Below are 144,179 nucleotides of genomic sequence, written 5' to 3' on the forward strand. Positions count from 1 at the left end.
CTTCCAATGATATGCCTACAAATACGCCACAATGCTGCAGACATCTTGGATGAACGGCAGAGCGCATTAGCTCGTTCACAGCATATTCACAGCCATATCAGGAGACGTTAGTAAAACACAGCGTCAAAAATCCTGTTCATTTCCTGTTTGAAGTTTCATCTTGGTTTCGCCTGTAAGATCAGTTCTGGGGTACTCACAGATAATATCTTTGCAGTTTTGAAAACGAGTGTTTTCTTTCCAATACTGGCAATTATATGCATAGTCGAGCATCTTTTCGTGACAAAATATTGCGCTTAAAACGGGCACGTTTTTTTTATCCAATAATGACATAGCACCCCCATAGGTTGAAGAAGTTAATACTTTGTAGCGCCACCTTTTGCTGCGATTACAGCTGTAAGTCGCTTGGGGTATGTCTCTATCAGTTTTGCACATCGAGAGACTGAACATTTTTTCCCATTCCTCCTTGCAAAACAGCTCGAGCTCAGTGAGGTTGGATGGAGAGCATTTGTGAACAGCAGTTTTCAGTTCTTTCCACAGATTCTCGATTGGATTCAGGTCTGGACTTTGACTTGGCCATTCTAACACCTGGATATGTTTATTTTTGAACCATTCCATTGTAGATTTTGCTTTATGTTTTGGATCATTGTCTTGTTGGAAGACAAATCTCCGTCCCAGTCTCAGGTCTTTTGCAGACTCCATCAGGTTTTCTTCCAGAATGGTCCTGTATTTGGCTCCATCCATCTTCCCATCAATTTTAACCATCTTCCCTGTCCCTGCTGAAGAAAAGCAGGCCCAAACCATGATGCTGCCACCACCATGTTTGACAGTGGGGATGGTGTGTTCAGGGTGATGAGCTGTGTTGCTTTTACGCCAAACATAACACAAGTTCAATTTTGGTTTCATCTGACCAGAGCACCTTGTTCCACATGTTTGGTGTGTCTCCCAGGTGGCTTGTGGCAAACTTTAAACAACACTTTTTATGGATATCTTTAAGAAATGGCTTTCTTCTTGCCACTCTTCCATAAAGGCCAGATTTGTGCAATATACGACTGATTGTTGTCCTATGGACAGAGTGTCCCACCTCAGCTGTAGATCTCTGCAGTTCATCCAGAGTGATCATGGGCCTCTTGGCTGCATCTCTGATCAGTCTTCTCCTTGTATGAGCTGAAAGTTTAGAGGGACGGCCAGGTCTTGGTAGATTTGCAGTGGTCTGATACTCCTTCCATTTCAATATTATCGCTTGCACAGTGCTCCTTGGGATGTTTAAAGCTTGGGAAATCTTTTTGTATCCAAATCCGGCTTTAAACTTCTTCACAACAGTATCTCGGACCTGCCTGGTGTGTTCCTTGTTCTTCATGATGCTCTCTGCGCTTTTAACGGACCTCTGAGACTATCACAGTGCAGGTGCATTTATACGGAGACTTTATTACACACAGGTGGATTGTAATTATCATCATTAGTCATTTAGGTCAACATTGGATCATTCAGAGATCCTCACTGAACTTCTGGAGAGAGTTTGCTGCACTGAAAGTAAAGGGGCTGAATAATTTTGCACGCCCAATTTTTCAGTTTTTGATTTGTTAAAAAAGTTTGAAATATCCAATAAATGTTGTTCCACTTCATGATTGTGTCCCACTTGTTGTTGATTCTTCACAAAGAAATACAGTTTTATATCTTTATGTTTGAAGTCTGAAATGTGGCAAAAGGTCGCAAAGTTCAAGGGGGCCGAATACTTTCGCAAGGCACTGTATTTTACAATCCTTACATTATTCTTACTACCATACCATTTATTTATTGCTTGCAGGGGACTGGGGGTGATGGTTGGGAGGGGGCAGACACCTGGTTAGCAGGTTGATGTTTTGTGCCGTTCTGCCTTTGTCTGGCCGTGGGCCTCCCTCCCGACTAGAGTCCCACCAGCCCTCTGTAGTGCTTATGTCTGTGTAGGTGTGCGTACATATAATTACTATTTGTACTTTATTACTATTTTCTCTTAACATTTTAGTATTATGTATGTGTATATTTTAAATCAGTGTAGATTGTTATTCTGGGGTATGAATGTTTGTATGTGTATATGTGCATATGGATGTATATACATATTCTTTAAATATATATATGATTTTTTTTGTGTGGGTATGTATACATACATATGTATGTATGTATGTGTATGTGTGTGTGTATGCATGTGTGTATATATGTATATATAGGTATGTGTATGTATGTGTATGTGTGTGCGTATATGTGTGTATGTATGTATATATCTATATATGTGTATGTATGTGTGTATGCATATATATATATGTATATATATGTGTATGGATGTGTGTATGTATGTATATGTGTATGTATGTATGTATGTGTATATATATGTATATATATATATATATATATGTATGTGTGTATATATGTGTGTGTGTGTGTGTATGTATATATATATATATGTATATATTTTTATTTATTTTTGATTAAACTTTTTTTTTAAATGGGGGGAATGTTTAATTTAACAAATCCTTGTTCCGATCTCCTGACCCACAGTATGTAAAGGTACGGCTGACTATGTCAGTTGCGGATGGTTTATTTTTTGACCGGCAGTGCTTAGCAATATAATCTTGAGGCTATATCTTGCTTATCTCTGGGATTGACCCAGGATGACGCTTAAATGCGCAATATGTTTATGTTGCAACTTATTCTGTTTAGGTTTATTAGATGCTAACTGAACACTTAATTCGCGGGAGCCTCCTCAGTTCATATGTTAGTAGAAGTTCTAGGATAGTGAGAGGTGAACGTATAGTTGGGATTTTATTTTTGTTTTACCTCTTGTTCGAGGTAAATGTTGGTTGATGGGGGGTTAAGTGTTGGGTAAATTAGGGGAACAGGGTGGGAAGTAAAGGTGCTTGCAGGGTGGGAGGGGTGGGTTGGATACTGCTCGGGTGTAGGTGCTACATATGCTGATCGTGATGGTTTGGTGCGCTTTCTTAACTTTTTATCAAGTTACATGGTATGCAGGCCACCATAGGAACTACAAACGAGAGGAGGGCGGGGCTTACATTCACTTCCTGGAATGTCAAGGGTTTAAACGAACCAATTAAGAGGGGCAAGGTCCTAGCCCACCTGAAAGCACTCTCGTCTGATATTATATTTTTGCAAGAAACCCATCTGAAGAATAACTCTCATAGCAGACTTAAGTGTAGGTGGGTGGGGCAAGTGTATCACTCGAACTTCTCTGCCAAAACGAGAGGCACAGCGATTCTGGTACGGAAAGGAATTCCCTTTCTACATAAAACCACCCTTGCGGATAAAGAGGGTCGGTATGTGATCGTAACAGGAGAAATCCACTCTACCTCAGTAACTCTACTAAATATCTATGGGCCAAACATTGATAACCCCTCTTTTTTCAAAAGAGTCCTTGCCCTGATTCCAGATATCTCCCATACTAACCTGGTCATTGGAGGGAACCTTAACTGTGTGCTAGACCAATATTTGGATAGATCCTCTACCCGGCGAACCCCTACCTCCTATTCAAGCGAATTCTTGAATACCTACATAAAAAATTCAAACTTATTTGATATATGGAGGATCGCTAACCCTACGGGTAGGGAATACTCCTTTTACTCTCATGTTCACAAGGTTTACACTCGAATTGACTACTTTTTGTTGGATGCTAGACTACTCCCCTATACCTGTAATGTGAGGTATCATGATATTATAATCTCGGACCACAGTCCACTCACCTTCTCCCTGAGATTGGGTGACATTGTACCAAACAAGAGGGTCTGGAGGTTGAATCCTCAGCTCCTCACAGAACCAACATTCTGTGAATATCTTAAAGACCAAATTACATTTTTCTTTGACACCAACGACAACACAGAGACATCCCCAGCATTATTGTGGGAAACACTGAAGGCTTATCTGAGAGGCTGTATCATCTCCTTTCAGGCTGCCAGGAGTAGGCGAAACAGAGGAAAACTGGAAGAACTAGTGGGACAAATTCACTTACTGGATAGGGAGAATGCTAGCCACCAATCTATGGAGAAACATAAAAAAATTACCTCTTTAAAATTTGAATATAATCAGATTCTCTCAGCTAAAATTGCTAAATCTTTTCTCTATGCCAAGCAAAAATATTTTGAGTTTGGTGACAAACCACACAAATTACTCGCCAGACAACTTCGAAAAAATGTGAGTGACCGAATGATTCACAAAGTTAAATCTGCATCTGGGGAATTACTCTCTTCCCCCAAAGACATCAATGACAGATTCCGGCAGTTTTATGAGACTATATACATCTAAAGCGGATCCTAACCCCTTAATTATGCAAACATTTTTGGAGGACTGTAATCTTCCTGCCCTGAACCAGGAAGATTCTAACTTCCTGAATAAGAAAATATCTCTTGATGAAATTCGAGAAACAATTAAATCTCTAAAGAGTGGCAAGACCCCGGGCCCAGATGGATACCCTGGTGAATTCTATAAAACATTCAGCAACATGCTCTCCCCCTACCTGCACAAAATGTTGGTTCAGGCCAATGAGGATGGAGCTCTCCCTTCTACTTTGGATGAAGCGTTCATTACAGTTATACATAAGAAGGGTAAAGATCCAGAAGAGGTAGGGTCATACAGACCAATATCTCTCCTTAATACAGACCAAAAGATTTTAGCAAAAACTCTGGCTAACAGGCTTAGCACTTTAATAGGCAAATTGGTCCATTCGGATCAGACCGGCTTTATCCCGAACAGAAACTCATTCTTCAATCTCAGGCACCTCTTCAATATTATGTATTCTCAGAGGTTACCCAACGTGGACCTTGCCGTCATATCTCTTGACGCCGAAAAGGCCTTTGACCAAGTTGAGTGGCCCTATCTATTCAAGGTCCTACAGAAATTTAATATTGGAGATGAGTTCATAAATTGGATCCAGCTTTTATATAGGAACCCCTGTGCCAGAATACTCACTAACCAATCATTGTCGCCCCGATTTAACCTTAACAGGGGGACAAGGCAGGGTTGTGCGCTGTTGCCTATGCTCTTCGCCCTAATTATCGAACCCCTCGCTCAGACAATTAGATCTCATGCAGCAATACACGGCTATAATACTAAAGATACTCTAAATAAGATTTCCCTATATGCAGATGACATCCTCCTCTATGTAACAGAACCCCAGGCTAGTATCCCAGCTATTCTTGATGTGATCAATTTGTTTGGTACCTTCTCGGGATACAGAATAAATTGGAACAAGAGTGAATTAATGCCCATACGGTCGCAAAACACCTCCTGGCTAAAACATCTCCCATTTAAGTTATCTTCAGAAAAATGTACCTACCTAGGAATTGTAGTTACCAAACAATACTCCTTACAATATTTAAAGAGAATTTCCCCTCTCTGATACAAAAACTCAAAGTAAACATACTATTTTGGAGAACTCTCCCAATTTCTCTGCTTGGAAGAATTAATGCCATTAAAATGGTCTTCCTCCCACAACTGCTCTACCTATATCAGAACATCCCAGTATTCATACCTAAATCCTTTCATAAACAACTGGCCTCAATTATCAATCCTTTCATCTGGGATTATAAAACACACAGGATAGGTAAAAAACACCTCTGTAAATCCAAGATGGAAGGAGGATTGTCTCTCCCAAATTTTATATTTTATTACTGGGCCGCTAACCTTCGCGTTGTTACGTTTCGCACTTCCGGCATCCAGCTGGCTTAGTATGGAGCGTGAGGAGTGTCACCCTTCTCTATTGGCGCTGTGATTTTGTCGCCTGTCAATCTGGAGATGTCACTTTATTGTAAAAATCCTATTATACATAGCACAGTCCGGATCTGGAAGCAAATTAAAGTCCACTTTGAGCTTAGACCAATCATCAAACCATCTTCCCTCTTTCTTTCTTTCTACGTGTCCTTGTTTTGTATGTCGTGTTTTGTATTATTTGTTCTGCACCCAGAACTCTGGGTCTTGTTGTTCCTGTATGCTCTTTTATGTTTAGATAAGAATTGTATACCTGTCATGTATACCTATACACCATTCTTGTGTGTGTTTAATAAAAAATATTTGAAACAAAAATCCAAAGTGCTGTATTAGAGCCAAAACAACAAAAAATGTGTCACTGTCCCAATACTTTTGGAGCTCACTGTATCCTGTATAAAGAGCATGATCAAAGTTTACACTGTGAGTCCTTCATTTGCTGTGGTGCAATAGTCAGTGCGTCACAGTTTGTCACACTTTGTGTGTAAAGGTGACCTTGTGTATGTTTAGGTGTGTTACGCTCTTTCAGGTGGGTTGTGAGTTCTAGTCCCAGATACAATTAATCATATCTATTGTGTCTGACACCTGTGTTGTATTAATGTACATTTAAATCAAAACCCCAAGCCAGTATGGAAGCCTAGAGATTAGTATTGAAATTACTCTCTATCAAGGGATAGGTGGCATTTTTTGAAAATACATTTTACCATTTGGTAAATTTCCAACTTCCTTGTATCGCAACCCTGTTCATCTCTCCAGACCAGGATGGTTATGGTATTTATGTCTGACAAAGTTATTTACAGCTGGACCGTGTTTATACAGTAAACAGTGACTAGAGTGATGTGTGTGGAGGCAGGACCTGAGGTTAGTGGGTTTGTATAATAAAGGGTAAACAGAGAGACAGACAGATACATGTCATTAAATCCCAGTCAATATTACTGAGTGAGAAGCAGTCCATGAGCAAGTGTAATAAAGGATAAAGGGACAGCAAAAGGCTTTGATGTAGATGGCTACACTCTTAGACAAAAGGATTCCAAAAGGTGTCTTTGCTAAGGGATAGTGTCACGCCCTGACCTTAGAGAGCCTTTTTATTTCTCTATTTGGTTAGGTCGGGGTGTGATTTGGGTGGGCATTCTAGTTGTTCTATTTCTTTGCTGGCCGGGTATAGCTCCCAATCAGAGGCAGCTGTCTATCATTGTCTCTGATTGTGGATAATACTTAGGCAGCCTTTTTTTTTCCACCTGTAGTTTGTGGGATCTTGTTTGCGTGTAGTTGCTTTCTGCACTGCATGTAGCTTTACATTCGTTTTTTGTATTTTGTTGTTTTTTTTCAGTATCATTTTAATAAAAGTAATATGTACACCTACCACTCGGTCCAATCCATCGTGACAGATAGGGTTCTGCCAATAAACATTTTCATCTGAAGAGCCCTTTTTGGAAGACGAGGGGTTTTTTTTTTTACCTTTATATTACTAGGCAAGTCAGTTAAGAACAAATTCTTATTTTCAATGACAGCCTAGGAACAGTGGGTTAACTTCCTATTCAGGGGCAGATTTGTACCTTGTCAGCTGGGGGATTTGAACTTGCAACCTTTCGGTTACTAGTCCAACGCTCTAACCACTAGGCTACCCAGGTTCTATCTAAAACCTTTTGCCATCATTCTAAGAAAGGGTCTATCTAAAATATTTTTACCATCCTTCTAAAGAAAGGGTTCTACCTAAAACCTTTTTACCATCCTTCTAAGAAAGGGCTCTACCTAAAACCTTTTTACCATCCTTCTAAAGAAAGGGTTCTACCTAAAACCTTTTTACCATCCTTCTAAGAAAGGGCTCTACCTAAAACCTTTTTACCATCCTTCTAAGAAAGGGCTCTATCTAAAACCTAGTTCTTTGGAAGTCAAGAAGGGTTCTAGATGAATAAGCTTTTTTATAGTATCTTTTTATTTCTATTAAATAGTGATATAAGACTTGAAATGTCTATATTTTTAACTTTTGTGAGTGCAATATTTAAAGTTAATTTCAAATTGTTTTTTGTTGATGTTGTTTTGTGTCTTCTCACTTTTGTTTATTGTTAATTTAACTTAATGTGGCTGTATAAATAAAGTCCCATTGAATTAAATAGTGCCTGAGCATTACTGTTTACCTAAATATCTATATCTATATGGAAATTGTACCTATATGGGAATATTTGTACATGTACAGCAAATTACAGGTTTTAAAAACTTTTGCAAATGTTTTAAAACTGAAATATCACATTTACATAAGTATTCAGACACTGTACTCAAAACTTTGTTGAAGCACCTTTGGCAGCGATTTCAGCCTCAATTTGTCTGGGGTATGATGCTACAAGCTTGGCACACCTGTACTTGGGGATTTTCTCCCGCTCTTCTCTGCAGATCCTATCAAGCTCTGTCAGGTTGGATGGGGAATGTCGCTGCACAGCTATTTTCAGGTCTCTCCAGAGATGTTTGATCGGGTTCAAGTCTGGACTCTGGCTGGGCCACTCAAAAACATTCAGAGACTTGTCCTTAAGCCACTCCGGTATTGTCTTCACTGTGTGCTTAGGGTCGTTGTCCTGTTGGAAGGTAAACTGTCACCCAGTCTGAGGTCCTGAGCACTCTGGAGCAGGTTTTCATCAAGGATCACTCTGTACTTTGCTCCGTTCATCCTGACTAGTCTCCCGGTCCCTGCCGCTGAAAAACATCCCTACAGCATGATGCTACCACCACCATGTTTCACCATAAGGATGTTGCCAGGTTTCCTCCAGATGTGACGCTGGGCATGCATGCCAAAGAGTTCAATCTTGGTTTTATCAGACCAGAGAATCTTGTATCTCATGGTCTGAGACTCTAGGTGCCTTTTGCAAACTCCAAGCGGGCTGAGGAGTGGCTTCCAAATGGCCACCCTACCATAAAGGCCTGATTGCGGGAGTGCTGCAGAGATGGTTTTCCTTCTGGAAGGTTCTACCAATCTCCACAGAGGAACTCTGGAGCTCTGTCAGAGGGACCGTTGTGTACTTGGTAACCTCCCTGACCAAGGACCTTCTTTCCCGAATGCTCAGTTTGGCCAGGGGCCCAGCTCCAGGAAGAGTCTTGATGGATTGCCAGGCATAATGGGACCAATGTCATCCAAAATGTTGATTCAAGTTTGAAAAAAATCATCTGGGTGAACCTGGATGATCATCAAGACTTTTGGAAGAAGGTTCTATGGACAGATGATTCAAAAGTATACCTTTTTGGATGAGATGTGTCCCATTATGCCTGGCGAAAAACAAACACTGCATTCCACAGTAAGAACCTCATACCAACGGTCAAGCATGGTAGTGGTAGTATGATGGTTTGAGGATGCTTTGGTACCTCAGGATCTGGACAACTTACCTTAACAGAAGGAACCATGAATTCTGCTCTGTATCAGAGAATTCTACAGGAGAATATCAGGGCAACTGGCTGTGAGCTGAAGCTGAAGCGCAGATGAGTCATGCAGCAAGACAATGATGCTGAACACAATCTGATGTTTTGGAATGGCCTAGTCAAAGTCCAGACCTAATCCCAATTGAAATGCTGTGGCAGGACTTGAAACGAGCAGTTCATGCTTGAAACCCCAAAAAGTATCTGAGTTTAAAGCAGTTCTGCATGGAAGAGTGGGCCAAAATTCCTCCACAATGAGGTGAGAGACTGATTGCATTTGGTTGCAGTCATTGCAGCTAAAAGTGGCACAATCAGGTATTGGGTGTAAAGGAGCAATTACTTTTGCACACAGAGGAATTGGGTGTTGCATAACTTTTTTAATTAAATAAATAAAATAAGTATACATTTATTTAGTTTTTTGTAAACGCAGGCTCCCTTTTTCTAAAATTGGGTTTTGGTTGAAGATCTGATAACATTCAGTATCAAAACTATGCAAAAATATAGAAAGTCAGAAAAGTGGCAAATACTTTTCCAAGGCGCTGTAAGTGTTTTTCTGACAGGTTCAATGTGAACAGTGTCTTATGAGCCCACGTTGCCTCAGCCACTGTAGATAGATCATGAGTTTCGACAGGGTCAGAAAACCTATATCCGGCCTCATTAGCCATGTACCATCCAGCCTCCTCCCAGGACCCGTACGTACAGACAGAGTTGATCAGATTTACAGTAAACCATAATCAACTTGTGTCAACAAAAAACACAGTGGGAAAAATGTGCGTGGGCAAAACAGGGCGTGGGTAGTTGGGTAGGTGTGTGTGAGTGTGTTCTGGCGACAGGTAGGGTGGATAGGTACATTTGCATCACCTGACTCCAGGTGATCCTGAATAAATATTTGCTGATTGAGGGGAGACTGTGACTGAGCAGTATCGACATTTTCGGATTTACCAAGAAGTCTGGACAGTCATTTGGTTAATAGGAAATTGTCCTGTTCATTTCTGATCCGGTGTTTGATAAGAGGCAGAACTATGGAGTATCCTCTGGTGTGGGTTCTCATCCTGGTGCTGCTTAACTTCACTACAGGTAAATAGGACAAAACGCTCATTCTGGAAGTAAATTGATGCCTATTTGCGCTATAACGGCTTTGTTAAATAAGTAACAGGTTGTTCAAATGTCTCTGTTTGGTTGATGCACTTCGGTCAAACAGTATCAATTCAAAAAAGTTGAGATTTCTATTTCTATCTGACATTGACAACAATGTCTAGAGTAGACATTAGAAATAGATAGTAGGTCATGTTGTAAATTGACTAATTTGTAAACAAAAGCTTGTATTTCTGTTAAAGTGCCATAGTCTAAAGATTTGATTAATCTCAATTAAAATATTTGAAAGAACTTTAAAGACTTTTGTACTGATTAATAATAAGAACTTTAAAGACTTTTGTACTGATTAATAATAATAACTTTAAAGAGTTTTGTACTGATTAATAATATCTGAAAACATGAACTAAACTCATCAATCCATCCTCTTCTAGATGTCTCTGGCCAGGTGGTGGTTCCCTCGATGAACCCCTTAGCTGTGGGCAGTAATGTCACCCTGAACCTAGTTCCTCAAAGCCCCATCAACATAGGGACCTGGTCATATGAAACTACAACCATCGTACTTTTCTATCCTGGTGGCAGTAGTGTGAGTAAAAGTTATCAAGGCAGAATCTCATTCAACCGTTCCTCCGCAGAGCTGTCCATAAGCTCTCTCCAACTCAACGACTCAGGACGATATACCGTGCAGGGAATGGAGCCAGTCCTGAAAGCTGTGGTGACTTTGTCTGTCCAGGGTAAGGAACTGACCTCTGCCTGTCTGTTGATCTTTCTATGATGGTAGACTCTCACTCACTGGCACACACAATCACTTCCTCGCAAACATGCTCACCTGCACACTTACTTGCCCATTCACATACCTTCTTCCATGCAGGTTCACATGCAAACATGCTTGCACATCAGTGGAGGCTGCTGAGGGAAGGACAGCTAATAATAATGGTTGGAATTGAGTGTAATAAAGTGAATTGAATGGTATCAAACACATGACAGCTATGTTTTTGATACCATTCCAATAACTCCATTCCAGACATTATTATGAGCTGTTCCCCCTCAGCAGCCTCCACTGATGGGCATACATTATCTATCAATGATTGATCTCTATCACAATAATAAAAGTCATTTTCCTGACATGGAAAGCTAACACTTAAACGTGTCAATGTTTTCTGAACCTATAGTGAAGTTGGCCTACATAATACCTTTGAAAAGAATTAACCTGATCACAGAGCAAACTGTTCTTTTCAAGACATAAACAATACTTTTTATGTGTGTGCAAAGAGACTAAGGGCTCTACAAGGCTCAATCCTGAGACCTGGTCTCTATGATAAGTAAACAAAATAGCATATTTAGATTGATTTCCAAAGCAAGTTTTACCATATGAAACGAATATCAACTACATGGTTGTAATTCAGTAAGACACAAAAAAAACTTTCTTGAAGCACATCCACCTTATCTTGACTGCCATCGACTCTCTCACCCACAGAGCCCATTTCAAACGTGACTCTAAGGGCCAACGCCACTAATCTAGTGGAATTGAACGACACTGCCATGTTCACCTGCTCTGTCTCCTCTGGCACCTCCCTCTCCTACCGCTGGCTGAATGGCAGCTCAGAGGTCGCAGCTAGTGACAGAGTTCGGCTTGGTGGTGGGACCAGCACTCTCATCATAATCAGTGTGACACGATACGATGAAGGGCCGTTCAGATGTGAGGTCATCAATGGAATCAGCAATGGCACCAGCCAGCCCATTGGCCTCAATGTTAGATGTGAGTATCAGAGTATGCAGTATACTGTACATGAATCATACACAACATACATGGATTGTACCTTGTCATGGAGAGCCAGCATTCCATGCAATGATGTAATATGCCTATTTTCATCCCAAACCATTCCTCTGTGATCACATGATCCAGGTCATTATTTGCATGGATCATTCGTACACTGTGTTTAGTTCCTCAGCATGCACAATAGAGCAGGATGGAAACATATTCTAGGTAATGTTTACCCAACACTTCATTGTTATTTGTTCCTCCCATAGATGGCCCAAGTAACCTCACCATGATGGTAGTTCCTGAGATGACCATAGGACATACAGCCTACAAGACGGGCTCTGACATCACTCTGTCCTGCTCCGCTCAGTCCAAACCCGCTGAGTCCTACAAGTGGAGGTTTAATGGGATGTTCCTCAACGAGCAAAGCCCACAGCTCAGCCTGCAGAACACCAGAGAGAACCAGACAGGAAGTTACGCCTGCTTTGCCTACAACAATGTCACACTCCGATACGCCACCATGAGCACAATGATAAAGGTTGTGGGTAAGGCAACATTCATCGTTACGAAATGTCATATAGTTGGTAGTGAATATTTGATTATTGATGGTTATGAATACAATGTTATATCATGGTATTTGTTTTACCACCGATCGAGTGAAGTACTCGTCTTCTTTTACCATAGAGCCGATATCAGCGGTGTCGTTGAACCGTGATGGGAAGCCACCGATACTGGATCAGTCGTTCACTCTGCGGTGTGAGGTGACTGAACCTGTAGACTACATTCACTGGTTGATGAACGGCCAGCTCATCTCCCTAAACAACAGAACATTCTTCTCTACGGGCAACAAGACAATGGTTATCATCCCAATCCAATTTTCTGACAATGGAGAATATCTCTGTGAGGCCTTTAATGCTGTTAGCAACCTGACCAGCATGACATACAAGCTTGTGGTGAACTGTAAGTATTACAAGAGCTGGTCATCTGTGTCTGATAAAACCAATTCAGTGACCTTCTGGTTAAGAGTGTCCGCCCTGAGATTAGAAGGTTGGGAGCTTGAAGTGGTGTAAAGTCCTTAAGTAAAATACTTTAAAGTACTACTTAAGTAGTTTTTTGGGGTATCTGTACTTTACTTAACTATTTATATTTTGGACAACCTTTACTCCACCACATTCCTAAATAAAATGATGTACTTTTTACTCCTTACATTTTCCATGACCCCAAGAGTACTTGTTACATTCTGAATGCTTAGCAGGATAGAAAAATAGTCCAATTATCAAGAGAACATGCCTGGTCATCCCTACTGCCTCTGATTAGGCGGACTCACTAAACACAGATGCATGGCCATCCCTACTGCCTCTGATTAGGCGGACTCACTAAACACAGATGCCTGGTCAGCCCTACTGTCTCTGATTAGACTCACTAAACACAGATGTCTGGTCATCCCTACTGTCTCTGATTAGACTCACTAAACACAGATGCCTGGTCAGCCCTACTGTCTCTGATTAGACTCACTAAACACAGATGTCTGGTCATCCCTACTGTCTCTGATTAGACTCACTAAACACAGATGCCTGGTCAGCCCTACTGTCTCTGATTAGACTCACTAAACACAGATGTCTGGTCATCCCTACTGTCTCTGATTAGACTCACTAAACACAGATGTCTGGTCATCCCTACTGTCTCTGATTAGACTCACTAAACACAGATGTCTGGTCATCCCTACTGTCTCTGATTGACTCACTAAACACAGATGCCTGGTCATCCCTACTGTCTCTGATTGACTCACTAAACATAGATGCCTGGTCATCCCTACTGTCTCTGATTGACTCACTAAACATAGATGCCTGGTCATCCCTACTGTCTCTGATTGACTCACTAAACATAGATGCCTGGTCATCCCTACTGTCTCTGATTGACTCACTAAACATAGATGCTTGGTTTTTATATGATGTTTGAGTGTTTCCCTGGCTATCCGTAAATTTTAAAAACAAGCATATGATGCAGTCAAATTTGTTTAATATAAGGAAAATGAAATGATTTATACTTTAACTTTACTTTTGTTACTTAAGTATATTTTAGGAATGACATTTACTTTGATACTTAAGTAGATTTAAAACCAAATACTTTTAGACTTTTACTCGTAGTATTTTACTGCATGACTTTTACTCGTAGTATTTTACTGCATGACTTTTACTCGTAGTATTTTACTGCATGACTTTTACTCGTAGTATTTTACTGCATGACTTTTACTCGTAGTATTTTACTGCATGACTTTTACTCGTAGTATTTTACTGCATGACTTTTACTCGTAGTATTTTACTGCATGACTTTTACTCGTAGTATTTTACTGCATGACTTTTACTCGTAGTATTTTACTGCATGACTTTTACTCGTAGTATTTTACTGCATGACTTTTACTCGTAGTATTTTACTGCATGACTTTTACTCGTAGTATTTTACTGCATGACTTTTACTCGTAGTATTTTACTGCATGACTTTTACTTGTAGTATTTTACTGCATGACTTTTACTCGTAGTATTTTACTGCATGACTTTTACTCGTAGTATTTTACTGCATGACTTTTACTCGTAGTATTTTACTGCATGACTTTTACTCGTAGTATTTTACTGCATGACTTTTACTCGTATTATTTTACTGCATGACTTTTACTCGTAGTATTTTACTGCATGACTTTTACTCGTAGTATTTTACTGCATGACTTTTACTCGTAGTATTTTACTGCATGACTTTTACTCGTAGTATTTTACTGCATGACTTTTACTCGTAGTATTTTACTGCATGACTTTTACTCGTAGTATTTTACTGCATGACTTTTACTCGTAGTATTTTACTGCATGACTTTTACTCGTAGTATTTTACTGCATGACTTTTACTCGTAGTATTTTACTGCATGACTTTTACTCGTAGTATTTTACTGCATGACTTTTACTCGTAGTATTTTTTTACTGCATGACTTTTACTCGTAGTATTTTACTGCATGACTTTTACTGCGTAGTATTTTACTGCATGACTTTTACTCGTATTATTTTACTGCATGACTTTTACTCGTAGTATTTTACTGCATGACTTTTACTCGTAGTATTTTACTGCATGACTTTTACTCGTAGTATTTTACTGCATGACTTTTACTCGTAGTATTTTACTGCATGACTTTTACTCGTAGTATTTTACTGCATGACTTTTACTTGAGTCTTTTTTTATGAAGGTATCTTTACTTTAACTCAAGTATGACATGTGGGTCCTTTTTCCACGCCTGGGAGCTTGATCCCTGGATGAGTCATACCAGCGACTGTAAAAATGTGACCCAATGTGTCTTTACTTGGCACTCAGCATTAAGGAGATAGATTGGGGCATAAGGGCCTGTGATAGACTAGTGTTCTGTCCAGGGGATGTACTTACACACCAAGCTGCAACACGCTACAGAAACAGGATATAGGCTCTGCTCCTATGAGCTCCTGCTCCTATGAGCTCCTGCCCCTATGAGCTCCTGCTCCTATGAGCTCCTGCTCCTATGAGCTCCTGCTCCTATGAGCTCCTGCTCCTATGAGCTGTTCCGACTTGCACAAGCCAAGGATTGTGGAAGACTACTTATTTACTAAACTTTGTCAAAATAGTAAAACCATAAAATTAACCATACTGTCTTGTGTTTATTAATAGTTGGACCAGAGAGACCTGCTATAACTAGTCCGGATATAGCAATGACAGGACACAACGTGACCTTCAACTGCTCAGCCTCCTCTCTGCCTCCCAGTCAGTTCAGTTGGATCTTCAATGGCTCCCAGGTGGCGGTTGGCTCAGTGTATGAGACTGGCCCACTGACCTTAGCCAATAATGGAGAGTACACCTGTGTGGCCTTCAACAACGTCACTGGCAGAAACAGAACTGTCTCCAAGATGCTCATTGTTGTTGGTAAGACGGAAGAGACATCTAAACTGTTTAACTTGTAGATATAAGCCATTCAACATGCAGTGATTAAAGTCAATATCTTGTGATACTCTGACGTTTTCTTTCCAGAACCAGTCACCATGGCCATGGTGAAAGCAATGGGATCCCAGCCAATTCTGAACCAGACATTCTCTCTGGCCTGTGAGACATCTGGAACAATTTACTCCATTCATTGGATGAGGAATGGCTGGCCTCTGTATGCTGACAACAGAACAGACTTCTCTATGAACATCAATACACTGACAATCAACTCTGTCCAGCATTCTGACAACGGAGACTATAAGTGTTTTGCCTCCAACCCACTCAGCAACATGACCAGCCGAAACTACAGACTGATCGTCAACTGTGAGTGGTTATCATGGCCCCAAACCAAACTTGATATCTGCCAATTTAATTATAATTTTAACCTATAATGAGGGCAAGATGGAATTTATCAAAATGGAGTTGGGGTAAGTTTTGATCCCACTTCTGACACCAATGTAATAAAGCCAAGTGGATGGTTGGGTATTGCTGGGGTCAGACCAAGGCAATTGCACTATTGGCAGTTCCAATAGCTAATCTCATTCAATATCTTTATTACCTTGTGTTTCCCAGATGGTCCAGAGAGACCTGCTGTAACTAGTCCGGATATAGCGATGACAGGACACATCGTGACCTTCAACTGCTCAGCCTCCTCTCAGCCTCCCAGTCAGTTCAGTTGGATCTTCAATGACTCCCAGGTGGCGGTTGGCTCAGTGTATGAGACTGGCCCACTGACCTTAGCCAATAATGGAGAGTACACCTGTGTGGCCTTCAACAACATCACTGGCAGAAACAGCACTGTCTCCAAGATGCTCACCATCATTGGTAAGACAGAAGAGCCATCCAAACTGTTTAACTTGTACATGTAGATATCGGCCATTCAACAAACAGTGATTGTGATTGTAGTCATTATTCTTGTGACATTGACATTTTCTTCACAGAACCAGTAACCATGGCCATGGTGAAAGTCATGGGTGCCCAGCCAGTAGCAGACTACTTGTTTACACTGACCTGTGACACTGCTGGAACCATTTACTCCATTCACTGGATGAAGTACGGCTGGCCTCTGTATGCTGATAACAGAACATACTTCTCTATGAACAACAATACACTGACCTTCAACTCTGTCCAGGATTCTGACAACGGAGACTATCAGTGTTCTGCCTCCAACCCCCTCAGCAACATGACCAGCCCAGAATACAGACTGATCGTCAACTGTGAGTAGTTATTATTGCCCAAAACCAAACTTGTCTGCAAATTAAATTCTAAATTTGAACTATAATGAGGGAAAGATGGAATTTATAGTAATGTAGTTGGGGTAAGTTTGGATCTGACTTCTGACACTAATGTAATAAAGTCAAGGGGATGGTTGGGTATTGCTGGGGTCAAACCAAGCCAATGCACTAATGGCAGTTCCAATTGCGAATATAATACTTCTATCTTCATTATCTTGTGTTTCCCAGATGGTCCAGAGAGACCTGTTATCATGAGTCCGGATATAGCAATGACAGGACACATCGTGACCTTCAACTGCTCAGCCTCCTCTCAGCCTCTCAGCCAGTTCAGCTGGTTCTTCAACGGCTCCCAGGTGGCGACAGGCTCAGTGTATGAGACGGGTCCACTGACCTTAGCCTGTTATGGGGAATACACCTGTGTGGCCTTCAACAACATCACTTGCAGAAACAGCACTGTCTCCAAGATGCTCACTATTGTTGGTGAGTCAGTAACTGCTACTTAAAATCAAGTGACTAAAAGTTTTTTTACTTTGTGTACATTTGATTTCAGATACAGTATACGTGCTGTTGAACCTACAGTATAATAAAATGGAAGTTTAGATAAAAGTGCTGAAAAAACCCTTTGATATGCTTCCACAGCACCTGTGACCATGACTATTGTGAAAGTCGTTGGAGCCCAGCCAATACTGAATGAGAGATTCTCTCTGACCTGTGGCACCGCTGGAACGGTTTACTCCACTCAGTGGATGAGGAACGGCTGGCCTCTGTATGCTGACAACAGAACAGACTTCTCTATGAACAACAATACACTGACATTCAACTCTATCCAGCATTCTGACAATGGAGACTATCAGTGTTCTGCCTCCAACCCCCTCAGCAACATGACCAGCCCAGAATACAGACTGATCGTCAACTGTGAGTACTTATTAATAAGTTCAACTTTGACCCCATGGCCTGAGGTGGAATCTTTTTGAACTTCCTTTATGCATATTCTAGTAAAGTCAATGTGATGGTTTGTATCCCACCTCTCATCTGACATATGTTGATGACGTTTGACCTTTTGGCAAATTACAAATGTTGGTTTTTAATTCAAATGTGTCAAACTCATTCCACAGAAGGCTGAGTGTCAGCTGGTTTTTCAATCCTCCCTTGATCTTGATTGATGTAATAACGTACTTTATTAGTAAGGAAATCCCCAAACATGGCTGTCTAGGTCTTATTTGAATGGAAAAAACAAAAACCAGCAGACACTAGTTCCTCCATGGAGTGACCTTGACACCCCTGGTCTAACTGATTGTCTATTGTATCATAGATGGACCGGAGATGCCAATAATAACAGGACCAACATTAGGAGAAACAGGACACAGTGTGACCTTCAACTGCTCAGCTTCCTCTCAGCCTCTCAGCCAGTTCAGCTGGTTCTTCAATGGATCCCAGGTGGCGACAGGCTCAGTGTATGAGACGGACCCACTGACCTTAGCCTGTCATGGGGAATACACCTGTGTGGCCTTTAACAATGTCACTGTCAGAAACAGCACTGTCTCCAAGATGCTCACCGTCATTGGTGAGTCAGTAACTGCTACTTAAAATCAAGGGACTAAAACTTCCTTTACTTCGTTTGTGTTCATTTGGTTTTAGACAGTATATGTGCTGTTGAACCTACAGTATAATTAGATGGAAGTTGAGATATAAAGTGCTGAAAAACCATTTGATGTAATTTCCACAGCACCTGTGACCATGACCATTGTGAAAGTCGTTGGAGCCCAGCCAATACTGAATGAGAGATTCTCTCTGACCTGTGGCACCGCTGGAACGGTTTACTCCATTCAGTGGATGAGGAACGGCTGGCCTCTGTATGCTGACAACAGAACAGACTTCTCTATGAACAACAATACACTGACATTCAACTCTGTCCAGCATTCTGACAATGGAGACTATCAGTGTTCTGCCTCCAACCCCTTCAGCAACATGACCAGCCCATACTACAAACTGATCGTCAACTGTGAGGACACTCTTAGAAAAATGGGTTCCAAAAGGGTTTTGCTGCTGTCCCCATAGGATAACCCTTTTTGGTTCCAGGTAGAACTATTTTTGGTTCCATGTATAACCCTCTGTGGAAAAGATTCAACATGGAAGCCAAACCGGTTCTACCTGGAACCAAAAGGGGTTTTTCAAAGGGTTATTCTGTGGGGACAGCCAAAGAACACTTTTTTGGTTGTAGATAGCACCTTTTTTTCCAAGAACGCAGTTAACAAGTGCTATAAAGTTCAACTTTAACTCCACGGCTTAAGGTGGAATCTTTGAGAATAAATATTGAATAAATATTGTAGTAAAGTCAATGTAAATGTTTAGATCACACCTCTAACATCATTAAAACATTTTGATGATCCTTGACCTTCTGGCCAATAATCTCTATTGAGTGGAATTCAGATGTTTGGTCTAGCTGATTGTCTTTTGTATTATAGATGGACCAGAGATGCCTGTTATAACGGGACCAGCATTAGGAGAAACAGGACACAACTTGACCTTAAACTGCTTGGCCTCCTCTCAGCCTCTCAGCCAGTTCAGCTGGTTCTTCAATGGCTCCCATGTGGCAACTGGCTCAGTGTATGAGACGGGCCCACTGACTTTAGCCAGTCAAGGGGAATACACTTGTGTGGCCTTCAACAACATTACTGGCAGAAACAGCACTGCTTCCAAGATGCTCACCGTCATTGGTAAGTCAGACTTCAGATACTTCGCTTTGTTGTGTTCATTTCCAACATTCTTTACTCAGTGAAGATGTACAGCAAAATACATACATTCAATACAGTGCAGTGTCCACTTATACCTTGAGCTCTCACCCCCCCTTCCACAAATATGTACTTATCCATCAGCCAGGATTTATCTGTGCTCCTCTGTGCATATCACAGGACTTTTCATCAGTGAGAGAGAGGCCTTGGGAGTACACATTCCTACTGTCCATTGCAGTCCACTAAATAATTCAACTATTCAAATCAAAAGTAACAGTCAGTATCTGGTGTGGCCACCAGCTGCATTAAGTACTGCAGTGCATCTCCTCCTCATGGACTGCACCAGATTTGCCAGTTCTTGCTGTGAGATGTTACCCCACTCTTCCACCAAGGCACGTGCAAGTTCCAGGACATTTCTGGGGGGAATCACCCTAGCCTTCACCCTCCGATCCAACAGGTCTCAGACATGCTCAATGGGATTGAGATCCGGGCACTTCGCTGGCCATGGCAGAACAATGACATTCCTGTCTTGCAGGAAATCACGCAGAGAACGAGCAGTATGGCTGGTGGCATTGTCATGCTGGAGGGTCATGTCAGGATGAGCCTGCGGGAAGGGTACCACATGAGGGAGGAGGATGTCTTTCCTGTAACGCACAGCATTGATATTGGCTGCAATGACAACAAGCTCAGTCCGATGATGCTGTGACACACCGCCCCAGACCATGACGGACCCTCCACCTCCAAAAATCGATCCAGAGTACAGGCCATGTTGTAACGCTCATTCCTTCGACGATAAACGGGAAATCCGAACATCACCCTTAGTGAGACAAAATCGCTACTCGTCAGTGAAGAGCACTTTTTGCCAGTCCTGTCTGATCCAGCGACGGTGGGTTTGTGGCCATAGGCGACGTTGTTGCCGGTGTTGTCTGGTGAGGATCTGCCTTACAACAGGCCTACAAGCCCTCAGTCCAGCCTCTCTCAGCCTATTGTGGACAGTCTGAGCACTGATGGAGGGATTGTTCCTTCCTAGTGTAACTCGGGCAGTTGTTGTTGCCATCCTGTACCTGTCCCGCAGAAGTGATGTTCGGATGTACCGATCCTGTGCTGGTGTTGTTACACGTGCTCTGTCACTGCGAGGTCGATCAGCTGTCCGTCCTGTCTTCCTGTAGCGCTGTCTTAGGCGTCTCACAGTACAGACATTGCAATGTATTGCCCTGGCCACATCTGCAGTCCTCATGCCTCCTTGCAGCATGCCAAAGGCACGTTCACGCAGATGAGCATCTTTCTTTGGTGTTTTTCAGAGTCAGTAGAAAGGCCTCTTTAGTGTCCTAAGTTTTCACAACTGTGACCTTAATTGCCTACTGTCTGTAAGGTGTTAGTGTCTTAATAACCATTCCACGGGTGCATGTTCTTTAATTGTTCATGGTTCATTGAACAAGCATGGGAAACAGTGTTTAAACCCTTTCAATGAAGATCTGTGAAGTTATTTGGATTTTACAAATTGTCTTTGAAAGACAGGGTCCTGAAAAAGGGATGTTTATTTTTTTGCTGAGTTTACACACACACACACGAATATATATATATATATGTTTTATGTATCCAACTATTGCATCGCTGTAACTAACCATTTGATCAAATCTTGATACTGTACATATAGCAATACACTTCCTCTGTCCTCACAGAGGCTATAAAGTCAGTGATGGTGAAACGAAACAAAATTCCAATATCATCTGACAACCTAACCCTGACCTGTGATGTCACCGGGCGCTATGACACCATCTACTGGATGAAGGACAACCTGTCTCTGGTCCTGAACAACACCTTGAACTCTGACATAACCATCTCTAACAACTCTCTGCACTTCAGTCCAGTCAAGGTGTCTAACGATGGAAACTATCAGTGCGTTGCCACCAATCTCTTTGGTCCACACACCAGCCCTAAATACCAGCTACGGGTGAACTGTAAGTTCTGGTGTTTTAGTAATATTTAAAATATACACGTTTATATAATCTGGAAACAGTCAGAAACCCACCACTGGTATGATGGTTAGTGCTATCTGGGATACCTGGAATGTCCCTAGCCTAAACCCTAACCTTAACTGTTTTAAATTTCAACCTCAATGGGTTGATGTAAGAGTTGGATGTCCCTGTTTAGACTTTTCCCTATTATGACCCTCCCCCTCTCTCTCTCTCTGTAGATGGCCCCCTGAGTGTGAACATCTCTGGCCCAGTCTCAGTGGTGGTTGGCTCAGTAATCACAGTCACGCTGAAGTGCTCTGCTGACTCCCGGCCAACCAGCGATTACGGGTGGATATTCAACAACCAATCAGTGCTAGGAACTGGTCCTTTGATGGCTGTTATCGCCTCCTTGGAGAATGCAGGGGACTACACTTGTGTGGCCAAGAACCCTGTGACCAACATCTCTATGTCCAAGACCATTAGTCTGGATGTCACTGGTAAGTGGGTGGGTTCTTATACTAAGACCTAGGTGGGATATAATGAGTAATTAAATGTCACAAAGTTGTTTTATTACGTTAATTTGGTTCTAGTTTGCGTACGTGTTTGTGCAAGGATCATGTTCATACATCAGGTAAATGCAATACAGACATTTTCTGAACAGGGGGGGTACAGACAGTAATAAAAACAAATACGGTTAAAAAAAACTTCCTCACTCATTCTCTTTGTCCCCCTCCTCTCCCATTTTCTTTGTCCACCTCCTCTCCCATTCTCTTTGTCCCCCTCCTCTCCCATTCTCTTTGTCCCCCTCCTCTCCCATTCTCTTTGTCCCCCTCCTCTCCCATTCTCTTTGTCCCCCTCCTCTCCCATTCTCTTTGTCCTCCTCCTCTCCCATTATCTTTGTCCACCTCCTCTCCCATTATCTTTGTCCCCCTCCTCTCCCATTTTCTTTGTCCCGCTCCTCTCCCATTCTCTTTGTCCCCCTCCTCTCCCATTCTCTTTGTCCTCCTCCTCTCCCATTCTCTTTGTCCCCTCCTCTCCCATTCTCTTTGTCCTCCTCCTCTCCCATTATCTTTGTCCCCTCCTCTCCCATTATCTTTGTCCACCTCCTCTCCCATTCTCTTTGTCCTCCTCCTCTCCCATTATCTTTGTGACCTCCTCTCCCATTCTCTTTGTCCTCCTCCTCTCCCATTCTCTTTGTCCTCCTCCTCTCCCATTATCTTTGTCCCCTCCTCTCCCATTATCTTTGTCCCCTCCTCTCCCATTTTCTTTGTCCACCTCCTCTCCCATTATCTTTGTCCTCTCCTCTCCCATTATCTTTGTCCCCTCCTCTCCCATTTTCTTTGTCCTCCTCCTCTCCCATTATCTTTGTCCCCTCCTCTCCCATTCTCTTTGTCCCCTCCTCTCCCATTCTCTTTGTCCCCCTCCTCTCCCATTCTCTTTGTCCTCCTCCTCTCCCATTATCTTTGTCCCCTCCTCTCCCATTCTCTTTGTTCCCCTTCTCCCCCTTTCTTCTTTCTCTCCCAGGCCACTCGCCTGCCCCTCCATTCCTGTCCAGAGTTGGTCTGATGCTGACGGCCCTGCTAGCCCTCTCTCTCTGCCTCTGATCAACCACTGAGACCACCACAGTAAGCACACTGCATTTCTGTCTGCTGGCTGGGAGCCAATCACTCCCTTCCCTCTACCTTCACTGACTCCCCTCACTGATCTGAAAAAGGACTGGATAGAAATAAGTGGTTTTGTTTATATTGTACTTGCCCCATCTTGCCGCTATAGGGCTGGGTTTAGTATGTCCAGCTCCTTTCCAATGCTTTTACATTGTGAGGAGAGAGAACAAGAGGTCAGATGGGAGGGGTCTATCCCCTTAGAATAGAACCCACCTCGACAGTGTGTTTTGGTCAATCATCTCTATAAATAAAAACAAAAATCTTGAAAACTGGGGTCTTCAACATGATAAATGAAAGGGCAAACATCCACTGCTCAGCAGCACTGCCTACAAACTGTTTCTAAAAGTTCTTAGATATTTACTGCCCTTGTGACTGTGACTGTTGCCCTGGAGTCCATTCACTGAGTCCCTTTCTGTGTTGTTCTGTGTTTGATCATGTATGTAAACGCTGTTATTTAAGTACAAATTCAGGTTGAATTAACTTGTAAATACCTTAAAGGTAAAACATTTCAATTGATAGTACAGTTAACTGGTGTTTATGTAAAATATGACTTGTTTTTGCATAAGCTTGTAAATTCTCGGAGGAGACGCAGGTTTGTGCTGTTGTCTTATGTTTATATTTCCTCTTCATTAATTATTGTCTTAAATAAAGTGTTGTCTTCTCACACCTGTCCTACTGAATTGTGCAATCTTGGGTGATTTCTTTATCGGCAGAATGGCTGGGAAGAAATGTGGGCACTACTTCACAGGCGCTAGAGGCGCCACCACAGACAGGCTTTCAATCCCGGGCAGTATCACAACCAGCCTGGATCGGGAGTCCAGTAGGGCGGTGTCCCAGCGTCGACCGGGTTAGGGGAGGGTTTTGCCGGAGGGGGGCTTTACTTGGCTCATCACGCTCTAGCAACTCCTTGTGGCGGGATTTAGAGTTGCACGATACAAGTAAAAGGAAATATGAAATCTAATGATAAAATGATAAAATAATACATTGGAAATCACTCCACACACATAGTGAAACTTGAAATAAAAAAATTGTTTTACAAAGGAGTATAATTATATAATACATTTTATTACAAAAAACTAGTCATAGTTCTTGAGAGAGCAACATGAGATTACGAAACATGGTGACAAGGTTTATAAAGTAGTTATTAAAGGACAACTCTTTAAATTGGGATATTCATGAAGTTTTTGCCTTGATCACCCTTTGACCTCTCTACCATTTCCTTGATCTTCTGGCATTTCCAATGATTCTGGAATCCTTTCCTTAGGCACATTGCCACAACTGGATTGCGTATAGGTCGGAGAGGATGGGAGAGAGATTGTTACAGGAATTAAATTGCTCTATGTTTTAATACCCAATTAAAATTAAACACTCTGTCAATTCATAAGGATTTGTAAGGCCCTTATTTTATAATAATGGACAGAGCCCAGTCTTAAATTCAAACAGCAGAGTTTATTCACGAGAGTACTGAACACGATACAGTTTACCACAGGTTATAAACTGAAAATGACGTCGTTCGTTTTCAAACTGTCCCGTCTCTTCTCCCACCCTGGTACAAAGGCAGTATCTCAAGCCTTCCCATATCGTCTCCCTACCAATTTAATATAATTTATGGCCGAGCCAAGGTCTTCTTGTGTAGATAAGCATTCTAGCCAGTCTGAAGATATAGTTAATTCATTTCTACCAAGGAACAGACAGTCATTGTTCTAATTCTTGACTATATTTACACACATTATATTCAGTACTAGGATTAAGAAAGAAACTTCATACATATACAGTAACATAATAGTATTCAGATTAGTCAGTCCTGATTGAAATGTATACATAATTAGTCATCATTGATTAAAATTCCCTTAACAGAGATACACAGATTGGTGACTTTGGGAGAGTCCATGGTAACAAGTATTGTAGAAATTCTTCAATGTACTGCTGTTAGTGTTACAAAAACACAGGACTACTCACAGTCCTTCCTGGGCTTGCGGTAGGATTTGGCAGACTTCTGACAGAGGCAGCCTCCACTCAAACCCTCTCTCCTCCTCCCTGAGTGACACAAAGTAAACTGCTGTATTAGCCTGAATACCATTCAGTTTCTGCCGCTAGCGGAACCCCACCTCAACATTCCGCTGAAAAGGCAGCGGGCGAAATTCAAAAATATTTTTTATAAACATGTAACTTTCACACATTAACAAGTCCAATACAGCAAATGAAAGATAAACATCTTGTTAATCTACCCATGGTGTCCGATTTCAAAAATAATTTACAGCGAAAGCACCACATAGGATTATTTTAGGTCATAGTCAAGTCACAAAAACACACACAGCCATTTTCCAGCGAAAGAGAGGAGTCACAAAAAGCAGAAATATAGATAAAATGAATCACTAACCTTTGATGATCTTCATCAGATGACACTCATATGACATCATGTTACACAATACATGTATGTTTTGTTCGATAATGTGCATATTTATATCCAAAAATCCCAGTTTACATTGGCACGTTACGTGCAGTAATATTTTGATTCCAAAACATCCGGTGATTTTCCGAGAAATACTAATAAACATTGATAAAAGATGCAAGTGTTATTCACAGAATTAAAGATAGACTGATCCTCTATGCAACCGCTGTGCCAGATTTCAAAATAACTTTACGGAAAAAGCATAATCTGAGAACGGTGCTCAGTACCTGCCTATAAACAACTAGACAATTCCATCATCTTGGAGTCAACATTAGTAGTCAACATTTATAGTATAATCTTAAAACTAGGATGTAAAGACGGTGACACCTAGTGGAAGCCCTGGGAAGAGCAAGCACATCCAAATCTATCAGGGATTTAAATTGGTTTTGAAATTCGACTTCTCACTTCCTGCTTGGATTTCTTCTCAGGTTCTTGCTTGTTTAGCTACTAAACAATTGGATACCACGAAATTGGGGAGAAAAGGGGTTAAAAAAAGGGGGGGAGAAAGAAGATCATCAAAGGTAAGTGAATATTTATAATGCTATTTATGACTAATGTTGACTGCGTAACATGGCAATATTTCTTTTGGCTGGTTTGGGCTCTGAGTGCCGTACTCAGATTATGCTTTTTCCGTTAAAATAAATTTAAATCTGGCACAGCAGTTGCATTAATCTCTCTCTTAAACAAGGCGCCTTTCCCAGGGACATGAAACAAGCTAAAGTTATACCTCTGTATAAGAAGGGGATAAAGTCTGACCCTGGGAATTATAGGCCTGTATCTATCCTCTGTGTAACATCAAAGATCCTGGAGAGAATTGTACATGAGCAAATGTATGACAGGCCGGGTCTAATGTATGATTTTCAGTCGGGTTTTAGAAAAACATACTCCACTGATTCATGTCTACTTTACTTGACTGACTTCATCAGGAAAGAGATTGATGAGGTAAATCTGTGTGGAATGGTACTGCTTGACCTACAGAAGGCCTTTGATACAGTTAACCACTGTCTCCTAATCTCCAAACTGGAGGCACTGGGGTTAAGCAGTAGAGTAGTAGAGGTTAATGGTTCACTGTCTTAGGCAAAACCAATGAGATGTGGCGTTCCGCAGGGGAGCGTGCTTGGGACTCTGCTGTTTTTATTGTATGTTAATGATATGAAAGATGCTTGTTCTTGCCGTCTTTTTCTTTATGTGGATGACTACACTTCTGGTGTCTCACAAAAGTTAAACTATGTTGGAGAGCATACTTAGCACAGAGCTTACTAACATTAGCAAATGGCTTGGAGATAATAAGCTATCTCTGCACTTAGGGAAAACTGAAGCAATTATTTTGGAATCCAGACCTAAATTGTGTAGGTTGTCTGAAATCAGAGTAGAGTTAGGGGGTGAGGTGCTGACTACTAAAACCTCTGTTAACTACTTGGGATGTATCCTTGATGGAAGCTTGGGAGGTGTGAGCATGGCCAATAAGGTGCTAGGGAAGGTTAATGCCAGGACTAAGTTTTTGGCTAGAAAGTCCAAGCTGCTTGATAAGGACTCCATGAAAGTGCTAGCTACTGCCCTCATTCGGCGGCAGGGTAGCCTAGTGGTTAGAGCGTTGGACTAGTAACCAAAAGGTTGCAAGTTCAAATCCCCGAGCTGACAAGGTACAAATCTGTCGTTCTGTCCCTGAACAGGCAGTTAACCCACTGTTCCTAGGCCGTCATTGAAAATAAGAATTTGTTCTTAACTGACTTGCCTAGTTAAATAAAGGTAAAATTAAAAAATACAAAAATTCAATGTCATTTTGACTGATGTGTGCTTATACAGGTTCAGAAGTAATGCTGGGAAAGGTACTTTCTTGTATAACAGAGGAATGAGTTGCCTCTGCCTATAAAAACAACGTCCTCTCTGGGCAGCTTTAAACATAAAGTAAAAATATGTTTGATGTTCTCTGTGCCCATATGAATAATCCCTATGATGTAACTGGAATGATGAGATAGATGTTCTTTTGTTTTATTATTTCACTGCCATACTGTGTTCGATCTTGTCTAGCCATCTTGTCTCAAGAGGACCACAATGGAAATAAGTCCCAGACTTTATTGTGTTTATCAATGTTTTTATTCATGTGCATGTATGGCTTTTATGTTTCATGCGTGCTTGTTTTTTTTAAATGGTCGAATTAATAAACTAAACTAAACTAAAACTAAAATATAACATATACTCACTCTTCATCCTTGGATGAAATTGCATGGAAAAAGGAATGGGCTGGTGAAATAATTTTCTGTCATGGACAAAGGAACTCAAAAGGTGTGAATTTCGATCTGAACGTGCAAATAGTCAAGAATGACTTGCAAGGAAGGTGTATATTTTTGAATATGAAAGTGGATGAAAAAGAGATTTGGCTCATTAATTCTATATGGTCCAAATCAGGATGATCCATGCTTCTTCAAAAATATTTATACCAATTTATTGAATTTACAGGCAACAAATAATCAAATCATTATGGTGGGAGACTATAACCTCACAGGAATTCTAAGTAATACATTATTTTCTTAATTAATTTTTTTTTGTCCTCCAGTAAACTTTGATTACATTTCCAATATCCCCATCCACGTGGAAATTCTATGAGCGTTATATGAAGGCCAATTAGATGATGATTCGATCGCATTCTGTGTCCTATTCATTTAAAAAAAAACTTTGGTGCAAGAGAGAAAGAGACAAGAAAGTAGTCAAGACGACTAGCTTGATTAAGTCTCCTCCATGTATATCTCACTAGGTCGGTGGTTTTTAGTCTCCAAATATATTCACTATTTCTAATTTGTCCATAATGTTTGTGATTTCTGATGATAGCTGGTAGAGTGATTTCCTTTACGGTCCATTGAGGTACTTTTAGAACTACCCATCCCGGATCCGGTATATTTGTCATCAGCAACGCTGAATAGCATAGCACAACAGTCAAAACATATTACTAGAAAATATTCATATTCATAAAATCACAAGTGAAATATAGCGAAACACAGCTTAGCCTTTTGTTAATCACCCTGTCCTCTCAGATTTTGAAATTATGCTTTACAGCAAAAGCAATACAAGCGTTTGTGTAAGTTTATCGATAGCCTAGCATAGCATTATGTACACTTAGCATCAGGAAGCTTGGTCATGAAAATCAGAAAAGCAATCAAATTAACCGTTTAGCGTTGATGATCTTCGGATGTTTTCACTCACAAGACTCCCAGTTAGACAGCAAATGTTCCTTTTGTTCCATAAAGATATTTTTTATATCCAAATACCTCCGTTAGTTTGGTGCGTTATGCCCAGGAATCCACCGGAAATAGCGGTCATGACAACGCAGACAAAAATTCCAAATTATATCCATAATGTCGACAGAAACATGTCAAACGTTTTTTATAATCAACCCTCAAGGTGTTTTTCAAATATCTATTCGATAATATATCAACCGGGACAGTTGGCTTTTCACTAGGACCGGGAGGAACAATGGCCGCCTCTCTCTTTTGTGCAAAAATCACTCTGAGAGCCCCCACCTGACCACTTATGTAATGTGGTCGTTCACGCTCATTCTTCATAATAAAGGCCTGAAACTATGTCTAAAGGCTGTAGACACCTTAGGGAAGCCATAGAAAAAGGAATCTGGTTGATATCCCTTTCAATGGTCAATAGGGATGCATAGGAACACAGAGCTTTCAAAATATGAGTTTTTCTAAGGCTTTCGCCTGCAATATCAGTTCTGTTATACTCACAGACAATATTTTTACAGTTTTGGAAACTTTAGATCCTAATCTGTCAATTATATGCATATTCTAGCATCTGGTCCTGAGAAATAGGATGTTTACTTTGGGAACATAGTGCCTCCTAGCTTCAAGAGGTCAACAATATGAGTAATACAAGGGCCAATTTGCTCAGCCGAATCTATAAGAAACCTTGCAGGAATGTTATCGAGGCCTGTGGCTTTGGAGCGTTTAAGCTCTGCCAGCGTACTGACTACTTTGGCTGTTGCTACCTTTGCAAAAGAAAAAGAGTTTGGCTGAAGCCCTAACTCTACATAATACTTCTCGACTTGGTTGCTTCCATACAAACCAGAACTGGTGGGACGCTTGCTAACCAGCTTGCTGGCAACAGAAGTAAAAACAGAGTAGAATTCATTGGCAACCTCTGCTTTTTCATATACCATCTCCCCTTTGATGTTCAGTCCAATACTGTTTAGTTTGTTGTTGGTAGTACTACTACAGCCTAGTTCCTTAAATGATTTCCAAAGCTTTTTAGGGTCATTTTTGTTTTCAATTATTTTCTCAGTAAAGTAACCCCTCTTAGCTTCATCCATCCTGCTCTGTGCTTCATCCATCCTGCTCTGTGCTTCATTTCTGTGACGTTTATATAGGACAGAATCATGCTGCTCTTGAGAGTTTTTAAATGTCTTATAGGCCTTATTCCTTGCTTGGATAGATTCTAGAATCTCATGACTAAACCAAGGGCTAGATCTCTGCTTTACCCTGACCCATCTAATGGGAGCCATTATATTCACCACATCAAGGAATCTACATTTAAAGGCTTTTTAAAAAATATTTAAAGCTATTTTTTGATTCCTCTGATTTGATCGGTTTTGTGACATTTAAATATATTTTTAAAAATCCTACTTGTGCAAAATGTAATAAAATGATCACTGATTCCATAGACTATTACACCACTCCGCGATATTTTAGATTTATCAGACACCAATATTAAGTCAATTGTACTTTGCACTGTTTCACATATCCTGGTGGGATCTTTTATCATTTGGGTCAGAGCAAGTGATCTACAGAAGTGCATGAATACATTGTGGGTTGGGCTATTCTTTTTGCCGACATCAGTATTGAAATCCCCTAACAAAATTATTTCCTTCAACAGCGAATCATTACAGTTTGACAACACAATTTCAAGACCTTCATAGAATGCATTCTGCTTGGGCGGCCTATAACACACCCCCAACAAAATCGGCTTGGTTTTGGGAAGGCAGCCAGACAATCTCCAGATCAGCGTTTAAATCTGATCTGACGTTAAAAGCCATGTCTGATCTTACAAATGCACATATTCCCCCACCGTTCCGATTCCGATCCTTCCTGACAACAGAGTAATTACCTATCTCAATTTCTGAGTCACAAACAGATGAATCCAACCATGTCTCAGTAAAACATAAGACACCCACCTCTGATTTGCAAACCAGCAGGCGTATGTCATTGATCTTCGGTAGTAGGCTTCGGACGTTTAAGTGCACAAAATGTAAGCCCTTCTTCCCAAAGGCCTCATTGAATTCCCGATCCTCTTGTAACTCGCATCCCAATGCACTGCCATCTTCCCACTGCCTTGCCTCCGGTGGCCTCTCTGTCGCCATGGAGCACCCCTCCCCAGGTGCCACTCCATCGTCCTCACCACCATGTACCCCGTCACTCACCTCTGGTTGCCTCCGCTCCGCTGTGGACCCCCCCTCCTCCGGTGCACTCTCCACCCTCGGTAAGTCCTCTGGTCCCACTCCACCTTCAGTGCTCACACACCCCGTGGGTACAGCACACCGACAGCAACGGTAAGCTTCATTGACCCCATGTCCAAAGCTAGAGTCGCTGCATTTTAGATGAATCCACTGCGCCCCCTCCAAACAGTCCAAAGCTTTGCTGTTACTCTTTATCCACCGTTCGCAAGAGGAGGATGGGTACATAGGCCGTTTGATGGGGTTCGTGATAAAGTGAGGTCCAGGGTATTGATGAATATCACCAGATAAGAGAAGGCATAGAGTTATTATAAGATCTCCACCATTAATTTGCGATTTCAGACTGGATTTCGATGATCGTTTTGGTTTGTGCCAAGGTGATATGAAAGTTTGGTATATAACATTCCTTCCAAATCCGAAGTGCTGGATGCCATCAAAAGTGTTTGCATGCCTGAGAAGTTGCTGAGAATGTACTATTCTTTCATCTAAATAGCAGATGCAATTATTTCCAGTAACATTTAAAACAAATACATAAAGTAAAAGTGCTGCCACCATGCTGAACTTGCCGGTCGCCATCTTGCCGGCTGGCTTATCGGTTATCCTTTTCTTTTAGCCATGTAAAGAATGATCTTCTTTTTTTATAATCTGCTAAACCATTACAATTATAACTGACTATACTTATTTCATCCCTTACCATAACTAGATACTATTCTCAGTCAAAATTGACCATAATTAGTGCTTGTAAAGTTACTGCATTAGGAGGTATTATGATGGTCAAAATTAGAGATTTCAAGTGTCTGATATTTAGAATTCAAGAAACAGGTTCTAGCAATATTTGTTTCATTGACTTGCCTATCTGCCTGTGAGCCAATGCCACAGATGTTAGAAAATTGGGTCAAGATAATATGTGTGTAGTAAATCTGAATAGGTTGATGTGTATGAAATTGGATGTGATTTAGTGAGATTGTGTATTATGTCTGGATTACAGTAAGAATATAATGCAGACACATCGATGGCCCTGAACAAACTTCATTTGACTCTATGTAAACTGGAAACCACATATCCTGAGGCTGGATTAATTTTAGCTGAAAATAAGACTCCCTAAATTCTATCAGTATATCGATAATGCAACCAGGGCTGGTAAAACCCTGGATCATTGTTATTCTAACTTCCGCGACGCATATAAGGCCCTCCCCCGCCCTCCTTTCGGAAAAACTGACCACGACGCTTTTGTTGCTCCCAGCCTATAGACAGAAACTAAAACAGGAAGCTCCCGCACTCAGGTCTGTTCAATGCTGGTCCAACCAATATGATTCCACGCTTCAAGATTGCTTTGATCACGTGGACTGGGATATGTTCCGCATTGCGTCAAACAACGACATTGACGAATACGCTGATTCGGTGAGCGAGTTTATTAGCAAGTGCATCGGCGATGTCGTACCCACAGCAACTATTAAAAAAATCCCAAACCAGAAACCGTGGATTGATGGAAGCATTCGCGCAGAACTGAAAGTGTGAACCACTGCTTTTAGTCAGGGCAAGGTGACTGGAAACATGACCGAATACAAACAGTGTAGCTATTCCCTCTGCAAGGCAATCAAACAAGCTAAGCGTCAGTATAGAGACAAAGTAGAGTCGCAATTCAACGGCTCAGACACAAGAGCTATGTGGCAGGGTCTACAGTCAATCACGGATTACAAAAAGAAAACCAGCCCCGTCGCGGGCCAAGATATATTGCTCCCAGACAGACTAAACAACTTCTTTGCACGCTTTGAGGACAATACAGTACCACTGACACGACCCTCTACCAAAACCTGCGGACTCTCCTTCACTGCAGCCGGGAGTAAAACATTTAAACGTGTTAACCCTCGCAAGGCTGCAGGCCCAGACAGCATCCCCAGCCTTAGAGCATGTGCATACCAGCTGGCTGGTGTGTTTACGGACATATTCAATCAATCCTTATCCCAGTCTGCTGTTCCCACATGCTTCAAGAGGGCCACCGTTGTTCCTGTTCCCAAGAAAGCCAAGGTAACTGAGCTAAATGACTACCGCCCCGTTACACTCACTTCCGTCATCATGAAGTGCTTTGAGAGACACCCTAGACCCACTCCAATTTGCTTACCACCCCAATAGGTCCACAGACAACGTAATCTCAACCACACTGCACACTGCCCTAACCCATCTGGACAAGAAGAATACCTATGTGAGAATGCTGCTCATCGACTACAGCTCAGCTCAGCATTTAACACCATTAGTACCCTCCATTAGTACCCTCCATTAGTACCCTCCAAACTCATCATCAAGCCCTGGGTCTAGACCGCCCTGTGCAACTGGGTACTGGACTTCCTGACGGGCTGCCCCCAGGTGGTGAGAGTAGGTAACAACATCTCCACTCCGCTGATCCTCAACACTGGGGCCCCACAAGGGTGCGTTCTGAGCCCTCTCCTGTACTCCCTGTTCACCCATGACTGCGTGGCCATGCACGCCTCCAACTCAATCATCAAGTTTGTAGACGAAACATCAGTGGTAGGCTTGATAACCAACAACGACAAGACGGCCTACAGGGAGGAGGTGAAGGCCCTCGAAGTGTGGTGTCAGGAAAATAACTTCACACTCAACATCAAGAAAACAAAGGAGATGATCGTGGACTTCAGGAAACAGCAGAGGGACGGGACAGTAGTGTAGAGGGTAGTAAGTTTGAAGTTTCTCGGTGTACACATCACGGACAAACTGAATTGGTCCACCCACACAGACAGCGTGGTGAAGAAGGTGCAGCAGCGCCTCTTTAACCTCAGGAGGCTGAAGAAATTTGGCTTGTCACCAAAAGCACTCACATACTTTTACAGATGCACAATTGAGAGCTTCCTGTCGGGCTGTATCACCGCCTGGTACTTCAACTGCTCCGCCCACAACCGCAAGGCTCTCCAGAGGGTAGTGAGGTCTGCACACCGCATCACCGGGTGCAAACTACCTGCCCTCCAGGACAACAACCACCCGAGCCACTGCCTGTTCACCCCGCTATCATCCAGAAGGTGAGGTCAGTACAGGTGCATCAAAGCAGGGACCGAGAGACTGAAAAACAGCTTCAATCTCAAGGCCATCAGACTGTTAAACAGCCACCACTAACATTGAATGGCTGCTGCCAACATACTGACTCAACTCCAGCCACTTTAATAATGTATCACTAGCCACTTTAAACAATGCCACTTCATATAATGTTTACATATCCCACATTACTTATCTCATATGTACAGTATATACTGTACTCTATACTATCTACTGCATCTTGCCATCTTGATGTAATACATGTATCACTAGCCAATTTAAACAATGCAACTTTATTATGTTTACACACCCTACATTTCTCATCTCATATGTATATACTGTACTCGATGCCATCTACTGCATCTTGACTTTGCCGTTCTGTACCATCAATCATTCATATATTTTTATGTACATATTCTTCATTCCTTTACACTTGTGTGTATAAGGTAGTTGTTGTGAAAATGGTTAGATTACTCATTGGTTATTACTGCATTGTCTGAACTAGAAGCACAAGCATTTCGCTACACTCGCATTAACATCTGCTAACCATGTGTATGTGACAAATACAATTTGATTTTATTTTTATTTTAATGTGTGATGTCCAAATAAATAATAACCCAGCCAATTTGCATGGTTGAGTGTCTATGTGTGTAACATGAAGTGAGTGTAGCCTTAATATTCAGGATGATATTTTTCCATATCGTATCACCATCATAGTTGCATCATAATTGCCTTTAACATAATTTCCATAGAAAAACACATCCCAGCATTTCAATAACAATTGACTTTTCACATGATCATGAAAGAGAGATGCATTACAATAGAGATGACTTCACTACAGTACAAAGGTATGCCGTATAATATGTCATTATTCCAAATGTCCCTGTTCTGATATCTTCCCCTTGCTTCCCCTAGATGGCAGTTTTTTTAAAACATTTTACCCTTTGGCTAATTTCCAACTTCCTTGTATCGTAACCCTGTTCATCTCTCCTGACCAGGATGGTTACTGTATGTATATATGATCTTAGAAGAGTTATTTACATCTGAACCGTGTTTATACAGTAAACAGTGACTAGAGTGATGTGTGTGGAGGCAGGACCTGAGGTTAGTGGGTTTGTATAATAAAGGGTAAACAGAGAGACAGACAGATACATGTCATTAAATCACAGTCAATATTACTGAGTGCGAAGCAGTCCATGAGCAAGTGTAATAAAGGATAAAGGGACAGCAAAAGGCTTTGATGTAGATGGCATATACACTCTTAGAAAACAGGATTCCAAAAGGTGTATTTGCAAAGGGATGGGGTTCTACATTGTAGAATAATAGTGAAGACATCAAAACTATGAAATAACACATATGGAATAATGTCGTAACCAAAAAAGTGTTAAACAAATCTAAATATATTTTAGATCATAGATTCTTCAAAGTAGTCACTTTGACTTGATGATAGCTATAAACACTATTGCCATTCTCTCAACCAGCTTTAGCTGGAATGCTTTTGCAACAGTCTTAAAGGAGTTCCCACATATGCTAAGCACTTGTTGGTTGCTTTTCCTTCACTCTGTGGTCCAACTCATCCCATAGCATCTCAATTGGGTTGAGGTCGGGTGATTGTGGAGGCCAGGTCATCTGATGCAGCTCTCCATCACTTTCTTTCTTGGTCAAATAGCCCTTACACAGCCTGGAGGTGTGTTGGGTCATTGTCCTGTTGAAAAACAAATGACAGTCCCACTAAGCGCAAACCAGATTAGATGACATATCGCTGAAGAATGCTTTGGTAGCTATGCTGGTTAAGTGTGACTTGAATTCTAAATAAATCAGAGGCAGTGTCACCAGCAAAGCACCCCCACACCATCACACCTCCTCCTCCATGCTTCACGGTGTGTCTCACAAAAACACAGCTGTTGGAACCAAAAATCTCAAATTTGGACTCATCAGACCAAAGGATATATTTCCAATGGTCTATTGTCCATTGCTCGTGTTTCTTGGCCCAAGCAAGTCTCTTCTTCTTATTGGTGTCCCCTTAGTTGTGGTTTCTTTGCAGCAATTCAACCATGAAGGCCTGATTTCATCTGAACAGCTGTTGTTCAGATGTGTCTGTTACTTGAACTCTGTGAAGCATTTATTTGGGCTGCAATTACTGAGGCTGGTAACTCTAATGAACTTATCCTTTGCAGCAGAGGCAACTCTGGGTCTTCCTTTCCTGTGGCGTCCTCATGAGAGCCAGTTTCATCATAGCGCTGATGGTTTTGCGACTGCACTTGAAGAAACTTTCAAAGTTATCTTTCCCCCTTTCACTTGCCTCTTCCATTTTTGCAATAGTGGTTTTTCCACAAATAGACAGGTATTTTCCTTTCCATAGTAGCAAGATCTATTTTTGCTAACTTTCTTTTAAAATGTATTGGAGTGAGTTAATTTCTTTCTTTTGGGGTATGTATACCGAGTATGTCCACATCACCGTCAGCCATGTTATTGGTCAACTACACAGTAATGTAAAAGTTGTATTATTTATTGATCCAGTATGTAATATAGTGCACTTATCATAACTTGGTTGTAATCCAGAGAGGTGAGAAAAGGTATCTAGATCCTCTATGAGGCTGTGGAGGGATTCTAATTCTAAAAGTATCTAAATCCTCTATGAGGCTGTGGAGGGATTCTAATTCTAAAAGTATCTAAATCCTCTATGAGGCTGTGGAGGGATTCTAATTCTAAAAGTATCTAAATCCTCTATGAGGCTGTGGAGGGATTCTAATTCTAAAAGTATCTAAATCCTCTATGAGGCTGTGGAGGGATTCTAATTCTAAAAGTATCTAGATCCTCTATGAGGCTGTGGAGGGATTCTAATTCTAAAAGTATCTAGATCCTCTATGAGGCTGTGGAGGGATTCTAATTCTAAAAGTATCTAGATCCTCTATGAGGCTGTGGAGGGATTCTAATTCTAAAAGTATCTAGATCCTCTATGAGGCTGTGGAGGGATTCTAATTCTAAAAGTATCTAGATCCTCTATGAGGCTGTGGAGGGATTCTAATTCTAAAAGTATCTAGATCCTCTATGAGGCTGTGGAGGGATTCTAATTCTAAAAGTATCTAGATCCTCTATGAGGCTGTGGAGGGATTCTAATTCTAAAAGTATCTAGATCCTCTATGAGGCTGTGGAGGGATTCTAATTCTAAAAGTATCTAGATCCTCTATGAGGCTGTGGAGGGATTCTAATTCTAAAAGTATCTAGATCCTCTATGAGGCTGTGGAGGGATTCTAATTCTAAAAGTATCTAGATCCTCTATGAGGCTGTGGAGGGATTCTAATTCTAAAAGTATCTAGATCCTCTATGAGGCTGTGGAGGGATTCTAATTCTAAAAGTATCTAAATCCTCTATGAGGCTGTGGAGGGATTCTAATTCTAAAAGTATCTAGATCCTCTATGAGGCTGTGGAGGGATTCTAATTCTAAAAGTATCTAAATCCTCTATGAGGCTGTGGAGGGATTCTAATTCTAAAAGTATCTAGATCCTCTATGAGGCTGTGGAGGGATTCTAATTCTAAAAGTATCTAGATCCTCTATGAGGCTGTGGAGGGATTCTAATTCTAAAAGTATCTAGATCCTCTATGAGGCTGTGGAGGGATTCTAATTCTAAAAGTATCTAAATCCTCTATGAGGCTGTGGAGGGATTCTAATTCTAAAAGTATCTAGATCCTCTATGAGGCTGTGGAGGGATTCTAATTCTAAAAGTATCTAGATCCTCTATGAGGCTGTGGAGGGATTCTAATTCTAAAAGTATCTAAATCCTCTATGAGGCTGTGGAGGGATTCTAATTCTAAAAGTATCTAGATCCTCTATGAGGCTGTGGAGGGATTCTAATTCTAAAAGAATCTAGATCCTCTATGAGGCTGTGGAGGGATTCTAATTCTAAAAGTATCTAGATCCTCTATGAGGCTGTGGAGGGATTCTAATTCTAAAAGTATCTAGATCCTCTATGAGGCTGTGGAGGGATTCTAATTCTAAAAGTATCTAGATCCTCTATGAGGCTGTGGAGGGATCCAAATTGTGGATTTAAAACAAAACATGAATCATCAGCGTACAATGACAGCTTTGTTATTAAGCCATGGATTTCTCACCCCTGATATTATTGTTGGATCTGATTTTAACAGTTAACATTTCAATGGCAATAATAAATACATTATTTACTATTTTACACTTAGGGTTACTACACATAACTTTAACCCATTTTATAAGAGATTCTCCAAAATTGAAATATTCCAGGCATTTACGTACATATAAACTCCAGTAGTACTTTATCAAAAGCCTGAATACCAGGCCTGGTTTCCCAGATGTTTCAGTGTCCTATTGTTTCAGTACTTGTCTTATATTATCTCCAATGTATCGTCCATGTAAAAACCTGTCTGATTAGGATGAATAACATTCAATACCGACAATACCTTTATTTTGCTATGCGCTATGCATTTTGCCAGATTTTTTCCTTCACAACACTGACGTGTAAGAGGCCTCCAATTGTGTAAATGGACTGGATCTTTATATTTACCACTTGGATCCTGTTTCTGTAATAATGAAATCAGACCTTTTTGTTGAGAGTCTGATAATCTAGCATTAATATAGGAGTGGTTAAAACATGGTAATAATGGTCTTCTGAGTATATAAGAAAAGGTTTAGTATACCTCCACTGGTATACCATCCAGCCCTGGAGTTTTCCCGGACTTAAAGGCTTTAATTGCATCTCGAAGTTCCCCCTCTGTAGTTTGGCCTTCACATGAGTCTTTCTGTACAGCTGTTAATTTAGATTATTAAAGAAAAACAATCCATACAATTAGCTTCAGTGAGTGGAGATGGAGGAGACTGAAACGAAAACCTTCCTTCCGCTTTCAAAATATTGTTTGGGGAATCATGGGTGACTCGTTCATTTGTAACAAGTTTCGGTAAATAATTGTTGGTAGCATTTCTATGTTGAAGATAAAATATATTTGGTGCATTTTTCCACATATTCCATCAGGTTTGCTATATTTTTTAGAATATATTACATTTCATCTTTCTTGATTAAGTTCCTCCATCTCTTTTTGTTTTTCCTCTAACTTATTCTGAGCCTTTATGTTACAGTTTTTATTGCTATCTATTTGTACTGTTAGTCCTTCCATTTCCTTTGTTAATATGGAATCTTTTGACCTAAAAGTGTCCCATACAATAAGGGGATTTGCTGTACCTATGTTATGTCAGAAAAAGTCAGCTATAAATTATTCTGTCCTAGTTAAAAACAAGTTATCATCCAATAGGCTTCGATAAAATGTCCAATATCCTCACCCACATGGAAAATCTGTAAGAGTATGCCAATTATTTGATGGTCCGACCGCATTCTGTTCCCCATCAACAATTTTTAATCTGTTGGGATAGTGACATAAGAAAGTAGTCAAGACTAGCTTGATTGAGCCTCCACCATGTAGATGTATATCTCACTAGGTCAGGATATTTAAGCCTCCATACCGTGCATTCAGAAAGTACTCAGACCCCTTGACTTTTGTCACATTTTGTTAGGTTACAGCCTTATTCTCAAATTGATTAAATCGTCGTCGTCCCCCTCATCAATCGACACATAATGAAAAAGCAAAAACAGGTTTTTACACATTCTTGCTAATTTCTTAAAAATGAAATGAGATATCACATTTACGTAAGTATTCAGACCCTTTACTCTTTACTTTGTTGAAGCATCTTTGGCAGCGATGCCAGCCTTGAGTCTTCTTGGGTATGACGCTACAAGCTTGGCACATCTGTAACTAGGGAGTTTCTTCCATACTTCTCAACAGATCCTCTCAAGCTCTGTCAGGTTGGATGGGGAGCATTGCTGCACAGCTATTTTCAGATCTCTCCAAAGATGTTCGAACAGGTTCAAGTCCGGGCTCTGGTTCAAGTCCGGGCTCTGAAGTACATTCAGAGGCTATTCCCGAAGCCACTCCTGCGTTGTCTTGGCTGTCTGTTAAGGGTCGTTATCCTGTAGGAAGCTGAACCTTTGTCCCAGACAGAGGTCCTGAGAGCTCTGGAGCAGGTTTTCATCAAGGATCTCTCTGTACTTTGCTCCGTTCATCTTTGCCTCAAATCTGACTAGTCTCCCAGTCCCTGCCACTGAAAAAAATTCCCACAGCATGATGCTGCACCACCGTAGGGATTGTGCCAGGTTTCCTCCAGATGTGATGCTTGGCATTCAGGTCAAAGAGTTCAATCTTGGTTTCATCAGACCAGAGAATCTTGTCATGTGCTTTTGTTGAGCATTGGCTTCCGTCTGGCCACTCCACCATAAAGGCCTGATCAGCGGAGTTCTGCAAAGATGGTTGTCCCTCTGGAAGGTTCTCCCATCTCCACAGAGAAACCCTAGAGCTCTGTCAGAGTGACCATCTGGTTCTTGGTCAACTCACTGACCAAGGCCCTACTCCCTCGATTGCTCAGTTTGGCTGGGACCCCAGGTCTAGCAAGAGTCTTGGTGGTTCCAAACTTCTTCCATTTAAGAATGATGGAGGCCACTGTGATCTTGGGACCTTCAATTCTGCAGAAATGATTTGGTACCCTTCCCCCAGATTGGACTCTCAAGGATGATCAATGGAAACATAATGCACCAGTGCTCGATTTCGAGTCTCACAGCAAATGGTCTGAATACTTATGTAAATAAGTTATTTCAGTTTTTTATTTTTAATGCACTTGCGAAAATGTAAAAAGAAAACTTGTTTTCGCTTCATCATTATGATAGGGTATTTGTGTAGATTGATGAGGGAAAATATTTATTTAATCCATTTTAGAATAAGGTTGTAGCGTAACAAAATGTGGAAAAAGAAAAGGGGTCTGATTGCTTTCCAAAAGCACTGCATATATAATGTAACAAAAAAGCTGCTTGGCCGTTGGTATGAGGTTCTTACAGTGTAAGTTTTCGCCAGGTTTAATGGGACCCATGTCATCCAAAACTTTGACTCAAGTTTAGCAAAAAGCATCTGGATGCATACCAATGGTCAAGCATAGTAGTGGTAGTGTGATGGATTGAGGATGCTTTGGTGTCTCAGGATCTGGATGACTTGCCTTAACAGAAGAATCCAGGAATTCTGCTCCATTTCAGAGAATTCTAAAGGAGAATGTCAAGACAACTGGCTGTGAGCTGAAGCTGAAGCGCAGATGAGTCATGCAGCAAGACAATGGTGCAGAACATAATCTGATGTTTTGGAATGGCCTAGTTAAAGTCCAGACCTAATCCCAATTGAAATGCTGTGGCAGGACTTGAAAAGAGCAGTTCATGCCAATGATTAAGTCTAAAGGGGCAATTACTTTTTCACACAGGTGAATACAAAAAATAGAGTGGGAAAAATGTGCGTGGGCAAAACAGGGCGTGGGTAGTTGGGTAGGTGTGTGTGAGTGTGTTCTGGCGACAGGTAGGGTGGGTAGGTACATTTGCATCACCTGACTCCAGCAACATTACATGATCCTGAATAAATATTTGTTGATTGAGAGGAGACTGTGACGGTGGAGTATTGACATGTTTGGATTTACCAAGAAGTCTGGACAGTAATTTGGTTAATAGGAAAGTTTACCGTTCATTTCTGATCCGTGGTGTTTGATAAGAGGCAGAACTATGGAGTATCCTCTGGTGTGGGTTCTCATCCTGGTGCTGCTTAACTTCACTACAGGTAAAGAGGACAAAACGCTCATTCTGGAAAGATATTTGCGCTATAACGCTTTGTTAAATAAGTAGCAGGTTGTTCATGTCTCTGTTTGGTTGATGCACTTCAGTCAAACAGTATCAATTCAGAAAAGTTGAGATTTCTATTTCTATCTGACATTGACAACAATGTCTAGAGTAGACATTAGAAATAGATAGTAGGTCATGTTGTAAATTGTGGGTTCAAATTGAAGGCACAATTTTGAAACAAAAGCTTGTATTTCTGTTAAAGTGCCATAGTCCGAAGATTTGATTCATCTCAATTAGAATATTTTAAGGAATTTTAAAGAGTTCTGTACTGATTAATAATATCTGAAAACATGAACTAAACTCATCAATCCATCCTCTTCTAGATGTCTCTGACCAGGTGGTGGTTCCCTCGATGAACCCCTTAGCTGTGGGCAGTAATGTCACCCTGAACCTAGTTCCTCAAAGCCCCATCAACATAGGGACCTGGTCATATGAAACTACAACCATCGTACTTTTCTATCCTGGTGGCAGTAGTGTGAGTACAAGTTATCGAGGCAGAGTCTCATTCAACCGTTCCTCCTCAGAGCTGTCCATAAGCTCTCTCCAACTCAACGACTCAGGTCTATATACCGTGCAGGGAATGGAGCCAGTCCTGTATGCTGTGGTGAACTTGTCTGTCCAGGGTAAGGAACTGACCTCTGCCTGTCTGTTTATCTTTCTACGGTGATAAACTCTCACTCACTGGCGCACACAGTCAGTTGCTCGCACACATGCTAACCTGCACACTTACTTACCCATTCACAGACCTTCTTCAAACATGCTCACCTGCACACTTACTTACCCAATCACAGACCTTCTTCAAACATGCTAACCTGCACACTTACTTACCCAATCACAGACCTTCTTCAAACATGCTCACCTGCACACTTACTTACCCAATCACAGTCCTTCTTCAAACATGCTCACCTGCACACTTACTTACCCAATCACAGACCTTCTTCAAACATGCTCACCTGCACACTTACTTACCCAATCACAGACCTTCTTCAAACATGCTCACCTGCACACTTACTTACCCAATCACAGACCTTCTTCAAACATGCTCACCTGCACACTTACTTACCCAATCACAGACCTTCTTCAAACATGCTCACCTGCACACTTACTTACCCAATCACAGACCTTCTTCAAACATGCTCACCTGCACACTTACTTACCCAATCACAGACCTTCTTCAAACATGCATGCACATACATTCTCTATCAGGGATTCATCTCTGTCACAATAATAAAAGGCAAAGTCATTTTCCTGACCTCCAAATCTAACACTTAAATATGTCAATGTTTTCTGAACCTATAGTGAATTTGGCCTTTGTAATACCTTATTAAACAGATCACAGAGTTTGAGCAAACTGTTCTTTTCAATTTCAGATAAGACAACCATAATATTTTGAATGTGTTCAAAGAAACTAAGGGCTCTACAGGGCTCAATCCTGAGACCTGGTCTCTATGATAAGTAAACAAAATAGCATATTTAGATTGATTTCCAAAGCAAGTTTTACCATATGAAACGAATATCAACTACATGGTTGTAATTCAGTAAGACACAAAAAAAACTTTCTTGAAACACATCCACCTTATCTTGACTGCCATCGACTCTCTCACCCACAGAGCCCATTTCAAACGTGACTCTAAGGGCCAACGCCACTGATCTAGTGGAATTGAACGACACTGCCATGTTCACCTGCTCTGTCTCCTCTGGCACCTCCCTCTCCTACCGCTGGCTGAATGGCAGCTCAAAGGTCACAGCTAGTGACAGAGTTCGGCTTGGTGGTGGGACCAGCACTCTCATCATAATCAGTGTGACACGATACGATGAAGGGCCGTTCAGATGTGAGGTCATTAACGGAATCAGCAACGGCACCAGCCAGCCCATTGGCCTCAATGTTAGATGTGAGTATCAGAGTATGCAGTATACTGTACATGAATCATACACAACATACATGGATTGTACCTTATCATTGAGAGCCAGCCTTCCATGCAATGATGTAATATGCCTATTTTCATCCCAAACCATTCCTCTGTGTACACATGATCCAGATCATTATTTGGAGAGATCATTAGTGGACTGTGTTCAGTAGAGCAGGACAGAAACATATTCTAGGTAATGTTTACCCAACACTTCATTGTTATTTGTTCCTCCCATAGATGGCCCAAGTAACCTCACCATGATGGTAGTTCCTGAGATGACCATAGGACATACAGACTACAAGACGGGCTCTGACATCACTCTGTCCTGCTCCACTCAGTCCAAACCCGCTGAGTCCTACAAGTGGAGGTTTAATGGGATGTTCCTCAATGAGCAAAGCCCACAGCTCAGTCTGCAGAACATCAGGGAGAACCAAACAGGAAGTTACGCCTGCTTAGCCCACAACAATGTCACACTCCAAGTCGCCTCCATGACCACAATGATAAAGATCGTGGGTGAGGCAACATTCATCGTTACGAAATGTCATATAGTTGGTAGTGAATATTTGATTATTGATGGGTACAATTGGTGGCTGACTAAATACTTTTTTGCCCCACTGTGTAATGTTTTTTTTTTTACCACCAATCAAGTGGAGTACAGTATGACAAATGACTCCTCCTCTTCTTTTACCATAGAGCCGATATCAGCGGTTTCGTTGAACCGTGATGGGAAGCCACCGATACTGGATCAGTCGTTCACTCTGCGGTGTGAGGTGACTGGACCTGTAAACTACATTATATGGCTGATGAACGGCCAGCTCATCTCCCTAAATAACAGAACATTCTTCTCTACGGACAACAACACAATGGTTATCAACCCAATCCAATTTTCTGACAATGGAGAATATCTCTGTGAGGCCTTTAATGCTGTTAGCAACCTGACCAGCATAGCATACAATCATGTGGTGAACTGTGAGTATTACAGGAGCTTGTAATCTTTATCTGATAAAACCAATTCAGTGGCCTTGTAGTTAGAGTTTCCATACTGAGATTATTGTATAAGGTTGGGAGTTTGATCCCTAGATGAGTCATACCAACGACTGTAAAAATGTGACCCAATGTGTCTTTACTTGGCAAGCAGCATTATGGAGATAGATTGGGGAGTAAGGGCCTATGATAGACTAGTGTCCAGTCCAGGGAATGTGCTTATACATCAAAGCCGCAACACGCAACAGAACAGGAGATAGGTTGCTGCTCCCATGAGCTGTTCTAACTTGCAAAAGACAAAGATTGTGGAAGGCTACTTACTCACTAATCATTGTCAAAAAAGTCAAACCATAAGATTAATCATACTGTCTTGTGTTTATTAATAGTTGGACCAGAGAGACCTGCTATAACTAGTCCGGATATAGCAATGACAGGACACATCGTGACCTTCAAGTGCTCAGCTTCCTCTCAGCCTCCCAGCCAGTTCAGCTGGTTCTTCAATGGCTCCCAGGTGGCGACCGGCTCAGAGTATGAGATGGGCCCACTGACCTTAGCCTGTCATGGAGAGTACAACTGTGTGGCCTTCAACAACATCACTGTCAGAAACAGCACTGTCTCCAAGATGCTCACTGTCGTTGGTGAGTCAGTAATTGCTACTTAAAATCAAGGGGGAAACATGTCTTTACTTTGTGTTTGTTTGGTTTTAGAGTCAACATACGTGCTGTTGAACCTACAGTATAATAAGATGGAAGTTGAGATAAAAGTGCTGAAAAACCCTTTGATATGCTTCCACAGCACCTGTGACCATGACCATTGTGAAAGTCGTTGGAGCCCAGCCAATACTGAACGAGAGATTCTCTCTGACCTGTGGCACCGCTGGAACGGTTTACTCCATTCAGTGGATGAGGAACGGCTGGCCTCTGTATGCTGACAACAGAACAGACTTCTCTATGAACAACAATACACTGACATTCAACTCTGTCCAGCATTCTGACAATGGAGACTATCAGTGTTCTGCCTCCAACCCCTTCAGCAACATGACCAGCCCATACTACAAACTGATTGTCAACTGTGAGTAGGCATTAACAAGTTCAACTTTGACCCCATGGCCTGAGGTGGAATCTTTGAGAACTTCATTTATTAATATTGTAGTAAAGCCAACGTGATGGTTTGTATCCCACCTCTCATCTGACATATGTTGATGACGTTTGACCTTTTGGCAAATTACAAATGTTGGTTTTTAATTCAAATGTGTCAAACTCATTCCACAGAAGGCTGAGTGTCAGCTGGTTTTTCAATCCTCCCTTGATCTTGATTCTTGATGTAATAACATACTTTATTAGTAAGGAAATCCCCAAACATGGCTACCTAGGTCTTATTTGAATGGAAAAAACAAAAACCAGCAGACACTAGGAACTCCATGGAAGGAGTTTGACACCCCTGGTCTAACTGATTGTCTTTTGAATCATAGATGGACCGGAGATGCCAATAATAACAGGACCAGCATTAGGAGAAACAGGACACAGCGTGACCTTCAACTGCTCAGCTTCCTCTCAGCCTCTCAGCCAGTTCAGCTGGTTCTTCAATGGCTCCCAGGTGGCAACTGGCTCAAAGTATGATACTGGCCCACTGACTTTAGCCAGTCATGGGGAATACACCTGTGTGGCCTTCAACAACATCACTTGCAGAAACAGCACTGTCTCCAAGATGCTCACTGTCGTTGGTGAGTCAGTAATTGCTACTTAAAATCAAGGGGAAACATGTGTTGGTTTTTAATTCAAATGTGTCAAACTCATTCCACAGAAGGTTGAGTGTCTTCATGTTTTTTGATCCTCCCTTCGAACTTGCTTGATGTATAAATGCCTTTTATTATTTAGGAATTCCCCTAATCTGGCTGTCTAGGTCTTATTAGAATGGAAAAATCAAAAACCAGCAGACACTTGGAACTCCATGGAAGGAGTTTGACACCCCTGGTCTAACTGATTGTCTTTTGAATCATAGATGGACCGGAGATGCCAATAATAACAGGACCAGCATTAGGAGGAACAGGACACGGTGTGACCTTCAACTGCTCAGCCTCCTCTCAGCCTCTTAGCCAGTTCAGCTGGTTCTTCAATGGCTTCCAGGTGGCAACTGCCTCAGAGTATGATACTGGCCCACTCACCTTAGCCAGTCAGGGGGAGTACACCTGTGTGGCCTTCAACAACGTTACTGGCATAAACAGCACTGCTTCAAAGATGCTCACTGTCGTTGGTAAATCAAACTACAGATTCTTTGCTTTGTTGTATTAATTTACTTTCTGATAATAATACAAATATCTCAATATACACTGAGTGCACCAAATATTAGGAACACCTTCCTAACATTGACCTTCCCTCATAACATCCTCAATTCGTCGGTGCTTGGTGTCTACAAGGTGTCGAAAGCATTCCACAGGAATGCTGGCCCATGTTGCACACCAGAGAAAAGTATTGTGTGTAGAGGTGCTGACTAACTGCGAATAAACTGTAAGCTATAAAAAGAAATAGTCGCACACTCTATTTATATATATATATGTAACAGTATAACTTTAGACCGTCCCCTCGCCCATACCCTGGCGCGAACCAGGGACCCTCTGCACACATCAACAACAGTCACCCATGAAGCATCGTTACCCATCCCTCCATAAAAGCCACGGCCCTTGCAGAGCAAGGGGAACTACTACTTCAAGGTCTCAGAGCAAGTGACGTCACCGATTGAAACGCTATTTAGCGCGCACCACCGCTAACTAAGCTAGCTGTTTCACATCCGTTACACTCACCCCCCTTTTGACCTCCTCCTTTTCCGCAGCAACCAGTGATCCGGGTCAACAGCATCAATGTAACAGTATAACTTTAGACCGTCCCCTCGCCCATACCCGGGCTCGAACCAGGGACCCTCAGCACACATTAACAACAGTCACCCACGAAGCATCATTACCCATCGCTCCACAAAAGCCGCGGCCCTTGCAGAGCAAGGGGAACCATAAATTGCGATGTCCGTACTGTGAGACACCTATGACAGAGCTACAGGGAGACAGGACGGACAGCTGATCGTCCTTGCAGTGGTAGACCACGTGTAACAACACCTGCACAGGATCGGTACATCTGAGCATCACACCTGGAGGACAGGTACAGGATGGCAACAACAACTGCCCGAGTTACACCAGGAACGCACAATCCCTCCATCAGTGCTCAGACTGTCCGCAATAAGCTGAGAGAGTCTGGACTGAGGGCTTGTAGGCCTGTTGTAAGGCAGGTGCTCACCAGACATTTGACCAACCAAGATGGCATAGCAGTTCAGACGTCTTTTGTCCTCGTCTTGTCGTGTCCTGTATATATATATATTTACAACTTTTTTTCACGTACATTTTATTTTTATTTTCCATCAACTCATCTTCAAAACACTCTCCTGCAACCCGCCTCACCAATTTATATTTATAAAAAAGTATTATTTACCTCAAATCTGTAATCCTCCAAGAAGCTAGCCAGAAACTCCAAGAAGCTAGCCAGAAACTCCAAGAAGCTTGCCAGAAACTAGCCAGAAGCTAGCCAGGAGCTAGCCAGAAGCTAGCCCAGAAGCTAATCCAGAAGCTAATCAGAAGCTAGTTCAGAAGCTAGCTTCTTTACTGGCAAATCGTTAGTATTCAGCTAACTACGGTTTGTGGTCATCAGCTATCCTTTAGCTCGAAAATCTATCGCCAGTTTTGTACGGCGCAGCGCGGCTCGGAACGGAACATACCGGACCAAGTTTTCTCTCCATGTCCCTGGATTTCAACTGCTCTCTGGACATTCATACCCGGATCTCACAGCTAGCTAGCTGCTATCCGTGTGACTATCGGCTTTCGTCGATTCCGGAGCAAACATCAATTATTCCGGAGCTAGCCAGCTCCGTCAATCACTCCTGAGTTCCATCAATCACTCCTGGGCTGCAGTCACCTATCCGGACCCGTTTTACTGCCTACGCGGAGCCCCACCGGGCCTTCACAACTGGACTGCCGACGTTATCTACCCGAAGGAGATCCGGCTGGCTCCTCCGTCGCGGCGTTACCTGAACGCCCATCTGCGGCCTGCTAACCGTTAGCTGTCTTACCGGCTGCTATCGGAATAGACAATCGGACAATTTATTTATTTTTATTATTATTATTATGTTTTCTTCTTGGGCCTCTATAACTATATCTATTGTTTTTATTTTTGTTGTTGTTGTGTGATTTGGATTAATCCCCTCTACCACACGGAACCCCACCAATCTACTGACGGAACGCAAGAGGTGGCTAACAAACAGACCTCCATCCTATGCTAGCTTGCTACCGATGGCCTGGCTAGCTGTCTAAATCGCCGTGACCCCCAACCAACCTCTCCACTCACTGGACCCTTTTGATCACTCGACTAAGCATGCCTCTCCTTAATGTCAATATGTCTTGTCCATTGCTGTTCTGGTAATGTTTATTGGCTTATTTCACTGTAGAGCCTCTAGTCCTGCTCACTATACCTTATCCAACCTATTAGTTACACCACCCACACATGCAATGACATCTCCTGGTTTCAATGATGTTTCTAGAGACAATATCTCTCTCTTCATCACTCAATACCTAGGTTTACCTCCACTGTATTCACATCCTACCATACCTTTGTCTGTACATTATACCTTGATGGTATTTTATCGCCCCCAGAAACCTCCTTTTACTCTCTGTTCCAGACGTTCTAGACGACCAATTCTTATTGCTTTTAGCCGCACCCTTATTCTACTCCTCCTATGTTCCTCTGGCGATGTAGAGGTGAATCCAGGCCCTGTAGTGCCTAGCTCCACTCCTATTCCCCAGGCGCTCTCTTTTGACGACTTCTGTAACCGTAATAGCCTTGGTTTCATGCATGTTAACATTAGAAGCCTCCTCCCTAAGTTTGTTCTATTCACTGCTTTAGCACACTCTGCCAACCCGGATGTTCTAGCTGTGTCTGAATCCTGGCTTAGGAAGACCACCAAAAATTCAGAAATGTTAATTCCAAACTACAACATTTTCAGACAAGATAGAACTGCCAAAGGGGGCGGTGTTGCAATCTACTGCAAAGATAGCCTGCAGAGTTCTGTCCTAGTATCCAGGTCTGTACCCAAACAATTTGAACTTCTACTTTTAAAAATCCACCTCTCTAAAAACAAGTCTCTCACCGTTGCCCCCTGCTATAGACCACCCTCTGCCCCCAGCTGTGCTCTGGACACCATATGTGAACTGATTGCCCCCCATCTATTTTCAGAGCTCGTGCTGCTAGGCGACCTAAACTGGAACATGCTTAACACCCCAGCCATCCTACAATCTAAACTTGATGCCCTCAATCTCACACAAATTATCAATGAACCTACCAGGTACCTCCACAAAGCCTTAAACACGGGCACCCTCATAGATATCATCCTAACCAACTTCCCCTCTAAATACACCTCTGCTGTCTTCAACCAAGATCTCAGTGATCACTGCCTCATTGCCTGCATCCGTAATGGGTCAGCGGTCAAACGACCCCCACTCATCACTGTAAAACGCTCCCTGAAACACTTCAGCGAGCAGGCCTTTCTATTCGACCTGGCCGGGGTGTCCTGGAAGGATATTGATCTCATCCCGTCAGTAGAGGATGCCTGGATATTTTTTTTAAATGCCTTCCTAACCATCTTAAATAAACATGCCCCATTCAAGAAATGTAGAACCAGGAACAGATATAGCCCTTGATTCTCCCCAGACCTGACTAACCAACACAAAAACATCCTATGGCGTTCTGCATTAGCATCGAACAGCCCCCGTGATATGCAGCTGTTCAGGGAAGCTAGAAACCGTTATACACAGGCAGTTAGAAAAGCCAAGGCTAGCTTTTTCAAGCAGAAATTTGCTTCCTGCAACACTAACTCAAAAAAGTTCTGGGACACTGTAAAGTCCATGGAGAATAATGGAGCTGCCCACTGCACTGAAGATAGGAAACACTGTCACCACTGATAAATCCACCATAATTGAGAATTTCAATAAGCATTTTTCTACGGCTGGCCATGCTTTCCACCCGGCTACTCCTACCCCGGTCAACAGCACTGCACCCCCAACAGCAACTCGCCCAAGCCTTCCCCATTTCTCCTTCTCCCAAATCCATTCAGCTGATGTTCTGAAAGAGCTGCAAAATCTGGACCCCTACAAATCAGCCGGGCTAGACAATCTGGACCCTTTCTATCTAAAATGATCTGCCGAAATTGTTGCCACCCCTATTACTAGCCTGTTCAACCTCTCTTTCGTGTCGTCTGAGATTCCCAAAGATTGGAAAGCAGCTGCGGTCATCCCCCTCTTCAAAGGGGGGGACACTCTTGACCCAAACTGCTACAGACCTATATCTATCCTACTATGCCTTTCTAAGGTCTTCGAAAGCCAAGTCAACAAACAGATTACCGACCATTTCGAATCTCACCATACCTTCTCTGCTATGCAATCTGGTTTCAGAGCTGGTCATGGGTGCACCTCAGCCACGCTCAAGGTCCTAAACGATATCTTAACCGCCATCGATAAGAAACATTACTGTGCAGACGTATTCATTGATCTGGCCAAGGCTTTCGACTCTGTCAATCACCACATCCTCATCGGCAGACTCGACAGCCTTGGTTTCTCAAATGATTGCCTCGCCTGGTTCACCAACTACTTCTCTGATAGAGTTCAGTGTGTCAAATCGGAGGGTCTGCTGTCCGGACCTCTGGCAGTCTCTATGGGGGTGCCACAGGGTTCAATTCTTGGACTGACTCTCTTCTCTGTATACATCAATGAGGTCGCTCTTGCTGCTGGTGAGTCTCTGATCCACCTCTACGCAGACGACACCATTTTGTATACTTCCGGCCCTTCTTTGGACACTGTGTTAACAACCCTCCAGGCAAGCTTCAATGCCATACAACTCTCCTTCCGTGGCCTCCAATTGCTCTTAAATACAAGTAAAACTAAATGCATGCTCTTCAACCGATCGCTACCTGCACCTACCCGCCTGTCCAACATCACTACTGGATGGCTCTGACTTAGAATACGTGGACAACTACAAATACTTAGGTGTCTGGTTAGACTGTAAACGCTCCTTCTAGACCCATATCAAACATCTCCAATCCAAAGTTACAGTGCCTTGCGAAAGTATTTGGCCCCCTTGAACTTTGCGACCTTTTGCCACATTTCAGGCTTCAAACATAAAGATATAAAACTGTATTTTTCTGTGAAGAATCAACAACAAGTGGGACACAATCATGAAGTGGAACGACATTTATTGGATATTTCAAAGTTTTTTAACAAATCAAAAACTGAAAAATTGGGCGTGCAATATTATTCAGCCCCCTTACGTTAATACTTTGTAGTGCCACCTTTTGCTGCGATTACAGCTGTAAGTCGCTTGGGGTATGTCTCTATCAGTTTTGCACATCGAGAGACTGAAATGTTTTCCCATTCCTCCTTGCAAAACAGCTCGAGCTCAGTGAGGTTGGATGGAGAGCATTTGTGAACAGCAGTTTTCAGTTCTTTCCACAGATTCTCGATTGGATTCAGGTCTGGACTTTGACTTGGCCATTCTAACACCTGGATATGTTTATTTTTGAACCATTCCATTGTAGATTTTGCTTTATGTTTTGGATCATTGTCTTGTTGGAAGACAAATCTCTGTCCCAGTCTCAGGTCTTTTGCAGACTCCATCAGGTTTTCTTCCAGAATGGTCCTGTATATGGCTCCATCCATCTTCCCATCAATTTTAACCATATTCCCTGTCCCTGCTGAAGAAAAGCAGGCCCAAACCATGATGCTGCCACCACCATGTTTGACAGTGGGGATGGTGTGTTCAGGGTGATGAGCTGTGTTGCTTTTACGCCAAACATAACGTTTTGCATTGTTGCCAAAAAGTTCAATTTTGGTTTCATCTGACCAGAGCACCTTCTTCCACATGTTTGGTGTGTCTCCCAGGTGGCTTGTGGCAAACTTTAAACAACACTTTTTATGGATATCTTTAAGAAATGGCTTTCTTCTTGCCACTCTTCCATAAAGGCCAGATTTGTGCAATATACGACTGATTGTTGTCCTATGGACAGAGTCTCCCACCTCAGCTGTAGATCTCTGCAGTTCATCCAGAGTGATCATGGGCCTCTTGGCTGCATCTCTGATCAGTCTTCTCCTTGTATGAGCTGAAAGTTTAGAGGGACGGCCAGGTCTTGGTAGATTTGCAGTGGTCTGATACTCCTTCCATTTCAATATTATCGCTTGCACAGTGCTCCTTGAGATGTTTAAAGCTTGGGAAATCTTTTTGTATCCAAATCCGGCTTTAAACTTCTTCACAACAGTATCCCGGACCTGCCTGGTGTGTTCCTTGTTCTTCATGATGCTCTCTGCGCTTTTAACGGACCTCTGAGACTATCACAGTGCAGGTGCATTTATACGGAGACTTGATTACACACAGGTGGATTGTATTTATCATCATTAGTCATTTAGGTCAACATTGGATCATTCAGAGATCCTCACTGAGAGATTTGCTGCACTGAAAGTAAAGGGGCTGAATAATTTTGCACGCCCAATTTTTCAGTTTTTGATTTGTTAAAAAAGTTTGAAATATCCAATAAATGTCGTTCCACTTCATGATTGTGTCCCACTTGTTGTTGATTCTTCACAAAAAAATACAGTTTTATATCTTTATGTTTGAAGCCTGAAATGTGGCAAAAGGTCGCAAAGTTCAAGGGGGCCGAATACTTTCGCAAGGCACTGTAAATCTAGAATTTGCTTCCTATTTCGCAACAAAGCATCCTTCACTCATGCTGCCAAACATACCCTTGTAAAATTGACCATCCTACCAATCCTCGACTTTGGCGATGTCATTTACAAAATAGCCTCCAATACCCTACTCAACAAATTGGATGCAGTCTATCACAGTGCAATCCGTTTTGTCACCAAAGCCCCATATACTACCCACCATTGCGACCTGTACGCTCTCGTTGGCTGGCCCTCGCTTCATACTCGTCGCCAAACCCACTGGCTCCATGTCATCTACAAGACCCTGCTAGGTAAAGTCCCCCCTTATCTCAGCTCGCTGGTCACCATAGCATCTCCCACTTGTAGCACACGCTCCAGCAGGTATATCTCTCTAGTCACCCCCAAAACCAATTCTTTCTTTGGCCGCCTCTCCTTCCAGTTCTCTACTGCCAATGACTGGAACAAACTACAAAAATCTCTGATACTGGAAACACTTATCTCCCTCACTAGCTTTAAGCACCAACTGTCAGAGCAGCTCACAGATTACTGCACCTGTACATAGCCCACCTATAATTTAGCCCAAACAACTACCTATTTCCCAACTGTATTTAATTAATTTATTTATTTTGCTCCTTTGCACCCCATTATTTTTATTTCTACTTTGCACATTCTTCCATTGCAAAACTACCATTCCAGTGTTTTACTTGCTATATTGTATTTACTTTGCCACCATGGCCTTTTTTGCCTTTACCTCCCTTCTCACCTCATTTGCTCACATTGTATATAGACTTGTTTATACTGTATTATTGACTGTATGTTTGTTTTACTCCATGTGTAACTCTGTGTCGTTGTATCTGTCGAACTGCTTTGCTTTATCTTGGCCAGGTCGCAATTGTAAATGAGAACTCGTTCTCAACTTGCCTACCTGGTTAAATAAAGGTAAAATAAAATAAATAAAAATCACTGGCAACAACGTTGCCTATGGCAAACTCTTTTTTTTGCCCATGTAACGGATGTGAAACGGCTAGCTAGTCAGCGGTGGTGCGCGCTAAATAGCGTTTCAATCGGTGATGTCACTTGCTCTGAGACCTTGAAGTAGTGGTTCCCCTTGCTCTGCAAGGGCCACGGCTTTTGTAAAGCGATGGGTAACGATACTTCGAGGGTGACTGTTGTTGATGTGTGCAGAGGGTCCCTGGTTCGCGCCCGGGTATGGGCGAGGGGACGGTCTAAAGTTACACTGTTACACCCATAGGGCACACAAAATTACAACAACCAATCACTGCCCGCGACTGGTCCTTTGATGGCCGTAGGCGTCTCCTTGAAAAATGCAGGGATTTACACCTGTGTGGCCAATAACTCTCTAACTAACATCTCAATGTCCAAGACCATTAGTCTGGATGTCACTGGTAAGTGGGTGCGTTGTTGTAGTACGACCTAGGTGGGATATAATGAGTAATTAAATGTCACAAAGTTGTTTTTATTATGTTGAATTTAATTTGGTTCTAGTTTGCGTAGGTGTTTATGCAAGGATCATTTTCATGCATTATGGAAATGCAATACAGACATTGTCTGAACTGGGAGGTACAGGCAGGAATCAAGAAGATATTTTTGAATGTCCTCACTCACTTATTCTATTTGTTCTCCCCTGCCTCCCCTCCTCTCCTATTCTTCTTTCTCTCTCAGGCCACTCACCTGCCCCTCCATTCCAGTCCAGAGTTGGTCTGATGCTGACGGCCCTGCTAGCCCTCTCTCTCTGCCTCTGATCAACCACTGAGACCACCACAGTAAGCACACTGCATGTCTGTCTGCTGGCTGGGAGCCAATCACTCCCTTCCCTCTACCCTCACTGACTATCCCTTGCTGATCTGGAAAAGGGCTGGATAGAAATAAGTAGTATTGTCAATATTGTAATTGCCTCATCTCACCACCATAGGGCTGGGTTTAGCGTGCTTAGCTCCTTAGCTCTTTTCCAATGCTTTTAGAATGTGAGGAGAGTCAACAAGAGGTCAGATGAGAGGGGCCTATCCCCTTAGAATAGAACCCACCTCTACAATGTGTTTTATGTCAATCATCTCTATAAACTGATATTTTCTTTTTTAAAACTAAAGTCTTGAAAACTGGTCTTCAACAAGTTAATTGAAGGCGCAAAGATTCGCTGCTCAGTTGTGCTGCCTATTTCTGATTGTAATTAAATGTTCTTAGATATTCACTGCCCTTGTGACTGTGACTGTTGCCCTGGAGTCCATTCACTGAGTCCCTTTCTGTGTTCTGTATTTGATCATGTATGTAAACTTTGTTATTTAAGTACAAATTCAGGTTTAATTAACTTGTAAATACCTTAAAGGTAAAACATTTCAATTGATAGTACAGTTAACTGGTGTTTATGTAAAATATGCCTTGTTTTTGCATAAGCTTGTAAATTCTCGGAGGAGAAGCAGGCTTGTGCTGTTGTCTTATGTTTATATTTCCTCTTCATTAATTATTGGCTTAAATAAAGTGTTGTCTTCTCACACCTGTCCTACTGAATGGTGCAATCTTGGGTGATTTCTTTATCGGCAAAATCGCTGTAAAGAAATGTGGATTTAATGAAGTAGCAACAGAGGGACTTGGAGTGACACAATACACGCAAAATAAAATATGAAATCTAATGATAAAATGCTAAAATAATACATTTGAAATCACTCCACATACACATAAAAAAAATGTATTACAAAAGAGTATAAATATATAATACATTTTTATTTTCAAAAAAAGTAATGGATCTTGAGCAAGCAATATGAGATTACAAAACATTGTTACAATGTTTATAAAGTAGTTATTAAAGGTCACAAAGTAAACTGCTGTATTAGTTTGAGTGCCATTCAGTTTCTGCCAACTATTTGACATCCAAAAACATTACTATCATGGGCTGTCAGAAACAGACTGACAAGCAGGCTAGGATTGTATCCACTTACTGGACAAATAGCACTGAGTTCCTAATCACTCACCTTTACAGTCACACAGTCTGTCATGGTGTCTGGGGGGGTTGATCTGGTCTCCAACTCTCCCTGGGTCCTACACTGTAGTGGCACTGACACCTGAACGTTGTACATCAGTTTCAGGAATCCCTTGGTAGAGAGGATGAGAGAGAGAGGTTGATCAGAATGGATATGTATAGTGCACTAGGACAGTATTCAGACCCCTTGACCTTTTCCACATTTTATTACATTACAGCCTTATTCTAAAATATATATATTTATTAAATTCCCTCATCAATCTACACAAAATACCCCACAATGACAAATCCATTAAAAAAACATTTTTTTTGCAAATGTATTAGAAATAAAAACTGACATATCATTCAGACCCTTTACTCAGTAATTTGTTGAAGCACCTTTGGCAGCGATTACAGCCTCGAGTCTTCATGGGTATGACACTACAAGCTTGGCAAACCTGTATTTGGGGAGATTCTCCCATTCTTCTTTGCAGATCCTCTCAAGCGCTGTCAGGTTGGATGGGGAGCGTCCCTGCACAGCTATTTTCAGGTCTCCAGAGATGTTCGATCGGGTTCAAGTCCAGGCTCTGGCTGGGCCACTCGAGGACATTCAGAAACTTGTCCCGAAGCCACTTCAGCATTATCTTAGCTGTGTGGAGGGTCATTGTCCTGTTGAAAGGTAAACCTTCACCCCAATCTAAGGTCCTGAGCACTCTGGGACAGGTATTCATCAAGGATCTCTCTGTACCTTTCTCCGTTCATCTTTCCCTTGATCCTGACTATTCTTCCAGTCCCTGCTGCTGAAAAACATCCGCAAAGCATGATGCTACCACCACCATACTTCACTGTAGGGATTGTGTCAGATTTCCTCCAGATGTGACACTTGGCAATCAGGCCAAATAATTAAATCTTGGTTTCATCACAGCAGATAACCTTGTTTCTCATGGTCTGAGAGTTCTTTAGGTGCCTTTTGGCTAACTCCTAGCAGGCTGTCATGTTCCTTTTACGGGGGAGTGGCATCCGTCCAGCCACTCTACCATAAAGGCCTGATTGGTGGAGTGCTGCAGAGATGGTTGTCCTTCTGGAAGGTTCTCCTATCTCCTCAGAGGAACTCTGGAGCTCTGTCAGAGTGACCATCGTGTTCTTGGTCACTTCCCTGACCATGGCCCTTCTCCACCCGATTGCTTAGTTTGGCTGGGCGGCCAGCTCTTGGAACAGTCTTGGTGGTTTCAAACTTCTTCAATTTAAGAATGATGGAGGCCTCTGTGTTCTTGGGGACCTTCAATGCTGCAGAGATATTTTTTGGTACCCTTATTCAGATCTGTTTTATATTTTACCTTTATTTAACCAGGTAGGCTAGTTGAGAACAAGTTCTCATTTGCAACTGCGACCTGGACTAGATAAAGCAAAGCAGTGTGAACAATAAACAAGCCAATAACACAAACATGTCAATGACACAGTAGATAAAAGAAAGTATATATGCAGTCTGTGCAAAAGGCATGAGGTGGTAGGCAATAAATAGGCCATAGGAGCGAATAGTTACAATTTAGCAGATTAACACTGGAGTGATAAATGAGCAGATGATGATGTGCAAGTAGAGATACTGGTATGCAAAAGAGCAGAAAAGTAAATAAAATAAAAACAGTATGGGATGAGGTAGGTAGATTGGGTGGGCTATGTACAGATGGACTATGTACAGCTGCAGTGATTGGTTAGCTGCTCCGATAGTTGATGTTTAAAGTTGGTGAGGGAAATAAAGGGAAATAAAGGGAAATAAAAGTCTCCAACTTCAGCAATTTTTGCAATTCGTTCCAGTCACTGGCAGCAGAGAACTGGAAGGAAAGGTGAGATATTGATAATTTTTGAGTGATTTTGTTGTCAGTACATTCAACTATGTAAAGAAAAAAGTATTTAATAAGAATATTTCATTCATTCAGATGTAGGATGTGTTATTTTAGTGCTCCCTTCATTAAATGAAACAGAATGTTCAATACTTTACCTTGCCCAGTGAATGCCAATACACAGAACAGCATTAGCATCTTTAATCTCATTGGCCACACCATCCTTGTGAATGTGCAATATAACCTCTGCAGCTTCTGCTGAATGAACAACTAAACTCTGCAGTTACTTCACCCCTTCATATGGATGTGTGTCTCAGTCTGAGATTAAATGGGCCATGTTGTATGAGACTTGTCCCCCTTTCTAAACCAACACCTGCCTTGTGGCTTTTTGTGTTATATACACCAAGAGTTTTGGAAAGAGTGGACATTTGCCAAAACAACACCTCATAGTGTTACTGATGAGTGAAGTCAGCCTGACAGGTAGATGAGGGCCCTTTATGATACTGATCTGTGATAGACACTATGGCAAAACACTCTTCTGCATTATGTTCAATAAATATACCTTCTTTGAGAGCAAACTAACAAATAACGTTCATTAAATAGAATGTTTACCTGAAGACTTGAAGGCCGCTTGAAACATTCAGCTAGACACTGTGATTGTGTCTCCTTGGCAAACATTAAGACAATGATCAAATGTTCCTCTAGCAAAATAATGAGGAAAATAAAGCGTCATTGATCTGATAGATCAATATTGTCACACCCTCACCATAGAGAGCCTTTTTATTCTCTATTTTGGTTAGGTCGGGGTGTGACTAGGGTGGGTGATCTAGTGTTTATTTCTATCTTGGCCTGGTATGGTTCCCAATATTTAGGCAGCCATTTCCCCACTGTGTTTTGTGGGATCTTGTTTTTGTGTAGTTCCCTGTGAGCACTGCATGAGTGTCACGTGTCGTGTGTTCTTTTTTTTTCTTTTTTTCGGTTCTCCTATAATAAAAAAAGATGTTGAACCGATATCACGTTGCGCTTTGGTCTGTCTCTCCACATGGTCGTGACAAATATGCTGCCCAGATCATCATTCAAGCGATTCGAGCAAACTAAAATGACTTTGTGTGAAAGGGTTAGAGAAGTTCTATTTGCAGTCAAATCTTACATTGACAATTACAGGAAATACACTTTCTTACACAGCATAACGGTTTGGTACTTGCTGGATTCCATTAATCAGTCATGAAATTGGGCTCCACACCACTACGCTGGATTGGCTGGATCATTCACACCCACATCGACAAAACCTCAAGACCGACTTAAAAACAGATATTTACACTTCAGGCATGTTTGAAGCTGTTAGGTGGAACTGATAAACAAATACTTCATGACAACTGACAAATCCAAATAACCAAACGAATTAGTGAGTCCAACATCTCATCACGGTACTGTTTGTCACTAGACAGCTCTCTTGTGGTTCTCTGCTCAGACATAACTCAATTCATACAGGTACACGGTATCTTGGATGTGCTCACAACATCACATGCACGTATAAAACTGTTTGGTCATCGCAATCCAACACATCGCTCCATTGTTGTGTTCCATGTGTACTCTTGCTGCACCCATTAGTTAGAGTACATTAATCAATCACACACACACACACACACACACTGGAACACACACTAGATGTTTTGACAAGCTACAGCTAAAGGTCAATTATTTTATTATCTTGGTTAAAAAAAAGTATTTGCAGAGCCATCATGCAGACACACTTCAGTGGTTGGAAGTTGCAAACAAAGAAGCAATGTCCATAAGCTTAAGGTTTCATTGGTTTTTAATGCATAGCATTTTGACATCACACATTCCTATTTTCCACAATCCAAGATTGTGTTGTTAACCATCGTCATAAGCAGTATATACAAACAGTCAAAGCTGCCTTTTAAAAGGAGTCTTGGGTCTCGTGGGGTGACTGCCTTTGAATAAAGAGTGCAAGAAAATAATAAGCTAGCTACAACACATGCATACACACTGACTACAGCGTCATACAGTATCATCCAAGTCAAACACCGACCAGTCTCTGCCCTACTATGCATATTTTGGTACAGCCAAAATACGACATATTCAGGGAATCTTCACATGTAACAACAAGCAACGGTGGTAAACAGATACTGGAAACAAGTAAATGCTTTAACAGTGGAGCCAAACAACGCCTTGTTTTATCGTCAACATAAATGGTCTGTGTCTAAACACATATGACACCATTAAAGGGACTTTAAATTATATTATTAGTAACCAATCAGATCACTAGGACTGTATATGTTTTCAAAGTGCAGAGAAAAAGACAGGAAATGTGGTAATTTGACAGAGGAAACAAAACAAACCTTTAGTATGGTAGCTTTTCAGATTCTCCTAACCTTTCTGTGGGGAAGCTCTTATAATGTATCTATCAGCCAGAGGAGAGAGATCCTGGCATATTATTCATCACATCCACCATACAGCATGAAACTAAAGAGAATGATAATCTCTCAAAGCAGCTCAATCAAATCAGTTGCTGATAAGCAGTCAAATCTGACTAGCAACACAGATGTTTGATCATATTAGTGCTTAGCGGTCCTCTACTCTTAGCGGTCCTCTACTCTTAGCGGTCTTCTACATTTTTTAACTAGGCAAGTCAGTAAAGAAATGCTTATTTACAATGACGGCCTAGGAACAGTGGATTAACTGCCTTGTTCAGGGTTAGAACGATAGATTTTTACCTTATCAGCTCGGCGATTTGATTCAGCAACCTTTCAGTTACTAGTGCAACGCTCTAACCACTAGGGTACCTGCCGCCCCATACATTATGGTCCAATAGAATGGAGTAGTGCAGTGGTTACCAACCCTGGTTCTAGAAAGCCTTTAGTGCAGGCTTTTCTTCCAGCCCACTCGTTGCTGTGGTTAGCAATGATAATTGAGTCCATAAAGTATGCAGTTCATAATTTAAGTTTGTGTTATCAAAAAGGTTAATGGTTGTAAAGGGGATTTTCGAGGTGAACAACAGGGAGAGCAGTCAATCATATTAATCTAAATAATTTCAGTTTATTACAAGAATTCACAGAGAATATCTCCAGAACAGAAGCCAAGAGGAATGTCTAACAAGCTTCTCTGAGAAAAGCACTTATATATTAATCCCACAGCAACGAGTGTTGAGTAAACACCAGCCCGAGAGGCTTGTAGGAATTCACAACATCAGCGGCTACAGAATCACAGTGTCAGAGATATTTATCAGTGTGTCCTCTGCAAGTCGGAATAGTAAAGTAAGTAGGATAGGATAAAGTAATCCTTCTCACCCCCCTTAAAAGATTTAGATGCACTATTGTAAAGTGGCTGTTCCACTGGATGTCTTAAGGTGAACGCACCAATTTGTAAGTCGCTCTGGATAAGAGCGTCTGCTAAATGACTTAAATGTAAATGTAAGTCAGCTTGTCTTTGATGAGTTGGACTATGGCCATGATGCCTCCACAGATCTGCTCTGCAGTGTGACCATGATTATTGGTGCCCACCCACAGCACCACAACCTGATGAGGCAGAGACACAAACATCAACTTGGTGGGCAGTTTCATTCATACCACTTAATTTAAAAGCATGTTCAATGATAGATACTGAAAGTGCTTTTTGGCCCAGGAAAATGCTTGGGACCATGGGTCTGTGCAGCCATTAGAGTTTAAATCTGAACAAGGAGTAGTGTATGATCAACTCTAATGTAATGTACTAACGTGTTGTCTGTGTGTATACATACATCTCCATTGCTCAATCTCAATCTCCAAAAGGCATTCTATGTTGCGTCACCTACTCAGCAAACTGGATGCAGTCTATCAGAGTAGCTTTGTAACCAAATCCCCTTATACCACCCACCACTGCAACATGTATGCTCTCGTCGGTTGGCCCTCGCTACATATTCATCGCCAGACCCACTGGCTCCAGGTCATCTATAAGTCTTTGCTAGGTAAAGCTCCGCCTTATCTGAGCTCACTGGTCAACATAACAACACCCACCCGTAGCACGTGCTCCAGCAGATATATCGCACTGGTCATCCCCAAAGCTAACACCCACTTTGGTCGCCTTTTCGTCCAGTTCTCTGCTGCCAATTACTGGAACGAATTGCAAAAATTGCTGAAGTTGGAGACAGATCTCCCTCACTAACTTTTTTTTTTTAAACATTAAGAATTTTAAATTTTACCCCCTTTTCGTGGTATCCAATTGTTAGTAATTACTATCTTGTCTCATCGCTACAACTCGAAAGCACCGCTTCCTCCGAAACACAACCCAACCAAGCCACACTGCTTCTTAACACATGCGCGCCTCCAACCCAACCCAGCCGCACCAATGTGTCAGAGGAAACACCGTGCACCTGGCCATCTTGGTTAGCGCGCACTGCGCCCGGCCCGCCAGAAAAAAAGTATGAGAATGTAAGCACTCTATTGCTCTGGATAAGAGCTTCTGCTAAATGACAAAAACGTCAAATCTGCGCGACGGCGGCGCGCATTTTACCTCGTGAACACCACCGGGCGAGTCCAAATCTAGACATGAGGAGGTAGGCTAGATTTTATCCGCAACTATAATTCCCTTTGGCAGTCACGTTGATAGCCGTAATTTACTGTGAAAATCGTGTTTTAGGGAGGTATTCATACACACACTACTTATATGCGTATACATATTACTAGACTGAAAACAAAACGGTATTTTACTGAAGTAGCTCACCTATGAGTGGTCAATGGTACATTACTTGAAATGTTACTTTCAGCAACGTCAGGCGGACCGAACCACCATTACGGTATTGTAAAACAATAATAAATGTTAGCTATTCAGCGATCTCATCTATTAATATGAAAAAGTCTGAACGCCGGTATGTTGATGCACCACATTGCCAATGCATCATTGGTTCGTAGCACTTTATGCTAACTGAATGATTAGCTAGCTACAGTACTGTATAGCTAGCTGACTATTCATGTAGCCTGGCTTGAAATATGCCAGGCTACAGAAACGGTCAGCTAGCTAGCTCGTGTTTTGGTTATTTGTGCTAAAGTATTCGTTTCTGCCATCGTTATTCGTTATATATTATTATTAGGTCCCATAATGCCAGTGTACGCCCATTTGTTAATAGGGTTACATATTTCACTTGGAATTGTTTTGCGGTATTCTACTGTAGTTACCTAGCTAGCTACCCATAGTTAGTTGCTTTATTGATTCACACATCAGCTCTAATCTACCGAGACATAATTTTCACTTTGATTCTTTCTGACACTAGACAGACAAAGTGATGAACTCAGAAGACTCCAACCCCGCCGCCACACCCACTCCTGGCGTGGACACCCAGGGAGATGGGCGATGGATGTCTTTGGTGTGTATCCTGCTGTTTGCCTCACCATTACATTACATCTGCCATTTTAGAATAACAGCAGCAGTTATAGTCTTGGAAGGTCAATTTCCTCTCGTGTCCTGATTCAGAGTGGTTAGGTTAAATGTGGAAGACACATTTCGGGTTGAATGCATTGACTAGGTATCTCCATTCCTCTCTCCCTCTGCATACAGCATAACCACTTTGTGTCTAACAGCAAGGACAAGGAACCAGATGTCCTGTTTGTAGGAGACTCTCTTGTCCAGCTCTTGTACCAGTTTGAGGTAATCTCTCTATCCTGGCAGCTGTAATGGGACTGCAAACATTGGTGACGTTTGTTGTTTGGAACTTAAGCTAACATCATTTGCCACATTGAAATATATTCTGATTACAAGTCTTGTCATTGCTGAAGAAAGCACATGTTAGCTGCTATGTTATGCTAGTTGACATAATGGTGTTGATGTGTCTTTGTCAGGTGTGGCGAGACCTGTTTTCTCCTCTCCACGCTCTCAACTTTGGGGTGGGAGGTGATGCAACACAGCATGTCTTGTGGAGATTGAGCAATGGAGAGTTGGGCCACATCAGCCCAAAGGCATGTATACACACAGACAACATGTTAGTATGTTACATTTGGGTTGATCATACACTCCTCATTGTTTCGATTTAAACCCTAATGGCTGCACAGACCCATGGTCCCAAGCCTGTTCCTGGGTCAACAAGCACTTTCAGTATCAACCATTGAACATGCTTTTAAATCAAGTGGTATGAATGAAACTGCTCACCAAGTTCATGTTTGTGTCTCTGCCTCATCAGGTTGTGGTGCTGTGGGTGGGCACCAATAATCATGGTCACACTGCAGAACAGATCTGTGGAGGCATCATGGCCATAGTCCAACTCATCAAGGACAAGCTGCCGAAGGCTTACACTCTTGTGCTGGTAGGTTGTACTCTACCTCTTTTCTACCACAAATGTGACTTAAACCATTAATGGGAAATGTTTGATTAATAATTTTCCTGTATTTGATTTACTGTTACTAAGTACTGATTGTTCTATCTTTGACCTGTTTAACTGCCAGTATCAAATGTCTGCCGGTGTTGAATGTTATGGTTAAAGTTTGCTGCCAGACTTTGCTGAGGACACAATTATTATGTACAGTTGAAGTTGGAAGTTTTACATACACAGCCAAATCCATTTAAACTCAGTTCTTCACAATTCCTGACATTTTAATCCTAGTAAAAATTCCCTGTCTTAGGTCAGTTAGGATCACCACTTTATTTTAAGAATGTGAAATATCAGAATAATAGTAGAAAGATTTATTTAAGCTTTTATTTCTTTCATCACATTCCCAGTTGGTTAGAAGTTTACATACACTCAATTTGTATTCGGTAGCATTGACTTTAAATTGTTTAACTTGGGTCAAACGTGTCGGGTAGCCTTCCACAAGCTTCCCACAATAAGTTGAGTGAATTTTGGCCCTTTCCTCTTGACAGAGCAGGTGTAACTGAGTCAGGTTTGTAGGCCTTCTTGCTCGCACACGCTTTTTCAGTTCTGCCCACAAATTTTCTATGTGATTGAGGTCAGGACTTTGTGATGGCCACTCCAATACCTTGACTTTGTTGTCCTTAAGCCATTTTGCCACAACTTTGGAAGTATGCTTTTTTGGAAGACCCATTTGCGACCAAGCTTTAACTTCCTAACTTATGTCTTGAGAAGAAGTTTCAATATATCCACATCATTTCCCGCCTCATGATGCCATCTATTTTGTGAAGTGCACCAGTCCCTCCTGCAGCAAAGCACCCCCACAACATGATGCTGCCGTTCCCGTGCTTCACGATTGGGAAGGTGTTCTTCGACTTACAAGCCCCCCCTTTCCTCCAAACATAGCGATGGTCATTATGGCCAAACAGTTCTATTTTTGTTTCATCAGGCCAGAGGTCTTTGTCCTCATCTGCAGTTGCAAACCGTAGGCTGGCTTTTTTATGGCGGTTTTGGAGCAGTGGCTTCTTCCTTGCTGAGCGGGCTTTCAGGATATGTCGATATAGGACTTGTTTTACTGTGGATATAGATACTTTTGTACCTGTTTCCTCCAGCATCTTCACAAGGTCCTTTGCTGTTGTTCTGGGTGGGATTGATTTGCACTTTTTGCACCAAAGTACGTTCATCTCTAGGAGACAGAAAGCGTCTCCTTCCTGAGCGGTAATGACGTTTGCGTGGTCCCATGGTGTTTACTTGCGTACTATTGTTTGTACAGATGAACGTGGTACCTTCAGGCGTTTGGAAATTGCTCCCAAGGATGAACCAGACTTGTAAAGGTCTACAATTTTTTTCTGAGGTCTTGGCTGATTTCTTTTGATTTTCCCATGATGTCAAGCAAGAAGGCACTGAGTTTGAAGGTAGGCCTTGAAATACATCCACAGGTACACCTCCAATTTATTCAAATGATTTCAATTAGCCTATCAGCAGCTTGTAAAGCCATGACATAATTTTCTGGATTTTTCCAAACTATTTAAAGACACAGTCAACTTAGTGTATGTAAACTTCTGACACACTGGCATTGTGATACAGTGAAATAATCTGTCTGTAAATAATTGTTGGAAAAATTACTTGTCATGCAAAAAGTAGATGTCCTAACCAACTTGCCAAAGCTGTAGTTTGTTAACAAGAAATTTGTGGAGTGGTTGAAAAACGGGTTTTAATGACTCCAACCTAAGTGCATGTTAACTTCCGACTTCAACTGTGTCTGTGATACTGCGATTCTGTAGCCGCTGATGTTGTGACTTCCTTCAGGCTGGTGTTTAGTCAACACTCAGTGCTGTGGGATTAATATATTCCAAGATGGCTTGGCACTCAGATGTCTTTGTTCTCGTCTTGTCCCGTGTATATATCTTTTTTTTCTCGCATATCTTTTTTTATATTTTTCCTAAACATCAACTTCAATATACTCTCCTGCAACCATCCTCACCCAATGTGGTATGATCTGCTATTTTCTGAAGTATTTTACTTTACTTTCGAACCATAATCGCCCAAAAGAGGCTAGCCAGCTAACTAGCTACTAGGTAGTAGTTAGCTAACCACTGCTAGCGGACATCAGCTAACCTCTAGCTTGGAAATCTCTCGCCAGTTTGCTCCAGTTTGAACATGATTCAAACCAGAGCACACCGGACTTATTTTCTCTCCATATCCCCGGATTCCTACCGCAAGCTCTGAACCTTTTTCACCTGGATCATCGCAGCTAGCTAGCTGCAATCAGAGTTGCTACTCCTGGCTAACGTCTCTATCCCAAAGCAAGCACCAATTAGCCTGTCGCTTTCCCTCGTGAGGCCCATCTCCCGGCTAGCTGAAGAGTCCATCAGCCACTCATTGGGCTGCAATACCTATTTTGCCAATTAGCCTGGACCTCTTTCACTACACGAAGCCCTGCTAATCCATCATGACTGGACTTCTGACGTAATCTGCCCAAGGGTTATTTTTGCAACAGGCCCCTCTGTCGCGACGTCCCCTGAATGCCCATCTGCTAGCCGCGGCCCGCTAGCTGTCTAGAGCATATCGGACTGTTAGCTGAATAGGTCGATCGGCCAATTTTCTTGGGCCACTGTACCTATTTTGCCAATTGGACTGGGAACCTTTACTACACGGAATCCTACTAAGCCATCACGGCGAGGCTCCGCATGAGGAGGCTACAACAGAGGTACGTCGCAACGGAAGAAGTCTAAGGCCCTTCTGCTAGCTTGCTAGCCCCGGCCCGCTGGCTGTCTGAATCGCTGTGTCTCCAGCCAGCTTAACTAATCACTGGACCTCTATGGTCACTCTGCTACGCATGCCTCTCCCTAATGTCAATATGCCTTGTCCATTGCTCTTCTGGTTAGTGATTATTGTCTTATTTCACTGTAGAGCCTCTAGTCCTGCTCAATATGACTTGGCTAAACCTTCAGTTCTATCGCACCCAGAAACATGCTCCTTTTACTCTGTTCCGAACGTACTAGACGACCAGTTCTTATAGCCTTTAACCGTACCCTTATCCTACTCCTCTGTTCCTCTGGTGATGTAGAGGTTAATCCAGGCCCAGCAGTGATTAGCTCCACTCCCATTCCCCAGGCGCTCTCATTTGTTGACTTCTGTAACTGTAAAAGCCTTGGTTTCATGCATGTTAACTTCTTGCGTCCAAATACACGTCTGCTGTCTTCAACCAAGGACTCAGCGATCACTGCCTCATTGCCTGCACCCATAATGGGTCTGCGGTCAAATGACCACCCCTCATCACTGTCAAACGCTCTCTAAAATACTTCAGTGAGCAGGCCTGGCCCGGGTATCCTGGAAGGATATTGACCTCATCCTGTCAGTAGAGGATAACTGGTTATTCTTTAAAGGGCCTTCTTCACCATCTTAAATAAGCATATGCCCCATTCAAAAGAATTGAACCTGGAACAGATATAGCACTTGGTTCACTCCAGACCTGACTGCCCTTGACCAGCACAAAAAACATCCTGTGGGGTACTGCATTCGCATCAAATAGCCCCCACGATGTGCAACTTTTCAGGGAAGTTAGGAACCAATATACACAAGCAGCTAGGAAAGCTAAGGCTAGATTTTTCAAACAGAAATTTGCATCCTGTAGCACATTTACATTTAAGTCATTTAGCAGACTCTCTTATCCAGAGCGACTTACAAATTGGTGGTGGTGATTGACTCCGCTGTCCTGGCGTCGTGAGGGAGTTTGTTCCACCATTGGGGGGCCAGAGCAGCGAACAGTTTTGACTGGGCTGAGCGGGAACTGTACTTCCTCAGTGGTAGGGAGGCGAGCAGGCCAGAGGTGGATGAACGCAGTGCCCTTGTTTGGGTGTAGGGCCTGATCAGAGCCTGGAGGTACTGAGGTGCCGTTCCCCTCACAGCTCCGTAGGCAAGCACCATGGTCTTGTAGCGGATGCGAGCTTCAACTGGAAGCCAGTGGAGAGAGCGGAGGAACGGGGTAACGTGAGAGAACTTGGGAAGGTTGAACACCAGACGGGCTGCGGCGTTCTGGATGAGTTGTAGGGGTTTAATGGCACAGGCAGCTTCTTGATATGCCACACCTGTCAGGTGGATGGACAATCCTGGCAATGGAGAAATGCTCACCAACAGAGATGCAAACAGACCTATGAACAACATTTGAGAGAAATAAGCCTTTTGTGCGTAGGGATATTTTATGTCAGCTCATGAAACATTGGACCAACACTTTACATGTTGCGTTTATATATTTTTGTTCATTATAATACATTTTTTCACATGCAAATAGCATTTTTCGGTTGGCCTTGTGCTCAAAGCATGCCATTCCATAGAGAAGCATTTATTTTTCAACTCAAAGCAATGAGTCCAATCAGTCCTCCATGACAACAAGATAAACAGAGAAAGCTAATAAGTCCTACGTTTTTGGGTTATGCTCAGGTAAAACAAGTTGGCTACTCTATATTTCCGAGTCCTATTCTTGAAGATCAAGGGATATTCATTAATTGGCATGACTGGAAATCTGACAGACTTGGTTTTTAATGTAAATATTATAGCCTTGTATTATTATTTGTACTAGAAAGTGATGGGTTAGAAGAAACCTACACAACCAACCCATAAAGTAAAATGCAACATCCATTTATGGTCAGCTATGTAAACTAACATTGATTTAACCTGCAATAAATGAATTGATTCAATTGGTAATATACATTGTCATCTAATGCCTCTTAAGGGGAAAGTAATCCAAAAGTAACGGAAAGTAATTAAATTATGTTACTTAGTTTGGGTAGCACAAACTCCCAAAAGTTCTGGGACACTGTAAAGTCCATGGAGAATAAGAGCACCTCCTCCCAGCTGCCCACTGCACTGAGGCTAGGAAACACTGTCACCACTGATAATTGAGAATTTCAGTAAGCATTTTTCTACGGCTGGCCATGCTTTCCACCTGGCTACTCCTATCCCTGTCAACTGCCCTGCACCCCCCACAGCAACTCTCCCAAGCCTCCTCATTTTTCCTTCACCCAAATCCAGATAGCTGATGTTCTGAAAGAGCTGCAAAATCTGGACCCTTACAAATCAGCCGGGTTAGACAATCTGGACCCTCTCTTTCTAGAATTATCTGCCGCAATTATTGCAACCCCTATTACTAGCCTGTTCAATCTCTCTTTCGTATCGTCTGAGATCCCCAAAGATTGGAAAGCTGCCGCGGTCATCCCCCTCTTCAATGGGGGAGACACTCTAGACCCAACCTGCTACAGACCTATATCTATCCTACCCTGCCTTTCTAAGGCCTTTGAAAGCCAAGAAAAACAAACAGATCACCGACCATTTTGAATCCCACCGTACCTTCTCCGCTATGCAATCTGACTTCCGAGCTGGTCATGGATGCACCTCAGCCACGCTCAAGGTCCTAAACGATATCAAAACTGTCATTGATAAAGAGAATACTGTGCAGCTGTATTCATCAACCTGGCCAAGGCTTTCGACTCTGTCAATAACCACATTCTTATCGGCAGACTCAACAGCCTTGGTTTCTCAAATGACTGCCTCGCCTGATTCATCAACTACTTCTCAGACAGAGTTCAGTGTGTCAAATCGGAGGGCCTGTTGTCCGGACCTCTGGCAGTCTCTATGGGGATGCCACAGGGTTCAATTCTCGGGCCAACTCTCTTCTCTGTATACGTCAATGATGTCGCTCTTGCTGCTGGTGAGTCTCTGAACCACTTCTACGCAGACAACACCATTCTGTATACTTCTGGCCCTTGTTTGGACACTGTGCTAACTAACATCCAGACGAGCTTCAATGCCATTCAACTCTCCTTCCGTGGCCTCCAACTATTCTTAACTGTATGTTTGTAAAACTAAATTCATGCTCTTCGACCGATCGCTGCCCGCACCTGCCCACCCCTCCAGCATCACTACTCTGGACGCTTCTGACCTAGAATATGTGGACAACTACAAATACCTAGGTGTCTGGTTAGACTGTAAACTCTCCTTCCAGACGCACATTAAGCATCTCGAATCCAAAATTAAATCTAGAATCGGCTTCCTATTTGGCAACAAAGCATCCTTCACTCATGTTGCCAAACATACTCTTGTAAAACTGACTATCCTACCGATCCTCCAACACTCAACAAAGCACTGTAGACTACATCTAATATCTGTTTTGTCACCAAAGCCCCGTATATTACCCACCACTGCGACCTGTATGCTCTCGTTGGCTGGCCCTCGCTTTATACTTGTCGCCAAACCATCTGGCTCCAGGTCATCTCCAATTCTTTGCTAGGTAAAGCCCCACCTTATCTCAGTTCACTGGTCACCATAGCAGCACCCACCCACAGCACGCGCTCCAGCAGGTATATTTCATTGGTCATCCCCGAAGCCAATTCTCCTTTTGCCGCCTTTCCTTCCAGTTCTCTGCTGCCAAAGACTGGATTGAACTGCAAAAGTTGCAGAAGCTGGAGTCTCATATCTCCCTCTCTAACTTCAAGCACCAGCTGTGAGAGCAGCTCACAGTTCATTGCACCTGTACATACCCCATCTTTAAATAGCCAATCCAACTACCTCATCCCCATAATGTATTTATTTATTTTTATCCTTTGCACCCCAGTATCTCAACTTGCACATTCATCTTCTGCACATCTACCACTCGTGTTTAATTGCTATATCGTAATTACCTCACCACTATGGCCTATTTTATTGCCTTTACCTCCCTTATCTTACCTCCATTTGCACACGCTGTATATACTTTCTTTTCTACTGAATTATTGACTGTATGTTTGTTTATTCCATGTGTAACTCTGTGTTCGTGTCAAACTGCTTTGCTTTATCTTGGCCAGGTCACAGTTGTAAATGAGAACTTGTTCTCAACTAGCCTACCTGGTTAAATAAAGGTGAAATAAGAAATATAAGCGCCTTCTAAGAGATTCGTTAGACATTTCTCTTTGCTTCTTTTCTGGAGATGTTCTCCTTGAATTCTTGTAATAAACTGAACAGATTTAGATTAATATGATTGACTGCTCTCCCTTTTGTTCACCTTTGAAAATCCCTTTTACAACCATTAAACGTTTTGATAACACAAACTTAAATTATGAACTGCATACTTTTTGGACTCAATTATCATTGCTAACCATATTGTCACGTTTGTCCTTCCTAGCATGGGAATCTAGTGATTACAATGCACAGGAGGTTGGTGGGACCTTAATTTGGAAGAATGAGCTTGTGGTAATGGCTGGAGCTGAATGAGTGGAATACTATCACACACATGGTTTCCAGGTGTTTGATGCCATTCCATTTGCTCCATTCCAGACATTATTATGAGCTCTTCTCCCCTCAGCAGCCTCCTGTGCTTTCATGTATGTCTCCAACCACAGGGAGTGCTGCCCAGGGGTAAGATGCCCAACCCCCTGCGGGAGAGGAATGCCCAGGTCAACAAGCTGGTCCAGGAGGCTGTGTCCTCTCTCCCCCACGCCTCCCTCCTCAACGTGGACCCCGGCTTTGTGCACTCGGACGGCAGCATCTCCCACCAGGACCTGTATGACTACCTCCACCTCACCCCCCAGGGCTACCAGGCTGTGTGCCAGCCGCTACATGCCCACCTCAAGGGCCTGCTGGAGAAACAGGCTGAAAACTGAAGGCCAAAAACCAACTGATGGCCAATGACCCACTCACTACATCAGAGGTACAAACCCTGGTCCTGGAGAGCCACAAGAGTACAGGTTTTTAGCACATTCACTACACTTTTTATTTAGTATTTTAGTACAGCCTTTTGTTCCTTCCCATGATTCAAATAATGATCTAGTCCTTGATTAGTTGAATCATGTTGAATGCTGGGCTGGAAGAAAAGCCTTCTCTTGAAAGGCTTTCCAGAACCAGGGTTGGTAACCACTGAACTACTCTATTCTATGGGACTATATTGTAACTTACCACCAAAATGGTAGAGGACCATTAAGCACTAATAGGATCAAACATCTGTGTTGCTAGTCAGATTTGACTGCTTATCACCAACTGATTTGATTGAGCTGCTTTGAGAGATTATCCTTCTCTTTAGTTTCATGCTGTATGGTGGATGTGATGAATAATATACCAGAATCTCTCTCCTCTGGCTGATAGATACATTATAAGAGCTTCCCCACAGAAAGGTTAAGAGAATCTGAAAAGCTACCATACTAAAGGTTTTTGTTTCCTCTGTCAAAATACCCACATTTCCTGTCTTTTTCTCTGCACTTTGAAAACATAAACAGTCCTATTGATCTGATTGGTTACTAATAGTATCATTTAAAATCCCTTTAATGGTGTCATGTGTTTAGACACAGACCATTTATGTTGACGATAAAACAAGGTGTCACTTGGCCAGTTGGCTCCACTGTTAAAGCATTACTTGTTTCCGGTATCTGTTTACCACCATAACTTTTTGTTTCTTGTGAAGATTTCCCCGGAATATGTCTTATTTTGGCTGTACAAATATGGAGAATGAAGGGGAAGGGTATGGTATATTTGGAGTGAATGATGAGGGCATTTCAATGTAGAGCTGAGACTGGTGGGTATTTGGCTTGGCTATGATATGATACTACAGTCGGTGTGTATGGATGTGTTGTAGCTAGCTTATACTCTTTATTCAAAGGCAGTCACCACACGAGACCCAAGACTCCCTATAAAAGACTGCTTTGACTGTTTGTATATACTGCCTGTGTAGTCCTACTTGCCTCTGTATCTTGAATGTTGATTGTGGAAAATCTGAATATGTGATGTCAAAATGCAATGCATTAAAACCAATGAAAGCTTACACTATGGACATTGCTTCTTTGTTTGCAGATTCCAACCAATTGAGTGTGCGTGCACGATGGCACTGCAAATAAAAGTTTTTAAACCAAAATAATAACATAATTGACCTTCAGCCGTAGCTTGTCAAAACGTCCTCTGTGTGTGTGTTTGATTGCTTAATGTTCTCAAACTAATGGGTGCGGTGAAAGTTGTTAGGTTCTTATTTTTCAGAGTAAATAACCCACGGACGCTAGAGACGCTTTAACCAAGTTTAATTCTTACCAAAGGTTCTGGTCAGCTGTAATCAGATGGGAAAAAATGTTTTGCCATCACAGTTACATACATCCTACTTAAGACACTCTCTCACTCCATTCCTTATAGTTTTAGCCCAACAGGAAGAAGGTAACCAGATACTAAACACTGATTACTCCCTTAAGGGGAACTGACCTCACTCCTCACATCCTGACCTCAACCCCTCCTTCACCTAATCCACAGATGTCCATCTGTCTTCCCTGTATCAACACATCACTCTCCTCCTGACCTCAACCCCTCCTTCACCTAATCCACAGATGTCCATCTGTCTTCCCTGTATCAACACATCACTCTCCTCTCCTCCTGACCTCAACCCCTCCTTCACCTAATCCACAGATATCCATCTGTCTTTCCTGTATCAACACATCACTCTCCTCTCCTCCTGACCTCAACCCCTCCTTCACCTAATCCACAGATGTCCATCTGTCTTCCCTGTATCAACACATCACTCTCCTCTCCTCCTGACCTCAACCCCTCCTTCACCTAATCCACAGATATCCATCTGTCTTTCCTGTATCAACACATCGCTCTCCTCTCCTCCTGACCTCAACCCCTCCTTCACCTAATCCACAGATATCCATCTGTCTTTCCTGTATCAACACATCACTCTCCTCTCCTGACCTCAACCCCTCCTTCACCTAATCCACAGATGTCCATCTGTCTTCCCTGTATCAACACATCACTCTCCTCTCCTCCTGACCTCAACCCCTCCTTCACCTAATCCACAGATATCCATCTGTCTTTCCTGTATCAACACATCGCTCTCCTCTCCTCCTGACCTCAACCCCTCCTTCACCTAATCCACAGATATCCATCTGTCTTCCCTGTATCAACACATCACTCTCCTCTCCTCCTGACCTCAACCCCTCCTTCACCTAATCCACAGATATCCATCTGTCTTTCCTGTATCAACACATCACTCTCCTCTCCTCCTGACCTCAACCCCTCCTTCACCTAATCCACAGATATCCATCTGTCTTTCCTGTATCAACACATCGCTCTCCTCTCCATCAAACACATTCCAAAGCCTTCTGTCTTTCTACAGACTTTCTATTCAATGCTTCTTCTCTATCAGTTATTTAATATCTCAATGTTCAATTGTTAGCCGATTCCAACAGATTACACAGAACACAATAATGGTGAGATTTATTGAATTGGGATGACCAGTTTTATACCTGCGTGTGATGTTCTGCGCACATCCAAGATACTGTACCTTGAGTTATGTCTGAGCAGAGAGCCGTCTAGTGACACAGTGCTGTGATGAGACGTTGGACCCACTTCTTCGTATGGTTAGTTGATCGTGTCAGTTGTCAAGAAGTATTTATTTACCTATTCCACCATATAGCTTCTAACATGCCTGAAAATGGAAGCTCAAGAGACCAAGTGTAAATATCTGTTTTTAAGTTGGTCTTCTGAGAATCAGATTACATCTGATCAGATTTCAAATTGGTCTTCTGAGAATCTAATTACATCGACATGGGGGTGAATGATCCAGCCGATCCAGCCAATCCAGCTTAGCGGTGTGGAGCCCAATTCTGTGACTGATTAGTTGAATCCAGCGAGCACCAAACCGTTATACTGTGAAAGAATGTTCATGTCCTGTGATAGTCAATGTGAGATTTGACTAGGTGCAAACAGAACTTCTCTAACCCTTTCACACAAACTGTCATTTACTTTCCTCTAATCGCTTGAATGATGATCTGGGCAGCATATTGACCTATCAGATCAATGATGCTTTAATTTCCTCATTATTTTGCTAGAGGAACATTTGATCATTGTCTTTAATGTTTGCCAAGGAAACACAATCACAGTGTCTGGCTTAATGTTTCAAGCGGCCTTCAAGTCTTCAGGTGAACATTCTATTTAATTAACGTTATTTGTTAGTTTGCTCTCAAAGAAGGTATATTTATTGAACATAAGGCAGAAGAGTGTTTTGTCATTGTGTCTATCACAGGACAGTATCATAAAGGGCCCTCATCTACCCTTCAGGCTGGCTTCACTCATCAGTAACACTGTGAAGTGTTGTTTTGGCCAACGTCCACTCTTTCCAAAACGCTTGGCGTAAAAACACAAGCCACAAGGCAGGTGTTGGTTTAGGTAGGGGCACGCGCTTCATACATCATGGCCGATTTCATCTCAGACTGAGACACACGTCTATATGAAGGGCTGAAGTAACTGCAGAGGGTAGTTGTTCATTCAGTTGCAGCGGCAGATGTTTTATTGCACATTCACAAGGATATAGTGGCCATAGGAATGGGAATAAAGATGCTTTTGCTGTTCTGTGTATTGGCATTCACCGGTCAAGGACAATGTAAAGTATGGAACATTCTGTGTGATTTACTGTTGCATGTATTTGGCTTTATCATGTACAGTGAGTTATAGCAGGTTACACTTATTACAGATGCTACTGGTGTGCATCATGTGAGGTGTCTGTGAAAGAACTACATTTAGCATTTGATTGTTTCTTTCTGATGTTTTGAGTTTCATGAAGCGCTGCAGACAGAGATGGCCATCTCATAGTAGTTGCATACAGACATACATAAATATCAAACATACAGACACATCCATCGTAGTTTCCGAGAACAATATCGACGAATACATCGAGACGGTAACTGAGTTTATCAGGAAGTGTATAGGAGATGTTGTATCCACTGTGTATCCACTATTAAAACCTACCCTAACCAGAAACTTTGGATAGATGGCAGCATTCTTTGCAAAACTGAAAGTGCCAACCGTCGAATTAAACCATGGCAAGGTGACTGGGAATATGGCAGAATACAAACAGAGTAGTCATTGACTCTTCAAGGCAATCAAACAGGCGAAAACAACAGTATAGAGACTAAATGGAGTCGCAATTCTACGGCTCAGACACGAGACGTATGTGGCAGAGTCTACAGACAATCACAGACTACAAAAGGAAAAACATCCACGTCGCGGACACCGACATCTTGCTTCCAGACAAGGTAAACATCTTCTTTGTCCTCTTTGATGATAATACAGTGCCACTGACGTGACCCGCTACCAAGGACTGTGGGCTCCCCTCTGGCCAACGTAAGACATTTGAACGTGTTAACCCTCGCAAGGCTGCTGGCCCAGACGGCATCCCTAGCCGCGTCCTCAGAGCATGCGCAGACCAGCTGGCATAATAAATCAGCTGGCACATATTCAATCTCTCCCTATCCCAGTCTGCTGTCCCCACATGCTTCAAGATGGCCACCATTGTTCCTGTACCCAAGAAGACAAAGGTAACTGAACTAAATGACTATTGCCCCGTAGCATTCACTTCAGTCATCATGAAGTGCTTTGCGAGACTAGTCAAGGACCATATCACCTCCACCTTACCTGTCACCCTAGACCCACTTCAATTTGCTTACCGCCCCAATAGGACAACAGACGATGCAATCGCCATCACACTGCCCTATCCCATCTGGACAAGAGGAATACCTATGTAAGAATGCTGTTCACTGACTATAGCTCAGCATTCAACACCATAATACCCTCCAAGCTCGAGGCCCTGGGTATGAACCCCTCCCTGTGCAAATGGGTACTGACCTTTCTGACGAGCCACCCCCAGGTGGTGAACGTAGGAGAAAACCCCTCCACTGATCCTCAACACTGGGGCCCCACAAGGGTAGGTGCTCAGACCTCTCCTGTAGTCCCTATTCACCCATGACTGCATGGCCAATCACGCTTCCAACTCAATCATCAAGTTTACAGACGACACAACAGTAGTAGGCTTGATTACCAACAACCACGAGACAGTCTACAGTCTACAGTGAGGAGGTGAGGGCGCTGGGAGTGTGGTGCCAGGAAAATAACCTCTCACTCAACAAACAAAGGAGATGATCGTGGACTTCAGGAAACAGCAGAGGGAGCACCCCACTATCCACATTGACGGTACTGCAGTGGAGAAGGTGGAAAGTTCCTCTGCGTACTTATCACTGACAAACTGAAATGGTCAACCCACATAGACAGTGTGGTTAAGAAGGCACAACGGTGCCTCTTCAACTTCAGGAGGCTGAAGAAATTTGGCTTGTCAACTAAAACCCTCACAAACTTTTACAGATGTACAATTGAGAGCATCCTGTCAGGCTGCATCCCCACCTGTTACGGCAACTGCACCGCCCACAACCGCAGGGCTCTCCAGATGGTGGTGTGCTCTGCACAACGCATCACCAGGGGAAATCTACCTGCCCTCCAGGACACATACAGCACCTGTCAGGAAGGCCAAAAAGATAACCATCCTTGGTTCATCAGACTGTTAAACAGCCATCACTAGTGCAGAGAGGCTGCTGACTAAATATACAGACTTGAAATCAATAGCTACTTTAATAAAAGGAACACTAGTCACTTTAATAGTTTACATATCTTGCATTACTCATCTCATATGTATATACTGTATTCCATACCATTCTACTGTATCTTGGTCTATGCCGTGCTGACATTGCTCGTCCATATATTTATATATTCTTAATTCCATCCCATCTATCTGTAAACAATTGTTTACAGACAGATTATTTCACTTATAATTCACTGTATCATAATTCCAGTGTGTCAGAAGTTTACATACACTAAATTGACTGTGCCTTTAAACAGCTTGGATAATTCCAGAAATTGATATCATGGCTTTAGAAGCTTCTGCTAATTGACATCAATTGAGTCAATTGGAGGTGTACCTGTGGATGTATTTCAAGGCCTACCTTCAAACTCAGTGCCTCTTTGCTAGACATCATGGGAAAATCAAAAGAAATCAGCCAAGACCTCAGAAAAAAATGGTTGACCTCCGCAAGTCTGCTCTTCTCTGTATCACGGAGGCGCTCCGCACTGCTAAAGCTAACTCTCTCTCCTCTGCTCTCATCCTTCTAGACCTATCGGCTGCCTTCGATACTGTGAACCATCAGATCCTCCTCTCCACCCTCTCCGAGTTGGGCATCTCCGGCGCGGCCCACGCTTGGATTGCGTCCTACCTGACAGGTCGCTCCTACCAGGTGGCGTGGCGAGAATCTGTCTCCTCACCACGTGCTCTCACCACTGGTGTCCCCCAGGGCTCTGTTCTAGGCCCTCTCCTATTCTCGCTATACACCAAGTCACTTGGCTCTGTCATAACCTCACATGGTCTCTCCTATCATTGCTATGCAGACGACACACAATTAATCTTCTCCTTTCCCCCTTCTGATGACCAGGTGGCGAATCGCATCTCTGCATGTCTGGCAGACATATCAGTGTGGATGACGGATCACCACCTCAAGCTGAACCTCAGCAAGACGGAGCTGCTATTCCTCCCGGGGAAGGACTGCCCGTTCCATGATCTCGCCATCACGGTTGACAACTCCATTGTGTCCTCCCAGAGCGCTAAGAACCTTGGCGTGATCCTGGACAACACCCTGTCGTTCTCAACTAACATCAAGGCGGTGGCCCGTTCCTGTAGGTTCATGCTCTACAACATCCGCAGAGTACGACCCTGCCTCACACAGGAAGCGGCGCAGGTCCTAATCCAGGCACTTGTCATCTCCCGTCTGGATTACTGCAACTCGCTGTTGGCTGGGCTCCCTGCCTGTGCCATTAAACCCCTACAACTCATCCAGAACGCCGCAGCCCGTCTGGTGTTCAACCTTCCCAAGTTCTCTCACGTCACCCCGCTCCTCCGCTCTCCCACTGGCTTCCAGTTGAAGCTCGCATCCGCTACAAGACCATGGTGCTTGCCTACGGAGCTGTGAGGGGAACGGCACCTCAGTACCTCCAGGCTCTGATCAGGCCCTACACCCAAACAAGGGCACTGCGTTCATCCACCTCTGGCCTGCTCGCCTCCCTACCACTGAGGAAGTACAGTTCCCGCTCAGCCCAGTCAAAACTGTTCGCTGCTCTGGCCCCCCAATGGTGGAACAAACTCCCTCACGACGCCAGGACAGCGGAGTCAATCACCACCTTCCGGAGACACCTGAAACCCCACCTCTTTAAGGAATACCTAGGATAGGATAAAGTAATCCTTCTCACCCCCCCTTAAAAGATTTAGATGCACTATTGTAAAGTGGCTGTTCCACTGGATGTCATAAGGTGAATGCACCAATTTGTAAGTCGCTCTGGATAAGAGCGTCTGCTAAATGACTTAAATGTAATGTAAATGTCTGGTTCATCCTTGGGAGCGATTTCCAAACGCCTGAAGGTACCACGTTCATCTGTACAAACAATAGTATGCAAGTATAAACACCATGGGACCACGCAGCAGTCATTACCACTCAGGAAGGAGACGCGTTCTGTCTCCTAGAGATGAACGCACTTTGGTGCGAAAAGTGCAAATCAATCCCAGAACAACAGCAAAGGACCTTGTGAGATGCTGGAGGAAACAGGTTCAAATGTATCTACAGTATATCCACAGTAAAACGAGTCCAATATTGACATATCCTGAAAGGCCGCTCAGTGAGGTAGAAGCCACTGCTCCAAAACCGCCATAAAAAAGCCAGCCTACGGTTTGCAACTGCACATGAGGACAAAGATTGTACTTTTTGGAGAAATGTCCTGTGCTCTGATGAAACAAAAACAGAACTGTTTGGCCATAATGACCATCATTATGTTTGGAGAAAAAAGGGGGAGGCTTGCAAGCCGAAGAACCCCATCCCAACCGTGAAGGATGGGGGTGGCAGCATCATGTTGTGGGGGTGCTTTGCTGCAGGAGGGACTGGTGCACTTCACAAAATAGATGGCATCATGATGAGGGAAATTATGTGGATATATTGAAGCAACATCTCAAGACATCAGTCAGGAAGTTAAAGCTTGGTCGCAAATGGGTCTTCCAAGTGGACAATGACCCCAAGAAAACTTCAAAGTTGTGGCAAAATGGCTTAAGTACAACAAAGTCAAGGTATTGGAGTGGCTGTCACAAAGCCCTGACGTCAATGAAAATTTGTGGCTAGAACTGAAAAAGCATGTACGAGCGAGAATGCCTACAAACCTTACTCAGTTACACCAGCTCTGTCAGGAGGAATGTGCCAAAATTCACCCAACTTACTGTGGGAAGCTTGTGGAAGGCTACCTGAAACGTTTGACCCAAGTTAAACAATTTAAAGACAATCCTACCCAAATGCTAATTGAGTGTATGTAAACTTCTAACCCACTGGGAATGTGATCAAAGAAATAAATGCTGAAAGAAATCATTCTCTCTACTATTATTCTGACATTTCACATTCTTAAAATAACGTGGTGATCCTGACTGACCTAAGACAGGTCATTTTTTACTAGGATTAGATGTCAGGAATTGTGAAAAACTGAGTATAAATGTATTTGGCTAATGTGTATGTAAACTTCCAACTTCAACTGTCTCTTATAATTTGCACTCACTGTATATAGACTTTCTTTTCTTTTTTTTCTACTGTATTATTGACAGTATGTTTTGTTCATTCCATGTGTAACTCTGTGTTGTTGTATGTGTCGAACTGCTATGCTTTATCTTGGCCAGGTCGCAGTTGCAAATGAGAACTTGTTCTCAACTAGCTTACCTGGTTAAATAAAGGTTAAATCTTTAAAAAAAAATATTAAAAAATATCCATCATACAGACTCATCAATCATTGAAAAATATCCATCATACTTACTGTACATATCCATTTTGATCAACCTCTCTCTCATCCTCTCTTCCAAGGGATTCTCGAAACTGATATACAACGTTCAGGTGTCAGTGAAACTACAGGTAATGTGTAGGACCCAGGGAGAGTTGGAGACCAGAACAACCCCCCCAGACACCATGACAGACTGTGTGACTGTAAGGGTAAGTGATTAGGAAGTAATTGCTATTTGTCCATTATGTATATTTTAAGTGTATACAGTAGTTTGTGTTTAAAAAAATAAATACATTACAATCCTAGCTTGTTTGTCAGTCTGTTTCTTACAACCCATGATAGTAATGTTTTTGAATGGCAATTAGTTGGCAGAAACTGCATGGTATTCAGGCTAATACAGCAGTTTACTTTGTGTCACTCAGGGAGGAGGAGAGAGGGTTTGAGTGGAGGCTGCCTCTGCCAGGAGTCTGCCAAATCCTACCGCAAGCCCAGGAAGGCCTGTGAGCAGCCTTATGTTTCTGTAACACTAGCAGCAGTACATTGAAGAGTTACTAGAATACTTGTTACAGTGGACTCTCTCAAAGTCACCAATCGGTGTATCTCTCTCCCATCCCATCATCTCTGATCTATGCACAATCCAGTTGTGGCAATGTACCTAAAGAAAGGATTTACAAATCAGTGGAAATGCCAGAAGATCATGGAAAGAGTAGAGAGGTCAAAGGGTGACCAAGGCAAAAACTTAATGAGTATCCCAATTTAAAGAGTTGACCTTTAATAACTACTTTATAAACCTTGTAACAATGTTTTGTAATCTCATATTGCTCGCTCAGGAACCCTGACTAGTTTTTTAAATAAAAATGTATTATATAATTATACTCCTTGAAATACATGTTTTTATAACAAGTTTCACTATGTGTGTGGATTGATTTCCAATGTATTATTTTATCATTGTATCATTAGATTTCATGTATCCTTTAGCATATTTTTGTACATTAAATTCACATTTCTTCTTGCCGATAAAGAAATCCCCCAAGATTGCACCATTCATGGGGGAAAAGACAAAACTTAATTTAAGACAATAATGAATGAAGAGGAAGTATAAACATAAGACACGTGCACAAGCTTTCATCTCCGTCGAGGATTTACAATCCTATACATTAAATATGTGCAAAAACAAGCCATGCTTTACATAAACACCAGTTAAATGTATTATCGTTTTGAAACGTTTTACCTTTAAGGTATTTATAAGTTAAATAAACCTGAATTTGTACTTGAACTATAGAGGTTAGATACATGATCAAACACAGAAAGGGACTCAGTGAATGGACTCCAGGGCAACAGTCACAGTCACAAGGGCAGTGAATATCTAAGAACTTTTATTTAGAATCAGAAATAGGCAGCACAACTGAGCAGCGATTCTTTGCGCCTTCAATTACCATGTGGAAGACCAGTTTTTAAAAAGAATATCAGTTTATAGAGATGATTGACATAAAAACAAACTGTTGAGGTGGGTTCTATTCTAAGGGGATAGGCCCCTCCCTTCTGACCTCATGTTGACTCTCTCCTCACAATCTAAAAGCATTGGAAAAGAGCTAAGCACACTAAACCCAGCCCTATGATGGTACAATTGGGCAATTACAATATTGACAATACCACTTATTTCTATCCAGTCCTTTTTCAGATCAGCGAGGGGAGTCAGTGAGGGTAGAGGGAAGGGAGTGATTGGCTCCCAGCCAGCAGACATGCTGTGTGGTAGTCTCAGTGGCTGATCAGAGGCAGAGAGAGAGCTGCAAGGCCCATCAACATCAGACCAACTCTGGACTGGAATGGAGGGGCAGGCGAGTGGCCTGAGAGAGAAAGAAGAATGGGAGAGAACGGAGACAAAGAGGTTGGGAGAGGAGGGGGACAAAGAGATTGGGAGAGGAGGGGACAAAGATAATCGGAGAGGAGGGGGATATGTAAACTTACGACTTCAATTGTATATATCTTCTCGATTCCTGTCTGTACCCACCAGTTCATAAAATGTCTGTATTGCATTTCCATGATGCATGAAAATGATCCTTGCACAAACACGTACACAAGCTAGAACCAAATTAAATTCAACATAATAAAAACTTGGTGACATTTAATTAGTCATTATATCCCACCTAGGTCTTACTACAACAACACACCCACTTACCAGTGACATCCAGACGAATGGTCTTGGACATTGAGATGTTAGTTAGAGAGTTCTTGGCCACACAGGTGTAAATCCCTGCATTTTTCAAGGAGACACCTACAGCCATCAAAGGACCAGTCGCGGGCAATGCTTGGTTGTTGTATTTCCACCGGTACTCGCTGGTTGGCCGGGAGTCGGCTGAGCACTTCAGACTGACAGGGATTACTGAGCCAATCACCACTAAGCCTGGGCCAGAGACGTTCACACTCAAAGGGCCATCTACAGAGAGAGGTTCAGAGAAGTGGGGTCATAAAAGGGAAAAGTCTAAACGGAATCCTTGGGATATCCAACTCTGACATCACCCCATTGAAGGTGAAATGTAAAATGGTTAAGGTAAGGGTTAAGGTCAGAGTTAGGTAAGAGTTATGGTTAAGGTTGGGGTTTAGGGTAGGGACATCCCAAAGATCCCAGATAGCACTAACCATCATAATAGTGGTGGGTTTCTGATTTTCTACATTATATAACATCAAATGCTTATCTTTTAAAATATTTTACCAACAGATTAAAACACCAGTACTTACAGTTCACCAATAGCTGGTATTTAGGGCTGGTGTGTGGGCGAAGGAGGTTGGTGGCGACGCACTGATAGTTTCCATCGTTAGACACCTTGACTGGACTGAAGTGCAGAGAGTTGTTAGAGATGGTTATGTCAGAGTTCAAGGTGTTGTTCAGGACCAGAGACAGGTTGTCCTTCATCCAGTAGATGGTGTCATAGCGCCCGGTGACGTCACAGGTCAGGGTTAGGTTGTCAGATGATATCGGCGTTTTGTTTCGTTTCACCATCACTGACTTTATAGCCTCTGTGAGGACAGAGGAAGTGTATTGCTTTATGTACAGTATCAAGATTTGTCATTTGATCAAATGTTTAGTTCCAGCAACGCAATAGTTGGATATATAAAACATGTATATATATATATATATTAAATGTCACCATTTGTATGATATATATATATATATCATACAAATGGTTGTGCGATCTGATGGATTGTAAATTACTGTTTTATAATACTGTTTTATATATTTCCTGTTTTATATCATTATATCCTCTTAGTATGAGTTTTTATATCTCTAGAGATTGAAAGTAGTGTTAGGTTCAAACTCTGATTGAGAATAATTGTATTATTTAGTGGACTGCAGTGGACAGTAGGAATGTGTACTCTCAAGGCCTCTCCTGACTGATGAGAAGTCCTGTGATATGCATGGAGGAGAATAGATAAATCCTGGTTGATGGAAAAGTACATCTTTGTGGAAGGAGGGGGTGAGAGCTTAAGGTATAAGTGGACACTGCACACTACTGAGCAAATAAATAAACTCAACGTTCAACAAATTCAACAATTTTACTGAGTTACAGTTCATAAAAGGAAATCAGTCAATTGAAAAACATCCATTTGGCCCTAATCTATGGATTTCACATGACTGTCCAGGGGTGCAGCCATGGGTGACCTTGAGGGGACATAGGCCCACCCACTGGGGAGCCAGGCCCAGCCAATCAGAATGAGTTTTTCAACACAACAGGGCTTTATTACAGACAGAAATACTCCTCAGTTTCAATAGTTTTCCAGGTGGCTAGTCTCAGATAATCCCGCAGGTGAACAAGCTGGATGTGAAGGTCCTGGGCTGGCATGGTTGGACGGCCAGTTGGACGTACTGAAAAATTCTCTAAAATGATGTTGGAGGCATGCCAATTGCACGCTCTCTCAAAACATGAGACATCTGTGGCATTGTGTTTTGTGACAAAACTGCACATTTTAGAGTGGCCTTTTATTGACCCGAGCACAAGGTGCAACTGTGTAATGATCATTCTGTTTAATCAGATTCTTGATATACCACACCTGTCAGGTGGATGGATTATCTTGGCAATGAAGAACTGCTCACTAACATGGATGTAAACAAATGTGTGCACAACATTTGAGAGAAATAAACTTTTTGTGCATTTATGGGAATCTGTAGTTTGATTTACCAATGACGGTGAGCATCTTGGAGACAGTGCTGTTTCTGCCAGTGGCGTTGTTGAAGGCCACACAGGTATACTCCCCATGACTGGCTAAGGTCAGTGGGCCAGCTTCATACTCTGAGCCTGTTGCCACCTGGGAGCCATTGAAGAACCAGCTGAACTGGCAGAGAGGCTGAGAGGAGGCAGAGCAGTTGAAGGTCACTCTTTGTTCTGTTTCGGCAATGGGTGCACCAGCTATCACAGGTTGCTTGGGTCCATCTGTGAAAATCAGACGACATCGAAACATTCAACTATAACTACCTTATTGTCGATTATTGACTTCATAATATGTCATCACAGTTATTATCTCTATCTTTGACAAGAATACATCCCCATTATTACTTACAATTCACTAGGAGTGTGTAGCGGTTGCTAGTTCTGTTGCTCACACTATTTCTGGCCATACACTGATATTCTCCATAGGAAGAATACTGGACAGGGTTGAAGGTCAGTGTTCTGTTGTCGAAAGAGACGTGGGTTCTGTTATCCAGATGCACTAACGTGAGGTTCTTCCACCAGTGAATGGAGCTAGGATCACCAACGATATTGCAAGTCATTGTAAAGGAGTCACCCTCTATCGCCTGGGTTCCACCGGTGCTTATGGACACTGAGGTGATTGGCGCTGAGAACAAAGTGAAACTGTTTCAATGGTTGCAGTAGGTTTAATGGCTGCAGAGGCATTTTTGTTCTCAAGAAAGTAGACCAAACGAATCAATTAAAGGATTACGGTTAGACCAAGTCTCACCAACAATAGTGAGCATCTTGGAGACAGTGCTGTTTCTGCAAGTGATGTTGTTGAAGGCCACACAGGTGTATTTCCCATGACTGGCTAAGGTCAGTGGGCCAGTCTCATACTTTGAGCCAGTTGCCACCTGGGAGCCGTTGAAGAACCAGCTGAACTGGCTGAGAGGCTGAGAGGAAGCTGAGCAGTTGAAGGTCACGCTGTGTCCTGTTTCTCCTAATGCTGGTCCTGTTATTATTGGCATCTCCGGTCCATCTATGATTCAAAACACAATCAGTTAGACCAGTTGTGTCAAATTAATTCCATGGAGGCCCTAGTGTCTGCTGGTTTTTGTTTTTTCCTTTCATTTGAGACACAGAAAACCAGGTTTGGGGAGGTCCTTACTAGTAAGGGACCTTAATACATCAATCAAGTTCAAGGGAGGATCGAAACCCGCTGATACCCAGCCTTCTGTGGAATGAGTTTGACACATGTGAGTTAAACCTAACATCTGTCATTGGCCAGAAGGTCAAACGTCATCAACAAATGTCAGATGGTATAAGAGGTGGGATCCAAACCATCACGTTGACTTTACTACAATATGCATAAAGGAAGTTGAAAAAGATTCCACCTCAGGCCATGGGGTCAAAGTTGAACTTGTTAATAACTACTCACAGTTGACGATCAGTCTGTATTCTGGGCTGGTCATGTTGCTGAGGGGGTTGGAGGCAGAACACTGATAGTCTCCGTTGTCAGAATGCTGGACAGAGTTGAATGTCAGTGTATTGTTGTTCATAGAGAAGTCTGTTCTGTTGTCAGCATACAGAGGCCAGCCGTTCCTCATCCACTGAATGGAGTAAACCGTTCCAGCGGTGCCACAGGTCAGAGAGAATCTCTCCTTCAGTATTGGCTGGGCTCCAATGACTTTCACCATGGTCATGGTCACAGGTGCTGTGGAGGCATATCAAAGGGTTTTTCAGCACTTTTATCTAAACTTCCATTTTATTATACTGTAGGTTCAACAGCACGTATACAGTATCTAAAACCAAATAAAAACGAAGTAAGTAAACTTTTAGTCTCTTGATTTTTAAGTGTCAATTACTGACTCACCAACAATAGTGAGCATCTTTGAGACAGTGCTGTTTCTGCAAGTGATGTTGTTGAAGGCCACACAGGTGTATTCCCCATGACAGGCTAAGGTCAGTGGGTCCGTCTCATACACTGAGCCAGTCGCCACCTGGGATCCATTGAAGAACCAGCTGAACTGGCTGAGAGGCTGAGAGGAAGCTGAGCAGTTGAAGGTCACGCTGTGTCCTGTTTCTCCAAATGCTGGTCCTGTTATTATAGGCATCTCCGGTCCATCTATGATTCAATAGACAATCAGTTAGACCAGGGGTGTCAAGTTCACTCCAAGGAGGAACTAGTGTCTGCTGGTTTTTGTTTTTTCCTTTCAATTGAGACCGAGACAGCCAGATTTGGGGAGTTATGTAAATCAAGTTCAAGTTAGGTTTGAAAAACCAGCTGACACTCAGCCTTCTGTGGAATAGGTTTGACACATGTGCGTTAAACCCAACATCTGTCATTGGCCAGAAGGTCAAACATCATCAACATATGTCAGATGGTATAAGAGATGGGATACAAACCATCACATTGACTTTACTACAATATTAATAAAGGAAGTTCAAAAAGTTTCCACCTCAGGCCATGGGGTCAAAGTTGAACTTGTTAATAACTACTCACAGTTGACGATCAGTCTGTATTCTGGGCTGGTCATGTTGCTGAGGGGGTTGGAGGCAGAACACTGATAGTCTCCATTGTCAGAATGCTGTAATGAGTTGAATGTCAGTGTATTGTTGTTCATAGAGAAGTCTGTTCTGTTGTCAGCATACAGAGGCCAGCCGTTCCTCATCCACTGAATGGAGTAAACCGTTCCAGCGGTGCCACAGGTCAGAGAGAATCTCTCCTTCAGTATTGGCTGGGCTCCAATTACTTTCACCATGGTCATGGTCACAGGTGCTGTGGAGGCATATCAAAGGGTTTTTCAGCACTTTTATCTAAACTTCCATTTTATTATACTGTAGGTTCAACAGCACGTATACAGTATCTAAAACCAAATAAAAACGAAGTAAGTAAACTTTTAGTCTCTTGATTTTTAAGTGTCAATTAATGACTCACCAACAATAGTGAGTATCTTTGAGACAGTGCTGTTTCTGCAAGTGATGTTGTTGAAGGCCACACAGGTGTATTCCCCATGACAGGCTAAGGTCAGTGGGTCCGTCTCATACACTGAGCCAGTCGCCACCTGGGATCCATTGAAGAACCAGCTGAACTGGCTGAGAGGCTGAGAGGAAGCTGAGCAGTTGAAGGTCACGCTGTGTCCTGTTTCTCCAAATGCTGGTCCTGTTATTATAGGCATCTCCGGTCCATCTATGATTCAATAGACAATCAGTTAGACCAGGGGTGTCAAGTTCACTCCAAGGAGGAACTAGTGTCTGCTGGTTTTTGTTTTTTCCTTTCAATTGAGACCGAGACAGCCAGATTTGGGGAGTTATGTAAATCAAGTTCAAGTTAGGTTTGAAAAACCAGCTGACACTCAGCCTTCTGTGGAATAGGTTTGACACATGTGCGTTAAACCCAACATCTGTCATTGGCCAGAAGGTCAAACATCATCAACATATGTCAGATGGTATAAGAGATGGGATACAAACCATCACATTGACTTTACTACAATATTAATAAAGGAAGTTCAAAAAGTTTCCACCTCAGGCCATGGGGTCAAAGTTGAACTTGTTAATAACTACTCACAGTTGACGATCAGTCTGTATTCTGGGCTGGTCATGTTGCTGAGGGGGTTGGAGGCAGAACACTGATAGTCTCCATTGTCAGAATGCTGTAATGAGTTGAATGTCAGTGTATTGTTGTTCATAGAGAAGTCTGTTCTGTTGTCAGCATACAGAGGCCAGCCGTTCCTCATCCACTGAATGGAGTAAACCGTTCCAGCGGTGCCACAGGTCAGAGAGAATCTCTCCTTCAGTATTGGCTGGGCTCCAATTACTTTCACCATGGTCATGGTCACTGTTGCTGTGGAAGCAGATCAAAGGGTACTTTCATTTTATTATACTGTAGGTTCAACAGCACGTATACTGTATCTGAAATCAAATGTACACAAAGTAAAACAACTTTAAGTCACTTGATTTTAAGTAGCAGTTACTGACTCACCAACAATAGTGAGCATCTTGGAGACAGTGCTGTTTCTGCAAGTGATGTTGTTAAAGGCCACACAGGTGTATTCCCCATGACTGGCTAAGGTCAGTGGGCCCGTCTCATACACTGAGCCAGTCGCCACTTGGGAGCCATTGAAGAACCAGCTGAACTGGCTGAGAGGCTGAGAGGAAGCTGAGCAGTTGAAGGTCACGCTGTGTCCTGTTTCTCCTAATGCTGGTCCTGTTATTATTGGCATCTCCGGTCCATCTATGATACAATAGACAATCAGTTAGACCAGGGGTGTCAAGTTCACTCCAAGGAGGAACTAGTGTCTGCTGGTTTTTGTTTTTTCCTTTCAATTGAGACCGAGACAGCCAGATTTAAGACCGAGACAGCCAGATTTGGGGAGTTCCTTACTAATAAGGGACGTTAATATGTAAATCAAGTTCAAGTTAGGTTTGAAAAACCAGCTGACACCCAGCCTTCTGTGGAATAGGTTTGACACGTGTGCGTGAAATCCAACATCTGTCATTGGCCAGAAGGTCAAACGCCATCACCATATGTCAGATGGTATAAGAGGTGGGATACAAACCATCACATTGACTTTACTACAATATGCATAAAGGAAGTTGAAAAAGATTCCACCTCAGGCCATGGGGTCAAAGTTGAACTTGTTAATAACTACTCACAGTTGACGATCAGTTTGTATTCTGGGCTGGTCATGTTGCTGAGGGGGTTGGAGGCAGAACACTTATAGTCTCCATTGTCAGAATGCTGGACAGAGTTGAATGTCAGTGTATTGTTGTTCATAGAGAAGTCTGTTCTGTTGTCAGCATACAGAGGCCAGCCGTTCCTCATCCACTGAATGGAGTAAACCGTTCCAGCGGTGCCACAGGTCAGAGAGAATCTCTCATTCAGTATTGGCTGGGCTGCAACGACTTTCACAATGGTCATGGTCACAGGTGCTGTGGAAGCAGATCAAAGGGTTTTTCAGCACTTTTATCTAAACTTCCATTTTATTATACTGTAGGTTCAACAGCACGTATACTGTATCTGAAATCAAATGTACACAAAGTTTAAAAAAACTTTTAGTCACTTGATTTTAAGCAGGAGTTACTGACTCACCAACAATAGTGAGCATCTTTGAGACAGTGCTGTTTCTGCAAGTGATGTTGTTGAAGGCCACACAGGTGTATTCCCCATGACTGGCTAAGGTCAGTGGGCCCGTCTCATACACTGAGCCTGTCGCCACCTGGGAGCCGTTGAAGAACCAGCTGAACTGGCTGAGAGGCTGAGAGGAAGCTGAGCAGTTGAAGGTCACGCTGTGTCCTGTTTCTCCAAATGCTGGTCCTGTTATTATTGGCATCTCCGGTCCATCTATGATACAATAGACAATCAGTTAGACCAGGGGTGTCAAGTTCACTCCAAGGAGGAACTAGTGTCTGCTGGTTTTTGTTTTTTCCTTTCAATTGAGACCGAGACAGCCAGATTTGGGGAGTTCCTTACTAATAAGGGACGTTAATATGTAAATCAAGTTCAAGTTAGGTTTGAAAAACCAGCTGACACCCAGCCTTCTGTGGAATAGGTTTGACACGTGTGCGTGAAACCCAACATCTGTCATTGGCCAGAAGGTCAAACGTCATCACCATATGTCAGATGGTATAAGAGGTGGGATACAAACCATCACATTGACTTTACTACAATATGCATAAAGGAAGTTGAAAAAGATTCCACCTCAGGCCATGGGGTCAAAGTTGAACTTGTTAATAACTACTCACAGTTGACGATCAGTCTGTATTCTGTGCTGGTCATGTTGCTGAGGGGGTTGGAGGCAGAACAATGATAGTCTCCATTGTCAGAATGCTGTACAGAGTTGAATGTCAGTGTATTGTTGTTCATAGAGAAGTCTGTTCTGTTGTCAGCATACAGAGGCCAGCCGTTCCTCATCCACTGAATGGAGTAAACCGTTCCAGCGGTGCCACAGGTCAGAGAGAATCTCTCATTCAGTATTGGCTGGGCTCCAACGACTTTCACAATGGTCATGGTCACAGGTGCTGTGGAAGCAGAACAAAGGGTTTTTCCAGCACTTTTATCTAAACTTCCATTTTATTATACTGTAGGTTCAACAGCACGTATACTGTATCTGAAATCAAATGTACACAAAGTTTAAAAAAACTTTTAGTCACTTGATTTTAAGCAGGAGTTACTGACTCACCAACAATAGTGAGCATCTTGGAGACAGTGCTGTTTCTGCAAGTGATGTTGTTGAAGGCCACACAGGTGTATTCCCCATGACAGGCTAAGGTCAGTGGGCCCGTCTCATACACTGAGCCTGTCGCCACCTGGGAGCCGTTGAAGAACCAGCTGAACTGGCTGAGAGGCTGAGAGGAAGCTGAGCAGTTGAAGGTCACGCTGTGTCCTGTTTCTCCAAATGCTGGTCCTGTTATTATTGGCATCTCCGGTCCATCTATGATACAATGGACAATCAGTTAGACCAGGGGTGTCAAGTTCACTCCAAGGAGGAACTAGTGTCCGCTGGTTTTTCCTTTTTTCCTTTCAATTGAGACCTAGACAACCAGGTTTGGGGATTTTCTTACTAGTAAGGGACCTTAATACATCAATCAAGTTCAAGGGAGGATCGAAAAACCAGCTGACACCCAGCCTTCTGTGGAATGAGTTTGACACGTGCATTAAACCCAAAATCTGTCATTGGCCAGAAGGTCAAACGTCATCAACAAATGTCAGATGGTATAAGAGGTGGGATCCAAACCATCACGTTGACTTTACTACAATATTAATAAAGGAAGTTCAAAAAGATTCCACCGATGGCCATGGGGTCAAAGTTGAACTTGTTAATAACTACTCACAGTTGACGATCAGTCTGTATTCTGGGCTGGTCATGTTGCTGAGGGGGTTGGAGGCAGAACACTGATAGTCTCCATTGTCAGAATGCTGGACAGAGTTGAATGTCAGTGTATTGTTGTTCATAGAGAAGTCTGTTTTGTTGTCAGCATACAGAGGCCAGCCGTTCCTCATCCACTGAATGGAGTAAACCGTTCCAGCGGTGCCACAGGTCAGAGAGAATCTCTCATTCAGTATTGGCTGGGCTCCAACGACTTTCACAATAGTCATGGTCACAGGTGCTGTGGAAGCATATCAAAGGGTTTTTTCAGCACTTTTATCTAAACTTCCATTTTATTATACTGTAGGTTCAACAGCACGTATACTGTATCTGAAATCAAATGTACACAAAGTAAATACACTTTTAGTCACTTTATTTTAAGTAGCAGTTACTGACTCACCAACAATAGTGAGCATCTTGGAGACAGTGCTGTTTCTGCAAGTGATGTTGTTGAAGGCCACACAGGTGTATTCCCCATGACAGGCTAAGGTCAGTGGGTCCGTCTCATACACTGAGCCTGTCGCCACCTGGGATCCATTGAAGAACCAGCTGAACTGGCTGCGAGGCTGAGAGGAAGCTGAGCAGTTGAAGGTCACGCTGTGTCCTGTTTCTCCTAATGCTGGTCCTGTTATTATTGGCATCTCCGGTCCATCTATGATACAATAGACAATCAGTTAGACCAGGGGTGTCAAGTTCCCTCCATGGAGGAACTAGTGTCTGCTGGTTTTTGTTTTTTCCTTTCAATTTTTATTTTTATTTTACCTTTATTTAACTAGGCAAGTCAGTTAAGAACAAATTCTTATTTTCAATGACGGCCTAGGAACAGTGGGTTAACTGCCTGTTCAGGGGCAGAACGACAGATTTGTACCTTGTCAGCTCAGGGATTTGAACTTGCAACCTTCCGGTTACTAGCCCAACGCTCTAACCACTTGGCTACCCAGCCGCCCCAGACAGCCAGATTTAAGACCGAGACAGACAGATTTGGGGAGTTCATTACTAATAAGGGACGTTAATATGTAAATCAAGTTCAAGTTAGGTTTGAAAAACCAGCTGACACCCAGCCTTCTGTGGAATGAGTTTGACACATGTGCGTGAAACCCAACATCTGTCATTGGCCAGAAGGTCAAACGTCATCAACATATGTCAGATGGTATAAGAGGTGGGATACAAACCATCACATTGACTTTACTACAATATGCATAAAGGAAGTTGAAAAAGATTCCACCTCAGGCCATGGGGTCAAAGTTGAACTTGTTAATAACTACTCACAGTTGACGATCAGTCTGTATTCTGGGCTGGTCATGTTGCTGAGGGGGTTGGAGGCAGAACACTGATAGTCTCCATTGTCAGAATGCTGGACAGAGTTGAATGTCAGTGTATTGTTGTTCATAGAGAAGTCTGTTCTGTTGTCAGCATACAGAGGCCAGCCGTTCCTCATCCACTGAGTGGAGTAAACCGTTCCAGCGGTGCCACAGGTCAGAGAGAATCTCTCGTTCAGTATTGGCTGGGCTCCAACGACTTTCACAATAGTCATGGTCACTGTTGCTGTGGAAGCATATCAAAGGGTTTTTTCAGCACTTTTATCTAAACTTCCATTTTATTATACTGTAGGTTCAACAGCACGTATACTGTATCTGAAATTAAATGTACACAAAGTTTAAAAAAACTTTTAGTCACTTGATTTTAAGTAGCAGTTACTGACTCACCAACAATAGTGAGCATCTTTGAGACAGTGCTGTTTCTGCAAGTGATGTTGTTGAAGGCCACACAGGTGTATTCCCCATGACAGGCTAAGGTCAGTGGGCCCGTCTCATACACTGAGCCAGTCGCCACCTGGGAGCCATTGAAGAACCAGCTGAACTGGCTGAGAGGCTGAGAGGAAGCTGAGCAGTTGAAGGTCACGCTGTGTCCTGTTTCTCCAAATGCTGGTCCTGTTATTATAGGCATCTCCGGTCCATCTATGATACAATAGACAATCAGTTAGACCAGGGGTGTCAAGTTCACTCCAAGGAGGAACTAGTGTCTGCTGGTTTTTGTTTTTTCCTTTCAATTGAGACCGAGACAGCCAGATTTGGGGAGTTCCTTACTAATAAGGGACGTTAATATGTAAATCAAGTTCAAGTTAGGTTTGAAAAACCAGCTGACACCCAGCCTTCTGTGGAATAGGTTTGACACGTGTGCGTGAAACCCAACATCTGTCATTGGCCAGAAGGTCAAACGTCATCACCATATGTCAGATGGTATAAGAGGTGGGATACAAACCATCACATTGACTTTACTACAATATGCATAAAGGAAGTTGAAAAAGATTCCACCTCAGGCCATGGGGTCAAAGTTGAACTTATTAATAACTACTCACAGTTGACGATCAGTCTGTATTCTGGGCTGGTCATGTTGCTGAGGGGGTTGGAGGCAGAACACTGATAGTCTCCATTGTCAGAATGCTGGACAGAGTTGAATGTCAGTGTATTGTTGTTCATAGAGAAGTCTGTTCTGTTGTCAGCATACAGAGGCCAGCCGTTCCTCATCCACTGAATGGAGTAAACCGTTCCAGCGGTGCCACAGGTCAGAGAGAATCTCTCGTTCGTGATTGGCTGGTCTCCAATGACTTTCACCATGGTCATGGTCACTGTTGCTGTGGAAGCAGATCAAAGAGTTTTTTCAGCACTTTTATCTAAACTTCCATTTTATTATCCTGTAAGTTCAACAGCACATATGTTGTTCATTAAACCAACAGAACACAAGTAAATAAACTTTTAGTCCCTTGATTTTAAGCAGCAGTTACTGACTCACCAACAATAGTGAGCATCTTTGAGACAGTGCTGTTTCTGCAAGTGATGTTGTTGAAGGCCACACAGGTGTATTCCCCATGACTGGCTAAGGTTAGTGGACCCGTCTCATACACTGAGCCTGTCGCCACCTGGGATCCATTGAAGAACCAGCTGAACTGGCTGAGAGGCTGAGAGGAAGCTGAGCAGTTGAAGGTCACGCTGTGTCCTGTTTCTCCTAATGTTGGTCCTGTTATTATTGGCATCTCCGGTCCATCTATGATTCAATAGACATTCAGTTAGACCAGGTGCGTCAAATTAATTCCACGGAGTACCTCGTGTCTGCTGGGTTTTGTTTTTTCCTTTCAATTGAGAACTCAACAACCAGGTTTGGGAAGATCCTTACTAATAAGGGACCTTAACACATCAAGCAAGTTCAAGGGAGCCTTGAAAAAATCCCTGAAAATGTAGCCTTCTGTGGAATGAGTATGACACATTCGAGTTAAACCCAACATCTGTCATTGGCCAGAAGGTCAAAGGTTACCAACATATGTCAGATGATTTAAGAGTTGGGATCCAAACCATCACATTGCCGTTACAACAATATTTATAAAGGATGTTCAATAAGATTCCACCTCAGGACATGGGGTCAAAGTTGAACTTGTTAATGACTACTTACAGTTGATGATTAGTTTGTAGAATGGGCTGGTCATGTTGCTGAAGGGGTTGGAGGCAGAACACTGATAGTCTCCATTGTCAGAATGCTGGACAGAGTTGAATGTCAGTGTATTGTTGTTCATAGAGAAGTCTGTTCTGTTGTCAGCATACAGAGGCCAGCCGTTCCTCATCCACTGAATGGAGTAAACCGTTCCAGCGGTGCCACAGGTCAGAGAGAATCTCTCCTTCAGTATTGGCTGGGCTCCAATTACTTTCACCATGGTCATGGTCACAGGTGCTGTGGAAGCAGATCAAAGGTTTTTTCAGCACTTTTATCTCAACTTCAATTTTTTTATACTGTAGGTTCAACAGCACATATACTGTCTAAAACCAACAGAACACAATGTAAAGAAACGTATAGTCTCTTGATTTTAAGTAGCAGTTACTGACTCACCAACGACAGTGAGCATCTTGGAGACAGTGCTGTTTCTGCCAGTGATGTTGTTGAAGGCCACACAGGTGTATTCCCCATGACTGGCTAAGGTCAGTGGGCCCGTCTCATACACTGAGCCTGTCGCCACATGGGAGCCATTGAAGAACCAGCTGAACTGGCTGAGAGGCTGAGAGGAAGCTGAGCAGTTGAAGGTCACGATGTGTCCTGTCATTGCTATATCCGGAGTAGTTATAGCAGGTCTCTCTGGTCCAACTGTTAAACAGAGGACAGTATGGTTAATCTTATGGTTTGACTATTTTGACAAAGATTAGTAAGTAAGCAGCCTTCCACAATCATTGTCTTGGTATGACTCATCCAGGGATCAAGCTCCCAACCTTCATATCTCAGGGCAGAAACTTTAACTACAAGGCCACTGAATTGGTTTTATCAGACAAAGATGACCAGCTCTTGTAATACTCACAGTTTACCACAAGCTTGTATGTCATGCTGGTCAGGTTGCTAACAGCATTAAAGGCCTCACAGAGATATTCTCCATTGTCAGACAACTGGATTGGGTTGATAACCATTGTGTTGTTGCCCGTAGAGAAGAATGTTCTGTTATTTAGGGAGATGAGCAGGCCGTTCATCAACCAGTGAATGTAGTCTACAGGTCCAGTCACCTCACACCGCAGAGTGAACGACTGATCCAGTATCGGTGGCTTCCCATCACGGTTCAACGAAACCGCTGATATCGGCTCTATGGTCAAAAGAAAAGAAGAGGAAGAGTACTTCACTCGATCGGTGGTAAAACAAATACCATGATATAACATTGTATTCATAACCATCAATAATCAAATATTCACTACCAACTATATAACATTTCGTAAAGATGAATGTTGCCTTACCCACAACCTTTATCATTGTGCTCATGGTGGCGTATCGGAGTGTGACATTGTTGTAGGCTAAGCAGGCGTAACTTCCTGTCTGGTTCTCTCTGGTGTAATGCAGGCTGAGCTGTGGGCTTTGCTCGTTGAGGAACACCCCATTAAACCTCCACTTGTAGGACTCAGTGGGTTTGGACTGAGCGGAGCAGGACAGAGTGATGTCAGAGCCCGTCTTGTAGGCTGTATGTCCTATGATCATCTCAGGAACTACCATCATGGTGAGGTTACTTGGGCCATCTATGGGAGGAACAAATAACAATGAAGTGTTGGGTAAACATTACCTAGAATATGTTTCCATCCTGCTCTATTGTGCATGCTGAGGAACTAAACACAGTGTACGAATGATCCATGCAAATAATGACCTGGATCATGTGATCACAGAGGAATGGTTTGGGATGAAAATAGGCATATTACATCATTGCATGGAAGGCTGGCTCTCCATGACAAGGTACAATCCATGTATGTTGTGTATGATTCATGTACAGTATACTGCATACTCTGATACTCACATCTAACATTGAGGCCAATGGGCTGGCTGGTGCCGTTGCTGATTCCATTGATGACCTCACATCTGAACGGCCCTTCATCGTATCGTGTCACACTGATTATGATGAGAGTGCTGGTCCCACCACCAAGCCGAACTCGGTCACTGGCTGCAACCTCTGAGCTGCCATTCAGCCAGCGGTAGGAGAGGGAGGTGCCAGAGGAGACAGAGCAGGTGAACATGGCAGTGTCATTTAATTCCACTAGATCAGTGGCGTTGGCCCTTAGAGTCACGTTTGAAATGGGCTCTGTGGGTGAGAGAGTAGAATAACAACCATAATGTTTATATTTCTTTCACACTGTAAAACTTGTTTTGGAAATCTAAATATGCTATTTTATTTGATTTACTTATCATAGAGACCAAGTTATAGGATTGAGCATTGTAGAGCCCTTTGCACACACATAAAACGTCTTGTGTACGTCTTATCTGAAATGTAAGCGAACAATTTGCTCATACTCTGTGATCTGTTCAGTTTCATTCTTTTCAAGGGTATGATGTAGGCCAACTTCACTATGGGTTCAGAAAACATTGACACATTTAAGTGTTAGCTTTTCATGTCATGAAATAACTTTTGTTATTATGACAGAGATGAATTATTGATAGGTAATGTATGTGCATCAGTGGAGACTGCTGAGGGGAGAACGGCTCATAATCATGGCTGGAATGAAGTAAATGGAATGGTATCAAAAACATGCTTTTCATGTGTTTGATACCATTCAATTCTCTTTATTACACTCAATTCCAGACATTGTTATTAGCTGTCCTTCCCTCAGCAGCCTCCAATGATGTGCAAGCATGTTTGCATGTGAACCTGCATGGAAGAAGGTTTGTGAATGGGCAAGTAAGTGTGCGGGTGAGCGTGTTTGCATGTGAACGTGCTTGCAGTAAAGTACGTGAATGGGTAAGTAAGTGTGCAGGTGAGCGTGTTTGCATGTGAACCTGCTTGCAGTAAAGTATGTGAATGGGTAAGTAAGTGTGCAGGTGAGCATGTTTGCATGTGAACCTGCTTGCAGTAAAGTATGTGAATGGGTAAGTAAGTGTGCAGGTGAGCATGTTTGCATGTGAACCTGCTTGCAGTAAAGTATGTGAATGGGTAAGTAAGTGTGCAGGTGAGCATGTTTGCATGTGAACCTGCTTGCAGTAAAGTATGTGAATGGGTAAGTAAGTGTGCAGGTGAGCATGTTTGCATGTGAACCTGCTTGCAGTAAAGTATGTGAATGGGCAAGTAAGTGTGCAGGTGAGCGTGTTTGCATGTGAACGTGCTTGCAGTAAAGTATGTGAATGGGTAAGTAAGTGTGCAGGTGAGCATGTTTGCATGTGAACCTGCTTGCAGTAAAGTATGTGAATGGGTAAGTAAGTGTGCAGGTGAGCATGTTTGCATGTGAACCTGCTTGCAGTAAAGTATGTGAATGGGCAAGTAAGTGTGCAGGTGAGCGTGTTTGCATGTGAACGTGCTTGCAGTAAAGTATGTGAATGGGTAAGTAAGTGTGCAGGTGAGCATGTTTGCGAGGAAGTGATTGTGTGCCAGTGAGTGAGAGTCTACAATCATAGAAAGATCAACAGACAGGCAGAGGTCAGTTCCTTACCCTGGACAGACAAAGTCACCACAGCATTCAGGACTGGCTCCATTCCCTGCACGGTATATCGTCCTGAGTCGTTGAGTTGGAGAGAGCTTATGGACAGCTCTGAGGAGGAGAATAAGACTCTGCCTCGATAACTTGTACTCACACTACTGCCACCAGGATAGAAAAGTACGATGGTTGTAGTTTCATATGACCAGGTCCCTATGTTGATGGGGCTTTGAGGAACTAGGTTCAGGGTGACATTACTGCCCACAGCTAAGGGGTTCATCGAGGGAACCACCACCTGGCCAGAGACATCTAGAAGAGGATGGATTGATGAGTTTAGTTCATGTTTTCAGATATTTTTAATCAGTACAAATGTCTTTAAAGTTCTCTAAAATATTTTACTTGATATGAATCAAATCTTTAGACTCTTTAACAGAAATACAACTTTTGTTTAAATTAGTGCCTTCAAGTTGAAAGCACAATTTACAACATGACCTACTATCTATTTATAATGTCTACTCTAGACATTGGTTTTCAATGTCAGATAAATAGAAACCTTCATCTTTCTGACTTGATACTGTTTGACTGAAGTGCATCAACCAAACAGAGACATGAACAACCTGCTACTTATTTAATCAAGTGTATGTACCATAAAGCACAAATAGGCATCAATATCTTTCCAGAATGAGCGTTTTGTCCTCTTTACCTGTAGTGAAGTTGAGCAGCACCAGGATGAGAACCCACACCAGAGGATACTCCATAGTTCTGCCACTTATAAAACACCACGGATCAGAAGTGAACGGGACACTTTCCTATGACTGTCCAGACTTCTTGGTAAATCCAACCATGTTGATACCGCACAGTCAGAGTCTCCTCTTAATCAACAAATTGTCAGGTGATTCCAATGTACCAACCCACCCTACCTGCCGCCAGAACACACTCACACACACCTACTCAACTACCCACGCCCTGTTTTGCCCAAGTACCCTTTTCCCACTAAATTTTTTTGTTGACACACAGGAGTGTTTTCAAATTGATTATGGTTTACTGTAAATCTGATCAACTCTGTCTGTCCTGTATGAATCATGGGAGGAGGCTGGATGGTACATGGCCAATGAGGCCGGATATAGGTTCTCTGACCCTGTTGAAACTCATTATCTATCTACAGTGGCTGAGGCAACGTGGGCTCATAAGACACTGTCCGCATTGAACCTGTCAAGAAAACACTTACAGCGCCTTCAAAAAATATTTGCCACTTTTCTGACTTTCTATATTTTTGCATAGTTTTGATACTGAATGTTATCAGATCTTCAACCAAAACCCAATATTAGATCAAGGTAACCTGAGTTTACAAAAATATATAAAGAAATTGATTGTTACGTTCTGACCTTAGTTCACGGAGGCAGGTTAGGAGGCGGACAAAGACTATGGTGGAGTGGGGTCCACGTCCCGCGCCAGAGCCGCCACCGCGGACAGACACCCACCCAGACCCTCCCCTATAGGTTCAGGTTTTCTAAGTTGTGTTTTGCGTTTGGCCTGGTATGGTTCTCAATCAGAGGCAGTTTCGTTTCTCCTTTGTTATTTTGTTTAGTGTTCTCTGTTTAATAAATATATGATGAACACTTACCTCGCTGCGCTTTGGTCCTCACCTCATTCCAACGACGATCGTCACATTGATACTTATTTTGTTTATTTAATAAAAAAAGTTATGCAACACCTAATTTCCCTGTGTGAAAAAGTAATTGCCCCTTTACACTCAATAACTGGTTGTTCCACCTTTACCTGCAATGACTGCAAACAAACTATAGTGCATCAACCGAACAGAGACATTTGAACAACCTGTTACTTATTTAATAGAGTGTTTGTACCATAAAGCGCAAATAGGCATCAATATATTTACAGAATGAGCTTATTGTCCACTTTACCTGTAGTAAAGTTGAGCAGCACCAGGATGAGAACCCACACCAGAGGATACTCCGCAGTTCTGCCACTTATCACTGCAACCAAACACTTCCTGTAGTTGTTGATCAGTCTCTCACATCATTGTGGAGGACTTTTGGCCCACTCTTCCACGCGTAATTTTAAAAAAACATTTATTTCACCTTTATTTAACCAGGTAGGTTAGTTGAGAACACCTTTATTTAACCAGGTAGGTTAGTTGAGAACACCTTTATTTAACCAGGTAGGTTAGTTGAGAACACCTTTATTTAACCAGGTAGGTTAGTTGAGAACACCTTTATTTAACCAGGTAGGTTAGTTGAGAACACCTTTATTTAACCAGGTAGGCCAGTTGAGAACACCTTTATTTAACCAGGTAGGTTAGTTGAGAACACCTTTATTTAACCAGGTAGGTTAGTTGAGAACACCTTTATTTAACCAGGTAGGCCAGTTGAGAACACCTTTATTTAACCAGATAGGTTAGTTGAGAACACCTTTATTTAACCAGGTAGGTTAGTTGAGAACACCTTTATTTAACCAGGTAGGTTAGTTGAGAACACCTTTATTTAACCAGGTAGGTTAGTTGAGAACACCTTTATTTAACCAGGTAGGTTAACCAGTTGTTGAGAACACCTTTATTTAACCAGATAGGTTAGTTGAGAACACCTTTATTTAACCAGGTAGGCCAGTTGAGAACACCTTTATTTAACCAGGTAGGTTAGTTGAGAACACCTTTATTTAACCAGGTAGGTTAGTTGAGAACACCTTTATTTAACCAGGTAGGTTAGTTGAGAACACCTTTATTTAACCAGGTTAGTTGAGAACACCTTTATTTAACCAGGTAGGTTAGTTGAGAACACCTTTATTTAACCAGGTAGGTTAGTTGAGAACACCTTTATTTAACCAGGTAGGTTAGTTGAGAACACCTTTATTTAACCAGGTAGGTTAGTTGAGAACACCTTTATTTAACCAGGTAGGTTAGTTGAGAACACCTTTATTTAACCAGGTAGGTTAGTTGAGAACACCTTTATTTAACCAGGTAGGTTAGTTGAGAACACCTTTATTTAACCAGGTAGGTTAGTTGAGAACACCTTTATTTAACCAGGTAGGTTTATTTAACCAGGTTTAGAGAACACCTTATTTAACAAGGTAGGTTAGTTGAGAACACCTTTATTTAACCAGGTAGGTTAGTTGAGAACACCTTTATTTAACCAGGTAGGTTAGTTGAGAACACCTTTATTTAACCAGGTAGGCCAGTTGAGAACACCTTTATTTAACCAGGTAGGTTAGTTGAGAACACCTTTATTTAACCAGGTAGGTTAGTTGAGAACACCTTTATTTAACCAGGTAGGTTAGTTGAGAACACCTTTATTTAACCAGGTAGGTTAGTTGAGAACACCTTTATTTAACCAGGTAGGTTAGTTGAGAACACCTTTATTTAACCAGGTAGGTTAGTTGAGAACACCTTTATTTAACCAGGTAGGTTAGTTGAGAACACCTTTATTTAACCAGGTAGGTTAGTTGAGAACACCTTTATTTAACCAGGTAGGTTAGTTGAGAACACCTTTATTTAACCAGGTAGGCCAGTTGAGAACACCTTTATTTAACCAGGTAGGTTAGTTGAGAACACCTTTATTTAACAAGGTAGGTTAGTTGAGAACACCTTTATTTAACCAGGTAGGTTAGTTGAGAACACCTTTATTTAACCAGGTTAGTTGAGAACACCTTTATTTAACCAGGTAGGCCAGTTGAGAACACCTTTATTTAACCAGGTAGGTTAGTTGAGAACACCTTTATTTAACCAGGTAGGTTAGTTGAGAACACCTTTATTTAACCAGGTAGGTTAGTTGAGAACACCTTTATTTAACCAGGTAGGTTAGTTGAGAACACCTTTATTTAACCAGGTAGGTTAGTTGAGAACACCTTTATTTAACCAGGTAGGTTAGTTGAGAACACCTTTATTTAACCAGGTAGGTTAGTTGAGAACACCTTTATTTAACCAGGTTTAGTTGAGAACACCTTTATTTAACCAGGTAGGTTAGTTGAGAACACCTTTATTTAACCAGGTAGGTTAGTTGAGAACACCTTTATTTAACCAGGTAGTTAGTTGAGAACACCTTTATTTAACCAGGTAGGCCAGGTAGGTTAGTTTGAGAACACCTTTATTTAACCAGAGAACACCTTTATTTAACCAGGTAGGTTAGTTGAGAACACCTTTATTTAACCAGGTAGGTTAGTTGAGAACACCTTTATTTAACCAGGTAGGTTAGTTGAGAACACCTTTATTTAACCAGGTAGGTTAGTTGAGAACACCTTTATTTAACCAGGTAGGTTAGTTGAGAACACCTTTATTTAACCAGGTAGGTTAGTTGAGAACACCTTTATTTAACCAGGTAGGTTAGTTGAGAACACCTTTATTTAACCAGGTAGGTTAGTTGAGAACACCTTTATTTAACCAGGAAGGTCAGTTGTGAACACCTTTATTTAACCAGGTAGGTTAGTTGAGAACACCTTTATTTAACCAGGTAGGTTAGTTGAGAACACCTTTATTTAACCAGGTTTGAGAACACCTTTATTTAACCAGGTAGGTTAGTTGAGAACACCTTTATTTAACCAGGTAGGTTAGTTGAGAACACCTTTATTTAACCAGGTAGGTTAGTTGAGAACACCTTTATTTAACCAGGTAGGTTAGTTGAGAACACCTTTATTTAACCAGGTAGGTTAGTTGAGAACACCTTTATTTAACCAGGTAGGTTAGTTGAGAACACCTTTATTTAACCAGGTAGGTTAGTTGAGAACACCTTTATTTAACCAGGTAGGTTAGTTGAGAACACCTTTATTTAACCAGGTAGGTTAGTTGAGAACACCTTTATTTAACCAGGTAGGTTAGTTGAGAACACCTTTATTTAACCAGGTAACACCTTTATTTAACCAGGTAGGTTAGTTGAGAACACCTTTTGATTTAACCAGGTAGGTTAGTTGAGAACACCTTTATTTAACCAGGTAGGTTAGTTGAGAACACCCAGGTAGGTTAGTTTTTATTTAACCAGGTAGGTTAGTTGAGAACACCTTTATTTAACCAGGTAGGTTAGTTGAGAACACCTTTATTTAACCAGGTAGGTTAGTTGAGAACACCTTTATTTAACCAGGTTTAGTTGAGAACACCTTTATTTAACCAGGTAGGTTAGTTGAGAACACCTTTATTTAACCAGGTAGGTTAAGAACACCTTTATTTAACCAGGTAGGTTAGTTGAGAACACCTTTATTTAACCAGGTAGGTTAGTTGAGAACACCTTTATTTAACCAGGTAGGTTAGTTGAGAACACCTTTATTTAACCAGGTAGGTTAGTTGAGAACACCTTTATTTAACCAGGTAGGTTAGTTGAGAACACCTTTATTTAACCAGGTAGGTTAGTTGAGAACACCTTTATTTAACCAGGTAGGTTAGTTGAGAACACCTTTATTTAACCAGGTAGGTTAGTTGAGAACACCTTTATTTAACCAGGTAGGTTAGTTGAGAACACCTTTATTTAACCAGGTAGGTTAGTTGAGAACACCTTTATTTAACCAGGTAGGTTAGTTGAGAACACCTTTATTTAACCAGGTAGGTTAGTTGAGAACACCTTTATTTAACCAGGTAGGTTAGTTGAGAACACCTTTATTTAACCAGGTAGGTTAGTTGAGAACACCTTTATTTAACCAGGTAGGTTAGTTGATTTATTTAACCAGGTAGGTTAGTTGAGAACACCTTTATTTAACCAGGTAGGTTAGTTGAGAACACCTTTATTTAACCAGGTAGGTTAGTTGAGAACACCTTTATTTAACCAGGTAGGTTAGTTGAGAACACCTTTATTTAACCAGTTAGGTTAGTTGAGAACACCTTTATTTAACCAGGTAGGTTAGTTGAGAACACTTATTTAACCAGGTAGGTTAGTTGAGAACACCTTTATTTAATTTAACCAGGTAGGTTAGTTGAGAACACCTTTATTTAACCAGGTAGGTTAGTTGAGAACACCTTTATTTAACCAGGTAGGTTAGTTGAGAACACCTTTATTTAACCAGGTAGGTTAGTTGAGAACACCTTTATTTAACCAGGTAGGTTAGTTGAGAACACCTTTATTTAACCAGGTTTAACCATTTAACCAGGTAGGTTAGTTGAGAACACCTTTATTTAACCAGGTAGGTTAGTTGAGAACACCTTTATTTAACCAGGTAGGTTAGTTGAGAACACCTTTATTTAACCAGGTAGGTTAGTTGAGAACACCTTTATTTAACCAGGTAGGTTAGTTGAGAACACCTTTATTTAACCAGGTTTTGAAACACATTTAACCAGGTAGGTTAGTTGAGAACACCTTTATTTAACCAGGTAGGTTAGTTGTTAGTTGAGAACACCTTTATTTAACCAGGTAGGTTAGTTGAGAACACCTTTATTTAACCAGGTAGGTTAGTTGAGAACACCTTTATTTAACCAGGTAGGTTAGTTGAGAACACCTTTATTTAACCAGGTGGGTTAGTTGAGAACACCAGGTAGGTTAGTTGAGAACACCTTTATTTAACCAGGTAGGTTAGTTGAGAACACCTTTATTTAACCAGGTAGGTTAGTTGAGAACACCTTTATTTAACCAGGTAGGTTAGTTGAGAACACCTTTATTTAACCAGGTAGGTTAGTTGAGAACACCTTTATTTAACCAGGTAGGTTAGTTGAGAACACCTTTATTTAACCAGGTAGGTTAGTTGAGAACACCTTTATTTAACCAGGTAGGTTAGTTGAGAACACCTTTATTTAACCAGGTAGGTTAGTTGAGAACACCTTTATTTAACCAGGTAGGTTAGTTGAGAACACCTTTATTTAACCAGGTAGGTTAGTTGAGAACACCTTTATTTAACCAGGTAGGTTAGTTGAGAACACCTTTATTTAACCAGGTAGGTTAGTTGAGAACACCTTTATTTAACCAGGTAGGTTAGTTGAGAACACCTTTATTTAACCAGGTAGGTTAGTTGAGAACACCTTTATTTAACCAGGTAGGTTAGTTGAGAACACCTTTATTTAACCAGGTAGGTTAGTTGAGAACACCTTTATTTAACCAGGTAGGTTAGTTGAGAACACCTTTATTTAACCAGGTAGGTTAGTTGAGAACACCTTTATTTAACCAGGTAGGTTAGTTGAGAACACCTTTATTTAACCAGGTAGGTTAGTTGAGAACACCTTTATTTAACCAGGTAGGTTAGTTGAGAACACCTTTTTATTTAAACACCTTTATTTAACCAGGTAGGTTAGTTGAGAACACCTTTATTTAACCAGGTAGGTTAGTTGAGAACACCTTTATTTAACCAGGTAGGTTAGTTGAGAACACCTTTATTTAACCAGGTAGGTTAGTTGAGAACACCTTTATTTAACCAGGTAGGTTAGTTGAGAACACCTTTATTTAACCAGGTAGGTCAGTTGAGGGTAGGTTAGTTGAGAACACCTTTATTTAACCAGGTAGGTTAGTTGAGAACACCTTTATTTAACCAGGTAGGTTAGTTGAGAACACCTTTATTTAACCAGGTAGGTTATTTTTATTTAACCAGGTAGGTTAGTTGAGAACACCTTTATTTAACCAGGTAGGTTAGTTGAGAACACCTTTATTTAACCAGGTAGGTTAGTTGAGAACACCTTTATTTAACCAGGTAGGTTAGTTGAGAACACCTTTATTTAACCAGGTAGGTTAGTTGAGAACACCTTTATTTAACCAGGTAGGTTAGTTGAGAACACCTTTATTTAACCAGTTAGTTGAGAACACCTTTATTTAACCAGGTAGGTTAGTTGAGAACACCTTTATTTAACCAGGTAGGTTAGTTGAGAACACCTTTATTTAACCAGGTAGGTTGAGAACACCTTTATTGGTAGAACACCTTTATTTAACCAGGTAGGTTAGTTGAGAACACCTTTATTTAACCAGGTAGGTTAGTTGAGAACACCTTTATTTAACCAGGTAGGTTAGTTGAGAACACCTTTATTTAACCAGGTAGGTTAGTTGAGAACACCTTTATTTAACCAGGTAGGTTAGTTGAGAACACCTTTATTTAACCAGGTAGGTTAGTTGAGAACACCTTTATTTAACCAGGTAGGTTAGTTGAGAACACCTTTATTTAACCAGGTAGGTTAGTTGAGAACACCTTTATTTAACCAGGTAGGTTAGTTGAGAACACCTTTATTTAACCAGGTTTTGAGAACACCTTTATTTAACCAGGTAGGTTAGTTGAGAACACCTTTATTTAACCAGGTAGGTTAGTTGAGAACACCTTTATTTAACACATTTAACCAGGTAGGTTAGTTGAGAACACCTTTATTTAACCAGGTAGGTTAGTTGAGAACACCTTTATTTAACCAGGTAGGTTAGTTGAGAACACCTTTATTTAACCAGGTAGGTTAGTTGAGAACACCTTTATTTAACCAGGTAGGTTAGTTGAGAACACCTTTATTTAACCAGGTAGGTTAGTTGAGAACACCTTTATTTAACCAGGTAGGTTAGTTGAGAACACCTTTATTTAACACCTTTATTTAACCAGGTAGGTTAGTTGAGAACACCTTTATTTAACCAGGTAGGTTAGTTGAGAACACCTTTATTTAACCAGGTAGGTTAGTTGAGAACACCTTTATTTAACCAGGTAGGTTAGTTGAGAACACCTTTATTTAACCTTTTGAGAACACCTTTTAACCAGGTAGGTTAGTTGAGAACACCTTTATTTAACCAGGTAGGTTAGTTGAGAACACCTTTATTTAACCAGGTAGGTTAGTTGAGAACACCTTTATTTAACCAGGTAGGTTAGTTGAGAACACCTTTATTTAACCAGGTAGGTTAGTTGAGAACACCTTTATTTAACCAGGTAGGTTAGTTGAGAACACCTTTATTTAACCAGGTAGGTTAGTTGAGAACACCTTTATTTAACCAGGTAGGTTAGTTGAGAACACCTTTATTTAACCAGGTAGGTTAGTTGAGAACACCTTTATTTAACCAGGTAGGTTAGTTGGAACACCTTTATTTAACCAGGTAGGTTAGTTGAGAACACCTTTATTTAACCAGGTAGGTTAGTTGAGAACACCTTTATTTAACCAGGTAGGTTAGTTGAGAACACCTTTATTTAACCAGGTAGGTTAGTTGAGAACACCTTTATTTAACCAGGTAACCAGGTAGGTTAGTTTATTTAACCAGAGAACACCTTTATTTAACCAGGTAGGTTAGTTGAGAACACCTTTATTTAACCAGGTAGGTTAGTTGAGAACACCTTTATTTAACACACCTTTATTTAACCAGGTAGGTTAGTTGAGAACCAGGTAGGTTAGTTGAGAACACCTTTATTTAACCAGGTAGGTTAGTTGAGAACACCTTTATTTAACCAGGTAGGTTAGTTGAGAACACCTTTATTTAACCAGGTAGGTTAGTTGAGAACACCTTTATTTAACCAGGTAGGTTAGTTGAGAACACCTTTATTTAACCAGGTAGGTTAGTTGAGAACACCTTTATTTAACCAGGTAGGTTAGTTGAGAACACCTTTATTTAACCAGGTAGGTTAGTTGAGAACACCTTTATTTAACCAGGTAGGTTAGTTGAGGTTTAGTTGAGAACACCTTTATTTAACCAGGTAGGTTAGTTGAGAACACCTTTATTTAACCAGGTAGGTTAGTTGAGAACACCTTTATTTAACCAGGTAGGTTAGTTGAGAACACCTTTATTTAACCAGGTAGGTTAGTTGAGAACACCTTTATTTAACCAGGTAGGTTAGTTGAGAACACCTTTATTTAACCAGGTAGGTTAGTTGAGAACACCTTTATTTAACCAGGTAGGTTAGTTGAGAACACCTTTATTTAACCAGGTAGGTTAGTTGAGAACACCTTTATTTAACCAGGTAGGTTAGTTGAGAACACCTTTATTTAACCAGGTAGGTTAGTTGAGAACACCTTTATTTAACCAGGTAGGTTAGTTGAGAACACCTTTATTTAACCAGGTAGGTTAGTTGAGAACACCTTTATTTAACCAGGTAGGTTAGTTGAGGTAACACCTTTATTTAACCAGGTAGGTTAGTTGAGAACACCTTTATTTAACCAGGTAGGTTAGTTGAGAACACCTTTATTTAAGAACACCTTTATTTAACCAGGTAGGTTAGTTGAGAACACCTTTATTTAACCAGGTAGGTTAGTTGAGAACACCTTTATTTAACCAGGTAGGTTTATTTAACCAGTTGAGAACACCTTTATTTAACCAGGTAGGTTAGTTGAGAACACCTTTATTTAACCAGGTAGGTTAGTTGAGAACACCTTTATTTAACCAGGTAGGTTAGTTGAGAACACCTTTATTTAACCAGGTTTAGTTGACACCTTTATTTAACCAGGTAGGTTAGTTGAGAACACCTTTATTTAACCAGGTAGGTTAGTTGAGAACACCTTTATTTAACCAGGTAGGTTAGTTGAGAACACCTTTATTTAACCAGGTTTAACCATTTAACCAGTAGGTTAGTTGAGAACACCTTTATTTAACCAGGTAGGTTAGTTGAGAACACCTTTATTTAACCAGGTTTAGTTGAGAACACCTTTATTTAACCAGGTAGGTTAGTTGAGAACACCTTTATTTAACCAGGTAGGTTAGTTGAGAACACCTTTATTTAACCAGGTAGGTTAGTTGAGAACACCTTTATTTAACCAGGTTTATTTATTTAACCAGGTAGGTTAGTTGAGAACACCTTTATTTAACCAGGTAGGTTAGTTGAGAACACCTTTATTTAACCAGGTAGGTTAGTTGAGAACACCTTTATTTAACCAGGTAGGTTAGTTGAGAACACCTTTATTTAACCAGGTAGGTTAGTTGAGAACACCTTTATTTAACCAGGTAGGTTAGTTGAGAACACCTTTATTTAACCAGGTAGGTTAGTTGAGAACACCTTTATTTAACCAGGTAGGTTAGTTGAGAACACCTTTATTTAACCAGGTAGTTGTTTTATTTAACCAGGTTTAGTTGAGAACACCTTTATTTAACCAGGTAGGTTAGTTGAGAACACCTTTATTTAACCAACCAGGTAGGTTAGTTGAGAACACCTTTATTTAACCAGGTAGGTTAGTTGAGAACACCTTTATTTAACCAGGTAGGTTAGTTGAACACCTTTATTTAACCAGAACACCTTTATTTAACCAGGTAGGTTAGTTGAGAACACCTTTATTTAACCAGGTAGGTTAGTTGAGAACACCTTTATTTAACCAGGTAGGTTAGTTGAGAACACCTTTATTTAACACAGGTAGGTTAGTTGAGAACACCTTTATTTAACCAGGTAGGTTAGTTGAGAACACCTTTATTTAACCAGGTAGGTTAGTTGTTTTATTTAACCAGGTAGGTTAGTTGAGAACACCTTTATTTAACCAGGTAGGTTAGTTGAGAACACCTTTATTTAACCAGGTAGGTTAGTTGAGAACACCTTTATTTAAACCAGGTAGGTTAGTTGAGAACACCTTTATTTAACCAGGTAGGTTAGTTGAGAACACCTAGGTTAGTTGAGAACACCTTTATTTAACCAGGTAGGTTAGTTGCACCTTTATTTAACCAGGTTTAACACCTTTATTTAACCAGGTAGGTTAGTTGAGAACACCTTTATTTAACCAGGTTTAGGTTAGTTGAGAACACCTTTATTTAACCAGGTAGGTTAGTTGAGAACACCTTTATTTAACCAGGTAGGTTAGTTGAGAACACCTTTATTTAACCAGGTAGGTTAGTTGAGAACACCTTTATTTAACCAGGTAGGTTAGTTGAGAACACCTTTATTTAACCAGGTAGGTTAGTTGAGAACACCTTTATTTAACCAGGTAGGTTAGTTGAGAACACCTTTATTTAACCAGGTAGGTTAGTTGAGAACAACACCTTTATTTAACCAGGTAGGTTAGGTTAGTTGAGAACACCTTTATTTAACCAGGTAGGTTAGTTGAGAACACCTTTATTTAACCAGGTAGGTTAGTTGAGAACACCTTTATTTAACCAGGTAGGTTAGTTGAGAACACCTTTATTTAACCAGGTAGGTTAGTTGAGAACACCTTTATTTAACCAGGTAGGTTAGTTGAGAACACCTTTATTTAACCAGGTAGGTTAGTTGAGAACACCTTTATTTAACCAGGTAGGTTAGTTGAGAACACCTTTATTTAACCAGGTAGGTTTAAACACCTTTATTTAACCAGGTAGGTTAGTTGAGAACACCTTTATTTAACCAGGTAGGTTAGTTGAGAACACCTTTATTTAACCAGGTAGGTTAGTTGAGAACACCTTTATTTAACCAGGTAGGTTAGTTGAGAACACCTTTATTTAACCAGGTAGGTTAGTTGAGAACACCTTTATTTAACCAGGTAGGTTAGTTGAGAACACCTTTATTTAACCAGGTAGGTTAGTTGAGAACACCTTTATTTAACCAGGTAGGTTAGTTGAGAACACCTTTATTTAACCAGGTAGGTTAGTTGAGAACACCTTTATTTAACCAGGTAGGTTAGTTGAGAACACCTTTATTTAACCAGGTAGGTTAGTTGAGAACACCTTTATTTAACCAGGTAGGTTAGTTGAGAACACCTTTATTTAACCAGGTAGGTTAGTTGAGAACACCTTTATTTAACCAGGTAGGTTAGTTGAGAACACCTTTATTTAACCAGGTAGGTTAGTTGAGAACACCTTTATTTAACCAGGTAGGTTAGTTGAGAACACCTTTATTTAACCAGGTAGGTTAGTTGAGAACACCTTTATTTAACCAGGTAGGTTAGTTGAGAACACCTTTATTTAACCAGGTAGGTTAGTTGAGAACACCTTTATTTAACCAGGTAGGTTAGTTGAGAACACCTTTATTTAACCAGGTAGGTTAGTTGAGAACACCTTTATTTAACCAGGTAGGTTAGTTGAGAACACCTTTATTTAACCAGGTAGGTTAGTTGAGAACACCTTTATTTAACCAGGTAGGTTAGTTGAGAACACCTTTATTTAACCAGGTAGGTTAGTTGAGAACACCTTTATTTAACCAGGTAGGTTAGTTGAGAACACCTTTATTTAACCAGGTAGGTTAGTTGAGAACACCTTTATTTAACCAGGTAGGTTAGTTGAGAACACCTTTATTTAACCAGGTAGGTTAGTTGAGAACACCTTTATTTAACCAGGTAGGTTAGTTGAGAACACCTTTATTTAACCAGGTAGGTTAGTTGAGAACACCTTTATTTAACCAGGTAGGTTAGTTGTAACACCTTATTTAACCAGGTAGTTGAGAACACCTTTATTTAACCAGGTAGGTTAGTTGAGAACACCTTTATTTAACCAGGTTAACACCTTTATTTAACCAGGTAGGTTAGTTGAGAACACCTTTATTTAACCAGGTAGGTTAGTTGAGAACACCTTTATTTAACCAGGTAGGTTAGTTGAGAACACCTTTATTTAACCAGGTAGGTTAGTTGAGAACACCTTTATTTAACCAGGTAGGTTAGTTGAGAACACCTTTATTTAACCAGGTAGGTTAGTTGAGAACACCTTTATTTAACCAGGTAAGTTGAGAACACATTTAACCAGGTAGGTTAGTTGAGAACACCTTTATTTAACCAGGTAGGTTAGTTGAGAACACCTTTATTTAACCAGGTAGGTTAGTTGAGAACACCTTTATTTAACCAGGTAGGTTAGTTGAGAACACCTTTATTTAACCAGGTAGGTTAGTTGAGAACACCTTTATTTAACCAGGTAGGTTAGTTGAGAACACCTTTATTTAACCAGGTAGGTTAGTTGAGAACACCTTTATTTAACCAGGTAGGTTAGTTGAGAACACCTTTATTTAACCAGGTTTAAACACCTTTATTTAACCAGGTAGGTTAGTTGAGAACACCTTTATTTAACCAGGTAGGTTAGTTGAGAACACCTTTATTTAACCAGGTAGGTTAGTTGAGAACACCTTTATTTAACCAGGTTTAGTTGAGAACACCTTTATTTAACCAGGTAGGTTAGTTGAGAACACCTTTATTTAACCAGGGTAGGTTAGTTGAGAAACCAGGTAGGTTAGTTGAGAACACCTTTATTTAACCAGGTAGGTTAGTTGAGAACACCTTTATTTAACCAGGTAGGTTAGTTGAGAACACCTTTATTTAACCAGGTAGGTTAGTTGAGAACACCTTTATTTAACCAGGTAGGTTAGTTGAGAACACCTTTATTTAACCAGGTAGGTTAGTTGAGAACACCTTTATTTAACCAGGTAGGTTAGTTGAGAACACCTTTATTTAACCAGGTAGGTTAGTTGAGAACACCTTTATTTAACCAGGTAGGTTAGTTGAGAACACCTTTATTTAACCAGGTAGGTTAGTTGAGAACACCTTTATTTAACCAGGTAGGTTAGTTGAGAACACCTTTATTTAACCAGGTTATTTAACCATTTAACCAGGTAGGTTAGTTGAGAACACCTTTATTTAACCAGGTAGGTTAGTTGAGAACACCTTTATTTAACCAGGTAGGTTAGTTGAGAACACCTTTATTTAACCAGGTAGGTTAGTTGAGAACACCTTTATTTAACCAGGTAGGTTAGTTGAGAACACCTTTATTTAACCAGGTAGGTTAGTTGAGAACACCTTTATTTAACCAGGTAGGTTAGTTGAGAACACCTTTATTTAACCAGGTAGGTTAGTTGAGAACACCTTTATTTAACCAGGTAGGTTAGTTGAGAACACCTTTATTTAACCAGGTAGGTTAGTTGAGAACACCTTTATTTAACCAGGTAGGTTAGTTGAGAACACCTTTATTTAACCAGGTAGGTTAGTTGAGAACACCTTTATTTAACCAGGTAGGTTAGTTGAGAACACCTTTATTTAACCAGGTAGGTTAGTTGAGAACACCTTTATTTAACCAGGTAGGTTAACCAGGTAGGTTAGTTGAGAACACCTTTATTTAACCAGGTAGGTTAGTTGAGAACACCTTTATTTAACCAGGTAGGTTAGTTGAGAACACCTTTATTTAACCAGGTAGGTTAGTTGAGAACACCTTTATTTAACCAGGTAGGTTAGTTGAGAACACCTTTATTTAACCAGGTAGGTTAGTTGAGAACACCTTTATTTAACCAGGTAGGTTAGTTGAGAACACCTTTATTTAACCAGGTTTAGTTGAGAACACCTTTATTTAACCAGGTAGGTTAGTTGAGAACACCTTTATTTAACCAGGTAGGTTAGTTGAGAACACCTTTATTTAACCAGGTAGGTTAGTTGAGAACACCTTTATTTAACCAGGTAGGTTAGTTGAGAACACCTTTATTTAACCAGGTAGGTTAGTTGAGAACACCTTTATTTAACCAGGTAGGTTAGTTGAGAACACCTTTATTTAACCAGGTAGGTTAGTTGAGAACACCTTTATTTAACCAGGTAGGTTAGTTGAGAACACCTTTATTTAACCAGGTAGGTTAGTTGAGAACACCTTTATTTAACCAGGTAGGTAGGTCAGTTGAGAACACCTTTATTTAACCAGGTAGGTTAGTTGAGAACACCTTGAGAACACCTTTATTTAACCAGGTAGGTTAGTTGAGAACACCTTTATTTAACCAGGTAGGTTAGTTGAGAACACCTTTATTTAACCAGGTAGGTTAGTTGAGAACACCTTTATTTAACCAGGTAGGTTAGTTGAGAACACCTTTATTTAACCAGGTAGGTTAGTTGAGAACACCTTTATTTAACCAGGTAGGTTAGTTGAGAACACCTTTATTTAACCAGGTAGGTTAGTTGAGAACACCTTTATTTAACCAGGTAGGTTAGTTGAGAACACCTTTATTTAACCAGGTAGGTTAGTTGAGAACACCTTTATTTAACCAGGTAGGTTAGTTGAGAACACCTTTATTTAACCAGGTAGGTTAGTTGAGAACACCTTTATTTAACCAGGTAGGTTAGTTGAGAACACCTTTATTTAACCAGGTAGGTTAGTTGAGAACTGCTGAGAACGACCTGGCCAAGATAAAGCAAAGGTTAGTTGAGAACACCTTTATTTAACCAGCGACAAAAACAACAACAGAGAGTTACACATGGAATAAACAAACATACAGTCAATAATACAATATAAAAAGCCTATACACAAGGCAAAAAGCCAATAAATAGACCATAGTGGCGAAATAATTACAATATAGCAATTAAACACTGGAGTGATAGACGTGCAGAAGATGAGTGTGCAAATAGAGATACTGGTGTGCACAGTAGCAAAATAAATAACAGTATGGAGATGAAGTGGTTGGATGGGCTATTTACAGATGAGCTCTGTACAGGTGCAGTGATCTGTTAGCTGCTCTGACAGCTGGTGCTTAAAGCTAATGAGGGAGATATGAGTATCCAGCTTCAGTGATTTTTGCCGTTTGTTCCAGTCATTGGCAGCAGAGAACTGGAAGGAAAGGCAGCCGAACGAGGAATTGGCTTTGGGGGTGACCAGTGAAATATACCTGCTGGAGCGCGTGCTGCTATGGTGACCAGTGAGCTGAGATAAGGCGGGGCTTTACCTAGCAAAAATAGCTGCTTTAACTGAGAGACTTTTCAAGCATGTACTGCTTGTTTTAAATCCTGCCACATCTCAATTGGGATTAGGTCTGGACTTTGACTAGGCCATATTTTTTATTTTACCTTTATTTAACTAGGCAAGTCAGTTAACAAATTCTTATTTTCAATGACGGCCTAGGAACAGTGGGTTAACTGCCTGTTCAGGGGCAGAACGACAGATTTGTACCTTGTCAGCTCGGGGGGTTTGAACTTGCAACCTTCCGGTTACTAGTCCAACACTCTAACCACTAGGCTACCCTGCCACCCCACACCAAAACATCAAATTGTGTTTTGCATCATTGTCTTGCTGCATTATCTATCTGCGTTTCAGCTTCAGCTCACAGCCAGATGCACTGATATTCTTCTGTAGAATTCATAGTTCCTTCTATTAAGGCAAGTCATCCAGATCCTGAGGCACCGAAGCATCCCCAAACCATCACACTACCACTACCATGTGTAACAGGGGTGGTTATGTTTCCACTTGCCTGGTGTATTTAATGTTCAAGCATTCTTATTGGTTGGTTCAACTCTGATGACAATAAGGCGTGTTGTGATTGGCCCCGCTTGCAGATAGGCGAGATCGCGAACGTCAGGTCTTCCCAGTATGAAAATGTGATGCAAGGGGTAGGTCACATTCTGAATACTGTTTTACATTTTCTATTTTACAATGTGTACAAGTTTTCTGTACGTTACTGATTTATACATGTGTGGGTATATGGTACCTGTTAGGGATTGAGGGGCTTTCTGGGATGTGCTTTGGCATATAATTGCTGTAAATAAGTGTGTTAGTTAGCATACACCGATGTAATGGTCACATAAGCCCACTGCTAACACAGTTGTCTTCATGAAGCAGATGTTGCCATCGACAGCCATCAATACCGTTCAGCCCTGCACAACTAACGTGCTGTTTCCCATTTAACAACAGGTATTTACACATGTTATATTTTGTATTGTATTTTTGTATTTTGTTCGCCCAGTATGAAAATGTAATGCAAGGGATTTTGCCATCGACAGCCATCAATACCGTTAAGCCCTGCACAACTAACGTGCTGTTTCCCATTTAACAACAGCAACAGAAATAAATGATGCTCAACTGGGACCACTGGCTGATGTGATTTATTGGACAAAACACAACAAAAGGAGAGTACGATTTACATCTGTTACACATGCTTGACCGTTGTTATGAGGTTCTTACTGTGGAATGCAGTGTTTGGTTTTCACCAGGAATAATGGGAACCATCTCACCAAGAGACTTTTGAATAATCTCCCTGTAGAACATTCTTCCAAAAGTCTTGATTATCCAGGTGCATCTAGATTATTTTTGGCAAACTTGAGTCAATGTTTTGGATGACATGGGTCCCATTAAACCAGGCGAAAACTTACACAGTAAGAACCTCATACCAACGGTCAAGCAGCTTTTTTGTTACATTATATATACATACAGTGCATTCAGAAAGTATTCAGACCCCTGCACTTTTCCACACATGTTTTATTAAATAAATAAATATATATATATACATATATACACACTACCGTTCAAACATTTGGGGTCACTTAGAAATGACATTTTTTGTCCTTTAAAATAACATCAAATTGATCAGAGTGTAGACATTATTCATGTTGTAAATCACTACTGTAGCTGGAAACAGCAGATTTTTGTTATGGAATATCTACAAAGGCGTATATAGGTCCATTATCAGCAACCATCACTCCTGTGTTCATTAAATAGTACCCTCAAAACACCAGTCTCAACATCAACAGTGAAGTGGCGAGTCTGGGATGTTGGCCTTCTAGGCAGAGTTGCAAAGAAAAAGCCATATCTCAGACTGGCCAATAAAAAGAAAAGATTAAGATGAGCACAGAACACAGACATTGGACAGAGGAACTCTGCCTAGAAGGCCAGCATCCCGGTGTCACCTCTTCACTGTTGACGTTGAGACTGGTGGTTTGATGGTACTATTTAATGAAGCTGAAAGTTGAGGACTTGTGAGGTGTCTGTTTGTCATACTAGACAATCTTATGTACTTGTCCTCTAGCTCAGTTGTGCACCTCCCACTCCTCTTTCTATTCTGGTTAGAGCCAATTTGTGCTGTTATGTGAAGGAAGTAGTACACAGTGTTGTACCAGATCTCCAGTTTCTTGGCAATTTCTCACATGGAATAGCTTTCATTTTTCAGAACAAGAATAGACTGATGAGATTTAGAAGAAAGTGCCTTATTTCTGGTCATAATTGATCCCACAAATGCTGATGCTTCTTTAGCCTACTCAACTAGTCCAAAGAAGGCCAGATGTATTACTTCTTTAATCAGCACTACAGTTTTCAGCTGTGCTAACATAATTGCAAAAGGGTTTTCTAATGATCAATTAGCCTTTTCAAATGATAAACTTGGATTAGCTAAAACAACGTGGCATTGGAACACAGGGGTGATGGTTGCTGATAATGGGCCTCTGTACACCTATGTAGATATTCCATAACAAAAATCTGCCGTTTCCAGCTACAACAGTCATTTACAACATGAACAATGTCTACACTGTATTTCTGATCAATGTGATGTTATTTTAACGGACAAAAAATTTACTTTTCTTTCAAAAACAAAAACATTTCTAAGTGACCCCAAACATTTGAACGGTAGTGTATATATAGAAGCGTCTCTTTTTCAGGACCCTGTCTTTCAAAGATAATTCGTAAAAATCCAAATAACTTCACAGATCTTCATTGTAAAGGGGTTAAACACTGTTTCCCATGCTTGTTCAATGAACCATAAACATTTAATGAACATGCACCTGTGGAAGGGTCGTTAAGACACTAACAGCTTACAGACGGTAGGTAATTAAGGTCGAAGTTATGAAAACTTAAGACATTAAAGATGCCTTTCTACTGACTCTGAAAAACAACAAAAGAAAGATGCCCAGGGTCCCTGGTCCCTGTACTTGAGGTGAAGTCAGGTGCAGGAGAGCAGAGAGTTGTGGACAGGCGCACACTTTATTACGGCAGGAGAGATATACAGACTGACGCAGCTGCGTCAAAAACCTCCAGCCAACAAGGCAGATTTCACGCAACATAAATGTATAGCAATACAAATAAGCTTTGTGAAAACACACGGAAAATAACAAATGCTTAGCCTAGTGCGTACAATACTTAGCACATAAATAATTTCACACAAAGACATGAGGGGAACAGAGGAATAAATACATGTCGTGTGATTGGCGAATGCAAACCAGGTGTGAATGGAACAAGACAAAACAAATGGATAATAGAAAAATGGAGAGGCTATGGCTAGAAAGCCGGTGTCGTCGACAGCCAAACACCGCCCGAACAAGGAGAGGGGCTGACTTTGGCGGAAGTCGTGACAGTAACCCCCCTTGACGCGCGGCTCCAGCGGTGCTCCGACACCGGCCTCGGGGACGACCCGGGGTCGAGGCGCAGGACGATCCGGCCGGTGATGGTGGAACTCCCGTAGAAGTTCAGGGTCCAACACATCCGCCACCGGAATTCAGCACCTTTCCTCCGGACCGTACCCCCCACCCCCCATTCCACGAGGTACTGAAGACCCCCTGCCCGACGCCTCGAATCCAAGATGGAACGGACGGAGTACGCCGGGGCCCCCTCGATGTCTAGAGGGGGCGGGGGAACCTGCCGTACCTCAGACTCCTGGAGCGGACCAACCACCACTGGCCTGAGGAGAGACACATGGAACGAGGGGTTAATAGTCAGGGGGAAGCTGTAACTTGTAACATACCGCATTCATTCTCCTCTGGACTTTGAATGACACCACAAAGCGCGGACCCAGCTTCTGGCAGGGCAGGCGGAGGGGCAGGTTTAGTGTCGAGAGCCAGACCCGGTCCCCCGGTGCGAACACCAGGGCCTCACTGCGGTGACGGTACATGCTGGTCTTTTGGCGCAGCGCGGCCCGCTGAAGGTGACCATGGGCGGCCTACTATGTCTCCTCCGCGCGCCTGAACCAATTGTCCACCGCAGGAGCCTGTGTCTGACTCTGATGCCACGGTGCCAGAACCGGCTGGTACCCCAATACACACTGAAAGGGGAAGAGGTTAGTGGAGGAGTGGCGGAGCGAGTTCTGCTCCATCTCTGCCCAGGGCACGAACGCCGCCCACTCCCCCGGCCGGTCCTGGCAATAGGACCGCAGAAACCTGCCCACCTGGTTCACTCTCTCCACCTGTCCATTACTCTCGGGGTGAAAACCCGAGGTGAGGCTGATCGAGACCCCCAGACGTTCCATGAACGCCCTCCAGACTCTCGAAGTGAACTTGGGACCTCGATCAGACACTATATCCTCAGGCACCATGTAGTGCCGAAAGACGTGTGTAAACAGGGCCCCCGCAGTTTGTAGGCCCCTAGGGAGACCGGGCAGAGGGAGGAGACGACAGGACTTAGAAAAATGATCCACAACAACCAGGTTCGTGGTGTTACCATGTGAAGGAGGACAGGTGTGACCAAGGCCGTTGTGGAATGGGTAAGGCATGTAGCTTACATCTGGGCAGGTGTCTAGGAGCCTTACACTGGACGCACACCAAGCAGGAGGAAACATAAACCCTCACGTCCTTAGCCAAGGTGGGCCACCAGTACTTCCCAGTCAGACAGCGCACCGTCCGACCGATCCCCGGATGACCAGAGGAGGGAGATGTGTGGGCCCAATAGAACAACTGGTCATGGACAGCAGACGGAACGTACCGATGCCTGACGGGACACTGGAGTGGAGCGGGCTCTGTACGCAACCGCTGCTCTATGTCCACGTCCAGCTCCCACACGACCAGAGCTACCAGGCAGGAGGCCGGGAGAATGGGAGTCTGATCCATGGGCCGCTCCTCTGTGTCGGTATCGGTAGTGGTCGATGAGGGCCCTGTCGTTCCATCCCACTCCGGCGGCCAAGGTCCGGAAATCCAGCGCAAACTCTTGTGCTCTCCTTGTCCCCTGCCTCAAATGGAAGAGTCGCTCTCCCTTCGGGTGAATTCCTCGAAGTGGTCCAAGAGAGTGTCCACGCTGTGTGGGGAGAAGGAGATGCGGCAGTTTTCCCACTCCAGAGCTCTCCCCGAGAGGCATGAGACGAGGGAGGACACTCTCTCCCTTCCCGAAGGAGCTGGGTGAACGGTGGCATAGGTCCCGTTGTAAAAGGAACCCCTAGCACTGTGCTGCTGTCCCATCATACTCCCTAGGAGTACTGGGTCCCACTGGGACTGGATCCGGACGGGACGGGTAGAGGTAACCCAGGTGGGGCCGGTTGAGGCGCTGGAGAGACTTCCTGTCTCTCCCAGCAGTCCATGGTTTGGACCACGCGATCCATCATGGCACCGAGAAGATGCAGCATTGCCGCGTGTTCCTGGATGCGCTCCTCGACTCCTCTGACCGGGGTACCTGCTCCTGCTGACTCCATGGTTGGTGTGAAATTCTGTCAGGTGTGTGCGTACTTGAGGTGAAGTCAGGTGCAGTAGAGCAGAGAATTGTTAACAGGCATAAGGACAGAAGCATGATGACTTGCTACAGGGAGACAGGACGGACAGCTGATTGTCCTCGCAGTGGCAGAGCACGTGTAACAACATCTGCACAGGATCGGTACATCCGAACATCACACCTGCGGGACAGGTACAGGATGGCAACAACAACTGCCCGAGTTACACCAGGAATACAACCCTCCATCAGTGCTCAGACTGTCCGCAATAGGCTAAGAGAGGCTGGACTGATGGCTTGTAGGCCTGTTGTAAGGCAGGTCCTCACCAGACATCACCGGCAACAACGTCGCCTATGGGCACAAACCCACCGTCACTGGACCAGACAGGACTGGCAAAAAGTGCTCTTCACTGACGAGTTGTGGTTTTGCCTCACCAGGGCTGATGGTCGGATTCACATTTATCGTCGAAGGAATGAGTGTTACACCGAGGCCTGTACTCTGGAGCGGGATCGATTTGGAGGTGGAGGGTCCGTCATGGTCTGTGGCGGTGTGTCACAGCATCATCGGACTGAGCTTGTTGTCATTGCAGGCAATCTCAATGCTGTGCGTTACAGGGAAAACATCCTTCTCCCTGATGTGGTACCCTTCTTGCAGGCTCATCCTGCCATGACCCTCCAGCATGACAATGCCACCAGCCATACTGCTCGTTCTGTGCGTGATTTCCTGCAAGAGAGGAATGTCAGTGTTCTGCCATGGCCAGCGAAGAGCCCGGATCTCAATCCCATTGAGCACGTCTGGGACCTGTTGGAGCAGAGGATGTGGACTAGGGCCATTCCCCCCAGAAATGTCCGGGAACTTGCAGGTGCATTGGTGGAAGTGTGGGGTAACATCTCACAGCAAGAACTGGCAAATCTGGTGCAGTCCATGAGGAGGAGATGCACTGCAGTACTTAATGCAGCTGGTGGCCACACCAGATACTGACTGTTACTTTTGATTTTGACCACCCCTTTGTTCAGGGACAAATTATTCCATTTCTGTTAGTCACATGTTTGTGGAACTTGTTCAGTTTATATCTCATTTGTTGAATTTTATGTTCATACAAATATTTATGCATGTTAAGTTTGCTGAAAATAAACGCAGTTGACAGTGAGAGGATGTTTCTTTTTTTGATGAGATGATGAGATGCGTATGAGATTTCATGAGATGTGTATTCCACCCCTACCTTATATATATATATATCATGGAATCATGTAGTAACCATAAAATATTTTTTTTTATTTGAGATTCTTCAATGTAGCCCCCTTTGCCTTGATGACAGTTTTGTACGCTCTTGGCATTTTCTCAACCAGATTCATGCGGTAGTCACCAGGAATACATTTCAATTAGGTGTGCCTTGTTAAAAGTTGATATGTGGAATTTATTTCCTTCTTAATGCGTTTGAGCCGATCAGTTGTGTTGTGACAAGGTAGAGGTGGTATACAGAAGATAGTCCTATTTGGTTACGACCAAGTCCATATTATGGCAAGGACAGCTCAAATAAGGAAAGAAAAACAACAGTCAATCATTACTTTAAGAAATGAAGGTCAGTCAATCCAGAAAATGTCAAAAACTTAGAAGGTTTCTTCAAGTTTCCAGCATAATTTGCAAATAAATTCATTAAAAATCCTACAATGTGATTATCTGGATTTCTTTTCCTCATTTTGTCTGTCATAGTTGAAGTGTACCTATAATGAAAATTACAGGCCTCCCTCATCTTTTTAAGTGGGAGAACTTGCACAATTGGTGGCTGACTAAATACTTTTTTGCCCCACTGTAAATATACATTGATACAACACAGGTGTCAAACACAACAGATATGTTATAATGTATCTGGGACTAGAACCCACAACCCACCTGAGAGAGAATAACACACCTCGACACACACAAGGTCACCTTTACAAACAAAGTGTGACTTGTTGACTTTTACACCACAGCAGATGAAGGGATAGGGAAAGGGAGTACCTAAATTTCCAGCCGATGCTTGGCATTGCGCATGGTGATCTTAGGCTTAAGTACGTCTGCTTGACCATGGAAACCCATTTTATAAAGCTCCCAACGAACAGTTCTTGTGCCTATGTGTTTTTGAGCAAAATCAATTTGATCATGATAAATCATACATCATTGGCAATATGATTGAAGCTATGTTATTGTGTCACTCCCAAATCAATGTAAAGAGTCAGTCAATGCTTGACATACTCACAGCTGATATTGAGATGTAGAGGCTCAGTGGTTCCATTGAACTCCACTAAGTCTCCTGTGTTGTTGGCCACCACTCTCACAGCAGAAACAGGTTCTCTGGGTGAGTTAGAGAGAGAGAGAGGGAAACACTTAACAGAAACCAGAGGGAACACAATTCTGGGAAAGAACAAAGACAACCAGTTTTGATTACAAACGTGTCTATAACAATGGTGACTTGCAGAATTCTACCGATACAAGCTATGAGTATGGCTGACCTTCAAACAACCATACTCAATTCACACAGCTTGATGTAGATGAGTAAGGCCAACAGTCAAGTCATCAGTCACCTGGCCCTGACAAAATGCCAACACAGACATTGTCATCAATTAAGTCAGCATCTCTATGCACACACACACAAAAGTACAAACAGAGACAAGGACACGCACAGGTGCACACTCAAACGAAACCAGTATCTCTACACCATATCAGACAGGGCAGAATTGTTGTATTACACTGCAAGTCATTGTACAAACAGGTTATCTTAACAGTAGTTACAGTGTCTTGCAAAAGTATTCATCCCCCTTGGTGTTTTTCCTATTTTGTTGCATTACAACCTGTAATTTAAATTGATTTTTATTTGGATTTCATGTAATGGACATACACAAAATAGTCCAAATTATAGTGAAATTAGAAAAATAACTTGTTTCAAGAAATTCAAAAGAATTCTACATGGAACAATGGTGCGTGCATATGTAGTCACCCCTTTGCTATGAAGCCCCTAAATAAGATCTGGTGCAACCAATTACCTTCAGAAGTCACGTAATTAGTTATTAAATAAAGTCCACTTGTGTGTAATCTAAGTGTCACATGATCTGTCACATGATCTGAGTATATACATTCACTTGTTCTGAAAGGCCCCAGAGTCTGCAACACCACTAAACAAGGGCAACATGAAGACCAAGGAGCTCTCCAAACAGGTCAGGGACAAAGTTGTGGAGAAGTACAGATCAGGGTTGGGCTATAAAAAATATCCCAAACTTTGAACATCCCACGGACCTTATAAATTAGAAATTATGTTCCATTACAAAAAAATTGAACGAATATGGCACCACAACAAACCTGCCAAGAGAGGGCCACCCACCAAAACTCACGGACCGGGCAAGGAGGGCATTAATCAGGAGAGCAACAAAGAGACCAAAGATAACCCTGATTGGGCTGCAAAGCTCCACAGCGGAGATTGGAGTATCTGTCCATAGCACCTCTTTAAGCTGTACACTCCACAGACCTGGCCTTTATGGAAGAGTGGCCAGAAAAAAGCCATTGCTTAAAGAAAAACAAAAGTTAACAAGCTTGGTGTTTGCCTAAAAGCATTGTGGGAGACTCCCAAAACATATGGAAGAAGGTACTCTGGTCAAATAGAGCTTTTTGGCCATCAAGGAAAACGTTATGTCTGGCGCAACTCCACCATCTCGCATGGTGGTGGCAGCATCATGCTGTGGGGATGTTTTTCATCGGCAGGTACTGGGAAACTGGTCAGAATTGAAGGAATGATGGATGGGTGCTAAATACAAGGAAATTCTTGAGGGAAACCTGTTTCAGTCTTCCAGAGATTTGAGAGTGAGACGGAGGTTCACCTTCCAGCAGGACAATGACCCTAAGCATACTGCTAAAGCAACACTCGAGTGGTTTATGGGGAAACATTTAAATGTCTTGGAATGGCCTAGTCAAAGCCCAGACCTCAATCCAATTGAGAATCTGTGGTATGACTTAAAGATTGCTGTACACCAGCGGAACCCATCCAACTTGAAGGACCTGGAGCAGTTTTGCCTTGAAGAATGGGCAAAAATCCCAGTGGCTAGATGTGTCAAGCTTATAGAGACATACCGCAAGAGACTTGCAGCTGTAATTGCTACAAAAGGTGGCTCTACAAAGTATTGACTTTGGGGGAGGGTGAATAGATATTTTTCTGTTTTTTGTCTTATTTGTTATTTGTTTCACAATAAAAAAATATTCTGCATCTTCAAAGTGGTAGGCATGTTGTGTAAATCAAATGATTTAAAAAAATCAATTTAATTTCAGGTTGTAAGGCAACAAAATAGGAAAAATGCCAAGGGGGGTGAATACTTTCGCAACCCACTATATATCTATGGTCAAGGATTTGAAGTGTGTGATGAGTGGAACTTATTTTAGCATCAACTCTGCCATCTCAAATTAATCATAATTTATGACATGTTTTCAGTCAGCACAAAATAAAAGGAGCATTAGTGATTGTTGGTACTGTTCTGTCGAAACATGTAACATAGGAATTTAACAGTAACCTATTCCTTTATCCATACTACGCAGCTTTTATACGTGAGGTCCTCAGGACTAAGCTAAAGGTTATTTGCATCAAGGAGTGGAGCATGGGAATCAGACAACAATATTAGGCTGCAACAATTTATTTTCATTTTCAGTGTCACAAGAAAGGTACAATCTCAATAGGATTCATCATTTCAATACATCTTCAGCTCCAGGATCTCCGTACAGCTGTCCTACAAGACAGACTTTAACACAGCAATGTCAGATTTCTCACTAACAAATATCACTAGATTTTAACATTTTATTTTCAGACAATGTGTTGGGACACTCCCAGGGAGAAGGAGAGCAGTTCTAGGTAGAATATGGGCACCATTGCCTAAAAGCACTACATTCACAATAATTCCTATTTCTCATATTAACTTTAAAACACCAAACCTCCCGTCCTCTCAGATCTCCCGATTGAAACAAAAAGGAAGGCTTCTATACAAAAGGCCACTCAAATACACCAGGCACAGACCTACAAGGGTGTGTTCAACATAGGTTGACGGTTCTACACCATTAGAAACAACCTTTCATTTCTATACCAAGCAAAAATGTCAACGCAATATGTAAAGTGTTGGTCCCATGTTTCATGAGTTGAAATAAAAGATCCCAGAAATGTTCCATGTACACAAAAATCTTATTTCTCTCAAAATTTGTGCACACATCTGTTTACATCTCTGTTAGTGAGCATTTTAGTCTTCATCAAGATAATCCATTCACCTGACAGGTGTGGCATGTCAAGAAAATAATTAACAGCATTATCATTGCAGAGGTGCACCTTGTGTTGGGGACAATTAAAGGCCACTCTAAAATGTGCAGTTTTGTAACACAACCCAATGCCACAGATGTCTCAAGTTTTGAGGGAGCGTGCATTTTTTCTTTATTCAAGTCATTTTAGAGAATTTGGCAGTACGTCCGACCGGCCTCATAACCACAGACCACGTGTAACCACACCTCCGCATCTGGCTTCTTCACCTGCGGGATCGACTGAGGGGAGGAGGGCGGGATGTTGAGGAGTATTTATGTCTGTTAAGAAGCCCTTTTGTGGGGGAAAATCTCATTCTGATTGGCTGGGCCTGGCTCCCCATTAGGTGGGTCTCGCTCCCAAGTGGGTGGGCCTATGCCCTCCCAGGCCCACCCATGGCTGCGCCTCTACCCAGTCATGTGAGATCCATAGATTAGGGCTGTTGGGATCAGCTAAACTTTGAACATTGAGATATTAAATGAATGGAAATGAAAGGAAATGAAAGAGACTGAGTTATGTTAGAAGTTAATGGTTCTCAGAAGAAAGACAGAAGGATTTGGAATGTGTTTGATGGAGGAGACGAGAGTGATGTGTTGATACAGGAAAGACAGATGGATATATGTGTATTAGATGAAAGAGGGGTTGAGGTCAGGAGGTGAGGACAGATTATTTTAAGAGAGTAATACATGTTTGGAATCCTGTTACCCTCTTTATTAGCTTCCTGTAGAGCCATAAAATGTAAGGATTGGAGAGAAAGGGGAGTGTTTTAAGTAGGATGCATATCAACTGTGAAGTCTGAAATCTTTAGCTCTCTATTTTCAGCTGTACAGAAACTTTGGGGAATGATTAAACTTTGTTAAAGCTTCTCTAGTGTACGTGAGTTATTTACTCTGAAAAATAAGAACCTAACAGGGCCTAATTGATTTATTTCCTTATATGAACTGTAATTCAGCTGAATCTGAGAAATTGTTGCATGTTGCATTTATATTTCTGCTTGTCAAAATAATCATGAATGCACTATGTACCCATAAGGAACATTTTGATTTATTCAACAACAACAAAAACAGCTTTTATATTGGCAATTAAGACCCACAGGGCCTTCAGGATATTACTTGTCTAATCTAACTAATCTAATAGTGAGCTGAGCTGATGTCTCTGGACCACATAGACCCCTGAGTCGACCACTGTGATAGAGGTCAGAGTCAGAGTCCCCGTGCTGATGTCCACCGAGGCACTGCCGTTGTGGCTCAGGAACACAGCCTGCTGGCCCCACTACCAGGCAAAGAACTGAACGCCCCCCACATCCCAGCTGCCGCTCTGCAGCTGAGTGCCCGGAGACAACGTCAAGGTCACTGTGTTGCCCCCACAGCCCGGGTTCTCAGAGGAAAGCACCTCCACACTACTGGAGCTCAGCACACATGGAGAAGAGTGGAAAGATGGGTCTTTAGCATCCAGTGGTCAACAATCCTGGTCCTGGAACCCACTTGTGTTCCTCTTCCAGCTAATCAGTTGCTGATTAAGACATACATTAGTTGAATTCACAGTTTTTAGTTATTTTGAAGTGATATTATCACAGTCAAATATGAACTTGAGGTCACTAGTCTTAAACATGCCATATTTTGCGGACATTTGGTCTAACTGGTAAGTACAACTTTGTAATTTCTTAGGTAATGATATAATACAAATACAATAAACAGGTACTCAATCAAAGTTTTCACAAACTATCTAGTCTAAAACTGTATCCACTTTAGTAATTTAGTAAGCTGTAATTAATAAATTCACATTTTACTGTAAACGTCTCTATTTTACACTTTCATTTCTCCATCTTCTGGACTTGAAATTCACAGTAAATGAAACTGAAACTTACCTCCCTGAGTTACTTGTAATATTGAAAAAGAAGACATGTTACCTTGTATCAAAGCCAGTAGAAGAACATGTGGGAACCTTCCTCTTGTCTCCCCATTGTGTTTTGGTGGTCTATGTGTGCACCTACTCTTTTATATTGGTATTTTGGGGTCCAGCCCTCTACACAAACACCTCAGGAAACAAGCTAATATCATATCTTTATATGCCAGTGTCCATCATATAGTACTTGTTCTTGTCAAACTACAATATTATCATATTTAGTCAGGGTTTTTTCTCCAGACATTTTCCTCTGGTTGACAAATGGTGACAGAGAATGTGTGTAACCTCTGAGTCGCGTATCCCCCTTCATCCCACCTGTCTGACTCCTTCACACTTAGATACAGTATGTAGCCTTAGTGTGGCAATGGTATTGTAGTAAAGAATCATTGCAAATATTTTCACTGATCAATTAGACATCAAAATATATGTAGAAATAGGATTCCTTCTATAGTATTTAATGATGTGTAGTCGTAGACGTCTTTGTCTTTGTCTTACCGTGTGCTGTTCATATATAATAATTTTTCCTTTCTATAAATTTTGTATATATTTTTTAAATATTTTTAACGTCAGTTTCAACATACTCTCCTGCAACCCGCCTCACCCAATGTGGTATGGATCTGCTATTTTCTATACTTTACAACCGGAACCCCCAAAAGAAGCTAGCCAGCTAACTAACTACTAGCTAATAGTCAGTGATCCACTGCTAGCGGTCATCAGCTAACCTTAGCCTGGTCAACTCCTGCCAGTCTGCATAGCGCGTTTTAACCCAGAGCATACCGGACTGCTCTTTCTCCTCATCTTCGGCTTCCTACCGCAAGCTCTGCACCTTTTCACCTGGATCATCGCAGCTAGCTAGCTGCTATCCGAGTGGCTACCCCCTGGTTAACGTCTCTGTCCCGAAGCAAGCACTAGTGAGCCTGGAATTAGCTTTGTGCTAGGCCCATCTCCCGGCTAGCTGAAGAGGTCCATCAGCCACTCCTTGGGCTACAATACATATTTTGCCAACTGGCCTGGACCCCTTTAACTGCCGACACGGAGCCCCACCGATTCCACCACCACTGACCTACCGACGTAATCCATCCGAGGGGTTTCAATAGGCTCCTCCGTTGCGACGTCTTCTGAAGGCTCATCCGCTAGCCTGCTAGCCGCGGACCGCTAGCTGTCTAGAGCATATCGGACTGTTAGCTGAAGAGGACCGTCAGCCAATTTCTTGGGCTACAATACCTATTTTGCCAATTGGCCTGGAACCTTTTACTGCCTACACGGAACCCTACCAATCCAATACAACTGGTCTGCCGACGTAACTGTCCAAGGAGGCTACAACAGTTCCGTCACGACGTCCCCCCTAAAGCCCTTCTGCTAGCCTGCTAGCCCCGGCCCGCTAGCTCTGAATCACCGTGTCTCCAGCTCGCCTAGCCTCCCACTGGTCCCTATGATCATGCATGCCTCTCCCTAATGTCAACATGTCTTGTCCATTGCTGTTTTGGTTAGTGATTGTTGACTTATTTCACTGTAGAGACTCCAGCCTTGCTCAATAAGCCTTAGCTAGCCCGTTCGTTACACCTCCCACACATGCGGTGACCTCACCTGGTCTAAATTATGTCTCTAGAGACAAAACCTCTCTCATCGTCACTCAATGACTACGTTTACCTCCACTGTATTCACATCCTACCATACCCTTGTCTGTACATTATGCCTTGAATCTATTCTTCCGCGCCCAGAAACCTGTTCCTTTAACTCTCTGTTCCGAACGCACTAGACGACCAGTTCTTATAGCCTTTAGCCATACCCTTATCCTACTCCTCCTCTATTCCTCTGGTGATGTGAATGTCAATCCAGGCCCTGCAGCGCCTAGCTCCACTCCCATTCCCCAGGCGATCTCATTTGTTGACTTCTGTAACCGTAAAAGCCTTGGTTTCATGCATGTTAACATTAGAAGCTTCCTCCCTAAGTTTGTTTACACACTGCTTTAGCACACTCTGCTAACCTTCATTTCTCCTTCACACAAATCCACATAGCTGATGTTCTAAAATAGTTGCAAAATCTGGACCCCTACAAATCAGCTGGGCTACACAATCTGGACCCTCTCTTTCTAAAATGATCTGCCGCAATTGTTGCAACCCCTATTACTAGCATGTTCATTACATATACATTTAAGTCATTTAGCAGACGCTCTTATCCAGAGCGACTTACAAATTGGTGCATTCACCTTATGACATCCAGTGGAACAGTAGTGCATCTAAATCTTTTAAGGGGGGTGAGAGGGATTACTTTATCCTATCCTAGGTATTCCTTAAAGAGGTGGGGTTTCAGGTGTCTCCGGAAGGTGGTGATTGACTCCGCTGTCCTGGCGTCGTGAGGGAGTTTGTTCCACCATTGGGGGGCCAGAGCAGCGAACAGTTTTGACTGGGCTGAGCGGGAACTGTACTTCCTCAGTGGTAGGGAGGCGAGCAGGCCAGAGGTGGATGAACGCAGTGCCCTTGTTTGGGTGTAGGGCCTGATCAGAGCCTGGAGGTACTGAGGTGCCGTTCCCCTCACAGCTCCGTAGGCAAGCACCATGGTCTTGTAGCGGATGCGAGCTTCAACTGGAAGCCAGTGGAGAGAGCGGAGGAGCGGGGTGACGTGAGAGAACTTGGGAAGGTTGAACACCAGACGGGCTGCGGCGTTCTGGATGAGTTGTAGGGGTTTAATGGCACAGGCAGGGAGCCCAGCCAACAGCGAGTTGCAGTAATCCAGACGGGAGATGACAAGTGCCTGGATTAGGACCTGCGCCGCTTCCTGTGTGAGGCAGGGTCGTACTCTGCGGATGTTGTAGAGCATGAATCTACAGGAACGGGCCACCGCCTTGATGTTAGTTGAGAGAATGTGTTCAATGTTCAACCTCTCTATCGTATCGTCTGAGATCCCCAAAGATTGGATAGCTGCCGCGGTCATCCCCCTCTTCAAAGGGGGAGACACTCTAGACTCAAACTGTTACAGACCTATATCTATCCTACCCTGCATTTCTAATGTCTTCGAAAGCCAAGTTAACAAACAGATCACCGACCATTTTGAATCCCACCGTACCTTCTCAACTATGCAATCTGGTCTCCGAGCTGGTCATGGGTGCACCTCAGCCACGCTCAAGGTCCTAAACTATATCATAACCGCCATCGATAAAGACAATACTGTGCAGCCGTATTCATCGACCTGGCCAAGGCTTTCGACTCTGTCAATCACCACATTCTTATTGGCAGACTCAACAGCCTTGGTTTCTCAAATGACTGCCTCGCCTGGTTCATCAACTACTTCTCAGACAGAGTTCAGTGTGTCAAATCGGAGGGCCTGTTGTCCGGACCTCTGGCAGACTCTATGGGGGTGCCACAGGGTTCAATTCTCGGGCCGACTATTTTCTCTGTATACATCAATGATGTTGCTCTTGCTGCTGGTGATTCTCTCATCCACCTCTACGCAGACGACACCATTCTGTGTACTTCTGGCACTTCTTTGGACACTGTGTTAACAAACCTACAGACAAGCTTCAATACCATACAACTCTCCTTACATGGCCTCCAACTGCTCTTAAATGCAAGTAAAACTAAATATATGCTCTTCGACCGATCGCTGTCCGCACCTGCCCGCCCATCCAGCATCACTACCCTGGACGGTTCTGACTTAGAATATGTGGACAATTACAAACCTAGGTGTCTGGTTAGACTGTAAACTCTCCTTCCAAACCCACATTAAGCATCTACAATCCAAAATTAAATCTAGAATTGGCTCCATATTTGACAAAAAAGCATTCTTCAATCATGCTGCCAAACATACACTCGTAAAACTGATTATCCTACCAATCCTTGACTTTGGCGATGTCATTTACAAAATAGCCTCCAATACTCTACTCAGCAAAGTGGATGCAGTCTATCACAGTCACCAAAGCCCCATATACTACCCACCACTGCGACCTATATGCTCTCGTTGGCTTGCCCTCGCTTCATATTCGTTCCCAGACCCACTGGCTCCAGGTCATCTACAAGTCTTTGCTAGATAAAGCCCCGCCTTATCTCAGCTCACTGGTCACCATAGCGGCACCCACTCGTAGCATGCGCTCCAGCAGATGTATTTCGCTGGTCACCCTGAAAGCCTATTCCTCCTTTGGCCACCTTTCCTTCCAGTTCTCTGCTGCCAAAGACTGGAACTAATTGGCAACATCGGTGAAGCTGGAGACTCAAATCTCCCTCAATAACTTTAAACATCAGCTGTGAGAGCAGCTCACAGATCACTGCACCTGTACATAGCCTATCTGTAAATAGCCCATCCAACAACCTCATCCCCATATTGTTATTTATTTGATTGTTTTACTCCTTTGCACCCCAGTATCTCTACTTGAACATTCATTTTCTGCACATCTATCACTCGTGTTTAATTGCTAAATTGTAATTACTTCGCCACTACGGCCTATTTATTGCCTTACTTCCCTAATCTTACCTCATTTGCACACACTGTATTTACATTTTTTTATATTATGTTATTGACTGTACATTTGTTTATTCCATGTGTAACTCTGTGTTGTTGTTTGTGTCGCACTGCTTTGCTTTATCTTGACCAGGTCGCAGTTGTAAATGAGAACTTGTTCTCAACTGGCCTACCTGGTTAAATAAAGGTGATTTATTTTTTATTTTTTATATATATATCTTCTGATGACAGCTTTACTAGATTGGAAAAGGGCTAGTCTCTTACAAAAACAAAAGATTTATTATGTAGTCAACAATTACAGAACAGAATAGTACATACTGTAAATCAAGTATCATATATCGTGTCTGTGATATTGTAACATAAAACTTTAACATACAATACCTATATCATTGACGTTCCCATTTCACAATTTTCCCAAATATTGAGAAATCTCCCTCTGTTATTCCTGGCAGTGTTTGTGTAACAAGGAAAACACATGCCTTTCACATCTCCCAGGTCAACACCTGTAGAATTTTCCAATCTGTGGGGACAGGTCCCTATCAGGGAACACCTGACTACACCTGTGTGTCTAAGCCAGATCAGGTTTGATTGATGAACAGTGGAGGAAATGTTATGCTGCCTGTCATTATCTCACGATCCAACCAAGGAGCATGAATAGAGGAGCAAACTGGTCATGTGAAAGACATTCAGCTATTCTATGAAACCAACATAAGTACCCACATGCTGTATTACAAAGCTCTCGGGTTGGGGGTAAGAGGTCATATTAACCAACATAAAGCCCTGAGAGAGAGAACAGGCACCCAATGATAACATCAAAGCATGAGAGCTGAGTTGAACAATGGGATATTCTACTAATCTCTATTCAGAGCCTGAATGTTCTGCCTGCTCATGTAACAAGTGTTGTATTTCATGTCATTTAATTACACAAAATCTGAACAGTTCCCATGCCTGATATTAGTGTACATTCCTTTTGGTGGTGTAAGTGCCTTTTTTAATGTCGCACACTTCCTTCTCCTTCTGTGTTCCCCCTCATAAACATCCCCTGCCCCCTTACTGTCACGCCCTGACCTTAGAGATCCTATTTATTCTCTATGTTTGGTTAGGTCAGGGTGTGACTCGGGTGGGAAAGTCTATGTTTTCAATTTACTTGTGTTTGGCCGTGTGTGGTTCCCAATCAGAGGCAGCTGTCTATCATTGTCTCTGATTGGGGATCACATATACATTGTCATTTTCCTTTTGGGTTTTGTGGGATCTTGTTTTTAATTTAGTGTCTGTACCTGATAGAATGGTGCGTTTTCGTTTTCATGTTTGTTATTTTGTTTGAGTGTTTTTTGAAAATAAAGATCATGAACACCTTCTACACTGCGCTTTGGTCCACTCCTTTCGACGAGAGCTGTAACACTTACCTCTTCCCTGTCTACTCTACACTGTTGTCGGAGAGGAAGGTTACAGTGAGATTATCCCATGGAAATCATAATCAATCCTTCTTAATATTGAGTTAAACCCCCTCGACCTCTGAATGCTCAGCTATGAAAAGCCAACTCACATTTACTCCTGAGGTACTGACCTGTTGGACCTTCTACAACCACTGTGATTATTATTTGAATTTGTTCGTCATTTTTATGAACGTTTGAACATCTTGAAGAACAATCTGGCCTTAATGGCAATGTACTCCTATAATAACCACCCGGCACAGCCAGAAGAGGACGGCCACCCTTCAAAGCCTCTGTCATTTTCTACCTAGGTTCCTGCCTTTCTATGGAGTTTTTCCTAGCCACTGTTCTTCTACATCTGCATTGCTTGCTGTTTTCGATTTTAGGCTGTGTTTCTGTATAAGCACTTTGTGACATCTGCTGATGTAAAAAGGGCTTCATAAATACGTTTGGTTTGATTCTGCTTTCAGAACTAGGTCATCTCAACAACAACAATGTACAGAAATATGAATAATAATAATACAGTACGTACAGTGCCTTGCTGTCACGATCGTTTGTAGAATTAACGGACCAAGGCGCAGTGTGCGTAGAGTTCCACATGCTTCATTTTTTATGGCTGCAGGGGCAGTATTGAGTAGCTTGGATGAAAAGGTGCCCATATCAAACGGCCTGCTCCTCAGTCATAGTTGCTAATATTTGCATATTATTATTAGTATTGGATATAACACACTCTGAAGTTTCTAAAACTGTTTGAATGATGTCTGTGAGTATAACAGAACTTATATTGGCAGGCAAAATCCCGAGTTGAAATCTAAACAGGAAGTCAGAAATCTGAGCTTGTATGTATTCACCAGAGTCCCCAATGAAATCCCCTTGAGATATGAATGATGTTGCACTGCCTAGGGGTTCCACTAGATGTCAGCCATCAATAGAATATTATAATGAGGCATCTATGTTGTTGTGGGAGTGAATGAGAGCAGAATATATCAGCAGTCCATCAAGCAGCCATTTTGTGATCCCACTTTTTCCTCATGGTAGTCACTTGCGTTCCATTGCTCACGAAGACAAGAAAGAATAGTCCGGTTGGAACTTTATTGAAGCTATATGTTAAAAACATCCTAATGATTGATTATGTACTTAGTTTGAAATGTTTCTTCGACTGGTAATATCACTTTTTGAAGTTTTTGTCTGATATAACGCTGACCAGAATTAGCGTTTGGATATGTATACCAAACGCTCTTAACAAAAGAAGGTATTTGGACATAAATAACGGACATTTTCGAACAAAACAAACATTTATTGTGGACCTGGGATTCCTGGAGTGCTTTCTGATGTAGATCATCAAAGGTAAGGGGATATTTATCATGTAATTTCTTGTTTATGTTGACGCCATCTTTGCGGCTGTGGTGTTTTTAAATTGAGCGCTGTCTCAGATTATTGCATGCATTTCTTTTACCGTAAAGTTTTTTTGAAATCTGAAACAGCGGTTGCATTAAGGAGAGGTATATCTATAATACCATGTGTATAACTATATTATCATCTACATTTATGATGAGTATTACTGTTGAATGATGTGGCTATGCAAAATCACTTGATGTTTTTGGAACTAGTGAATCTAACGCGCCAATGTAAACTACGATTTAAAAAATATATAAATATGAACTTTATCAAACAAAACATGCATGTATTGTGATTCATTTTCTTTATTTCTGGTTTTTGTGCAGGCTATATTTTGCTGGAAAATGGCTGTGCTTAACCTAACGTAATCGTTTGTAGTGCTTTCGCTGAAAAGCCTATTTGAAATCGGACACTTTGGTGGGATTAATAACAACGAAAATAGATTTAAAATGATATAAGACATGTATGTTTTAGGAATTGTAATTATGAGATTTCTGTGGTTTGAATTTTGGCACCCTCTATTTTCACTGATAGTTGTCATCGGGATTCCAGCCATAACAGGTTAATAAATGAAACTCACCAAAACAATACAGAACAAACTAACCGTGAAGCTAATGGCGTGCTCACAGGCAACTAACCAAAAAACAAGATCCCACAACAAACAGGTGGTCAATCCCCAATCAGAGACAACGATAGACAGCTGCCTCTGATTGGGAACCATACCAAGCCAACCTAGAAATAAAGAAACTAGATTGCCCACCCTAGTCACACCCCGACCTAACCAGAATAAAGGATCTCTAAGGTCAGGGCGTGACACTTGCAAAGGTATTCATCCCCCTTGGTGTTTTTCCTATATTGTTGCATTACAACCTGTCATTTAAATAGATGTTTATTTGGATTTCATGCAATGGACATACACAAAATAGTCCAAATTGGTGAAGTGACATAAGAAAAATAACTTGATAAAAACATTTTTTAAAAATGTAAACTGAAAAGTGGTGCATGCATATATATTCACCCCCTTTGCTATGAAGCCCCTAAATCAGATCTGGTGGAACCAATTACCTTCAGAAGTCATAAGTACAGAAATAAAGTCCCCCTGTGTGCAATCTAAGTGTCACATAATCTGTCACATGATCTCAGTATAGATTCTATATAGTACTTCCGGCGCCGACAGAGATGGCCGCCTCGCTTCGCGTTCCTAGGAAACTATGCAGTATTTACATTTTTTATGTGTTATTTCTTACATTGTTACCCCAGGAAATCTTAGGTTTTATTACATACAGTCGGGAGGAACTATTGGATGTAAGAGCAACGTCAACTCACCAACATTACGACCAGGAATACGACTTTCCTGAAGCAGATCCTTTGTTTGGTCCACCACCCAGGACAATAGATAGGATCCCAGCCAGCGACACAAAACAACGGCGCCGCAGAAGGGGCAGATGGAGCGGTCTTCTGGTCAGGCTCCGGAGATGAGCACATCGCGCACCGCTCCCTAGCATACTACTCGCCAATGTCCAGTCTCTTGACAACAAGGTAGACGAAATCCGAGCAAGGGTTGCCTTCCAGAGAGACATCAGAGATTGTAATGTTCTTTGTTTCACTGAAACATGGCTCACTCGGCATACGTCATCAGTAGGTACAGCCACCTGGTTTCATCATGCATCGCACCGACAGAAACAAACATCTCTCTGGTAAGAAGAGGGGCGGGGGTGTATGCCTTATGACTAACGAGATGTGGTGTGATCATAACTACATACAGGAACTCAAGTCCTTTTGTTCACCTGACCTAGATTTCCTTACAATCAAATGCCGACCGCATTCGCTACCAAGAGAAATCATCTTCGATCATAATCACAGTCGTGTATATTCCCTCCAAGCAGACACATCGATGGCCCTGAACAAACTTAATTTGACTCTATGTAAACTGGAAACCACATATCCTGAGACTAAATTTATTGTAGCTGTGGATTTTAACTAATCTGAAAACAAGGCTCCATAAATTTTATCAGCATATCGAATGCGTGACCCGGGCTGGCAAAACCCTGGATCATTGTTATTCTAACTTCCACGATGCAAATAAAGCCTTGCCCCGCCCTCCTTTCGGAAAATCTGACCACGACTCCATTTTGTTGCTCCCAGCCTATAGACAGAAACTAAAACAGGAAGCGCCCGTGCTCAGGTCTGTTCAACGCTGGTCCGACCACTCGGATTCCACACTTCAAGATTGCTTCGATCACGTGGACTGGGATATGTTCCGCATAGCATCGGACAATAACATTGATGAATACGCTGATTCGGTGAGCAAGTTTATTAGCAAGTGCATCGGTGATGTTGTAACTATTAAAACATTCCACAACCAGAAACCGTGGATTGATGGCAGCATTCGTGCAAAACTGAAAGCGCGAACCACTACCGGTGTCATGACCGAATACAAACAGTGTTGCTATTCCCTCCACAAGGCAATCAAACAAGCTAAGTGTCAGTATAGAGACTAAGTAGAGTCGCAATTCAACGGCTCAGACACGAGAGGTATGTGGCAGGGTCTACAGTCAATCACAGACTACAAAAGGAAAACCAGCCCCATCGTGGTCCACGATGTCTTGCTCGACAGGCAGACTAAACAACTTCTTTCCTCGCTTTGAGGACAATACAGTGCCACTGACACAGCCCTCTACCAAAACCTGCGTGCTCTCCTTCACTGCAGCCAACGTGAGTAAAACATTTAAAAGTGTTAGGGGTTTGAGAGACTAGTCAAGGCCCAGATCACCTCCACCCAACCTGACACACTAGACCCACTCCAATTTGCTTACCGCCCCAATAGGTCCACAGACGACACAATCTCAATCACACTGCACACTGCCCTAACCCATCTAAACAAGAGGAATACCTACAGTGCCTTGCGAAAGTATTCGGCCCCCTTGAACTTTGCGACCTTTTGCCACATTTCAGGCTTCAAACATAAAGATATAAAACTGTATTTTTTTGTGAAGAATCAACAACAAGTGGGACACAATCATGAAGTGGAACGACATTTATTGGATATTTCAAACTTTTTTAACAAATCAAAAACTGAAAAATTGGGCGTGCAAAATTATTCAAGGCACTGTATGTGAGAATGCTGTTCATCGACTCCAGCTCAGCATTTAACACCATAGTACCCTCCAAACTCGTCATCAAGCTCAAGACCCTGGGTCTCGACCCCGCTCTGTGCAACTGGGTCCTAGACTTCCTGACGGGCCGCCCCCAGGTGGTGAGGGTAGGTAACAACATCTCCACTCCGCTGATCCTCAACACTGGGGCCCCCCAAGGGTGCGTTCTCAGCCTGTACTCCCTCTTCACCCATGACTGAATGGCCATGCACGCCTCCAACTCAATCATCAAGTTTGCAGACGACACTACAGCGGTAGGCTTGATTACCAACAACGATGAGACGGCCTACAGTGAGGGCCCTCAGAGTGTGGTGTCATGAAAAAAACCTCACACTCAATGTCAACAAAACAAAGGAGATGATCGTGGACTTCAGGAAACAGCAGAGGGAGCATCCCCCTATCCACATCTACGAGACAGTAGTGGAGAAGGTGGAAAGTTTTAAGTTCCTCGGCGTACACATCACGGACAAACTGAAATGGTCCACCCAAACAGACAGCATGGTGCAAGGCGCAACAGCGTTTCTTCAACCTGAGGAGGCTGAAGAAATTTGGCTTGTCACCAAAAACACTCTCAAACTTTTACAGATGCACAATCGAGAGCACCGTGTCGGGCTGTATCACCGCCTGGTACGGCAACTGCTCCGCCCATAACCGTAAGGCTCTCCAGAGGGTAGTGTAGTCTGCACAATGCATCACCGGGAGCAAACTACCTGCCCTTCAGGACACCTACACCACCCAATGTCACAGGAAAGCCAAAAAGATCATCTTGGACAACAACCCCCCGAGCCACTGCCTGTTCACCCCGCTATCATCCAGAAGGCAAGGTCAGTACAGGTGCATCAAAGCGGGGACCGAGAGACTGAAAAACCGCTTCTATCTCAAGGCCATCAGACATGCCATCACTTACATTGAGTGGCTACTGCCAACATACTGACTCATCTCTAGCCACTTTAAACAATGTCACTTTATTTAATGTTTACATAACCTACATTACTCATCTCATATGTACAGTGGGGCAAAAAAGTATTTGTAATTTTCATCATAGATACACTTCAACTATGACAGACAAAATGAGAAAAAAAATCCAGAAAATCACATTGTAGGATTTTTAATGCATTTATTTGCAAATTATGGTGGAAAGTGTACCTATGATGAAAATTACAGTCCTCTCTCATCTTTTTAAGTGGGAGAACTTGCACAGTTGGTGGCTGACTAAATACTTTTTTGCCCCACTGTATATACTGTACTCTATACCATCTACTGCATCTTGGCTATGCCGTTCGGCCATCGCTCATTCATATATTTTTATGCACATATTCTTATTAATTCCTTTACACTTGTGTGTTTTAAGGTAGTTGTTGTGTAACTGTTAGGTTAGATTACTTGTTAGATATTACTGCATGGTCGGAACTAGAAGCACAAGCATTTCGCTACACTCGCATTAACATCTGCTAACCATGTGTATATGACAAATAACATTTGATTTGATTCACCTGTTCTGAAATGCCTGAGAGTCTGCAACATCACTAAACAAGGGGTACCACAAAGCATGCTGCACCATGAAGACCAAGGAGATCTCCAAACAGGTCAGGGACAAAGTTAGGGAGAAGTACAGATCAGGGTTGGGTTATAAAAAAAATATCCCATGGCGCAACATTAAATCTATTCTTTAAAAATTGAAAGAATATGGCACCACAACAAACCTGCCAATAGAGTTCCGCCCACCAAAACTCACAGACCAGGCAAGGAGGGCATTAATCAGAAGCCACAAAGAGACCAAAGATAACCTTGAAGGAGCTGCAAAGAGCCACAGCGGAGATTGGAGTATCTGTCCATAGGACCACTTTAAGCCGTACACTCCGCAGAGCTGGGCTTTACAGAAGTGTCCAGAAAAAGCCATTGATTAAAGAAAAAAAATAAGGAAACACATTTGGTGTTTGCCTAAAGGCATGTGGGAGACTCTCCAAACATATGGAAGAAGGTACTCTGGTCAGATGAGACTAAAATGTAGCTTTTTGGGCATCAAGGAAAATGCTATGTCTAACACCTCTCATCACTCCGAAATCACTTTTTTTTCATCGGCAGGTACTGGGAAACTGATCAGAATTGAAGGAATGATGGATGGGCGCTAAATACAAGGACATTCTTGAGGGAAACCTGTTTCAGTCTTCCAGAGATTTGAGACTGGGACAGCGGTTCATATTCCAGCAGGACAATGACCCTAAACATACTGCTAAAGCAACGCTCGAGTGGTATAAGCGGAAACATTTAAATGTCTTGGAATGGTCTAGTCAAAGCCCAGACCTAATCCAATTGAGCATCTGTGGTATGACTTAAAGACTGCTGTACACAAGCGGAACCCATCCAACTTGAAGGAGCTGGAGCAGTTTTGCCTTGAAGAATGGGCAAAAATCCCAGAGCCTAGATGTGCCAAGCTTATAGAGACATACCTCCAAGAGACTTGCAGCTGTAATAGCTGCAGAAGGAGCTTCTACAAAGTATTCACTTTTGGGGGGGGGGGGGGGGGTGAATAGTTATGCACGCTCAAGTTTTCTGTTTTTATGTCTTATTTCTTATTTGTTTCACAATAAAACATTTTCTTAATCTTCAAAGTGGTAGGCATGTTGTGTAACTCAAATGATACAAACCTCCCCAAAATCCATTTTAATTCCAGGTTGTAAGTCAAAAAAATAGGTAAAATGCCAAGGGGGGTGAATACTTTCACAAGCCACTTTATTGAAAACCAGAAAATATTACATAGAAAGTATAAATATGTTGGTTTGTTATTTATCCCATCATTATCCACTGCATGTGAATGATAAACATAATTCACTGGATAACTTCCAACTATCCTTATGCCATAACAGAGGAAACATTATTATGGAAATGAGTAATGAGCATTCTTTTTGGACAGGACTAAATTTCAAAATGTTTTATTGTTCATTCTGAATGTGAACCTGGCCTCATTCAACGTTCTCCTAAATCCTGCCAATCTGCTGTTGTCCAATAGCGCCCCCTCTAGGGATCCAGGAGGAACAGCAGTCCCATACAGATGTCCAGCAGAAGAAACAACAGGTCTCATATAAAGTGCGCCCCTTCAACAACCAGGTGTAGGTGCATCCTGGGATGCGGTTGGAGGTACAGGTGAAGGTTGTCTTGAATTCAGCTCTCACCTGACCCACATTGGACAGGCCTGTTAAATCAGGTCAACTTTCCAGGGAGATTGATTTACTATACACTTCATTGTTAGAGCATAATAACCACTGTCGCAATGTCATAACTAAATAGCAAACATATAACACAATGCCAAATACTATGTTACTAAACATATATTAAAATGTGGCTCTATATAATTGGGAGTTAACATAATTGTTTTGGTAGTAATGGTAAGAGATTAGAGGTAGTGTTTAATGGTTTTAGGTAGTTGGATACTGACTTGGATAAGGAGATTGTAACGTCCGGGGTGTAGTGGGTGAGAAGTCAGGAGCAGGAAGCAGAGAGTTCAGGGTGGTGCTAATACCTTTTAATGCACAAAAACGGTGAACATACACCAACCCCACGGAACACAGGGCGCACACCGAAACAAATGCCCCAAACACGGGGGACTTAAACAGTCCAGCAAAACCCAAGAACATGGGCAAACCGAGACACACAGACGTGTACACACGTACACCAAACAATACAGCAAAACCCAAGAACATGGGCAAACCGAGACACACAGACGTGTACACACGTACACCAAACAATCCAGCAAAACCCAAGAACATGGGCAAACCGAGACACACAGACGTGTACACACGTACACCAAACAATCCCACACAACCAGCAGGCCCGTAAATAAAGCCCGACCAATCAGCCTAAAACAAACACAGGTGAAACCAATAAACAGAAAAGGGGAAAAGGGATCAGTGGCAGCTAGTAGGCCGGTGACGACGACCGCCAAGCGCCACCCGAACAGGAAGGGGAACTACCTTCAGTGGCAGCTAGTAGGCTGGTGACGACGACCGCCAAGCGCCACCCAAACAGGAAGGGGAGCCACCTTCAGTGGCAGCTAGTAGGCTGGTGACGACGACCGCCAAGCGCCACCCGAACAGGAAGGGGAACTACCTTCGGTAGAAGTTGTGACAGAGATGCTTTTGAGACACTGGTAGGATCAAGGCCCCCCAGAGAGAGAGCGAGTGAGAGAGAGAGAAAAAAAAGCATATATATATATATATATATATATATATATATATATATATATATATATATACATACATACATACATACATGCAGTGGGGCAAAAAAGTATTTAGTCAGCCACCAATTGTGCAAGTTCTCTCACCTAAAAAGATGAGAGGCCTGTAATTTTCATCATAGGTACACTTCAACTATGACAGACAAAATGAGGGGGGAAAAATCCAGAAAATCACATTGTAGGATTTTTAATGAATTTATTTGCAAATTATGGTGTAAAATAAGTAATGCTGCCATGCAAAACCATCCATTGCATGTCACCAGTGCTCTTTAATAACGGTGGCTTATACAGTGCTCTCCATGCTGGCTTTACCTTGTCACCAATACCCAGTTTTCCCCTCCAAGGAGTGTCTTTTCTATTCTTCAATTTATCTTTATTCAAACCATTGACACACCGCCTATATAAGTCTTTCCTATTCACCTCATCCAAACCCACCTCTTCCAACCCTCTCAAATTCAGTAATGTGTCACACCCTGACCGTAGAGATCTTTTTATTCTCTATGTTTGGTTGGTCAGGGTGTGACTCAGGTGGGAAACTCTATGTTCTGTGTTTCTATGTTTTGGCCGAGTATGCTTCTCAATCAACGATGACGATCGTGACATAATGTCTTTCTTTCTGACTCAGGGATATTGGGTGTAATCCCTAGTCTTGGAAATGGTACTTTTCATCTTGTACCTTCTTCTTGTGGTTGTTAAGCATAAACCACTCTTCTACTGACAGAGCCTTCCTGCAGCTTCCCGACAATTCTTTCCAACCTGACCCCCAAATGTTTAGCCACCCGT

At 42.1% G+C, this 144,179-nt stretch overlaps 4 protein-coding genes across 8 annotated transcripts; 3 read left to right on the forward strand and 1 right to left on the reverse strand.

Moving 5' to 3' along the window:
* Positions 1-10,032: 10,032 nt before the first annotated feature.
* LOC115140811 (hemicentin-1-like) lies at positions 10,033-24,260 on the forward strand. The gene is made up of 17 exons (XM_029679172.2): positions 10,033-10,224; positions 10,674-10,973; positions 11,717-11,998; positions 12,271-12,546; positions 12,686-12,961; positions 15,683-15,934; positions 16,040-16,315; positions 16,565-16,816; positions 16,933-17,208; positions 17,455-17,706; positions 17,866-18,141; positions 18,539-18,790; positions 18,953-19,228; positions 19,692-19,943; positions 21,641-21,919; positions 22,156-22,413; positions 23,441-24,260. Exons 1-17 carry the CDS (start codon positions 10,170-10,172, stop codon positions 23,518-23,520), a joined length of 4,170 nt encoding a protein of 1,389 aa, XP_029535032.2. The 5' UTR covers positions 10,033-10,169; the 3' UTR covers positions 23,521-24,260.
* Positions 24,261-42,589: 18,329 nt separating this feature from the next.
* LOC115142118 (carcinoembryonic antigen-related cell adhesion molecule 5-like) lies at positions 42,590-56,411 on the forward strand. Its single transcript, XM_065027184.1, has 9 exons — positions 42,590-42,885; positions 43,873-44,154; positions 44,410-44,685; positions 44,866-45,141; positions 45,543-45,794; positions 45,952-46,227; positions 46,628-46,879; positions 47,158-47,409; positions 55,583-56,411. The coding sequence occupies exons 1-9, from the start codon at positions 42,615-42,617 to the stop codon at positions 55,660-55,662; spliced, it is 2,217 nt and encodes a 738-aa protein (XP_064883256.1). The 5' UTR covers positions 42,590-42,614; the 3' UTR covers positions 55,663-56,411.
* A 6,780-nt stretch (positions 56,412-63,191) lies between these two features.
* LOC115140813 (platelet-activating factor acetylhydrolase IB subunit alpha1-like) lies at positions 63,192-73,839 on the forward strand. 5 transcript variants are annotated; one of them, XM_065027910.1, is made up of 7 exons: positions 63,306-63,509; positions 63,984-64,076; positions 64,268-64,357; positions 64,549-64,665; positions 64,887-65,009; positions 66,325-66,466; positions 72,428-72,509. In XM_065027910.1, the coding sequence occupies exons 1-6, from the start codon at positions 63,450-63,452 to the stop codon at positions 66,424-66,426; spliced, it is 585 nt and encodes a 194-aa protein (XP_064883982.1). In that variant the 5' UTR covers positions 63,306-63,449; the 3' UTR covers positions 66,427-66,466; positions 72,428-72,509. The 5 variants fall into 5 exon arrangements, with proteins under 5 accessions (XP_029535042.1, XP_064883982.1, XP_029535039.1 ...); XM_029679182.2 differs by lacking the exons at positions 63,306-63,509; positions 66,325-66,466 and adding an exon at positions 63,192-63,269 and having other exon boundaries at positions 72,428-73,839; XM_029679179.2 differs by lacking the exon at positions 66,325-66,466 and having other exon boundaries at positions 63,320-63,509; positions 72,428-73,839.
* A 9,182-nt stretch (positions 73,840-83,021) lies between these two features.
* LOC115140814 (hemicentin-1-like) lies at positions 83,022-100,513 on the reverse strand. Its single transcript, XM_029679183.2, has 29 exons — positions 100,339-100,513; positions 99,651-99,944; positions 98,030-98,311; positions 97,482-97,757; positions 97,058-97,333; positions 96,598-96,849; positions 96,166-96,441; positions 95,512-95,763; positions 95,078-95,353; positions 94,425-94,676; positions 93,988-94,263; positions 93,119-93,370; positions 92,684-92,959; positions 92,032-92,283; positions 91,595-91,870; positions 90,942-91,193; positions 90,506-90,781; positions 89,832-90,083; positions 89,418-89,693; positions 88,788-89,039; positions 88,353-88,628; positions 87,723-87,974; positions 87,288-87,563; positions 86,637-86,888; positions 86,238-86,513; positions 85,859-86,110; positions 84,420-84,698; positions 83,860-84,117; positions 83,022-83,527 (listed from the first exon to the last, which is right to left on the reverse strand). Exons 1-29 carry the CDS (start codon positions 100,391-100,393, stop codon positions 83,439-83,441), a joined length of 7,341 nt encoding a protein of 2,446 aa, XP_029535043.2. The 5' UTR covers positions 100,394-100,513; the 3' UTR covers positions 83,022-83,438.
* Positions 100,514-144,179: the final 43,666 nt, after the last annotated feature.

This window comes from Oncorhynchus nerka, linkage group LG14 (genome assembly GCF_034236695.1).
Source record: "Oncorhynchus nerka isolate Pitt River linkage group LG14, Oner_Uvic_2.0, whole genome shotgun sequence".
Classification (NCBI taxonomy): domain Eukaryota; kingdom Metazoa; phylum Chordata; class Actinopteri; order Salmoniformes; family Salmonidae; genus Oncorhynchus; species Oncorhynchus nerka.

Bases quoted from the DNA above. Each gene is read 5' to 3' on its own strand.
- LOC115140811 (XM_029679172.2), top strand. From the start codon at position 10,170: ATGGAGTATCCTCTGGTGTGGGTTCTCATCCTGGTGCTGCTTAACTTC. The intron at 15,935-16,039 runs GTAAGACGGAAG...TTTTCTTTCCAG, and splicing joins CAAGATGCTCATTGTTGTTG to AACCAGTCACCATGGCCATG. The intron at 16,316-16,564 runs GTGAGTGGTTAT...TGTGTTTCCCAG, and splicing joins CTACAGACTGATCGTCAACT to ATGGTCCAGAGAGACCTGCT.
- LOC115142118 (XM_065027184.1), top strand. From the start codon at position 42,615: ATGAACCCCTTAGCTGTGGGCAGTAATGTCACCCTGAACCTAGTTCCT. The intron at 44,155-44,409 runs GTGAGTATCAGA...TTCCTCCCATAG, and splicing joins CATTGGCCTCAATGTTAGAT to ATGGCCCAAGTAACCTCACC. The intron at 47,410-55,582 runs GTAAATCAAACT...TTTCTCTCTCAG, and splicing joins AAAGATGCTCACTGTCGTTG to GCCACTCACCTGCCCCTCCA.
- LOC115140813 (XM_029679179.2), top strand. From the start codon at position 63,450: ATGGTACATTACTTGAAATGTTACTTTCAGCAACGTCAGGCGGACCGA. The intron at 63,510-63,983 runs GTATTGTAAAAC...TTCTGACACTAG, and splicing joins CGGACCGAACCACCATTACG to ACAGACAAAGTGATGAACTC. The intron at 64,666-64,886 runs GCATGTATACAC...CTGCCTCATCAG, and splicing joins TGGGCCACATCAGCCCAAAG to GTTGTGGTGCTGTGGGTGGG.
- LOC115140814 (XM_029679183.2), bottom strand. From the start codon at position 100,393: ATGGAGTATCCTCTGGTGTGGGTTCTCATCCTGGTGCTGCTCAACTTC. The intron at 95,764-96,165 runs GTAAGTAGTCAT...ATTGAATCATAG, and splicing joins CTACAAACTAATCATCAACT to ATGGACCGGAGATGCCAATA. The intron at 86,111-86,237 runs GTAAGTAATAAT...TGATTTTCACAG, and splicing joins CTACACACTCCTAGTGAATT to ATGGACCCAAGCAACCTGTG.